This window comes from Manacus candei, unplaced genomic scaffold, assembly GCF_025592945.1.
Source record: "Manacus candei isolate 608988 ecotype Guabito, Panama unplaced genomic scaffold, ASM2559294v1 h1tg000095l, whole genome shotgun sequence".
Classification (NCBI taxonomy): domain Eukaryota; kingdom Metazoa; phylum Chordata; class Aves; order Passeriformes; family Pipridae; genus Manacus; species Manacus candei.
The window spans coordinates 4347113-4491291 of NW_026138143.1; the positions used below are offsets into that span (position 1 = coordinate 4347113).

General features: G+C 43.1%; 2 protein-coding genes across 2 annotated transcripts; one reads left to right on the plus strand and one right to left on the minus strand.

Moving 5' to 3' along the window:
- The first annotated feature begins 927 nt into the window (after window positions 1-927).
- MATCAP2 (microtubule associated tyrosine carboxypeptidase 2) lies at window positions 928-30687 on the plus strand. Its single transcript, XM_051768554.1, has 7 exons — window positions 928-1252; window positions 8749-9431; window positions 17991-18134; window positions 20286-20418; window positions 21587-21892; window positions 22411-22508; window positions 26863-30687. The coding sequence occupies exons 1-7, from the start codon at window positions 1228-1230 to the stop codon at window positions 27022-27024; spliced, it is 1551 nt and encodes a 516-aa protein (XP_051624514.1). The 5' UTR covers window positions 928-1227; the 3' UTR covers window positions 27025-30687.
- Window positions 30688-36151: 5464 nt separating this feature from the next.
- Window positions 36152-98510, minus strand: EEPD1 (endonuclease/exonuclease/phosphatase family domain containing 1). The gene is made up of 7 exons (XM_051768553.1): window positions 97362-98510; window positions 63721-63772; window positions 47588-47698; window positions 44393-44527; window positions 42985-43117; window positions 36757-36951; window positions 36152-36650 (listed from the first exon to the last, which is right to left on the minus strand). Exons 1-7 carry the CDS (start codon window positions 98213-98215, stop codon window positions 36451-36453), a joined length of 1680 nt encoding a protein of 559 aa, XP_051624513.1. The 5' UTR covers window positions 98216-98510; the 3' UTR covers window positions 36152-36450.
- Window positions 98511-144179: the final 45669 nt, after the last annotated feature.

Consider the following 144179-nt stretch of genomic DNA (forward strand, 5'->3'; position numbering starts at 1 on the left):
GCTACGGAGGGAATCTCCGTGTACAGTGCATCAATATGGATTTATTGATGGGATAGAAGGTGGCAGACATTTAAGATATTCAGCTAAAGCAGTGCACAGCTTCCCAGCTCTCAGTGATCAGCCTGGCAGATCACTACACTCACATAATATATGTTGAGCACTATTGTGCGGTTAAGTCACTTTCAATTAAATTGCTTTCTCCAATAACTGTTGACCATTAACACAGTAAAATGTATTGTTGTGTAATCTGACTTCAGTAATGTCCTTAAGTCTGCATGAAGAGTACAGAATCTTCCTACACTGTGCCTACATTAATGAGTTACACAACTGTGATTGCTAAGATAGAATAACTTGTTCCTATTTGATGCTCAATTTTAAAACACGCAGATTGTATTTCAAAGACTGAAAGGTTTCACAAGCAAAGCAACAGATTGCACAACAAGTAAAGCAACAGGAGGGTGCAATATAAAGTCTGTCTTCAGCTTTAAATTCTATTTATTACTTATCAATGTATCATAACCATCAGTTACTGCCCTAAACTGTTGCCCTGATGTGATTCCTCCATTCTCTTTAGCATGAGACATCACCGAGCATAAGACACATCTCTCGAGATGGCACATATCCTGCTGAGCACCCTTGTCTCATGCAGTCCTTCCTCTGCCTGCCTCAGGCCTAGCAGATAATTGCCAATCACACCAGCTATCAACAATTGCAGCGATGGTGGTTGTTGGTAACTGATTATCAGAGGACTGCAACGCTGGAGTCAGCGTAACTTATGCTCGCTAGACTCCTGCAAAGGACGATGCAGGAGTCCATGCTGCTGGCGCCTGGCACCCAGCCGTGCCGGTGGGATAAAGCGGGCTGTGTCGGCAATATCCCGGAGTAGCGGTAGGCGGGGTGGGATATTGCTGCACTACAGATCCCAGGGTGCAGCGAGCCCGCGCCCCGCCCCTGCTAGCGTTCAGGCCGCGCGGGGCACGCCGGGACATGTAGTGTGCAGGGGCGGGCGGGGGCGCCGGCGGCGCGGCTCCCGGCTGCCGGCCCGGGGCCAGCCGCGCTCTCCTGGATCCGGGGAGGCGCCGAGGCGGGCTCGTCCCGCGCCGTGCCCGGCGCCGCTCGCTGCCTCCCCGCCCGCTTCCCCTCAGGGCTCCCCGCCCACGAGACGGGAGCCCGCCGCGCAGGGGGAAGCCGGCAGGGCAGAGCGGCGGCACTGCCCGGCGGAGCATCATGCTGGAGTCCATCTGTGTCACCGGTGAGTACCGCCCCGGCCGCGCCCGGGAGCGGGTGAGAGGGGTCTCGTTCCAAACAGCGCCCGAGGGCATCCGGCGGGCTGCCAGCCCTCCCTCCGTCCCTCCCGGGAAAGCATCACCCGGCCGGGCACCGCGGGGTCTCCGTGCGTGCCTTGGTCCCTGGGGAAGGAGCTCCACACCTGCCTGTCTCCAGGAGAGACGGCGCTGCAGAAGCCCCCTCTGTGAGTACGAGCGAGTCCTGCGGGCCCTGACCCTTCCCCGGGACGCTGGGGAGTGTGGATGTAACACCCGCTCCGCTGGAGCGAGGGACAGAAGATGCAAGGAAGAATGCCAATAAAACTATTACTAATGATAGCCGGTGTCTTTCACTCTTTGGCTCTGCTCTGTGCTATGTTTTCAGAGAAGTTAACAAATTCCTATGGTACGTGTGTATAAAAACCTGTATTATGACTATATAACGATAATATGGAAAAGTATTTGATGCTACACAAAACTGTTATGTTCCATGCTGCGTACATGTGGAATGCAGGAAAACCTATAATACAGTTGCTGCCGCAAAACAAATTTTTCACTTGGATGTTTTCCTTGCTTGAATTTGATGTAATTTCATGTGTCATTACTTCAGCTGTTCGAGCTAGTGTTTCTTTGTCATGGAGAAATCTATCTAGAAGAGGTAGAAGTGTCTTAGTGTCCCCTCATTCAGTACTGTTACAATCATAATTAAGATCTCTTACAGCTACTCTTGCTCTGCATAATTTATCTGCTGTTCCATCTGTGCATGGATATGACTAGTATCTTGCTTCTGGTACTGGGAATAGAAATAAAGTTCATGGGATAGATCAGAGCAAATCTAGAGATGTGCAACAGCAGCTGCAATCTTAAAGGAAGAGATTTCTTGCAAGATAGTTATTTTGGGTCCATATCCCTCCATCAGATATTCCTGACCACACCTGTGCTGCAGTAGAACAAATCAGAGATCTGCTCGGATGGGAGCTTCATTCTGTGCAAGTCTGCGTATAAATCAGTGGTTTGTGATTATATCCTGAGTCTATTAAATCAATGGGAGTTTGTTAATTGATTTCATTAGGGCCAAGTCTTCACTTTTACTTATTATTACTGTGCTCATGTAATTTAATTTGAAGAACACAAATTTGGAGTCAGTTACATAATGCCGTATTTCAGTGTAGAAATGTGCATGCAAGAAACTGCTGGCAAGTCAGTTCATACTTTTTTTTTTAAGGTTGAAAGGGTACATCTTATATATCATCGTAATTTCGAAGAAGAAAATCCAAATTGCAGAGTTCAAAATCATGCCAATCAGTCCTGTAAATGTGGCGGTTAATGAATCAGACATACAAGTTGTATGATGGCTGAAACTTGCCCTTGGTTTTGACGCTCAGAATTAAAAGTTGAATGACAGATAACACATTTACAGAAGTAAAGTAAATAGGTAGATTTTTTTTGGGGGGAAAAAAAGTCTTAGGTTAAATGTCAAAGTTCCCAACATCATACAGGCTCTAGTTAATAACTAAGATGCTTGTGAAAATAGAAGATAACTCAGTGCCAGTCTGTTTACAGGCACTTATTGCCTAGTTCTACCGTTAAACCATTTTCATTTTAGACAGAATTATATTATAGTCTGTCTAGTTCAAGTTGCCTGACAGCTTCTGCTCAAAACTGGAGTGTTTGTAAACCTTAAAGGTGTTTATAGGGTGAGGAAATAGAATATAGGATTCTGGTCAGGTTCTGTTATGCCACAAACAAGCCTGCGGCATTGAGAGGTAGTGGAACATTACAGATTCACATACAACATTTTATGTTTCCTGTTTTTGCAGAATATTTTTTCTACAGCCCTCTGCACTCATACAGGCTAGAGTTCATAACCTATACAGTTCACAAACTACAGGGAGTTGTTAATCTATTCAAATGGTCTGAATATTGAAGACAAATATTTCTTTCTAATGTAATTGTACCTTTACATGATGTGTCAAAGAAGGAATCTTGTCACATCTGTGTATTTTCTTCTGATCTCTGTTTCAAACTTAAGTATTTACTACTTGTAGACAAATCATGTACATTGTTTGCATTTCTATAAATTTTAAAATTCAAGTCAAGCTCTTGGAAATTATTTCTGATTCTGAGCAAAAAGAAATTCAGCCATATTCTAGCGTGGTAATGGTGAACTGAAAACCTAAAGTAGTGGCTCAGACCATTACCTTCCTAGGACAAGAGGAACTGCTCCATGAACATCTTTGCTAAGCACCTTAAGAATCATACTTGCACTTTGGAAAGGATTTGTCCTTTGTGCATTTATAACCTGAGTGACAGCTACTTGAAAACTACAGGAGCTGTCTATTATTTTAGAGCAAGGCCAGCTGGACAGAGAGAGATCTGTGGCCACAAATACTTGTCATTAACCTCATTCCACCTATGGAACAGATATTTAAGAAGCTGCTTAGATAGTAGCTGCCCTGTAGCCTAGAGGAAGATATTTATACAACACTGTCCAAAGTCTAGAAATTTCTAAATCTAAAATCTAGTGGGATTTTATCACACATATTATTAGCCTAATACAAGATTAGCTAAATTTATCAATTTCTAAAGGATGGAGACCAATAATATGATCTAGCTCCTGAATATAACGTAAAATCGAACATATTTTTCCTGACAAATAACTGCTGACAAGATGTTTGCAATGATGCAAGGTTTAAGACTAGTGACTGGGATGCAACTTCCACATGGAAAGTGTTTCATTAGTGCAGAATTATAATGAGATTTGTGGTTCCCACATATCCTCTGTTAGCAGTCTTGGATTCCATCCCCTTTCCAGTACTGCTGTGACACTGGAATAGCTACGTGTATATGAATGGAAGTTACACAGGCAGGGGCAATTTTTGCAAAGTCAATTCTGTGATATTTTGAATTGTTCTGTGACACATGATACATTTGTCTGCAGGATGGAATAAGTCCTGTACTGGCAATTCCAACAGATACCTTGACAATGATGGGCTTGTGGCTAGGGCACAACCTGCTCTCTTGTGAGATTCTTTAGAAACACAGGAGGAGTTGCCATTGGGTGGCTGGCTGCCCTGTTAGCCCACCATATGGGGTAGCAGAAGCCAAACACTGTGACTCTAAAGAGGGGTAGAGCTCTACTCTGGCCCACAATGGACAAAGTTGCCATTAACAGAAGGGGTTTCTGTCCTTTGGTACCCTGATTATGCCAAAATGGGGACAGGCAGCTCTTCTTCCCCCTCCTTGCTTATGTGTACATCACCTTGCACTCTAAATCTGGCAGATTGTTTCACATACTGTTTCAGCCATGTCTCTAGGACCTATGTTTTTATTACTGTTTTGTTGCAAAGAGGAACAACATATAAATAAATGGAAGTAAATATGATGGAAAATATTTTGGGAAGAGGCGTTGTTAGTTTTGTCATTAGGGTTTTTTTATTTGTTGAAGGACTTGGGGCTTTGTCACTTTTGAGTGTTTGGAAGCAAGAACAATGAAGAAAACCTTTGTATGTAAATGTCATGTTTTTATAGAGGTTCTCAAAAGTAACTGGAGGCCTGGGCTTATGTTCTTTTGACAGTCTTCTACTGCAAAAACTCAAATATGTAAAGTCAGGAAATTCAGATTTGTGTTTTCAGAACACAGGTAACACGTGTATGAGATACAAAAGATAGAACCTATACGATCTGTAGCATGATATGCAGGATAGAGTTATGCCATAGTATGGTAATTTTCAATTTGCCTTTTAGAAGTAATCTGTAGACATCTGTCCTTTGGTATCCAGAATTTAAAAGCTGGAAATCACTGCTAAGCAGTCTATGCAATTAATCCGGGTTGATAATCCATTCTCTGACTGGCTATTTTATAATAGTGTGGTTATCTCAGTAATTTTTGGAACACTGAAACCCGTTTTCAGAAGGCAGGCTGTGCAATTACTTGGTTTTATATTCAGAATGTTAGACCTCCATTTCAATCATCAGGCATTGCTAATCCTTGGAAACTCTTGGATATAGCTTTGTAAGTCACGCTTCCTAGAAGACAGTGTATTCTTAGTTTGGTTGATGCTGTCTGATTTACAGATGTAAGGAAGCGAGTTTAAAACATCTGTTTAAACAAACATACTGAAGAAAGAACTTTAGTTTAGTGCTTTGAGACATGATGTTGACATACTCTCAAGTATTATTTTCTATGTTATTTGGTAAAATAATGATGTTCAGAGGACCTATGCAGAATTTTAGAAAAGGAGTTAAATGGCTTCTGTGAAAACTGCTGTGTTATCTATTACAATATTTCAAATCTGCTGGATTACCTGTTGATTCTAGGTTTCCAGAACAAATAGGCATGAACATTATCCTTCTTTAGTTGGAGAGAAATTAAGGACAGCCACACTTAGTTTGGCAGCTGAAAAATCACTTTGCTACGAGATTGTGCATATAAAGTAACTACAGAATTGGGGACGACTATTTTTGATATCAGCCATGTGCGTGTGAAGACTGCCAGTGCGTGTTCAGCACTCAATCACCATTTGTGACACTTTCAGGAGAATTCTGGCTTATGATGTTGAGCAATTGTCTGCATATAAATGCATTTATTACTGGCCAAGTGTACTACTTAGCTCTGAAAGCTTGCTGTCATGAGTTTTTGATATTAGATTGACACAAGAGCTTGAGGGAGAGGAGGGAGGGTGATATGATTTAAGGTCATTTTGAGTTGTTTCTTTGAATTCAGTTTCTGGTTTTTTCTTTTCTATTTATCACTTCTCAGCTACATGTGTGTTATTAGTTAAAATTATTCCCTATGTAGGAGCAATTTAAGTATTTTGTGCTCCTTGTGGCTTTTATGAATTGGTTAGTAGAGAAGGTGAAGTGTTAATGCCATTAGTGTTACATTATTCCCTTGTCTGTATTTTAAGAAGTAACTGTGTAATTTCCAACTTCAATTTTGTCTGTGCAAGGAAAGTCACATGCTCAGAAGTTTAATATGGATTCAGACATTCTGGAAACCTTGGTTTTCATTTACCCTTCTTAAAAATAAGGATTCTCATACTGTAATAGTTGCTACGGTCTGAAGTTAATCTCAAATACTTGCCAAGAAGTATGAGAGCGGTCATCCCATTCTGTTGTCCAAAAAATGCATCTTATTTTATGTAGTTAGCTTGATGTTGTTTTCCTTGTGATAGGGAACTGTGGTTTCTCACCATGACAGCTCATGGTAAAGCAAGATAAACCATGTAGGCAGGTTGTCACATATGTGATGAGAACGATCTGACAGAATCTGAACAGGAATGCCAAGGAGCACATTCCTGTGCCAAGCATAGAAAGGGAATTCTCAAACTTACCACGAAACAAAACTGAATTTGCATAAGATACACATGCTTCTGTGAAAGAGAATAATCTAATGCCTCTATCTCTGTCTTTCCAGTGGAGGAAATACCCAGGCCACAGATTGCCAATTGTACGTTCATGTGAATAGGACCTCTGTCTTCTTGCTTTTTCAGACAGCATCTTCAGGAGAACTGAGGAACACAGGCTGACATGGAACTGACAGAGGTCCAGCAGCATGAATTACGTTGTCATGGTGCTTATGTTGGGACCAAAACTTCATTTTACTGTGAAAATAAAGCTGAAATTAAACTACCATCAATTTTTTTCCCCTTGGAGGCATTTAATGATTTCTTGCTAATGTTCCATTCAGAATATAATTACTGTATGTAAAGTAATTACGGCTCAGCTATGTATAACTGTCGGATGAAGCTCAAATCCCTTTTGCGGGCTTTAATCAAGCTCCAGCCACATCTCCTCTTCTGTGAATCCTCTCATTTTATGTGCAGAAGTAGGAAGCATTTTTCTGTGGCACTGTTTATTTGGACCCTTACTTTTGCCTCACCTGATGTCCTAGGATGAACTGGTTGTCAAGAGAAGGGAACGATTGGAACCAGCGAAGCAGTGTCACTTCTCTCTAACAAGCCTGCAGAAATGTTAAATGCAGTTTTAATCCTCGCTGATTCTTCCATGCTGCTGCTCTGCACCAGGGACCTGTCTCCCCCTGAAGGCTGTGCCAGGGGCCAGAGCAAGAAAGGAGGGTTCATTCATTAAAAGAACCTCATTTGCTTCTTGCATTTAGTTAGTTTAAGAAAACACTTGAGAAGAAACACTGTAAAGCCAGCTGTTACTGTAGAACAGCTTTGAATAGATGAAATTACCAGTGTTGTCTTAAGGCTTTTGAGGAGCATAACTAGCTGATCTCTCTTCTCTCTCCTCTGTAAATACAGCTTACTGTCTGGGTTAAGACTGAACACGTGAAAGTGACATCTTTTAAGCTTACATTACTATTCGTATTGTTGCCGTGGGATTTTGGTGCTGAAAAATCTCCCGGAGCAGTTAATTAGGGGTGAGATAAGAAAGGGTTTATTTTGCCAAGGCTAAAGATGTTACAAGACTTGCACCCCTGTGCCCGAGAGGTTACATTTTTATAATACCCTCCATCCAATCCCAGATGTGGCCACCCTGTGGCCTTTACTCTGGTCCACCCCGGGTCCACCCCCTGAGAATGGGTCTGGGGTGCATTTCGGGACCCCCTGTTCATCCCATCTTCATCTCCCTCAGAGCACAAAGGGTACATAGTTACCCAGTTTTTGACTGTGTTCTGTGGTTTAGGCCCTGATATGCTGTTCTGCCAACAATCTAGGCCTTGCCTTGACAAAAGACTAAACATTTCTGCTGTATTCGGGAGTAGGATTGATATAGGGAGCATAGAATGGGGTAAGAGGGTTAAGGAATGTGTAAACAAGGGTGTTAGAGGGAAAGGGAAAGGGACAAGGGACAAAGGAGGGAGGGTTGCTGCTTTTAAAATCTCTTTATAAAACTTATAAGGCTTACCAATATTAGAAAAATAAAAAACCATTAGGGGCTTAAGGCATCAGTATGGTGGTGTAAATTGTTCACAGTGTCTGGCCCATTCCGAAGTTCTCATCCTTTGCTGAGAGTAAATTCTGTGAATCACATTTTGCAGATGAGATCACACCAGACTGCTTATATCACAGCACAGATCCCTGTGGGACTTCACCGTAAATATTGCTCACATACTCCTATACAGTTTCTTATTTTTTTTCTTTATCCATACAGAAAGGCTTCCTTGCACGATAAAGACCAATCGGATTTTTCTCTAAACATTTGTTAATGTAATAGTAAACATTCATGAAATCCCACAGTCTTGTGTTAAACAACTTAGTTCTAAGCTATAGTGTAGTTGTGCATGGAGATGTAAGATCCAGCTGAACAAGTATTTCATGCTTGCAAGTCCCAGTCTAATTGTTCAAAAGTAATATGCACACTCAATTCTCCCCTATGTCTAGAAGTCAAGATTGTGTTTCATTTATGTTGCAGTTTTGAGTCCTTAAGCTTTGTATTACTGTGCGAAAAATCAAATTTGTCCTCATCTTTTTCTTTTTTTTTCTTCCCCTCCTCCCCCTCCCCCCAAATGCAGAAAAACTTCACTGGCCTAAGACAGAGCTTTCTAGGAAATCAATCCTGAGTCTGGAAGTAGATAAGCTGAACATTAATAATGAAAACAGCCTCCAGCATCCACCTTCTGGGATCCTTAAGGACATTTTCACGACAGGAACCAGTAGCTACAATGTCCTTCTGCAGAGCAAGGAGGAGAAAAAACACCACACTCAAAAGCAGTCATCTGCTCACCACAAGAAACACAGGAAAACCTCCAAGTGTTCTACCACCTTGCGAAGCAACGAGCACCGCAAAGTCAAAGCCCCGCTCCCCTTGCTCAGCAGTGGGTGGTACTGCACAAACAGGCAGCCCTCCATCATCGTCACTAGCCCAGTGGCTACCAGTGTGAAGTTTACAAGCAGTATTTCAGTTGCAGGGAGCAGCACGGGACTGCCACCTCGACCCAGAAGTAGAACTAAGAGGCATTTTAATCTGACAAAGCCAAAGCAGTCCCAGTCCTCAAAAAGCAAGGGAAAAGAAGGCGATGTGTCTGGCCAAAAACTCTGTTTACTAACTGCAATCAAGCCCTCCAATGTGGAGAAAGAGAAAATTAAATTCTTCAACTCAGATTTCACATACAATCCTCAATTTGAATATGAAAACCCTGCTCTGCCAAATGTGTTAGCTAAGCACAGCCATGCATCTGACAGATTTCTTAAGCAGGTATAGTTACTTTTTTTCCCTCCTGTTCCACTGATTATTTCTTCCTACAGCTAGATGGTACTTGGCTTTGTTTGTAGGATGTCATTTCTCCTTATCATCCTCCCCTACTGTTTGAAAAATGCATCAAAGATGAGAATGCAATAGTAAAACTGAAATAAAATATTTTTTATTAAAAAATTAAAGCCTTCCTAGAAGTTACAGGATTTTACAGGATAAAGACGCAGTTCCTTATAATTGGGTTTACATGAAACAGACTTTAAAGCAAGACAGTTTTGTAGGCAATGAAGCAGAGTCTAGTACAGGAAAAATACGGTGCCTGAATAGGCAGAGGAATAAAGCAGCATGGAAACCCTGCCAATCCTCTTGGTGACACAGGGATTGGGAGGGGATAGGAATTATTTGAGGTCATCATTATTGGATAAGCGTATGTTGATGTTCCTTGCTTTAATCAACTTTGAAAGAATATGCATATACATTAGACTCAGTCAAGCAGCAGATTCCATTCCAGAGAGAGGTAAAATTTAAAAAGACAAACCCCTCCTTTTTTTTTTTTCTCTCCACGATATGCAGCCACACTGGTAAGATAGCTACAGACATTCCCAACTGCCTTGGCTTCCTACCTGAGTCACAAAAATTCCCAAACAACAACAAAAGCCTTGCTTTCAACTTTGACCTAAATGACAAAAACTGGTGCTTATCTATAAAATAGCAGAAGCAGTACTCTTCCCACTTTTTCTATTTTTAAATGGTTTAGAAGGATCTTATTTAAGTCTGACAAGCTTTTCTGAATAGAGAATCTTATGTTTCAAGTGATACTTAACTTGGGAAGACATCCTGCCATTCCATGAGCTTCACTTCTTTGTGATATGAATATTTCACTTAAAAACTCCCAAAATTCCTGGTGAAAAGGATACATGAATTAAAGTACCATAGAATCTAAGAACTGATACTTGACTTGTGAACAGAGTGACTTTGTTTTTTTCTGAATCCAAGAATGCACAAAAGTGTTCTATACCCATTAAATCTTTGTATTGATGGTCTTGGTCTGCTTTTCCACATTGAAAATATCTGTCTATTTTAAAAACTCAGTTTCTTGGGTTTCATTAAAAATTTATTTTCTTTCTGAGAACAGCTGTTCTGTTCTTACAATCCATCTTCCACACTTCTAAACAACCAACTAAATCATACTGACACCAAATAAAACTGCTCCTTGACTAGAGCTTTTTAACAAGTTTTCCATTGATTTTTATAGCAATATTAGCAACACTAATCACAGATTACAACAAATCAACAATAACTAATTTGCCAAAATGAATTTAATACAAATTATCCCTTTCAGTATGGTCTAGCAGAGCCTTAGAAGTTATTTTATGAATGTTCATTTTCTAGATCAAGCTTGTCATTTGTTTACCCTTCTTTTAATAAAAAACCCCTACACCTAAATAATGAATATTTTAATAATGAATAATTCCTCAATATTATTCTGATTTCTAACTCTGCCTTTTTCCCTGTCCATAAAAAGCCTGGGAAAATAAAGTCTTTGTAACAACTTTATAAAAAGCAGTGAAGGATTTAATATTCAGTGAAGTATGATGCTTCACAAGATTTAGTTTAAGGTCACTAGAAAAGCATTTATTCAAAGTTCAGCTCCTAAAAATACTGAACAAAAATATCTTGCCCTTAAAAATTACTAAACCAACAGCTTTAACACAGCTCCAAGCCCAGCAGGTGTCACTCTCTCTTTTTTATCTACAATTAACTTTAGAAATTTTCATCTCCACGCAAATTTAAATTTAATTTCATGCAAATTCACTATCCAGAAAAAGCAGCATTAATCAAAATTTTAATCAGCAAGTAGTGTAGGAGCACTTGCTTTTCCTCATTGCTATTTTTTTTCCACGCAGATTTTTCTTGTCAGAAGAAAAACGTAGGTATCTTAGAGGAAGTTCAGTTCAGGAAAGATGACTTCAGTTGTGAAAAAGTACTCACAGTATCAAGAATTGGATCTGAATTAAAAACAAAACTGTGTATAGTCATCCTTTTTGCTGCAACGAGGATAAATTCAGGTTTTTATTTTTGGTGTTTTTTTTTTTTAAGAGTTTTGGCTTTTATTTATTGTTGTACTTATTTTAGATAGCTTTGCTATCTGCGAACAGAATTATTCCCATTTTATTTTACAAAAGGTACTCACTGCAACTTACACATGCTTGCTCTTTTATGAATAAAAGGCTGTAAACCCAGGTTTTTACTGAGAGAACTCACCATTTTTATTGGGGCCTTTTAGGATACTTCAGTGAAACAAGCTCAAAACCTGACATTTGGGAATTTTAGAAGATTTTTAATAATTTCAAAAATATTTTTACCCCCAGCTGTGCATATCCTGCCAGGACACTAAAATAGATTGTGTTTTCTTATTGCCCTTTCTGCTTTTGTGCATATCTATGAAATTGGTTAATATAGCATTAATGCAATATGTCTGGAAGACAAATCACTCTCTGCCCCATTTATTTGGGTTTTTTAAAGGCAAAGAACACTGTGGTTTTGCAAACCATTAACACAGCAATGCTGGAATGAGGAACACAGAGGCTTATGAGCACTTACTTTGTTCCTGTGCCTCTACTTAAAGATTTTAACCTCGAGCACAGCCCAACAGTTTTATCGATTGACTTTTCACAGGCACAGAGAAAACATTTTTGAGTTATTATTACATTTGAAAAATACTAGTTTTAATGTCTTTCTTCTCATATTTTGTTTTGTTTCTTTATTTCTCTCTTTCTACTTTATGTTGTTTTCTTCATAATAAGGTTCTTCATGAGTCACACAATATGTGCCTTTAGGGAAGCAAACTTGAGAATAAAAAAATAGCCTGCAGATTTGCAGCTTTTCACATTGATTGACATAGCTGATATTACAGAATTTAATTCTCTTATGGCTGTGCTTCAAGGTCACTGCAGCAACTGTGTGCTTGAAGCGCTAATAAAAGTTTCTCGCTCAAAGTATTTGTCCTTAAGTTTCTTAACACTTTAGGTGTTTGTTATTTTTGCTCAGATGCTAGAGGTGGCAATACTTACTTAGAAGTAATTGTTCCCAGTGTTGCAGAGCAGATGACTTAACTTTGCTGAAACAAAATCAGCAAGTTGCAACTTTAAGTAACCTGTTTCTTTGAATTTACAAGGAGGCGAGAAATCTACTTTTATATACACAATTTTTAAGAAATACAAACAAACAAAAAACCCCCCACTATTTTGTTGAATGAGCAATCTCCCATGAATGAGATGTACATCCTCTTCCCTTGTACTCATAAAAACATAGCAGTTTTGACTTAGTAAATAAACCAGTTATACCACATTGCAAGTGTTTGTATGACACACCTTTTAAGGCAATAATACTAGTAGCCTACAATTAGCAAATTTATCAGAAGTTGAAAAATAAGGTTAGGTGGAGCTGGAAGGCTGAACAACATGACATTCAACACTGAGTAATCCTTTGCTATGTCCAAGTGATGTCACAGCTTAGGCATGTTGAAGATTAAAAAACATGACACTGTCTGTAAAGAGCACCTAATTGTGAAATACTTCATTCTTTAGTAGTAACAAATTCCCTCCTTAACTAAGATTTATAGATAAGGCATGTTAATATATAACACAAATTATATCAGGCCATCCAAGTAGCACAAGTTCCCAGGATTCAAGACAAACATCTCACTTCCTCTGGAAGAGACCATAGATCACTTCTGGTGATACTACAAAAGGAGCATAGGTTTATTGCAGAACACATTCTCATACAAAAACCAAGCAAGTATTAATTTTTAATTCCTTACAAAGTATTTAAAAAGTTTTCCATTAAAAACATTTCTAACAGCTCTAAATTACTTAAACATGCTCTTTATCCCACTAAGAACAAGCATGCAAAAGAAAAGCCACTGTAAACACTGAATAAAACTCAAAATACTACAGCCTGGGTGGACTAGCATCAAAAACCTGCACTTACCTCCCTCCCCACCTTTCTCTTGACCCAAACAGCCACCATTTCATGGCTGTTGATTAAAACTAACAAGTTCAATTTGGTACCTCTTAGTGTTACACAATCATGCACCTGGGAAGCTTTTTTCCCCAACAAATAAGCAATTCAGGGAGGAAAGCAATGGTGTCTGCAAGCCTTGTCTGTCTTCTAGATCTCAGCAGAGACTTTTGTAGCAGAGCTGCTTCTGAATGTAGGATGAGCTGATTTGAATGTAGGGGACTGAGCCCCTTTTCTGACTTGGTCCCCTCAAATGCCTCATGAGCATGTCTTATCAGTACATCCTTCTACAGTACCTCTCAAGTAACTAAGCTGCATTCTGCACATGGCTGACTTGGGATTCAGAGATCTACTTGGCTGTAAATAATTTGTTTTAAAAAGCCAACATCACCATAACCTAAACCGGGCAGTTAAACAGCCTTGTCTCGCTTTTCTTAGTGCTTCTGTGTCATTGCTTTCTTGAGCATCAGTAGAGTTTGTTGTGCAAGGGGGCTTGCCCTGAGACTGCTGCTTCTTTTGCTACTCTTTGGTAGTGATAAGGGAGGTTGAAGCAGACCTTTAGCTAACTAAGAAAAAAAGAATAGGAATTATTGTTCCTAACCAGTAATGTGGTACAGCCACATACTTCTTGCTTTCTTCCATTTTTTACCTGTTCATGAGGAGTTTACAATTTTGCCTTATGGACTATGGGAATACCAGTATTCTGCTGGTCCAAAGGCTGGAAAATAAGCTCACAGTTGGATGCTGGAATAGACAGGACCTGGCATGCTGGTCTGGATTTTCCCCTTTCCCAGCGAGTTCTTGCAACACCTGACTGAGTCATCTCACCTTGGAGACAGGTGCAGAACGCCAAATGAAGACTACTTCTGTTTCACTTGAAACAGAGTCAAGAGAGAAGGTATTAGGGGTGAGCATCCTTCTTAGTAATTTTTTGTTATGTGTCCAGCAATAAGGAGGCTTAAGCTTAATGACTTTCTCAGCATGCATGAGTTCAAACTTGTAACATCTCTTTGGACATGGCTGGAATGCCAGGATATGGGTTACTCAGCATGGCACATAAGGTAGAGGAAGCACTCTTCAGTATCCCACCCTTTCCCTTGGAGCTGCAAACTGCATCAGGTTGAGGTAGAAGAGGCCAGAGAGTCTCTATGCTTCTTCAGTAGGATTTATCTACAACTTGGACCTCCTGGCTCCCAAACTTGTTCTACCTGCCTTAGCATGGATGTCTCAGCTCCAGGGAGTTTGCTTTTACAGACAGCCAAGCAGAAAGTTTAATGTGTGTTTGGTGTCTGATGCTTATTTTCTCACTGTTTGTTATGGTGAGGTGGTTTTAGAAAATACCTGCACTCTGAGAAATGTAGGAGAGTCCTCTGGGATAACACCACCTATATAATACTGCATCTCATAGTATTAATGTATTTATAAATCAAAGCATCAGAACGGAATTGCTAATAAAGTTTACGAGCCCTTCTCAAACACCCCTGTTGTTATGAACTTTCACACTGAGAAGAAACTGCCTCCTTGCTCTCAAATGGTTTTGGCACTCCTCTGCTTCATCAAACCTGTTCTCATCCACCCCTACTCAACTGTGATCAGCACTCTAGATTTGTCCTACTTTTTTCCAAAATTCTGTAAAATATCTTTGCAATTCTTTGAGCTTACTTTTTATCTTTGGCTACCTTTATTGGCTTTCAGCCTATGAATCTCACTTGCCTGTTCTTCTCCATCCAAAGGCTTTACTGTCACAATGTCAGAAAAGCTTTTTATCATTGTTTGATATGAAACTGAGCTGGATGAGATGTTTGGTTTGCTGAGAGGCACAATAGGCATAAAAATGTAGTGGCCTTGTTGCCACTTACTTTGGAGAACCCAACAACCACATGATCCTTTGGATATGGCCAAGTGTTACCTGAGAGAGGAATGCTGGGTCACCTAAGATAGCACTGTTCCTTGGGACCTACCAACAATTCAGCTCATGGATGGACCCTTTCCAGCACTCGAGCCAATATCCTGGTCTTGTTTGATTTGCTGGTAGAGAGGTGTAGCCAGAGTGCTAGGTACTTTCTGAAAGATGCCTTAAAGAGTCTTAAAAAAGGAAAGGAACAAATCCTGATGGCTTTTGAAAATAACACCCATCCCTCAGTTCCTGCAGTAAATAACTTTCAGAGAATTGAAAGCCAAACCTTTCCGATCTACTGTGTTTTAAGTCACATTATTTAAAACTTTTGAGAGGAATTGCTGTTCTGTACAACCATACATTTGAAGATAGAAAGACCTATCTCAGAAAGGGAGGGTTCAGGGGACACCACGCAGCACAGCTACTGTGCGTGCTCGTTGTGGTATTGTAACGGGGAGAGGCAAAGCCAAACCATTTGCACTGGCTCAGTGGTGGCAGGGCATTCCTATTTTTACAGTATCTCTCTTCAGTTATCCTGATGCCTGATCGTATAATGAAAACTGGGAAAAGAAGATAATGTGTTCTTTGTCCGTGTCTTTCTTCACAACATCCGCTTCTTACTCCTGAATCAGGTGCAGGGGCACAGCTGCCCAGATGGGCCCGATCCTGGGAACCAGTCAAGTGTCACCAGGGCCCCAGTGGGTCCAGTGCAAGTCTCTGTCAAGCTTGACCTATGGCTGGAGTTAGCATGGTGGCGAGGGAGTTTTGGCCGTGCAGGAGGCGGTGAAAGGAAACATGGTTCATGTAACAAGACTGGGTGGCTTTATGGTGAACCTGTTTCTACCAGAGTCATTCTTGTGAGGCCACACACACTGACTTTTTGGCCAAGTTCTGTGAGTAACTTATTGCGGTGCTGCTGGGCTGTCCCTGAAGAACTGGTGTATAGACTTTAAATAACCAGTAGCAGGTTTCTGTTTATCCCTCACTTTCCTTTTTGCTATAAGCGCTCTCCAGCATATGCCCTCTGCTCCCATATAAATAAAGCCTTATTGTGGAGACTCAGGTGGGGACAGAGATCGCAGCATTGAGACACAGTAGGTAGATTCTTTGCTTCCATATTGCTTAACCCTCCAAAAATAAAGCCTTCTTTAAAAAAACAGAGAGAGTTAGCTTAATCTGTGCTAAGGTAGCAAATTATGCCCTTTCTTCATTCTTGAAAAAAAAACTCAGATCTGACCAGATGGTCCTTCAAATTTAATAGCATGTATAAGTGGCAGACAAAGAAATACTGAATATTAGGTGCAGTATTTCTTTGGCATTCAGGTAAGTGATATTTCTCTTATCAAAGAGCTACTGGGCTTTAAGAGTGTGTCGAGCTGTCATTTATGGGTTTCAACAGCAATTACTCAGGGTTGCTTAGTTTCAACTTGAAAAAAACTAGAGTAGGATTGTTAGTAGCTGTGAGAGATAAAAGATTAATCCAATTTTTGTGGACAATTGTCAGTCTGACAATGTCAGAATTACACAGCTGGAAACAAGCATTTTACCAGCTTCATGCATAGATATAAGTGTATAATATAAAAACAGATTCAGTCTGAAAAATTTCCACCTTCATTGTTAGTGGTATTTTCTTAGAAAGAGTGTTAGTTTTTTAAGGTAATATCAGGAGCTTCTGTTATCAAATCTATGGAAAAAATGCTATTCTCTGTAGCTAGACTGTTGCTGGGAAAGAGGTTATTCCAAGCCACATTTTCCTTTAAGGGTGTGAAATGACTTACTGGAAAGCAGATTACTGGGGATGAGCATTTCACACCCCACTAGTAACATCTTCAACATGCAGAGTTCAGATAGTGTTATGGGCATCATGCTGAGCTTTCCACCTACAAGGGTCTGCTTCTACCAGCAATACGTAAGAGAATTGTTGATACCACTCTGTTTGTCTAGTGAAACATGCCTCCTTCATTTTGGGGGGCAATAAAGATGTATCATGGTTTAAATGAAAATTTTAAATGAAAGTTCTGTAAATAAAATTCCTAAATAAAATTCCTCTCTCTCCTCCTTTCTGAAACAGACACCTATGGTACAGAGGATTCCATTGTAAAGAGACATTTTTGGTTGAAATATTATCGTTAAAATTATAGTTAAACATCTGCTTAATCATGGATCAGTGTTTCTAAATTAGAAAATACCAAGAAATGAAGCAAGATGACAGTAATAGTTGATCTTTGTAAAATTCTTTGGAAAACCATAAAAAGAAACATGCTGACAAACTGCAAATATCCTGTTCTATCCTGTTTTACAAGGCAGTTGTACAACATTCCCAAAATTAAAGAGAAAATGGGTATTATTTCACTAGACTGATAATCATGATGTGTGTGGGTCTAAGATGATTTGATCAGAATCTTTTGTTAGTATTTTGGCATTGATGTACATCTGAAGCTGGTATAACTTCATTGCAGAGTGTGTCAGCCTGTATTAAATGAGTACAGCTTGATAGTGACTGTCAACGAGTTAAGAAAAGAAGAAAGATTTTAAAATTAAAAAAAAAAAAGAGAGACTGAGAGGGAGAGAAAGAATACGCATGCCAATCTGACATGGGGATCTTACTGCACTGATATTTGCTATGCTTTTGTATTTTATAGTCCATCAACATTATGGAACGAACATTGCAGAAATATGGAAGCTATGAAAAATTTGAACAGGCCACTGGAGGCAGCTTGCTGACCAAAAGTCGCATCTGGAATCGTGTCAGGAAATACATGGTGAAAGAAGGCTGTCTTGGTGAGGTAAGTCATACACTGGGTCAGGAAAGAAACATTTATGTAGACCTTAGATGTTACACATGGATAGACCCCAGAGACCATCTGGGAGGCCTTTCCTCCATAATTACAAGAATATTCCTTACATCATATTTTTCTCATGGCTATACCCACTCTAACGTTTGAACAATTGAAACGATGCAAATTCCTTGTGAATGCTTCAGCCATCTCTCTGGGCCTGTTTCCTGATTCATATATGCTTGTTCTTAAATTCACCTCTTTTGGGAGTACCCAAGAACGACACCCTTCCTTCCCTCCTTTTTTCAGCTACTTGGAGACTAGCACATTTCCATTTATTCATCAGTTCTGCCATCCGTTCTCTTGTATCAATTTATTTACACCAAAGGAAAGAGTTAAGAAAAGGCCAAGAAAAATAAGCACCAGCCCAAGAGACTGATTTATAAGAAGTAACACAAATGAAAGTGACATAAGTGAATAAAAATGTCTGAAAGAGGTTGGCTTGTTGAGTTGGTTTGAGTGCTGTTTTTTCCTGGATTTAAACATCTAATTTTTTAGAGCCCTTTGCAAAAAACTTATTTCCTATATTCAGGATTTAAAAAGACCGGTTTGATGGAGTTACATTGAATTGCTTGGAAAAGTCAAATGAAACTGAATGTTTAAAAAGAGAACTATTCCAAATGAAATCACCAGCTGACACAGTCCAAGACTTGGGTGAGGTCACTGGCAACGAGCAAGAGGAGTCTGGAATGGGAGATCAAGAGACAAAAATTAGTTTCCCAGAAACTAGGTTTAATTGGTAAATATAATATTATTAGGAGAAACTGTTAAACTCATCACACAGTTTTGTGAGACTATGATCTGACACTCATAACCAGACCTTACCTGTGTTTCTAAGAGTTAATAAATGACAGTTTAGAGCAAGCATAAAAAAAATTATGTGTTTGGCCTTTGCTATGCTTTTATCTCCCTTTGCATTCACATTCAGTTTTGGCTTGGTTTGACTTCATGGAAGCAGGATCCTGCATGCTCATCCAGCAACCCATGTCCTTAATGAAATGCTTTACTTTTTCTGCAAAAATAAAGTTCATACAGCATGTTTAGTATGGTCTAAAATATTATGAAAATACTCTTGCCAGCTGAAGAGATGTTAATAAAGCTAAGTGGTACCTGTGCTTTAAATCTAAATGCTTTGGGATTTACCTATTTTTTCTGCCTTTTAAATATAAGTTTTATACGACTGACTGTTTGCTGTTGAACTTGAAGCTGAATGATGAGTTTTGAATACAGGGAAGTGTCATGTTAATGCCTTTGATCCCTGGGTCCTTTTTTTTTGATACTAAAAAAGTCATCTTTCTTTTAAGTACTCTCCCTTGTACTCTTCTGAGCAGTACTGTTTCTTTAGGCTTTATATGAAGAGGGAAAGGTGCTTAGTCTTCAACAAAGAGAGTTTCCCTTCTCTCTCTCAGTCACTTGTTTAAAAAGGCTTTTTGAAGTCAAATAACAAAATATATAAATATGCATTAATTTCCTTCTCTGGCAGTTTTTGTCTTGATGACCAGTTTTCCAAGAGAAAACAGGAAAGCAAGAACTATATTCCTGTATAAACCAAAATGAAACAATACCAGCATTTTCATAATATTTCAAGTCCTCATCATGTAACAGGAAACAAAGTACACAGTGCTTCCTCCTCCCATTCATATGGCTTTAGAAGTGCAACTGAAAAGGTTTCATACAGTTAGATATACAGATACCAAAACAATTTATGTGTATTTACCTAGTATTTTTCAGTTCTCAGTAATTCTAAGATAATTAGACACAGTTCAAAAAATGGAATTTTGTCTAATTTACTCTGCATTTAGTTGCTCCCTGACCCTTGAATCTAGTCACTGTTACTGTATTAAATTTTGCAGTCTCCTGTCTGTCTATCTTAACCCTCTTTCTGAATCCCACTGAAGCCTGAGGTTTTGTCAGCAGCACAGGTGAGTAGGATAAACTCAGTGGAGTCAGAAGGGTCTCTCACAGGTGATTGCTGGCAGCAAGGAAGAGTTGTGAAGGGCAAGGGACCAAAGAGAAATGAAATAACGGAAGGACCAAAAGAAAAAGCAAGAACAAGAGTGAGAAGAGAGCTCTTTGCTACCTGAACTCTCTCCTCTTCAGATTGTGGTCCATCTCACGGAGGACCTGCTATCCCGAGCCTCAATGACAGTGGTGAATGGCCGCCCCACTCTCACTATCAATATCTCCACTGCACGAGAGCACTGGCTGGAAGGGATGCTGAGACACGAAATTGGTATGAATGTGACGTCAGCTCTTCAGGCAAAGGGGAGTACTTGCATGCACTCTTAATTATTTCACAATGATGGGCCAGGCACTATATATAAAGAACCTGTGCTTTAGGTGTGCTAAAGGGAAGGAGAAACCTTTTTATCAATGCAGCATGCAGTAAAGCAATTCCTAGGGTTTGTGTACGTTAGCATTTTAGGTCAGATCCAGAGTGAGCTCTTGAAGGAAGTCTACCAGCTAGTCCCACTTACTGCACTGAGGTTCACGTGCCAAAGGAATCTTGGAGGAGGCAAAGTGTAATCCTTTCAGATAATGCTAGTCCAGAGGCTATGCTCCAGGGCATACCTTGTGTGCTGTCACTGCTCAGGGACATTTTACTCATGAGAGCAATTTAGAGATACTTTGGAGTTAAAAAAAAAAAGGGAAATGAAAATAGTTTGACCTTTCAACCTCAGCTCCAGCCATTTCACTTTAAAAATCTATGTTTGTTACGCTGCATTGCTTGCAAATGTAGGCAATGCTTTAGGCAGAAAGAATTTACCCAGTGACCCCTAAACTGCTGTAAGATTGCCTTGGTTTTGCATTACACAAGGCGGACCCAGCCCTGTGGAAAATTCCTGCAAAATTTTCAGTGCATCTGTTTTAATTAAGGACATCTAAAATGCATTAACTTGGCTAGTGCCTGAATATCAACTGAAGAATAAGCCTTGCAATTGCCTTGAACCACAGTTACTCACATTGTAAGGGGACACAGCATCTTCCAAGACTGCCATAGGGCTGTTTAGTCACCTTCAGGAGGCAAGCATTTCTGCCCCCTTACTTTGATTTTCCTTCCTTTTTGTCATTACAATGCCTAGCCTATGCCAGAGATATTCAGCATGTAAGACACTTTTGACAATTCCTTTCCACAGATTTGGAAAATCAAGTCTTCCTGCTAGTTGTATTCCTTAGGCATTTTCAGAAGTCTCACTTGCAGTCAGCAGGTGAACATTTGCATTGTGTATCTATCTCTGACAAAATTCTCTGTTGCAGACAAGGCCAAAGGTGCCACTTTCCCCAGTTCCCAGTCCTACCTGCTCAGAGTTCTGAAATGGGCGTCTCCTTATATATCTTATAATTTTTTGTTAATCATTCGATGCTGCCACTCTAAGTGCCATAATCCTTCTTCTTTTCAGGAACTCATTATTTTCGTGGTTTTAACAACAACAGCCAGCCTTGGTGCAACCGGAATGGACGTAGAAAACATGGGTTAAAACCAATCAACCCTACAGAAGAGGGGCTGGCGAGCATTCACAGTGTACTGTTCCGCAAAGACCCTTTTCTTTGGAGAGCTGCCCTGCTCTACTACACAGTGTATCAAGCTAGCCAAATGTCCTTCAGTCGGCTTTTCCAGGACGTGGGAAAGTTTGTTAAAGACCCCAGTACTAGATGGGATTACTGCGTACGAGCCAAGAGAGGGTGGACTGACACATCACAACCAGGTGGGTTGCCTATTATTTGTCTTCTCTTTTTTTGTACTTCAGGGAGGTTTTCAGGACATGCACAGAGCTCCTTCATCATGTCACACGGTAAAACTTTTGCAAAACGGAGAAATGGGACTCCACACTTTCTGAGGTGTCAGGAATTTCACTATGGAAAACAGGGCTGAAAATGCATGTGTGAGACTTTCAAGCTGAATCAGTAAAGGATTTTTTTTTGTTGGAAGTGGAATGTAAATACAAACCTGTGAAAAAGTCCATACTCACAGCTTGACTTGCCCTTTCATATTTATTACAAGAGATGCAATGTTGCAGTGGTTATTCACAGACACTATCGTCTGTGTTTGATTTCTTTCTCTGGCTAGTGGGTTTTACCTTCTAGTTAGTTTTTGGAAAGGTTTTTCAAGTCAGGGGTATAAATGTCTAGTTTTTAAAAATAAAACTGTTCTGCTCATAATGGCTTCTGAGAACATGCCTTGGCCAAACCTTGATAGAGTGCAATGTATCTCCATTCCTTTCAGGCTGTTTCAATAAGGATCAGGTGTACTTGGATGGCATCCTCCGAATCCTGAGATACAGGGAGTCCATTGATTTCTATCTTCTGACAGCCCTTGGAAAGGTGAGCAGACTGATTATGCCCAAAGGCTACAGTTTTACCATTTCAGCAAGCCTGCCTGCAACGAGCTCTGAGTCATCCTGCTCTCTTTTACTTTGATCTGGAAATCTCAGCTCCGTACAGCACTTTGAATTACGCTGTGCAAGTTGCAAATATTTTGAGGTCCCAGAAACTTCTACCAGATTCTCCTCATTCCTTGCTTATTGTTTTATCTCCTCAATTAAGATTTTATGGTTATATTTCTCAGACTTTCCTCCCTTTATGGAGTACTACCTGACTTGTAGCACAACAGACTGGCTTGGCCAAGCAGGACAGGTACTAGATAAGGTGGTAGCCCTAGCAGGAAACAAAATTAACCATTTGATTCTAGCACATCCCCTTCTACCACAAAGAATTTTTTATCTCAAATTTCTCTCACTGGTGGCACCTGTTTTTCAAAAATCAGTGTGGGGTTTTTTTTCCCCAGAATGCATGGTATTTCTACATTCACAGAACATATTTTATGTCCATTCTAACTGTCACAGCTTGTTTGTTCTAAAAATCATCCTAAGAAGTGCAGATATTTTGTCACACTTCTTGAACCAAATCCTTGGGTTGCTAAGTTTCCACAGTTCATAAAGCAGGGTTCATACTCACATAAACTGGGAGTCAAATTGACGTTAAGCTTGCATTTAGAGCTGGTATACCAACATTTCTGCCTACTTGGCAATAAATGGGTGGTAAAGGGAAGGAGCATATTATGACAGAGGATTTTGGTCCACATTTAAGTTTTGCCTTTACTGTCAGAAACATCCATATTGATAAGCAAGAGCTATTTAGGTAAATGAGCCAAGTTAGAAAGCTCTGAAAATAAAATTGCACTGTCAGATAAGTCTTTATTCTCTGAAATTTCCTTGTGCTTTAAGCCTGCTTAACTCCACACAGCTTCTGCCTGCAACTCTACTGAACACACACTGTTCCTGTGCTGCTTCATGCCTTCATGCTTCATGCTGCTCCCTGTCTCTCTTCAGGGAGTCTGGAGGATTGTTAGACCACTCTAAAAATGTAATAAGTCATTCCTTATATAATTACAGATTCCACTATGATCCACATTGCATGGCATCCACGTTAAGGGTCTACAAGCAATTTAATTCTAGCAGTATGATAATTTATAAGTGCTTGACTTTACAACTTCTAAAATCAAGGGATCATAAAGTCTATTCTGAATGTTTTTGCAGCAGACATCTTCTGCAGTCAAAACTGGAAAGCTGTGTATAAGAGCAGTGCCTACTCTCAGGATCACAGATCAGTTGAGGTCTGCAGAGACCTGTCAATATCATCTAGTCCAACTCCCATGCTTAAGCAGGGTCAACTAGAGCAGTTTGCCCTGGACCATGTCCAGTTGGGCCTTGAATATCTCTACTGATGGTGACTCCACAACCCCTCTGAGTGGCCTGTGCCAGTGTTTTACCACCCTCACCATACAAAAGTGTTTTGTGTTCCAATGGAATTTTGTGCATTTTAACTGGTGCCCATTGCCTCTTGCCCTGCCAGCAGGTAGCCCATTGCCCGTGTTGTCAGGTGTTTATACACACAAAGATGCTCCTGAGCTTTCTTTTCTCCAGGCTGAACAGTTCCAGCTCTCTCAGCCTTTCCTCATAGGAGAGATGCTCCAGTGCCTTAATCATCTTAGTGACTCTTCACTGGGCCCATTCCAATATCTCCATATACTCTCAGAAAAGACGAGTTCTGTGAGCACAGAGAAGTATGAAACTTGCACTCAGATATAGCCTGTGGTTATTACAAGTTTATCACAACTTTGAAGGGGGATTTATTTGGTTTTTCAGGGTGGAATAGGATTGGGTTGTTCCAAAGGGAGTGTTAAGGTTGGCTGGCACATCTTCAGGTTAGAATGAAAAGCACAGGATTTAAACACAGGGAAACCCAGCATTTAGTGGGAAAATTTTCACTGCCTTTTCAAGTTTCTCAGTGTTGTATTGTAACAAGTGAGCTCATCTTTCTCAGCGTGTCTACCTTGGGCATATTTCCATTGCAAATACAATAAAGGTGTGAACGTAATAGGAAACGGAAGCAATCCACTGTACTGCTGACAGTGAATTGCTTCTGTGCTTTAGTAGGTAGTGTGAGCATATTCAGGACAGAGCCACACTCAAATTTCTGTGTCTTCTGTTCTCCTCTGAGTGCTATAGAGATCTGCCTGATGGAGGCAGCTGTGCCTTCCTGAGGCTCCTGATGTTACTTACAGTGTAGAAGAACGCAATGTGTGGAAACAGGACACCTGCAAGCTGTTCAACATGCCTAGAAGTGACTAAGGGAAAAACCTGAAGCCTGAGAAAAGATGTTTTTTAAAAGGAGCTGTTTTAAAACTTTGCAGGAAAGAATCGAATACAGGAAGCAGTGCAAACCATTCATGTGGCAGTCCTGTGCAAGTAATACTGAGGAGAAATAGAATGCAGATCTTGGGTGCACTTCAGTATAACATAACTACCAGAGTTTTAAAAAGCAAAAGCAGCAAAATATCACCTACTATTGTGTTACCCAAGAAACACATGAACACATTACAAAAAGCATAGGTTGTAGCCTCAGTCTTTTTTATCTAGCACAATGGGTTTAATTACATGTGGTGAGGAAGACAGCTTGTTTCTGCAATAGGATGAGATTATGTTTTTGATCTTCTCAGGATGTCAACTTCTGTCATTTTTTAGCAATTCAAGAACTGGGGAAATACATCCCATCCAAACTATACCTCAGATCACAGATCATGTTTCTTCCTTGCAGCAGTAACAGAAACCCCTGAACATAAATATGAGGAGGAAAAGAGATAGAATTTAATATCTCGTTTGGTACTGTTCTCAGTTCTCCAGAGGAGATGGTATGATTTTGTATAGCTTCTCTGTATCCACTTTTAAACAGGTTAGTCAGGTGTAATGCCACACCATCTTCAAACAGCAGTATCTTAGTGACTTGGGTAAGCCTGGGCATGGGTGTATGTTTGTTTTTTCAACTGGGATGCATCTTGTCATTGCAACTGGAAAAGCACACACATGTATTCAGATGCAAATTCCTTCTCTTTGCACACTTTGTTCCCATTATCATCAGTGAGATGCACCTGTCCCTACGAATCAGGTTTATCAATCTGGATTCTAATGTCCTATCTTTCCAGAGAGCCCTTCCATGCCCCTTACACATTGGTGAATCCTTCATGCTCACTTTAATCTTTTCTGAATAGGAACCATCACCTGCTAAGAAGGCAGGCTGTTTCCAGGGAACCCAGATGGTACAGCGCTCAGCTCCTTAGAAATGTGGGGTGAAAAGGTTGGAAGGAGCAGGCTCCACTCTTAAGCCACCTGGCACAAACCTCCTATGATGAAATAGGACTTGCCAGTTAGTAAGCACAGCTAGACTGGTGGTTTTTGCCAGTACAAATGCTTCTGTCCTTAGGATGCCCAGAACACACAGCTTGTAGACAAAGCAGCAACCACACAAATTTCATCACACTGGATAGCTGCCCAAGGAGTCCTGTTCTGTGCTGGCAGGGCAGCTTGTGGAGAGCCAAAGCATCTGTCTATTCTGGACCATCGTTCACAGCACTTTGAGCTACCATGACTTTAATCCTAGCTTGTAGAATCATAAGACTATGAAGAAAAAAATATCAGTTTTCATTACAAAAAAAGGGTATTTGGCCCTGTAGTAGCTGGGAAATGTTTAAGAGTTTGACACACTCAGTAAGCTCTGATGCCAAGAGGCAAACTCAGTCTCCACCCTGCAATTGAATGGGGAAAACAAAAAACTAAAATTGGATGTTTAAGTGTTCTTCATGCTTTTGTTAGTTACTAGAAGTGCATTTTAATTTAACTTTACATAAGCACATTTGGTAGTGAAAATGAAAACATCAGAGTTCAGGTCAGCTGGCACCATGCCTTTCCCAAAGCCTCCTTCTTGTGCCATGCCTGTCCTGCACTTTCTTTCTAGTTCCTTAGTCTTTGGCACAGTGTTTTTTCCATTCTCATGTCAATTTTTCCACCTCTTTGAGGAGTGACTCCAGGACTCACACACGCTCCATCCTTTCCCTCTCTATTCCTGCAGCTGCTGTAGATCATTCTCATTCAGGTTCTTATGAGTCTGTTTACTGATTGAATCAAAAACAGAATCAGGAATTATGCAGGCATTTGCTAAAATTACACTTTTTTGCATTTTCCACTGAAGCACACACAGTTAGTCCTGTTTTCAAAGGTTTCTTCAAGATTTTAAACTCCCCTGCTCTGAATTATTTTCTCATTTACAAGAGAGAATTTAGAGCAGCAGCAGAGAAGTAACAGGACTATACTACTAAACTAACCCGTGTCCTTCCTTACAGATCTCATACGAGGATGTGGATCGCCTGAAGGGATTAGCTGTGATTGAGAACATGAGGGTGCCCCACTTTTTGCAAGACCATGCCCGGTATATGGAGCACTTGGAAAAGATCATGGAAGTCAATGAACTGACTGATGAGGAGCTCCAGGATCTCATAAATTAACAGTAGTAGCCCACCTTTCACTTACATTGTGAGGAGGTAGAATCAATCTTCCCTGACCTTGCAAAAATGGACTTACGAGGAGTGGGAGGGAAGGGTGGCCAGAATATGTGGAATTCAGGAAAAGCTCCGTTATGTTCCTTTTGCATCGTGATTGTATACTGATTAGTTTTTAAAGGGACTGTGCATTTTTTTTTAAATTTGGCTTAGAAATTCCTCTGCAGTGATCTGTCCAATCATTTATTCTATTTTGTATGCTAGTTATAGTGTTTGGTGCTGTCTCTTGTAATATACTGTCTTTTCCCACCCAGGTTTAGAGGTGGAAGAAAGGAGAAGGAAGAGAAATTCCCCTTTAGTTCACTTGTGTTTGCCTTATCTTTGGTCATAGCTTTCACAGTTCATAGAACAACCTACAGCAGTTCTATTGCTGCATTGTTGTCTGCATTACTTTCCCATTTAGTCGTCATTGCAATGAAAACAGAAAGTTTAAAAACGGTGCACAGAAGCAGGTCTTTGTGCCACAGGATCAGAGCTCTGTAATGTTATAAAACATTTTGGAGTTTTTTTGGTGAAAGAATAAGCGTTTTAAAAAGAGAAAAAAGATAGGTATTGCTGTTTCAATGGCTGTAAGCAAGTAGCAAAGTTATTTCCCTTTATTCCCTCAAAAAGATACACTGTTCCACATCTTTATCTGTAAAGTACATGTTTCAGGAAGCTAAATTCTGGAAAGGGTCTGCCTCCTCTGAGGACAAGCATAGCATGTCTAGGAAGTTCAACATGGGAGTGTTTTGGAAGAAGAATCAAGCAGAACTGTGATTTCATGGCTTATGTGTTCTAAATAAATTCAGGAACACAGGGCCATGTTTCAGGATGGTGGGCAACATTTACTTTTTCTCTGGGTCACCTGAGCCTACAGAGGATCAATTCGTATTTTTGAGCAGTACCTCCATGCTACAGCAAGCTTGAGCTTGCAGAGCTTGTTCAAGAAACAAGATGTGACAGGGGGAGGAAAAGAAGACTCATAAGTGCCCTATTCCTGTGTTCCAACAGAAGTGCTGCACCACTCTGAAGCAACTTTACCTCTGTGTTAACTCTCGGTGCTATATCCAGGACCAAGAAGAGAAAGCTCCTTACTGTAAGGCTTTCTCTAGTCACATGATAAATAGCTTAGATGATGCAGGAGGTCTTACTACATAAACTACATTTTCTGATTCCAGAGTATTATGGAATTGTTGAGGCAAATTGAGTTTTGCACCTCTAAGTATTCTGACAAAGGGTTTTGTTTTAGTAGACAGCATTTTACCAGGGCTCCTCTGAATTCCCAGGAAGCAGCTGTGGGAGGAGAGGCTGGGCAGGAACTACTGGGAGTCTTGGACAGGGCTTCTGCCCTTTTTTTCCTTCTGCCTTGGCTCACTGGTAAGAGGTCTGGCATGGGATAAGGTGAGCAGATGGAGCCAAGGTTTCCTCTATGCCACATTTGCATGGACCTGAGCCATGGTATCCTGTTCTTTAAAGAAACAAATGGAATAACCCTCCTGCCTTATTTTACACCCAGGACATTACCAGCCATGACAGTAAAATCTTGAGAACACATTTTCTGATCTATAGGAAAATCTGTGAGGAAAAGCTCTCAGTTGGCTAAGAGGTCTGAAGATTTATGAATAATCCTGTAAAGGTAGCTGCCTTTCAAATACTATTGTAGGTGTGTTTGTAGTGGCTGGCTGGCTGACTGCTGCAAAAAAAGAAAATGCATTCAATGATCATAGATTTACTAAATTTAGTTATTTTCAAGTCAGGGCTCAAGAACTGCTTGCAGCAGCCTTAATTTTGTGTTGTCAGTATTGTTCAGCAGCTGAAAGCCTTTCAGCCTCTGTATTCTGAAATAAAAGCCCTATTTTCTCTCTTCCTCTCCTTCAGGCTGTCTAGTTTGATCACTGGTGACTTTGCCTGCCCAGCTTTGTTTTAGAGCTGTGCAGAGTAGAAACTGTGTTGCAGCAGCCTGACAGGACCCATTAGCACACCCACCTGCTCCAGGTTTTGGCTCCTTTGCCAGAAACAGCAAGAAAGCCCCACGTGGCTGAAGTTGAGCCAAAGATTGCAGTCAAAAGCTGTCTTTGGAGTAAACTGGGCAGAGATGATTTGAGCTACACCATGGAAGAATCTGGCTCACTTTTCTGACCCAGAGTTATGCAAAAGAGACAGTCCTTTATGAAAGGGACAATTTTGAACTGATTTTATTCTTACAGGAGAGATCCCTGCCTTCCTCCAGTGACTTCTACATAAGCAAAGTGCTTTTCCTCCTCCTGCAGTAGCGGTGTCTTATAATCTAAGTGCACATGCATACTGTGTTCTCAAAACCAGGAGGCTGTACTAGTCACCCTACTTTGCCACAAAATGCCATTCCTACAGCCCTTTGTCCAACAGCCGCTTGACTCCTTTACCACTCTGTAGCCCTAAACACTACTACAGGCCTTTTTTGCTTTACTTGAAGACTAGCATCATCTTTCTTTCAAAGCAGTGGGTGCCATTAAACTTCCATTCTTCATTTTTCTAGAAATAGATTTGCCTGGTGCAAGTTTGAAGTCTGGAAGTGGTCAAGATCAATATGTAGCAATAGGTGAAGCTGTCAGCTTCTGTTTTCAGCATCAGATTTGTAGGTACTCCTTTGTAAAAGTGTTTCAAATTTTGAAGTGTAGCTTTTGTAAATTTTTCTGAATTTTTGTTTTTCACTGTGAAGAGGCTGGTTACTAAGTTGTGATACCGGAGTTCTGTGATAGAGTGTGTGGACAGCAGTGCACGAGAGCTCATGTCACTATATAGTTCCATGATGTCAATGATGTGTCGACAGCCTTTCCTAGAGGTCTGGCTTGGTTGCTTTGCTGTGTATCTACATTATTCCTGTAGAGAAACCTGGTCAACATTGGAAAAGCCTCTCAGTTTCACCATACCAATTTTAAAAGGCATTTTATACAACTTTTACAAATAAAGAAAAATGAAAGAATGACTGAGAGATAAGAGTACTGAAGTGTTATATTTTGTTGTGTGAGAGTGTTACCCTCTTCCAATGGCCTCGGCTGTATTGCAAATTGGACATTCCAAGCTGTGCATGGAAGAGATGCCTTTCTGTTCATTTAAAAGTGTCTTAATAATATTCATAATATATTAACACCATTTTTTTTCAGTGTGCATTTTAAAATGAGATCGTGTATCTTTACTATAGACAAGGGAGAATCTGTTTTGGCTTTGCTGAACAATTACAGACTTCTCACAACTGAAAGTCTATATTAGATTAAATCCAGAAAATCTGGATATTGAATTTTAAACCCATTCATTTACATTGATTCAATAATGAAAAGATGTCATCAGAATTATCTTTCAAGGCATAGCCATAACCTTCCCATTAAAATTGTCTAAATTAATTTCTTATGGTGCTGCTGAAATATTTTGTATCTTCCCAAATCATATAGTGCCTCTTAGACATTTTAAGCGTCTTTTCCTGAGGTTTCTAAGGACCAACAGGGTGAAGTACAGCATTATTTCAGCTCTTTGGATAACGAAGAAATTGAGGCTGAAGTTAGAACTACACTGGCCAGCATGTGAAGCAGGAAAGAACATAGATAGAGACCACACAGATAGGGCTTACATGAGTGAGAAGGATTGGGTTGAATCAGGAGGGTTTTGAAAAGAAAAAAATTACTAACAAAACTCAGTGGTGGGAGAAATGCAACCAGTGGACGGGAGTGGTTGGCTCCAGGCCAGAGCACACTGGTCGTGCTGCTGGGCAGACACCTCCCCGCAGGGACCTTCTCCACTGGCACATGTGATGCTGGGGGGCTTTGGAGAAAAAGCAGAGGGCACATGCCAACACCAACACCCTGCACAGCTACTCTGATACAGCAGAGCTGGGCTCATGTCCAGGTCCTGACCCAGCAATGCCCAGAAAATGGTGATTGGAAGGTCTCACATATACACATTAGGGCCTGATTTCCATCCTGTGCCGCATCCCAAACAAGAGACTTGTCAGGCTGTTTCCTCCAGCTTACTGGCTTATTTCTCCTGTTTGACTTTTGTCCTGGACTCTAGCACTCATCCTTCAGGCTGTGTTTTTTTTAATCTTAGTCCTTCACCTTCCTTCTTGTATATCCTGAAGGAATACATTCACTACCAAATCATGCAGCTCTGAGCCTAGAATGTAAGTCAATTTACTCCCATCCACCAAAAAATCCACAGGTGATCTGTGAGTCTACCTCTTCCCCTTCCTCTCCTGGCACTATTGTAAAGCTGAGGTCCTCTGTAATTCTGATTTTCCTTTACAGATTTCAGCAAAGAAGCTTTTCCAGGTTAGGGCAAGATTTATCACCAAGCACATAGGACCATGTGGAGAAGCCTCCAGCTGTTGATTCACTCCGCCATCTGCTCCCTCATCTCCATCCCTCTGTCTTTCCCAGCCTCTCAGTCCCACCCTCTTCCAGCTCTCAGCATCCTTGGTCAGACATTTCTCCACCCTTCTCCTTAGGACCCTCCATGTTGCAGCTATGTCCTAGACATGAATCACTTCAGGGAACCCCCATGCCATTCTCGCCTGTTTGTTGCCATGCTCCTGCTATCCCCTTACGCCCCATTTGCAATCTCTCACGTATCTCCTCTACTCGCCCTGATTCTTTGAGGCACCTGCACAGGTCCTCAGCTGTAGCAAGACCAAAAAAAACCCCTTTTCCTTCTGTTTTGAAGCGAAAAAGGTGGTTAAGTGTAGCTCTGCTCGCACATTTCCAGTCTGGAGCCCTGACAGTTACATCACTACCTTCCTGCTGCAGAGAGAAAGGAGCCTGCTGGGACAGGCTGATTTCTGAGCATAAAGCAAAGCATGCTGCTACAAGCAGGGGTACAACTCTCCCTACCCCAGAGGTGACAGACAGGGAAAAGCACTGTGTGTATCAGCTGACCAGTACTGCCACCCTTTGGGTCTCCACATATGCCTCCATACATCCCCCCAGGCACAGGTCAGAAGGCAGGGAGGAAACCTAGCAAAAATGCATCTCCCTCCAGCACCTTCTTGACCCAAGGGAGCACTTGGGTGGATGAGGACAGAGTGAGAGGTCCCTTTAAAGCAGCTGGGAAAGCCTCATGTGCAAAGAGGAAGAGTGACAGGACCACAAAATTGCTAGGAACAGGAGTAATAGTCCTACAGTTGAGGGAATCAGGTTAAGGTGCCCCCAAATAAGACTATGCAAGAGAACTGAGGTGCCCAGCCAGGCACACATGTGAGTGATCTTCGAGGGAGCAGGCTAACTTCAAGCAATAAGAACAGGAGGAGGTAAAGTAACCATCTAGCTGTAAGGCAGTCCCTCTCATCTACCACTGTGCCAAGCAATTAAGGAGGTCTCAAGCAATGGTCTGGAGAAGGAAGAGCTTTCCTGAAGGTCATTCCCTAAAAACCAGTGGGAAAGTGCTCTGAGAGCCTGGTGCTGGTGCTCCTTGTGTCTTCACACAAAGTTTGAGCAACACTGCAATTCAAGTCTGTGCACATTCCATTTCTTTTTCTTTTTAAAAGAAGCCTTTCACACAGCTGATAAAGAGATAACACTTGGACATCCCTCAGTCTGGGAACATATCACACAGGGTTATGAAATGGCCAGAAAGACAGGTCATCAAAGGGTCATCCACCCACAATATTTCCTAAGTGAACACACTTAGTAAGTCCGGAGTAAGTCCTTTTAGCTACTTTGATTTTACACTGGAGCTTTCTTACTTCCAGATAATGGAGGTAGAAGTTACTTAAGGCTTAAAAACCAAAAAAAACAGTAAGCAGATGAGGGCTCCATCTGCAATTGTGGTTGTGTCCTGCTCTGCAGAATATGCGACACAACCCCGAACAGCTGATTGGTGACAGTGAGAGCCGTGCAGCCTGCTGGCAAGACCCTCAAGTCACCCTGAGAGCAGCAAGTTCACACGGACTCACTGCTCCATGTCTTCCGGGGATAAAAAAAGCTGTTGCAGGCTGTGTTTCCCACGAGAGCCCTTATTCACAGTCAGTGTAACTCCTCACATGGGGAAGAACTTTGTGTTTTCCTTTGGAAACACAAATGAATGTAAGCCTCCTTCCTACAAAGCTTTTCCCATCTAGAAACTCTGTATGAAACTGTGAAATCCGAAAGGTAAGTCAGAAGCCAGGAAATGCCTTCATGGTTTTGCCTTGCTTCCTGCAGCTATCAAAATGCTCATAAGCTAAATATGGGACATTTTCTCCTAATTTCTGAGTGTTTGAATTTATGACCCTAAGTGCTCCCAGGGAACATCAGCTGCTGTCCTGGGAGCTTTGCTTCCCATCACATTCGTGGCCAGCATGCTCCTTCGACACAGCAGTTTTAAAATCAAAAATCAACTCAATCTCAGAAGGCAGCATTTAGATATCTAGGAAAACCATGAAATCCCCTGGGCTGACCCATTTCTGTCATTTTCTAGAAACACTGAGTACTGACTCATGAAGGCTCAAGAGTGCCAAAACCAAGGTTGGTTACCTTGTACGATCAAGCTTCCATTCACTGCTGCCACAACATGGTTTTGAAAGTTCATCTCCAGGACATTTATTTAGTTGTCTTTGTTCCTCAGAGGTTTTTAGCAGCTCTCCAAATTGTTCCTCCTGTATTATACGTCCATTTTTTTAGATGGCTTGCAACACTGCAGTGCAACAACACTGCAAAGCCAAGTGACCAAATGGACACTTGCCAAATAAGTTCTAAAAAGCCCCCAGGACAAACCAGAGGCTTTGCCATGAAGCAAAGAGGTCAGAGCAAACAGGAAAGGAGAATAATTTAACTGATAATATTTTAATAGCCTTCATTGTGAGCAGCAAAGAGGCCAAACAACTAGACATGCCCCCCTCAGGTACTGCTTTAACCTTTTATTCCAGAAGATGCTAAAAGGCAGAAACTCACCTGTGCCCTTCTAGGAGGCACCTCTGCAGCCAGGAGGAGGAGAGAGGTCCCCTGCAGAAGCCATGGCTGCAAGGTCTCACCAACCACAGCCTCCACAGGGACCATGTGCTGTGTGTCAGCTGTCACCATGTCACCTGGCCAGGGGAGGTCTGAGGCCGGCATGTGACAGGAGGAGATAAGAGGCAGCGCTTCCTTGTAAGGAAGTGGCCAGGCTCCACGTGCAATGGGCAAAGAAGAGCTCCACCGAACTTCACTGTGCACAGGCGAGATAAATTACCTTAAGAAAAGTTAAACCTGGACCAAATCAGGCTGCAGCCATTAGTGACATTACTTATGAAACAGGACCCAGCCTCACAAAATTTTGGTACCTGAGGGAACCCCAAAACGTGTAAGGTGTAGAGCCTGTATCTGGCCTTTTGCAGGAAAGGCTCACTGGTTCTGTGCCACCTCCTTTGTTGATGCCTGCCTTGGCACTGCCTGGGCAACAAAGCCACAGAAATCTAGGCCAGCTTAGCTTCTATTAGAAACATCTTGAAATAAAATTGCTATTTGGGTTTGTGCCTGCAGTTGCAGGAGAAAGACAGCCACCACTTCAGTTTCTGAACAACTATAACATGACAGATGTTCTTGGGAACTCCAATATCCATCCAGTGAGAGTTTCTTGGGCAATATGGTGCTGCTCAATTTAAGGGCAGCAAAATTGTGCCTGATTGAAAAGGACAAAGCAGCAGCAAGAATCCAGAACAAAAGCTAGAGCCAAGATCTCCCACTGGCTTCTTTAATGATCAGAGACAAATGCCTGCACCACCCATTTTCAACAGGGAATGTCAAGCAACTAAAGATGTATTTTTGGTCTGATGCTCTGAGCTTTTAGTCATTCACTTAACCTCTTGAAATGTCCATGAAAACTCCCTCAGTCTGAGAGTCACCTTGAGACTATTCCACCTCGTTCTGGGTTTAGTTTTGCATGTAGACAGAAAAGCCTTTCAACTGTGTGTGTTTGTATGGGAATGTATTTAGTTGTTGAGAAATGAGTTGTTTATTATGGTTATTGAGTTGTTAGAAACGAGATGATAACTCAAATGCTGCAAGATTATGATACTGTTTACTCTATACCCCTCAGTTACAACATCTCCTTTGTTCAGGCATCGCTGTCAGGAGTAATTTTCCCTTTATAAATCAATGAGTCACGCCAGAGAACTTTCCTTGCTGCTCAGCAGCAAAATGTGTGGTCATCTACAGCCCAGAGCAGAAAGTTAGTGGGCAGCTCAGCGCCTTTCACACTCAGCCCATTTCTCTTGCAGATGCTGAATTGCTTTTTCCAGTCCGAGTATGTTTCCCTTCTGGGTCACTAGAATTGTTTATTAATTGTTACTGAAAAAATTTATGTAGGTGGTATATTTAATGCTCCATTCCCAGTGCTGTTGTGGCAGGGTCCTGACTGAAGTGTCCCCAACCCAGGACTGAACCTCCTTGGAAGCAGATCCCATCCCTGCCATATGCATGATGACCATACACTGTATTTAGACTCCATGTCACGGTGACTGGACCGGGCTTATGCAGCAAGGAAAGGGATGCATAACTGCCTGGTCTTCCAGAGGGAGAAACTGAAAACCCAGAGCCCTGCTCAGAATGCCAACTCCTGGACAAAGACCCATGGTTACATCTCCTATCTGATGCCACTTGCAGGGCCAGAGGACAAGGGCTGTTCCTGCAAGAACCCTAAGAAGGAACAAGGAAGAGGGCACTGGAGAAGTGACCTCTGGCTATGCAGACGGACCAGTTGGTGGTTTCCCACCTGCTGAAGGCTAGTGTGGAGGAAGAAAACCCAACACTGAACACGGCACCAAACAAAAAGCCAAAGCCAAGCTCCAGGAAGCCATTCTGGGGCAAAATGACCCCACCAGGAGCATAAGGAGGGAGAAATGGAAGGATGAGAGGTGCTTACATGGAGGAGCGGTGTCTCTCCAGGTTGAGCCGGAGGGACCACTCAGGTCTCACTTCAGGTCATACAGGGACCAGCTCTGGCAGCTTTTGCAAGGCATTTGCAAGCTGCCAAGAATTTCCACTGTGTCTCTCTTTTTGGGGCTTCTCTTAATTACCTCAATTTACAAAGAGGCAAAGGAAAATAACCATCACACCTGCCTCACCCTCACAGCCAAGCCCTGCTCAGCTGTATTTTAGCAAAGATCCTCTACAGTATTAAAAGTACACTTTATTTTCTGTACAATTCCCATCCAAATCTCCAGGTGTGGAAATGTCCACTGTGTCCCCAGAAAAAGTTGCAGTTTGCTGCCATGAGACACTGTCCACAATTGTCCAGGAGGGGCACAGAGCCAGGCCCACCAAAAACAAGTGCTGATGCTTTCTAAGCGCAGGGAGGAACGCAGGAAGGAGGGAGAGGGAAAGCCAGTCCTGCTCTGCCACAGAGCCGTGAGTGACCAGAGCTTTTGACTGCTCCCTGGGTAGCAGAAGAAGCACCCTCAAGTTCACGTCATCGTTCGTGCTTAGTGTGGGAGTCGTTCCGTTCAACCGTCACCCCATTCCCATTCCGTGTCACCTCCTTCCTGTTCCAGTCCTTTTCCAGGTAAAATTCAGCGAGCACTGGGCAGTGGTCTGAAGCCACCCCGCCCCAGGACCAGTTATCGGGGATCCATGGGTTTGTAAGCCCTTCTCTCACAACAGCCCAGTGACCTGCATCAAAAAGAATCAGAGAAAAAGGTAAGTAATACTGCCCAAATTTGACACAAACTGCTAACCTAACTAAAGGTTACACAACCTCACTAAAAAGCAACTATACCTGTGAAAACCTTTTTCAAGCTCCGACTGATCCAGATGTTGTCCAGCGACTTGGACCCTTGTGGGTTCTTTGTGCTGATGTTAGTGAAGGTGCTGGAAGGGACCAGGTGATGGAACTTCTCCTTCCTCAGGATGTCATGGTCACTGCTGTCTGGGGCCTGGTTAAAATCTCCGAGGATGATTACATCTTTTTCTCCTAGAAAACAGAAAAATAGAAAAGAATGGGAGGAATGGACATCCATCACTGAAGTACAAGAGGGAGAGGGGAAAAATGGGAGGAGGTAAAATACAAATACTGAATAGCAAAGCTGACTGTACTCTGAACTCCTGAAAGAAATGCTGTCTAAAGCCTTTTTCACTGGCTATTTAGTCATGGTCATTCTCTTCATGACAATAAAACCAACCAGTACATGTTTGATGCTTGTTTTTAAATACAATCTAATTTATATTGGTGCCTTTTGCTTGCTATTCACTGATAGAGACAAACTCAAAGACAAGCAGTTCTTATCTTAGAGGATTTTAGGAATCTGCGACTTTGTAAGCTTCTTTTTTTTTTCCCCTGCAAGAAATACAAATTTGCTTTAACTTGACTTGACATTGTCTTTTTACAGATTTTCTGTAAAAGTCAAGGACACTTTTGTGGGGAACCCAGGAAGACACAGCCTCATGCTGATATATATCAGAGTCTCAAAAGTGCAATGCTCATTCTAACCTCTGCATTTGAGAAATCCCAAGGAATAAGACCGAGGAGTAGCCTGCAAGCCTGATGGCAGAAGGTAAGTTGAGAAACTACCCAGACACTCCCTGACTACAGCAGCTTTCCTTTGCCTGGCTGACTGAAGGGATACTGCTCAACTCAGAATACTTCAGATTTTTGCCTAGAGTTGAATTTTCAAAGAAACACAAGCGATGACTCAAAATGCTTGTCAAAGAATCCTGTCTTCACGTGAACAGAAAATTATTTCAGTTACATTGTATTTCCAACCCGAATGAGTGAAAAAAAAAAAACTCTGGATCCTAATTTCATATCCACAATTTGTGCTTTCCTAGTTCTACAGATGTGGATGCAGACATCCCAGCTGTGCACTGGGGTAAGATGACAATGCCCACGGCTCAGTGCCCATCTCAAACCACTGCCAGAAACATCTGAGAAGACAAACTGAAGAATGCTGACAGCTGATAGAGATGCTTCTGCGTTACAACTTGGTACTGGAAAAGTTGAGAAAGATGCTAAAAAGGAGGCACAAATGCACAAAAAAATTATCCCAAAGATGACTTCAGAAAACAAAACTGTGAGAGTCTATAAGCTTTTTCCTTCCTGGGATTGGAGTGTGGGAGGTGGTGGGGTGGACAGACAGATTGATCTACCATACTTAGTGCTCTTGGATGAACCTCATTTTGTGCTATTGCTGTAGAAGTCACTATCCAGGAGAGGGAGCACAAGCTCAACAACAAAATCTATTCCACTCCTGCCTTGCACTGCAAGAAAGATGAATTGGGAAAGGGCACAAAAGCAGCAAGACTGATGACATATGACTTACAAATACTTCAAAACATGCTGTTTGCTAAGATGCAGGGGGGGGATGGTGAAAATATTTGTGATTTCTCTACCCTTTGCAAGTCACAAATCATACTGTAAATAACATGAAGCTTAAATATTATTCTATAAAGTTTTTGGGACAGCAGTCTTCCCATCTTTGAAAGAAATAAAAAAACTGAATCTCAACCTGAGTTGTTTTAAGCTCCACCAGAACTTAAAAGAAAAATCAGTGCTTGCGTAATGGGAGAACAGTGCTTGCTGTGAGCTGGTGGTATTGCATGCCTCTCATCACAAAGATCTCTTGCTTGGCAGGACCAGGAAGCTGGAAATGCAACTGCACCATCTTGGTCCTTCAGTACTAACACTTGCTTAACGGCCCAGGCAGCACTCAGCTCCTTCCCTGCTTTTAGCTTGGCCCTATAAGTGGGAAAGGGCCATTATGGAAACCTCTGGAGCACATCCTTTGGGGGGTGGTGTTTAAAAATGACAGAGAGGCAGGGATCTTAACAGCAGTATCTTGATTATGCACAAAACTATTCTATTCTATACTACTTACACTTGTTTTAGCAAATCTTCAAGCCTATTTCCCTCACATGAAAAATCTATTAAAAAACCCACCATACTTGCAAGTGAAAATTTTAACTGACTACTCCATTCTGCACAGTTCAGAAACAGCAGAGGCTAAAAGATCCAGCACCTGGATGTGTGCTCGGAAGGAGGTAAGAAGTCAGCCTGCAGCTAACTGCTCAGGGAGGGAATCACTATATTCTTCACCCATTTAAGCTTTTGCATGCAGAATAACTAAGCATAAAATCGTTACGCAGTGTGAAGTTGACAGAAGGAATAGGCTGGTGCATGTTAAAGAGGCTGGAACCAAATTTGCCACCGGGGAGAGAAAGGATTGCTTCTGGCCCCCTCTCTCAGGAGCTTCTGGGACTCCCCAGATTGCAAATCAATGGGGAATATATCAGGTAGCCTGTGCTAAGCAAGGAAGAGCAAGAAACAGCAATTTTCTAGACAACCACCAACTTCATTTCCCCCTGTCCTGGCTCGCTCTCAGCCTTGCTCCTACCTCTGCCAGCTCCTGCGACAGCAACATCAATGCACACCAGCACTGAGGTTTCGTGTCTTGTCTGCCTCCCAAGATCCTGACAGACATCAAACAGCGGGAGGGAAGGAAGTGAACCCGCCTGGATCCTCCTGAGTGCGTGACTGCCCTTAACTGGACAGCCCTGGGTCTCTCAGCAGAGGTAGGGAGCAGAGCTGCACACAGTAGCTGCAGCTCTCAGGGGTCTCACAGATCAGCCTTTATGGCTCTCGGCCAAACTTAGCAAAAGTTCCAGAAGAAATCATGCCCTTGTTCATAACAAGGGATGATAACTGATCAAAAACTGCAGTCATGATATCCAGTGTTACAATGAGATGGGGGAAAAAAAGAAAATCAAGACAATGTTACTGGTGCTGTGCTGTGATTTTCCTCTTTTGGAGTTAATAAGTTTAAACCTGGCAGGACTTGATTCTCCTTCTCCTCAGGAGACAGAGGCTCCTCAGCCGATGCAATCTGGTTCCTCTCCTTCTACAACAGGACAGAGCAGAAGGTGCTCCGCTACCAAGCCATCTTTTGCTGCAAAAGCCACTGACACAGACTGTAATGTCCACAAGAACCCAGAGCCTCCATCTGTTGGATGTGGTGGCATACATCACGCAGCAGCCAGGCACGTGTCCCATTCATTACCTCTCACTGGTGCTCCCAAACACATTCAGACCCACTGGGCCCAAAACAAACATGTCCTTGTCAACAGAGAACTCCTCAGGTGAAGAAAACGTCTAGTCTGTTTGCAAATGCATCTTCAAACTCACTGAAGCACCAGTGAATTCTAGCAGTGCCTGCGGGTGGCTCTTGGCCAGCAAAGCAAAGCACTGCTTTAACTCAGCCCTGTGCCGCAGTGGCTGAGCTCTGGTGTGCCAATGCAATCAGCTGAGGGACTGACAGTGCCTGCAGAAAGTCTGCAGTCTTGAAATCTGCTTCCCTGCAGGAACCGTGAAACCCTCCTTTGCTTTGCTGCAATCCAAAGTGACACCTGTAGGACACTCTCCCTGATTTTTCCATGCCCTTAATGATTTCCCTCGTGAATTAAACAGACCCTTAAACCTCCAAATCCTTCCTAGAGAGAGTGAGATGCAGATGTTGAGAAGTATGTGATCGTAAACTGGCTGCTAAGCGGCTCCCTACTGCTTCTCAAAGGTCTTGTAAGCCTAGTGATGCATGGGTAACCCATGGAATATGGCCAAGCCATATGAGAGAAGATCACAGAATCATAGAATGGTTTGGGTTGGAAGGGACCTTAAAGATCATCTATTTCCAACCCCTCTGCCATGGGCAGGGACACCTTCCACTAGACCAGGTTCCTCGAAGCCCCATCCAGCCTGGCCTTGAACACTGCCAGGGATGAGGCACCCACAGCTTCTCTGGGCAACCTGTTCCTGTGCCTCATCACTCTCATAGTAAAGAATTTCTTCCTAATATCTAATCTAAATATCCTCTTTCAGTTTAAGGCCATTCTCCCTTGTCCTATCCCTACATGTCCTTGTAAAAAGTCTCCCTCCAGCTCTCTTGTAGGCACCCTCTAGGTACTGGAAGGCTACTATAAGGTCTCCCCAAAGTCTTCTCCAGACTGAACAACGACAGCTATCTCAGCCTTTCTTCATAGGAGAGATGCTCCAGCCCTCTGACTATCTTCATGGACCTCCTGTGGGCTTGGTCCAACAGCTCCACGTCCTTCCCCTGTTGGGGGTCCCAGAGCTGGATGCACTGCTCCAGATGGGGTCATACAGGAGCAGAGTAGAGGGGTAGAATCACCTCCCTTGACCTGCTGGCCATGTGTCTTTTGATGTGATTGGCTTTCTGTTCTGCAAGCACACATTGCTGGCACATGTTCAGCTTCTCATCCACGTTCTTCTCCTCAGGACTGCTCTCAATCCATCCAATACCCTGAGCCCTGGGTCCAACCACTACATTCAGAATAGAACCTGTGTGTTGCCCATGCTCACCGCACTGAAGACGAACTTGTGGAATTCCTGAGAGAAGACAGAAGAGCTGCTGCAAAGAGTTAGCTACGAGCAGCCAACAGCCACTACGTCTCTCCAGCACCAATGAAGGAAAAGAAAGAGGGGGAAAAAGGAACCAGGACCCACTTGTCTAATGGAGAAATATGGGCACACTAGTGTTCTGCATTACAGGAGGCTGTGGATAGTAAACAGTAAACAACATTCCTCAGATGCTCACGTGCCTCCTCATAAGAAGAAAGGATAGTTAAACAGGCATCTGTTAGCAAAATGGGAACAGAAACTCAAATTTACTGCAGTACCCACAGACAAATAAGTTCTTATTACCCATATTTTATGGATTGATTTGGAAGAAATTGAAGGATGGCAGTAATTTTAAGCATGACATTCATTTTGGCAGGGTAATTCAGTACTTCAAAGTAACACATGTGCGTTCCCATTTGTTTAGGAAACCACACCTGCATCCCACAGGTTTGGAGGAATCTGAATCTCATTTTTTGTGAAAGACTAAGCCAAGAACAAGCTTGCTCCAGTAAGGTGCCTCCCATATGAAAATTAAAACATAAAGAGAATGCCAACAATCTAAATTTAGACGCAATGGAAGTGCAACTCAATTGACTTCAGAAGAGCTACACACTTATTTGTGTCTCAGTTCAGCCTTTGGGGATTAAACAAACAATCCTTTTGTTCACCTTCATCCTTTCCAATTTTAAAGTAAGTGGACAAATACTTTAATCAGTAGCACTTAAAATAGCTCTGACTGACTTCTGCAGCTCAAAAGGAACAACGATACAACACGCATGAAAACTGCAAATACCTGTGGTGTTATACAAGAGGGATATTAACACTTCCAAGTGACCAACCTTATTAAACTGGGCCAAGTTGAAAATCACGCATACAACCTTGCAACCCTTTCACATCTTTGTTAAGCAGTAAACAAAGGGCTAGATTTTTTTATTCCTATAACAAGATCAGCAACATCTGAAACATTTCGTTCTGCTTCATAGGAAACTGAATATAATTTGCAAGCTTCAAAGTAAGAAGCAAATTTGCAGAAACAAGGTAGAGAAATTCAACTGCTATTACATTGCTCAAGTTCAGATCTACATTCTGGTGTCATTCTTTTCTCATTAGTAGCTGCCTCCTGATTTACATTGGGTTTTCCAAAGAGCTTTCAATTATCCAAGAAGTAAATATATAAACCTACTTCTCTTGAGGGGGAAAAAAAAATAAGCTTTGTTCTGATATCAGGTAGGTGTCATTTCCACAAAGTATTTAAAATGGGGTCTCAACTCTGGTGTCCTTTTTTTCCTTTGGCAGAACTTGCTCTTACAGTAGCATAAAATCAGAAGGAACTTCATTTGAAAAAATGATGTCAAAGCCAGTAGGATTCCCTGTGCTGTTTGTGTTAATTAGGAAAGACTATAAGACAGGGAGAAAGAGAAAAGCACATTTGTCATGCTATGCATCATTCAAATACAAATGCGGGTAAAGACAATTGTGAGGCTGATGAGGATATTTGTGAAATGCTCACTGAAGTAGATTTTATTCTTTTTAAAATTCCTTTTAATTAGATAAACGCCAGTGTGCACGTGACAGCTGGCAGGAAAAAACCTGCCCTACCTTTCAGAGTCTCCTGCAAACTCTGTGCACAGGCTGCCAGTTTGTGGCTGTCATGGTTCTTCCCGGTATTCTCTCCCGCTGAGGATGGCAAGGCCAGGTGAAGGTTAACCACCGTTAGATCATTCATTCCAACCTGGGGGAGGAAGGAGGAGAAATCAATGCCGTGCGGACAGGGCACGGAAGGTCACAAAGCAAAACCATGTGCCTGCTCCCAGTACTTTCAGTAGTAAATTTGGAGGACTAGGACTCCCTCTGCTATGTATGTGGTGTGTTTTGGTGTGTCTTGTTTTGAGGAGGAAGGGGAGGGAGGCATTTTGCAGCTTTGTGTGCCTTAACCTGAAAGCCTCTCAGTTCTGGTGAAACTGGTTTGCATATGCAAACAGCTCCCTTCCACCACAGTTGCAGAAAGAAGTCAGCTGCTTATGAAAATCAGTTTATGTAAAACCAGTTATTAATAAGCTACAAATAATGTCATGGTCATTACAGGGGCTAATTACTACTGTCTTGTGATTAGCCCTAGTTCGTCACAGAGACTAACCAAGAAACTTAATGTACCTTGAAAGGAGCTGTTGGCTCTCTGCAATCTTCTTCTTACCTTCTGGGAATCACTTGGAACAAGTAATACTTACTCCTAATATTGACCTATTTGCATAATTATTTAATTACTAGTAATTTATTTATTCATAATTATTTGATCAATGCTTCTCTCAAAGCATCACCAGACATGTCAAATTGGATTCCTCCATCACAGCCTGTGCAGAGATGGGCTCCCTCTGCTTACATGTTTGCTTGAGCTTATGTACAAGAACTGTTTTCAAAACTGATGACATTGTTTTAGATGGGTTCAGCCTAGTGAAAAAGCTTTGTAATGGAAACTCTGCAGTATGATAGCAACATAAGACAGGCTAGCCCGAGTCTCTCTGCAGCACTGTGCCTTATACACACACACACACACACACACACACACACACATATATACATAATCTATCTCCATTCTCCCTGCACTTATCCCTCTTTGTGGCACTGACAAGAATAACAGCCTTGTGGCTGGCTGCTGCTGGACACACACCTCATTCTGCCTGTGTTAATTTGGTAAAAGACAAACAAGGTGACTGGTGACTTCTGTCACACTCTCAGTGGCTATGGATAGTATTGAGGATCCACTGACCCTCACATTCTCAAATGCTCCCTTGCAGCAGGGCTTGCTGCCACAGGAGCAAGGGAAAGGACTGACTGTGATGAACTACCATATGTCCACTAAGCACTTGTCCATAATCAAGCCATGGGACAGTGATGAGATAGGTTAGAGGCTCATGCAAATTATTATCTGTTAGAAGTCTCTTTTCATCTTACCCAAGTTCTTTCTAACAAAAGCTCTGCAAGGGTCAGCTGGCACAATGGCAGTTACCTTGAAATGTGCAAGATAGGGGTGAGGATATGAGTGCCTCCCGTTGCCGTTAGTCTGTGCGCTCTCCTGAGATGAGGCATCTTTCAGCTCAATGCCAGCTGTTGTATCCCAGAGGAAGCCAGAATATTCAACTCCCTGAAATTAAAAACCGAGAGACACAGAGATCAGGTGGAAACGCTTCTTTATCGCACCCCAGCCAAACCCCCCCACCAGATGTGGGAGGAACACTTCCTGGGCACCTCCACTGACTTCACCGAAAACTGAGCGTGCCAAGCTGAAACATGCATTGCTATGCTACTCACAGCCCCTCACACCTGCACGGTGGTAATTTTGGATACTCAGGTAATTTTAGCACTGCTCGGTCCTGCCAAGGATTTAATAATCTGTTTTATTTTATACAGGCAGGGCATGTTCAAGACCACCACAGGGGTGAAAGATGCTGCCTCTCATGTGTGTGTTCAGGCTGATGTGGTCCTTGTTTCCTCCTAGTCCAGGCAAAGCACCAGATTCCTCTGAGCACGGTCAATAATGAGGTAGTTCTTTACCCACAGGATTATTTTTCTAACCATGAGCTCAGTCTCACTGGGTGGCTGCTAGGGCTTGCAGTAGACAATGCTGCACACAGTTGTTCCTTCTCCACAGACCATATGCCATCTCACAGCCTTCTGTCGCCCGTAAGCTAAAAATACCTTGACCCCTTCAGTCTCTTGGCATGAAATCTGGTCTAGACCTCTCAGCCCTGTCAATCTTTGCTGTCTGTTTTCCAGTTTGAACATTTCACACTCAGCTCTGTGCTCCTTTCATCCTGCATGGGCTTTTTTTTTGATAATTTCATGATATGGAATTGGCATTTTCAGAAAGCTGCCTACCCTGGTCGCATCAGCAGCAGTACCTGATTCAAAGCCTCTCCTCCCCTCACCCAGACACCATTTTCCTTGGCACCATTCAAACCCACGTCCCTTAGCGAATCATAGTTAAATCCATCGGAAAAAAGAGTTTTCTCCATTTCAGCTGCAATAAAAAAGTGTTAACTGTTCCACTGACTTCCCAAGAGCCTTGAAAGTATTAAGGTTGGCTAAAATTCTTTGGCAGCTCCTTTGATAACTAACCCTTAAATACTGACAAAATTATTCCCCCAGTCAGAAGTCTAAGGTCTGAAAACTGCTACAGGAAAAGATGTGGAAGAATAAAACTGTTATCAACAGGTGTTTGCTATTTCCTGGCTCCAGTCTTCACATCAACATGGCAGTCAAAAGTCATTGCCTGGTTGAAGGCCAAATGCTCGGCGTATGTGGAAGCACGAGCCTGAAGCACCATCCAGTATTCTGCATTATTTAGCCCTGTAGAGCCTCCTGAGACTGATTTGTGCTGAAGATGCTCTGTTCGTGAGGTTACACCGTGTTACCTCATGGCATTGCATTTGTGTACGTGGTGTTCAAACCTGACTGGCTCATTAACTAGCCCAGTGTTAGAAGAGACTTTTTGGCTTATCAGAGGGTTCTCCAGCACAGTCAGATTTCTGTTAAAGCAGCTAAAAAGCAGAGTCAGTAGATAAAATTTCTATTCTTAGCTTGGCCATACATTTCTCTCATAATTTTGGGAACCATTCATCCTTATTTCCCTACCAGTAAACCGAGGTGGATGACAAGTTTTATTTACTCAGTCCATAGTCAAAACTGCCATTGTTATCTTTGGAAATACAGTTCAAGAAAGAACTGATGGAAGACTCTGGATTTAACATAGAAACTCTGAGACGTTTATTAATAATTCTTGGGAAAAGAAAAAAAGTGGAGGGAACAACTTTCACAGTTTTGCACAACTATTTATATTCAGTGTTTTAATGATCTGGCCTACCAAGAGATCCCAAAGGAAAACTCCAGCCAGGAATAAAAATTAAAATAAATAAAATAAAAAATGCCCTGGAGGGCATTTGCACTGTGCATTGCAATTAAGTGTGAATTGTATTAAACCTTGGACACATTCAGACCCTCCATGCCTGTCTGGTGGTAGCTACAGTCCAATCCTTGTGCTGCTCAGGTAGCGGGTTTTAGCTGGAGTTTGGTTTCTTGTTCCCCTTCAATCTTGGGTTTTACTCAGAAGGGCAAGAAAAAGAGGTGTGCCTCCCAAAAATCACCAGTGAACAGGGATGCAACCTGATTTGGAAAAGCCAAATTAAGGAAATGTGGATTCCAAGGAGAGTGGTTACAGGACACAACTGAAGCCACAGTAACAACAGTGCTCAGAATAGATCATTCCAGATCAAATAGCTTGTTCAAGACAGCCTCATGTACTGCAAGGCACCACTTGTTACATAACAGGTCTCCATTCCCTCTTTTACCCCACAACAACATCCCCACTCTGATGACTGCATCATGAAAATGACCCTGATCAGTAACAAAAGGCTTGAGCTCGAGGAGGACCTTCCTCTGAAAACTCATTAGCACCCTTAAAGGGAAAAAAAGAGACATTTCCTTTGGGAAACACTGCTTTTGGGCACTGTTAGTCACGTCCAGCCCAATGCAGCTATATCTTGAATATTGTCAAAAGTAGCAGGTGCAGCTGTCACCACCATATAAATTAGTACCTCTCTACTGTATATACACATATTTCCACAGCAGAAGACGCTGCAGGGAAAAGCACAGTGCAGCACGGTGCAGGTTTCAAATGGTGTCCACAGCATTTTTAACACCTGTACAAAGCACTCTGGAGAACGTAGGAGATAAAGTCTTCTAGGTGAGGACGGCAGGTTGCATGGCCCCTCTGCAGACTCTTCACTTGCAAACTAGGAAAATGGGGAGCCCTTACAAATGCCAGCCAGTGCAGCACCAGGGAACAACCTCAGGTGATCAGCACAAAAAAATTCACAAGTACTGCTGCCTACCAGGGGCAAAACTGAGGCCTCTTTCCTTGCCCTAATGTGTAGCCTTTCTTCTGTATTTCTGTACTACCTTTATCCACCATACCTCCCACAAACACACACACACCTTCCTCCTTAGAAGCACACCACAATTCTTCCAAAACATCAATCGCGACGTCAAATTGAAAGCTATAGGAACAGTCAGCATAAAAAACAAGAAATGCGAACCTTTCCAAAAAGGATTTGCAATGTGTGTTGCCTTAAACATCCAAAATACATCCTTGGTTAGAGGGAGAAAAGAAAGCAAAGCCAAAGTTCAGACTTAGGGATTAATGTACCTTGTGTAGCTGGCCTGAGGGTTTCTCGGAAACAACACCCTTCCAACATCCTCTAGGGCCCTTCCACTTGCGGATGTTTGGCAGCGTTGGCTGGTTCAGCTCCATACAAAACTAGAGAGAAAAGAAAGAGGAAAAAAAAATATCAGCTTCGTAGGGTTTTTAAAAAATTGAAAAATAAAGCATGTAATAAAGCATTGGTAAGAGGCACAGTGGAGCACAGGCTGTGCTCTTTGCCCTCCCTGAAGGCTCACAAAGGAGGTGGTCTGAGTCACATCCCAGGCTGACTCACCCCTGACTTGGAGATAAATAAAAATTAAAATAACTTATGGCAAATGCTGCGAGTAGAACGTTTCTCCCTCAGACCCTTTTTTTCCCCCCTCCAAAGCTACTTGTTTGATTGGAAACGGATTGCCTCTGTGCTGCTTCCAAAGATGTTGACTGCACCAAATCCCATCCCTGCCAGGGGCTTCAGGAACAGCTGCTGAATACTCCCAGGGGTCAGGAGGCCTCCACAGTGTGGCTGGCTCCACTCCAACAATGCAGCCACTGGCATGACACAAGAGGAAGGGTGTAGGCCAAGCTCAATAGCTGGTGTTTGGGGGCTAAGGTTCCTCTGACTTTATGCCAGGGACACGTGGTTGAGAACCTCCACGCATGAGGGAAGTGGCTGCACACTCGCACGCAGTTCCAGCACGTCCTTCTCACGCTCCCTAGAGGTTTTTGTCTTCCTGGTCACTGCTATACAACCATAGCACTCAGACACTGTTATGTGTCCAAGCACATGGTCAGAGCTTTAGAGGCTGCGCCCTAATACCCAACAGATCAGGGATACTGCAACAGTGGACACCGTGGAGAACCACTGAGCCCACCTGGGTAACATCCTGAGATTGATATATAAATAAATAAATAAATAAATATTAATAAAAACCACCCTGGAAAATCTGGAATCTGGAACTCACTGATGTGGACAATATGGAACACATTTTGCCAGGAGTTTCAAAATAAGGCTTAACAGGAGGAGTTAGAGTCCTTGGCAAAGCTGATGCTGGCTTCAGAAAGGCTCAGCCTGGAAGCTGGCAGGGATAGGCATCAATCAAACACCCTGGCTGTGCTGCAGGTTCTGGCTGTGTGGAAAGGGGATAGTTAAAAGTCATCACTGTGAAAGAGCAACAGGGACTTCCACTGTGCATCATTTTGTTCTGACATTGGAGAAACTGTGTGAAAATGCAGAGGCTTTCATAGTGAAAGAGGACCCTCAGACAAAATTTTGTATCCAAAATGTCCCTCCAGATCAAGCAGCAATTTAACAAAGAAGGATTTTCAAGGCAAACAATAACAGTGTATACACAGCAACTCTTTGCAGTGGAGCATGCCAAACGCAGTTTGAAGAGCTACAGAGATGCATAGATATAAGAGTTTCCTACATAGGTACCAGTAAAATGATGGAAAAGTTATTGTCATGTTTATTTTATGTTTTGATTCAAAAATGAAAAATAAAATCTTGCTCTTGCACTGACTGCCTTGGCTGCAAGTTCAGCATCCTGGAGGCTGAAGCTGTAAGCAGTGATTTTCAGATACACAAAACCCAGCCACTCTTTTTTGCCTCAGAAGGCCAAGCATCATGCAAAAACACGTGGTACACCTTTTAAAACAGTTTTCTGACACGTAGAAGTTGGCTGGGGCTTCTTATTCAAGATGCCGCACTAGCACATCACATGGTTGCCCGTTATGTACCTGCAGGTAGAGCTGGGGCTGGGTAGATTTATAAAACAAGGAAGCACACAGAGTGTTTGCACTTCCTGGGAACAGAGCCTGGCTCTCAACTTATCACCAGGTGCTACCCCAACAAACACGATAAATCACAGCAGCAATAATTACTCATTCCTGGTGCCACCCTGATGTCTTTAAACAGGGTGAATTTTGTGAATGAGTTTCTTAACATTTAAATAACTTAAATCAGCAAAAAAAATATAGGAGTTCAAGTGTAACCTGACAAAAGAGTTAACTTATCTCTGAGTTGCAGCTGTCTAGAAAGTCCAGCCAGCACAAAGCATATAACACGGGTGAATAAATCCTACAGAAACCATCACTTTATTAAAAAGAGCATCTGCAGTCAACTAGTTGAATAGTTTGTTTCCTCCAGATTGATTTTTTTTAAGGCCTTGATTTAACTCTGTGCAAACAAAAAGATGACAAATAAGATTACATGGTTTGTCCAGAAAAAAAAGCCATCAGCCCATTCTGGGTACGGCTGCAGCAATGAAGAACTTGGCCTACAGCAGCTGACTTCAGTCTGTGCCCATTTTCCAGGGCTTACAGGCATACAGATTTTGAAGCTGTGACAGCATACTTGCTGAGGTCATGTTTTTTTGCTGAAGCGAGAAGGGTATTTTTCAAATCATGTTGTTCTGCCCGCAAAACCCAACATCAACCAACATTACGCTTTCCCTCATGCAGTAAAAATATACAGGCAAGCTCCTAGCCCACAATGGGAATGAAAAAAAAATGCCTTTTCTCTCTGCAAAACTAAGTTAGACCTATGCCAATCCCTTGGAGAAGCAGTTCTTCAAGTGGTAAAGAAAAATGAAAATTAAAATCTCAGTCAATAAGAACAACTTTTTTTTTTTATTTTACCCAAATCCTCTTAAGAAAAAAAGCTCTAGTTTTGTTTTTCTCTAGAGCCTTTCAGGCTGCAACTTTCATGAAATTTAATCAGCTTCTTCATAACATGCTACACATACCAAGTCAAAGCTCACACGCATACCATAAGACCAACAGTACCAGGGCTTGTTCTCTTATGCCCTGTATTACATCTACGCTCCAAGGCATACTCTAAGCAAAGAGCAGACTGTGCTCGTGAGAGGTCAACTCCCTTGTGTCAGGTACCTACCTGCCCATTGGATTCAATGATCTTAAAGGTCTTCTCCAACCCAAAATGAGTCTATGAGTCTATGATTGCCCCCATTTGGCATGCAAGGTGCCAACAAGGGCCACCACTCCAGGAACTGGGACAAGCTCCATTGCCTTTGCTTATTGGATATACATCACTTTCCTAAGAAGACAGTTTCCAAAGACATAATTGTTCTTTGTCCACCCTGATAAACAGCTGGCACCCGTTCCTCCCAGCCTGTCCAGAAGCAGAGACAGGTACAGTAAAGAACTTATGACTGATATTGGAAAAGAACAGAGGGCAGCTGGAGAAGCTGAAGAAATGCACATTTGAGGAGGGATTGGAGAGGTGAAGGCAAGGGGTCTTGGATGAATTTGGGAGTGCATAAAAGAACATATGCTGGGCTGGCACGTGCTGGAGATTATGAGGAAGTTACAGACTCCCTAACACACCTACCTGCCTCCCCAGGACACTGCAAACACTGCCAACAAAAGCATCTAATTTGTGCATAAAGTTAGATCTCTTCAGGTGCAGGAACTCTGCCCACTAGGAGAGCTGCCAGCAAGCACCCAGCAGTAGCCCATAAGCAGTTCTCACCACCCCTTCTTCAGGATGCTCTGGTTACTCTGTGTTTCATTTTGGGGTGCTATTTATGCATCCAGTTCCATTTCTGCAGCAGCACCATCCTTGACAGATGATGACACCACTCCACATCTTTGCCTGACAAGCATTACTCCTGTAATACCAGCTCTTGGGACCACCCTGAGCCAGCAACTTCCCTTTTGCTCAAAAAGAAGATGGACTACTCCTAAACTCTGAGGAATCTAAATGTGACCCAGGAAAACAATGTCTTGGGGTTTAATAATAATTTCAGACTTGGAATAAGCACGGAGGCTATGAGAAGAGTAAGGAGAGAAGGAGCAGTGAGGAAGAGATTCCGGGGTGAGCCTATTGTTATGACACTGTGCATCCTCGTGCAGTAATCATCACCTGAACTTCAGAAAGGCACTCAAAGAAATTAAACGCCCATTTTGGTTAATTACCACAGAAGCTTTCAGGCCAAAAAGGGCACTGCAGCTAAGGTAAAAAACCTGCTTCACCAAAGCAAAGGTGATTTTCATTCCTCTTAATGAAGAAGAGAGATGAGAACTAGGAAATAAATATTCCTTTCAAAATGACACATATACACAGTTACTTTTCTTTTAGCAAGCACTAGAGGGAGCAGCTTTAATGAGTACCAGAGGGAGTAAGAGACTTGTATCAATTCCTTATCATCTCAGCTACGTGGAGGTGTCATATTAGTAAAGATTTCCCCATCAACATGGAGAAAAAAATTTGGAGTTCAAGGTAAGGGCTGTTCCATGCTACAGAGCATCTCACAGTGATGGATTTCGTGCTTCTGGAACGGGTAAACAGAAGATCTCTAAGATATACCATCTAAATTGTGCAGTGGCACTTAAGGAGAAGCTCCCCAACCTTCTTCAATAAAACTCTCATCCTGAAACATGGTCTAATATATTTCTGACAGAAGATACAACAAAATGGACAGTGGCTTCATAAGATCATCTGGCACTGCTCTTTTTTAATCCATCTTTTAATACATACATGACTTCCCTGCTCCATCCCTATGTACTGTATAAACTAAAAATTAAATGCACATTGTCCTTTCTTTTCTTTATTCATCCAACTAGACTTTTATTTCTCATTGAAAAAACAGACTCAATCTACCACATACAGGATACAGCTACAGTTGGTGCACCCTAAAGAAGCCTGACCCAGAAAGTCAGGAGCAGAAACATTACGAATATCTCTGAGAAGCTGAAATCAACACCTTTGGTTTTCAAGCAAAACTTCCTGATTTGACACCAATGTCCCAGAAGAAGACTGTTGTGTTAGATCACATTTGTGAATAGGAATAGGTGGAGTTAAGGGGTGGAGAGATTTGTGGGTGCTGTATTTTATGGAACTGGCTATTGAGGTAGGGGTAGGGAAAGGTCAGAGGCTTCAGGACTTTTGTCCTGGTGTGGGCACACATGATGGCACAACACAAGTCAAGACGGGATGCAAGACATAGCCAGGCCAGGATGCTCAGCGCACTTCTGCAGCCAGATAACACTGAATTGACTTCCCACAGGCTGGAGCAACTCAGGAAGAGGACACAGAGGAGCATCAGGTCTTTCAGAGACATCTGGATTCTCCTATAACCAAAGGTAACAGCACGGAAGGAAGCGTTATTGTGGTTAAAGGCTGAAACAGAGACTCAGCATTGGATCCCATTTCCCACTGACAGGAGTGTTGTCTCAGGCCTTTACTGCTTGTTTGCCTTTCCCTCAAGCATATCCTTTTCCTGTTTGCAACATAGTAGAAAAACACACACACAAGAACTAGATGAATCCACTGCCATGGGGGAAGCAGTCACAAACTCTCTTCAGAGGAACCATGTAAGTAACATGAGGGGAAGTTGGAGTGACTCTATGTTAAGACACAAGATTTTTCACATGCCCATGGAACTAGTCCCTTCTAGGAAGACTTAATTAAAGACTGCATAATGTTTATTGCTTGTGTGGTTCAAGTGTTGATATCATAAGGGCAAATAAAACTTGGCAGGCAGATGGGGGTCCAATAAGCAGATAATTATGGATGTTTTCAAAGGAGAACCACCCCCCCTCCAGGGAATCAGTTTCATTCTCAGTCACATGTATATATATATCATGTATACATACATCTGTGATGGAAAAAAATTTCTACTTCTCCATATTGTACATAAATCTATAATGGCATTAGAGCTGAAGAAATAATAATTTTTAAAAAATTATAAGGTTTAGGAAGAAAATTCTAGGATGAAAAAAAAAAAAAAAGATAAGGAACCAATCCACTGAAAGGGCAAAAGCCACAGATTTACTCATGGAAACCTTATCTGCCCCTTTGGCCATGTTAGTGTGTCCTGTTTGTACTGGGTCATTGAGACCTGGGGGAATACTTTCCCACCCTTTATATGCTGATTTGTCGTTCCTAGAACTAAACCAAAACATCTAGATTCATGACTGAATAAATCCTCGCTACCCTCCACGTTCTTCACAAACATTATCTAATGCATCCTTCAAAAAGCTCCATAAATTTTGTGAGAGGTGAAATCAAGGTAAAGCCCTTCAGCAAAGCCAAATATTCCACACTGTCTCTCTTCAGAAATACAGCACCTGTAAGCATTGTCACCACTTCTACACACCTTCGTGTGCTATGGACATACAAAGATCATTTGTTGGCATAATGTGTATGCGAATTGGGGTCCCAAAGCTTGGTCCATCTGAAGGCACCTATGGCTTTTTCATCAACTCCAGATGAACTCATTTGTTTTTGCAGAAAATGTGCTGCTTCTGCTTCTTAAAGAGCATACCAGTAATTCAGACACCCATAGAGGAAGGATTTCTTTCCTCTGAAGATCAGATTCTCACTCAGCTCCTAAATGACTGCTCCAGGCACCACGTTATGGACTGCAGAGTCAACACTTACCATGCTGCAGCCTCACCACCCAGCAGTGTTGTGGTGACCTGAATTCCCAGCTTTGCTGCAAAAAACACTTCTAAGCTTACTTAGAAAAGGAAACCTCTGGGACTGAGCTTCTCAGAGGAGATAGAACAAGGAAGGATCATTTTTCAAGCCCAACAATACACAGGCTAGAAACTAAGTTGTCCAAGTCCCTCTGCCTGCTTCAGAGGGGTGTAATTCTGTGTCTGCAGAGGGGCACTGGTTGGCAAAGCATCAGAAGACCCCATCATTTCGGCACTCTCGGTTTGGCAGCAGCTAAATGATGCCTGGCAAGACTGGAAAGCTTTTCAAATCGAAGGCATTGTTTCCCACATCGGGTATCTGAGCCCCATCTTGAACTTGACTCTCTTTTGAACCTGCATATGGATGTGAATCCAGCTGGACACGCGCCTCTCTCCTGCCACTGCTGTGTTACTCACCTATTGTACTTCATGAATGTGTGGGAAATAATTATGCTGATAAGCTTAACATTATCTCAGTTATCAAAAGTGTCTAATGGTTTGTTTCCATATACGAACCTATTTGAATCAAGTCACTTGTGGGTTTTTTTTTAAGTCAGGCTTTACAGGATCAGCTGGGGAGTGGTAGGAGCCTAAGTTTGCACTCCCACATTATTTGCTTTCCCTTTTGAGTACTTATTTTGGCAAAACTTAGCAGTGAGTTTCTACACTGCCCTCCAAGATGAATTATAGCTTACCACAGCCACCCAACTGTTTAATTCTTTGTAATATCTAAGAGGAAATTACTTTCTTGAGCTTTGAATATATGATTAAAAAACAGATTGTAGCACATAAAACTCTCTTTTAATCACAGTGTTCTCAAGACAACAATGCAGATCATTCACTGACCTGTTCTCCTACCTTCATCCTAAACAAAAGTGATTATTTATAACACTGTATTTTTATACATCTTCAAAAGGAAGCCAGGGAAGAACCTTTGGTGCAGAGCAGCAAAACAACAACTGAAAGAGGCAATGCAATAATTCCCCAATACATTTTAAGTGCTCAGGCCACTAGTAAAAAATTGTGGAATGCTCAGCTACCTATTGTCAAAATGGAATACTCACTATCTTTCAACCAGTTTGCCATTTAATAGGAAGGTGTCTTCATGGATGCTTGGTGGAAGTCTGTGCTGCCCTTTTCCTGTGGAAGAGTACAGCCATATTTGGCAGGCCTCCATGAAGGAGAAGTTTTGTGGGTTCTTAATTTCTCATGTTTCCATTCACAAGCTGAGCTTTTAACTTGTACTTCGTGAGACAGACTCATCTGGCAGAAGACATTTCCTGACTACTTCTTTTCCTACTCTTAAGGATGTTCTTTCTGTTTTTAAACATAACACAGGAATTAACGCTCAAGAGGTCATCAAGGATGGTCATAAATCTTTGCAATTTATTCTTGAAGTCTTTTCAAGAGAGTGTTTTATTCTTCATAACTAGGCAGTATAATCATTGACATGCCAGAGGACCAATGTGATATAAGGAAGAGTAAAAAGAAACCCTCATGACTATGAGGTTATCTTTTTCATCAAGTTGGTTTTATGAGAGGTGAGTGGTTGAGTTCAAGCACTTCCGCTATGTTGTCATAAAACAGTACCCAGCTCAACTGGGAAGCTCTGCTAAAATCATAGAATCATGAAAATCATGAGCATCCATGCAGCAGTTGTTCGGAGACCTGAACTACATGCTAATTTGGACTAGATATAACGTACTGCGCAATCAGGAGTTGGTGGCTTCCTGGGAACCCCTCTTTTGTTGTTGTTGTTTTTGTTTTCTTTTGGTTTTTGTTTAATTCCTGGGATGATTCTTTTCTCATGAAACTCAGGAATTGATTTCTCTGGTGCAGTCTAAAGCAACGTCACTGTGAGTACAACCTTACCCACCCAGTAACTATCAGGACTACACAAGATGACAATGAGTTTATCAGAACCTAGCCCCTAATATGGAAGGTAAATAGAAAATCATCCTATGAAACATGAGATACAAAAGTGATATGAAATAGTTTCTTGTTAACCAATTCAAAACATCCCGAACAAACCAACCAGTGAGCTCTATCTATTTGCCATGATCTGAATCTCCTGATCTGCACACTGCCTTCAGCCAGAGGAGAAGGGGAGGGAGAAAAAATATGCTAATACAAAAGAAAAGCAAATAAAACTGAAAGAGAATGGGGAAATCACAATATTTGAATGCTATTAATCAAGGAAAACTGCTTAAGCATTTAAGATAACTAGGTCTCTCTCTATTCCCATGATAAAAATTTACTAATTTCTAGAGATGATGGCAAGTGAGTTGGGTGTTTTGTGGCTTCATTTCTTTCCTACTGTTAGTATTACTGTTTTCCCCAGCTGATTTACATCTCTGCTTAGAGCAAGCATTCTTTCCCATGGTAAGAACACAAAAACAAGGAAGAAAGAAACACATAATGTGACTCACAACCATTGACAGCCTCAAGTATTTATTCTTCCTTCAGGCATTGATTACACCAGCCTACAGAACACTGTGCCACCTTCTGTAAAGTTATTTAAATTGGTCTCACCTCCTAATCCATTACTTTTTTTTTTGGATGCTTATTATCACAGGAGGATCGCTTCCAGGCTGCTAGCATTAGGCCATGTTATCTCACCTTTAAAAAAAATCTCATACACCTGTTCTTTTTTTTTTTTCCACAGCTCTAGCCCTTAATTTTAAGAACCCAATTTGACACTGATTCCTCTCTGAAATAGCACATGCTTTATTTATAAGTTTGCATGAGTAATAATAGATGGTCCTCTGTCTGTCCTTACTGGCATGACCTCCACAGAGTCTACAGGACTGTCCTCCAACCCTGACCACTGTTCTGCTCTAACAGATGCCATGGACTCCGGCTTCCCATAGAGAGCATATGGATTATTTAATCCACATAAACGATCAAAATTTTTTTGGGAGGACATTAAAACATCCCTGCTGCTATGTCAAAGGGGGAAAAAAAAAAAGCCAAACAAAACCCCCCACCCTTCCCCAGATTGCTGACTTCAAAACTGGTCCTGTTCTATGAACTTGCTTTGCCTTCTGCCACTTCTAGAAAAAAATCAGGAAAAAGGACTGACTAAGGACCCCTATTACTTCTACAACCCACAATCAAATCTTAATACATGCCAGCACTTGTAAACACATATTTTTTGTTTCTCCCTCTTCTGGAAGTGTAGAGAATGATTTCACTATTGGGTGAGTTTGGCTTTTGTTTGGGCATAAGACCAGATGCCCTACAAAAGAATGCCCAGCTATTATACCAAGCAACCTCCATACCACCACTGCTCAGAGAGGCACGCCTGTGCTCTAGGGAAGAAGGCATCTCATTAAGGACAGAATTTTAAGAGAATGTGTTTTCTTTGTAGCTCCCTGTGGTGTGTACAGCATGGCTTCTAGTGTTTTGTTCATTGAAGTCCACTGATTATCAGAAAATAGATGGGCAATGCAACTAAAGAGAAAAAGCAATCCAACCAAGATCAAAGACACCAGAAATTCTAGTAGATGAAAGCCTGTGCTTCCAATGCTGCTAACCACGTGATGAGAGTTTGCAGCTGAGGGGCCTGAAAAGACAAAGTAGTCATAGGTCCTCCTACAGAGAGCTACTGAAATCATCATGGAGCTGGCCACAGCTGTAAGGTCCACTGATACATCTCCTTAAGCCATCTAAATCCCTCTTAGAGGACAGAAAGGAGGAAAATATGAAAGGCCAGAAGCAAACACTGTATAATTGCAGCATTCCTAAGCCAGTTTAGTAGATAGGATAACACCGAAAAAGCCTGTCGACATCATTTCCAGCTCCACTCAGCTAAAACCAATTCCTTCCCAATAACAGCTATACTTCACTCTTAGCTTTTATGACCCCAGTGGATGAAGTTTGAAAAAAATTAATACTTTGCATTACTGAGTATTACCTGCACTCAGATAAACAAGCAAGACAAGGGAGAGAGGGGGAAATATAGGGAGGGTATGGGAAAGCAAAAGAACAGAATAATAGGGAATAAGGTTAGAAAAAGAATTAAAGTTAAATCAGCTGGACAATTCGGAATAACCTCCTTTTACTGTAAATGGTTAATCATTGACTCCTTGGTGGCTTTGAAGGAACAGGGCAGGAGGACCTACATCAGCTGACGAATTATGCAGAAGTCTATCCCGGCTGAATTAGGCAAAGGAGATGGTGAAAGGCTTGACTCCACCTATCCTCTCTAGAAATGGGGAGCAGAAAAATGAGGCAGTGACAGGGCTGGAAGAAACTGAACAAAGGTCCCGACTAAGTCAGTGGCCGCATTGACATCTCCTTTTCCTGTTCTCTGAAAGCGAGACTGCTGTTTCCTTATCTGACTCTAGAGGACAGCCAAACGTACTTGATTTTCAAACGGGTCAACTGGTTTCTGGAAAGGATAGTTCTAAGAACAGACAGCAAATATAACTTCTTTACAGCAACTAATTCATTAATTGCAAATTGCCTTATGATCTTTTTTAACCAACAGCTCAAAGTAAAGCAAGACTGCAAGATGGGGCTCACACTGTACAGGAGGATTATGGCAACTAAAAATATGCACACAAAGACTAAGTCCTGAACTAACTGCATTTCTGGGGTACATGTCTGCTCCAGCTTAAAAAAAAAAAAACACAACAGAACCCCCCCCCCCCAAATCACATCAAATGCATACATAACCATATTTATATCCATGCAAGCAAGAAATGATGTTATCCCTGCAAATGGAAAACAGCACCTCTCTTTCAAACACAGAAAAGCTCCTACGGATAACCTTTCACAAATAAACAACCTGCTCTGCTTGGAGAGGGATTTTATAAAGAACAGAGATTACAATGGGCTTAATCATGATTAAACACTGATCTGGCTCAATCTACTCAAAAGCAGACAAAAGATAAATAAAAACCTCCAGCAGATGCATTTCATACTGGAAATTCTGGAACCTCAATTGACGTCACACTTTTTATGTTCTGATAATATCTAGAGGAAACAGTACACTGGATCAAGAAAACAAAAGCAAATTTTTACTTAAAATTCTCCATGTACTGTGTAGAAAGAAGGCGGTTACAGCAGGGAATGAACAGGGCAGCTCAGCATTTTACAAACCTGTTTTTGACTGCAGCCGAAACTGCACTGTCAGAGTGATGCTACTAGAAAGAAACAAGCACTCCATTTTGTCCTCATCTCCTGTGCCTTACCCTGTAAAAATGGGCAACAGTACTCAATGCATTTTCCTTCAGGCAATAACTACTTCTGATCAATGGCAGGCATGTTAAATCTCTTTTAGTAAAATAACACCCTCAGCATCACACCAGTTGTAGTTCAATGATTCCTCAGGTACAGTATGAAAATTCTGCATGATGGGACAGGGCTGTGTTTAGCAAATATCTCCCAAATACAGACATCTGGTCTTTCCTACAGCTGAGGAAACACAGGAAAGTGATTCCACATCATGGGAGACAACTTCAGCCATTAGTACTTCTGAGGAGGTGGGAAATGTCAAAAAAGGAGCACAGACTTTAGAGATTGCTTGTTTACAGTGCTAAGCTTTCCATTGTTAGCAACAAGGTAAATGTGTTTTCTTTGAAGAAAGAGAAGTCACTCTTTATATGGGGCAGGGGAGTCTCTCTGGAGGAGAAGGCTCATCAGAGTTTTCTGATTCTATCATCTCCAGCAGAGATGCACAATGGATGACCAAGTAAGATTCGGCCAGCAGACAGAAGAGGTCCCTTCCTGTGCTGAGAGGGCTAGAAGGTACATCACTGCCTGTTCTGGTGCCCAGCAAATGCATCCTGTACTTCATAGCCACAGGCACCAGGTGAAAGACTTTCAATCCCTCTTGATTTGTGACTTCCAAAATTTCTCCAGTGAAGGTGAAAGTCCCCATACAGACAGTGCAAGCCTATTGGTAATTACTTTGTTCTTTTCACTTTCTTTTCACTGACCTCTTGGACATAGCTCACATAAATTTGTCATCACTGTCACAGGCAGACCTTAAAAGTAAAATTTATGTTACCCTGATTTTCAAGCTGCAAGTTATGATCAACTTCAAGAAGATCACCCCTAAACAAAATCAAATTTCTTACCCCAATTCCTATCATCCTTCAGCCCACCCAGTGTTTCTCTCAAGCTAGTCTGATAGATCACCTCCGACTTCAAGGAGAATAATCATTGCTTTGCTGAAGAATTCCACACTTTACAAACTGCAGCTCTGAATCACATGATTTACATTTCCCAGATCATATCATGGCTGGGCTTCTCGAACAAAGATTTGGGGAGGGCTCTACCCACGTTTGTTACAAGCACACTGGTGGCTCAAAAGGCCAATATGAGACAGGCACGTTCGGTTGCAAAAGGCACAGCAGAAAGACTCCTTAGGTGGTATATTCTGCAAAGCATGATTCTTTCTGCGTTGTCTTTTCTCCTCAAGGGTGATCCTAAGGTTAATCTGCCAGGGCTGAGCGAGCTTGGACGGGGGCAGCGAGGTCCTCAGGACGTAGGTTTAATTAGAGTGACCTTCATTTCCTAGATAAGAAGTCAACAAATGTCTCTGTCTACGGTCAAGTAGACAGTCTTTTCTCATCCTGAGTAACAGCAGATGTATTTACTTATGAATACACAAATAGGAAAATAATGTTCCCAAAGCAGGCTTACCTTACAAAAGGGATCACTAAATTGTACAGATTATTTAACTTTTCTCTATAACCTGCCTGTGAAGGAGAAATGAGCTCAAGAGCCCCTGTTAACATCTGAAAGGTGCAAGGAGGAACATCTGACAGAATGCAAAGAATATTTTTATTTTTCTTACAAGACGGATGACCCTACTAGCATCAAGCACAAATGAGAACAATTGTTTTGGTGTACTTGTTGCCTATGGAATAGGACTACAGATTTAAAATGCTAAAACAGCAACTGATGTGAAATGTCACCTGGCTAGGCAGTTCAATCTGCTAATTACTTAAACAGATTTATTTTTCAACTATAAAAACAGCATGTTCCTCAGGAGAATTATTTTTTCCCCCTTCCCCGAATAAATACTATTAACATTTGCCAAGTAGAATTCTTCATCTGCAATTAAGGATTTCCCAAAATTAGATCAAGCAAAGTACTCAAAAACACACTGGGGTAAGAGTGTCTCTGGGAGTCTCTCCCAGAGCTATGCTTCTGGAAGGGGAAGCAATGTTTCATACAGATCTCAGCACCAACGAGCCTGCGTGCCTGAGATACTTCCTTCTAAAGCCTGAGTGGCCTTGAACCCTTGTGGGTATGAGGCTGGCACGACTGCAAGCTCTCCTGTGGCATCTCGCCATCTGTGTTCGTTACTACCCTTGGCAAATGGCAGCAAACCTTCTAAATCGAAGGCATGCAAGTAATACAATCCCACAGCAGCTGGGGCAAGCTCAGTGAGGAGGCAGGGGGAAGCAAACAGATCAATTTGAAGGTTCAAGGTAAGCCAAAATACAGGTAAGTATGCGCTTGCTTTTAAGCTGCTGGTAAGACCGCTCACAGGGAGTCTGTGGCAGGATGGGTCTGATGGGCTATGGCCAAAACAAACACAAACAAGCCCATCTCTGACCCAGAACTTTCACTAGGTAAACACTGTTGTTCCTCTTGTGTGACCTAGTTCACTGAAATAAATTATTTTCTTGTTCCTCTTAACAACAGCAAGTGTGGTGTTGGGGTTCAGCTCCACAACCAGCATCTCCATCTGTGGTGCTTTACAGGCACCCATGGCTACCCAGAAAAACAAACCAGTTGATGAGCAGCATCCAAGGGTCAATCAAACTTGTCCCAATCCAGGATGAGCTGTAATTAAACCCTGGCAATCACACCTTCTGTCTTGGCAACCCCAGGCATAAATGCCGCCAAGTGTGGTAGATCCTTGGCTTAAAGGGTCCATTTTGGCACAATTTGCCAAAACATTAGGGTTTAAGAAATTAAACAAATAGAGTCTTTGCAAGACAAAGCTCTTCACAGTGTGTTCAGCTTATTTTCAATGGTCAAGGTGGGAAAAACATTTAAAGACACTTAAGTATCTAAGATAGTCAGAATGGCATGAAACCCTTTTGCAGTAAGAAACCAGCAAATCTATGACATGCAGCTTTTGAGGCACAGCAGCATTCTGCTACACCGGAGCAAGCTTTCCCAAAGGGGAAAGTCTTTCCACAGGGGGTTCCCATCTTCTCAAGACCCCAGTGGTTCAAGCAGCCTGCTCTGACAGTCTGCTGCTTCATGTGCCTCACCTGACAGTCCATCTGTGCTATGCATGGCCAGATAATTTTATGACACTGTCTCAAGGCCTGGTTCTCCAGAGACTCACTACAAATGCACTTAACTTCAATGTGGTTTGATTTAATGGAGCTCATCTGCAGCACGAACACTAGTGTGCCCGTAGGTCTTCTTAGGGGGCACTACTCTTCAACAGTGGGCTTCTACTCACTCTGGGTTTCCATGTGAGTGTCAAAATATATAACAAGACTTTCAAAGATGGGCAAATTTTAGAAATAAGAAGAAGTTTCCAAAGTTCAAAACCATGTATGATAGACTGGAAAGTGTTCTATAGGAAAAACGCTTTAAGGTTATTATGTTCATAGCTTTCTTAAAGAAAACCCAGAAAAAAATCCATCTTACAATGAATGTTAAAATATTATCACTTAATAATATTCTGTATTCCTACAATACAATGTATTCTGGCATCATAATGCTGATAAATAATGATGTAAGAATAGAAAACATGACAGCACATGTTCTCAAAACCTGACTCTGCAAGCAGGCTGGACAAGGAATTTTGTTCTAGTCTGTGTTCTTTTTCCCCTCCTGTATTTAAAAAATAAAGACAGCAAATTTCTTTGAACTTACATAATTCTATCCTGTTATTTTACAGAGAGCTAAACTGGCCTTTTAAATTCATTAAGCTTGGCATTGTATGAAAGAGGATATCAAATATTCAGAGAGCTCAATTTAGAAAGATCACTTTTCTGAGGCTGAGCCTTTCTGAAGAGCTTCCTGCAGAGTTCCAGACAATGCCTCAAACAGCCATTCTCACCAGGCTGAGGTTACTTGACCTCACCAGGCCATGTTTCTGGAGGCATTGGGCCAAAGGGAGGTACCAGTCCAATGGAAAGGTGAGAAGTCTACAGGGTGTGAGGTGCCAGAGAGTCAAACTGCTGCAAATGATGAAAATTTGTGAATATTGACCTATTTTGCACAATGAGTGGTTGAGAACCATGCACATGTTATATTAGCCTTTCAAAACCAGGTTGCACAGTGCCCTATTCAACCTGGCCTTGAACACTTCCAGGGTTGGGGCATCCACAGTTTCTCTGGGCAACTGGTTTCAGTGCCTTACCACCTTCACAGTAAAGAATTTCTTCCCAATATCTGATCTAAACCTGCCCTCCAGGGTACTGCTGTGCTTGCAGTACCTTGGCTGTAGAGCAACACCAGGTTTTATTATTTACTGCTTATTATTAAGCATTGCTTACCCCAAGCTTGTTGTAAAATCAGAGAACACCAAAAACACGTGGTCAGCTTGGACAAAACATATCCCCTCTGCTTTCATGCATTATGTAGCTAGGAAGATGTCTTATTTTATGCTGCGTGATTTTCCACGAAGTTAGGAAGCACGACTAACGCAGAGGGCTTTAAGAGCTTAAATGTGTTATGACAGTTGTATTAGAGATATTTTTAAATACCTTTTCCAGTGCTTCTCTGTCAACCAGCTCCTGCACAGCCAAAAGCTTGATACTGTAAGAAAAAACAGAGAGAAAAAAAGAATGAATCACCCCATTGCAAGTATTACAGAAGCACAAGCAACAGGAGAACTGAAGCTCTCCTTTTATCTTCTCTCTTCATAAAGAGATACAAGACATGCTCAGAATATAACAAACCAAAGCAACAGAGACAGTGTTACTTTGTTTGCCTTGAATTAGTGATCCCAAGCAGGTATCTTGGTTTTCAAATTACAAGTATATCTGAATTCACCATACAGAGAAACTGCATTAATCACTACTTTTTTAATACCCCAAATGAACACCAGAGGATCTTCTGAATGACAAACATGGAAAAATATTCTAGACATTTCTATCGGTTTTAGTCAACTTTGTTCTTCAGTATCAACATGTTTCTACAAGTCCCATGACAGTCATTCCCAGGGATTTACAATATTATATATGAGGTACAGTAATTAAGACAACACAGCTAAAGAAATTTGAGGGAGAGATGAGGGAAATGAGCATCACTGTTTGAAAGTAGTGTAGAGAGATAATCCATGGTTATTATTCTTGTAGTGCCCTTTGCTGCTCAACCCCAAATTTCTTCACCTACTGAATCTCTTCTAAGTTTACCTCTAGGGGCTAAATCCTGCACACTGAATTTCATTCACTTTAAAAAGATTATTAGAGTTACTCAAGCAGGATTTTGCCCTGTAAGACAGGCAAAATTACAGCTAAATCGGGTATATAAGAGAACCTTGTATAACATCTAATCTTTCATAGAGATTTTAGTGAGTAATTAGAAATCATCCACCCTCCTTCAAATTCAGTTACTTGCACGTAGTGCGAAAGTCCAATCTTTTTCATGCTAAGGAATTTCAGGAAAAGATTTTGTTGCATCCCTGTCAAGCCGAAGGGCTCACAGTATGGGTATGAACCTGAAAAGCATTGCCAGCAGGTCAAAGGAGGTGATCCTTCCCCTCTATGCAGCACTGGCAAGGCCAGAGCTCACACCTCTCCATCACTGGGCGCTTGCCATCGAGGGTCCACAGCAGCTGCCTTGGCCAGAGAGTAGAAGGGATCAACAGCACTTCTACTTATAGAGCTGGGCATCTACTGTAGGATGTCACAGTTAAAATTCAGTCCACCTAAAATTTAGCTCTCGACAGCTTTGGTGCCTAACTGCATTTAGATTCATTATATAGTTTAATGAAATGAGAGAGGAACCTCACTGTCCCAGGGTGGTTCAACCCATCTATCCTGGCGCCATCCCCTTAAGTCCTCCTACAAGGGCAGAAGCTGCCATCCCGCTACACTGCCCCAAGCCAGGCTTACAGAAAGCTGGCAGGCTTTTTACCCATGAAGTAGACCTGTATTGCAACTCCAACTGCTCACTTTCTTTACCCAGTCTTAAAACCAGTCACTTAAGATATTATCCTTTGACTCCAGAGGATAATTTCCTTTACCCAAGGATACAAAAACATTTCCATGGCAATAAAAGAATCAAATGATGCACACAAATATTGTTTAAATGACTCTCACCACCCTGTAGATATATACAGTAAAGAGACAGTATAGTTAAAAGCTCATATTCAAGACAGTGTGAAAAGTCAACACAGAAGTCTGCCAAAGGATATACAACACAAAATTTTATTAGCCTTTCAAAACTTCACAGAAATATTGCATAATCCTTGAACATCCACTGGCACCTTATATGTTAATTATCTACATCCATCCTGTAACAGCAGCTGGCAAAACATAGTTGTAGTCTTGTCCTTCTACTGCTTTCCACTGCAGGTGGAAACACATGGCCTAACCCCTAAACACAAATGTGCTTTCACTTTAATGGACTTCTAGTTTACAGATGTCTTCAAGGCATCATAAAAAGCCTGCATCCAATGAATTATAAAATAGCCCCAGACAACAGATTTCTAGTCTGTAGAGGCTATTATTACTAAGACAGAGTGGGTAGAGAAGGTTCAGAAAACAACAGGATAATCAGGAAAATGAAAAAGGTATTCCATTAAAGCCCAACCACTAGAGTAGCAGGGGACATGCAACTTTGTATTACTGTTTGGTGAACACACTATGCTGCACACAAAAGTTCAGCTGAACTGGAAGGCACTTAGGGTAAGTACAAAGCCAATACAAGGTATTTTTAAACATGATTTTCCTTGCAATTCTGCCAGCATACAAAATAAAGATGGGATGGGCACCAGGCAAAGAAGGCACCTCCATTTAAAAAACACTGCAGGATTGTGTCCAACTCAGAAGAAGCCAAGGTTGATGCACCTTAGAGAACAAAGTCCATTAACACAGGCAGTAGCAATGCAGCCACAATCAAGACCTGGCTCTGAATTCAGGAGTCACCCCTTTGTTTTTGATGACCCACCTGTTGCGGTGCACTTCAGAAAAACACAGGATGGGTGAGAGGGAGGTGGGCTAACACACACATGGAGGCAACCAGGATGCTCACAGCTAGCTGGGCTGCTGCAAAGATGGCTTGAAATCTGTGTGCATACAATAAAATCTAATATTCTGCTATTCCCTTCTAGATTCTGCTATTCCCTTCTGCAAGCTGGACAACAGTGTGGGTTTTGTTATGCAAATTACTTTTATCTTTCTTCAAGCTAGAGACTTTGATTACTTAATCAAATCAATCAAGGCTGCAGATGCTTCTACCAATTGACTGATTTATTTCTAGAATGTTATTTGTGATTTATCTGACACTCAATAGCTTCAGAAGAAACATGCAGACTGTCCCAAATGGAAGTACCATTTTTTCATTAGAGATGATCATCTTACTGTACAAACCTACCTTCCTTTCCATTTACACCTTTAAAGCCCCATAAGAACTTTTTCAACTGGTATGTGTTTAATTAAAACAAAGTATACAGGGTCACACAGAAGCAAGCAATGAAGCAGGGAGCAGAAATCTTTTTACTTTATTTCATTATATAAACTGAGATGCTGTGCTCTTGTTCAGAGGTGAAGAACCCATACACAAAGGGTTTACATCCTGCAGAGGTACTGCATATGCAGGGCCAGAATCAAATCTCAGTTCAAAGTTGTACATGATTTGCAGCAACGCTGGTTTTACTCCTGGTGAGAAGAAGACTTCCTCTACTGTTACAAACTGAGAGATCAATGTTTGCCCAGTACTTTACTCTTTTCTCCTCAGGTAACAACAGGTATTTTTTCTGGGTCAAAAGGAATCAGCAAACGCAAATATCAGCCTTTATACAACCAGTTGCAAGATCCTTCTTTCCTTAAAGCACCACCACAGATGCTGTCTCTGCCCACTGGAATACAGTCCACTACCTAGAAAATTGCTTTTGATAACCAGTTATTTACTGCTATTTCGTCCAGCAGATCCAAGTAACATTAGTATGTGCTACTTGATGCAATGTCAGCTTGGAAATGCAGCTTCTTTTAAGGCTGCTGCTTTGGGTGTCTGATGTTTCAAAAAGAAATCTGGCTGCTTATTTAAGCATTACATCAGCAATCTTAAAACCACTGAGAGCAGCTCATAACTTCATTTGTTGTTTGTAGTTGTTGTGTTCACCAAGGATTTCAAAGCAGACGGGAATGAAATCAGTAACTGAGAAAGGGGTGAAGATCTCTAATTTAAAAAAAAAACTCTAATAAAATGCAAGGAGAGTTACCAAAAGCCAACACTGAAGTCCAAGCTCTTGCTGTCTACAATATGACACTTAGGTGCTCTTTTCATATATCCTTAGCATAAATTCTTTCATCCTCACCCATGTTATGCAGACATTGACTCATGAATAAAGTTGTAGAAAAATCATATTTCCCAAATAAACCTGTTGGTTCCTGGAGAGCCTGCTCTAACCTACCAGCTTTAAAACATAGTGGTTAAGAAATCTGTAATATGAATAACTATACTGACTGGACAAAAATGACCCTGCTTAAATCTGAAACCCTATTAAAAATACTAATGGGCTCAATTACTTACATGATCTATTTAAACAAAGCTATTGAAATTAATATCCTGTCACCCCAGGCACACTCAAAATACTTGAAAACATGCAGTGATCAGGATGAAGGACTCTCCTCCAGCAGTAAAAATATGCAAACATGATGTGCTGTCAAGGAAACACATGACTCCCTCTTTTTTTGGCTGTGGGTGACGCACAGCATTCTCCTCTAAGGGAATTCCTTTTGGTTTCCAGAAGATTAGTCACAGTGCTGAGCAAATGCCTACAGCTACAGCACACTTCTATGCCTCAGGGTATCATTGCAATCCTTTCCTCAAAGTCTTCTAACTTAAAAAACATTGGGTTACTCTCTCTAATCACACGTACCCAGGAATAAAGTAAGTCTTTTCATCAGTCTTTTGCAACACTGCAAACTTGCCAATGGGTCCCTTGCTGGTTGTGCATTCCTATTCACCACGAGCCATTACGATCACATTTAATTTGCACAGAGCTTCACTTCCCAGCTTGAGCTCACATTGCCCACAAAAACCCATCTGCTCTTGCAGTAGGGAATGTCGGGGCCTTCCTAAGAACCACTACAGAACTACTACTGCCTGCAAACCAGCAAAGCTATGGCTCTGCAGCAAGGCAGATGGGATGGACTGAGGCCATCGCACAAGACAGATCCTAGATCCATCCATGCAGAATGCACCTGAGGTCGTCACCTGAGGAAGAAAAGCTGCTTCCTCCAAAACCGGCTAGGAGAGTGTTTCAGGGGTAGAGAGGTTTTAGAATTACAGCCAGTTTCTGGACCATCCGTGTACAGAATTAGAATTGCAGCCAGTACAGACATGGGTCACTTGGACACCACTCTCAAGAGAGGGTCTCTAGAGCAGAGCCCTGCATCAATGAGCAGTGACCCACATCTGCTGAGCTGAGCACAGCATGAAGCTGAAGTTCCCATTCAGTGCAGAACCTGGTAATTTTGATTAAAAGGGAAAGAAGAGGAAGTGAGGAAAATATGAAGCAATAAGCACAGCAATCAGAGAGTCAGCAAAGTGTTTAAGTGAACACTTGGCCTCATGACAGTGTCCTACAAAAGCTGCAAGATGCAGGGATGCAGGGCAGCTGCTCAGGTAGAGCAGCAAGACCTCGGCTGGAAGCTGGCACTCCCAGCACCTGGGACACCTTCTTGGCCTGAAAACAGGTCATGAATAGTGAGTCTCCAGGCATTCCAGCATACTCCCACTTTCCTTTTCTTTCTCTCTTTAGCCTGAAAGCAGAGCTCCCTGGACAATCGGTGCTGCCTGTCTTCCACCTGGGGTTTGGTACAGCATGTGGCTCATTGCCCGGCATCACCAACCTAGATGTGTTATCCAGCAGCAACGTGAGCTGTGCTTTGCAAGCTTATAGATCTTTGCTCAAGGCCTGAGTTTTTCCAAAAGCCCCATGCTTTCTATTAGCCAGTGCATAAGCCTAAATTTAACATCATCAAGAAGTGCTATTTGACTTCTCTTAATTTTCTGTCTCCATCTTCAGCATACAGCTGTACCAAATCTGACTCACAGACTTTATTACAAACAGTCCATGCAAAAATCACTCAATCCCAAAGCATCATTTTGAACAACATTAAATAATTCTCCTTCCCTTTTAGTCAACAAACTTTTCCTCTTTTTTCTTAAGATAAGATCCCATAACCATGTTACGGTCCATAAGGAAGTTTTATGGATGACTTACATATCCAAGAGCAGAGTATGATGGACGCACATAACTGAAGTGCTTGATGAGAGACTCACATTAGAGTTAGTTAACAAAAAGAACAGGACAAGACCACTTGGGTCATCAAATTTGTACGCTAAAATTGTATTTGCAAATCATACAAACTGGCCTTATTCATAAATCAAGTCTGCTCTAAAAGATGGGCATGAAACATGAAAGTTAGAAGAAAGAAAAGAAAAAAAAAATGCAGTTGAGATGTGCTAATGCTACCTGTACCTGGAAGGGAGCCCTCCCCATCAGCTGGCTGCTCTCCCCATACCTCACCTCGATCTTCAGCTCTGCTGGTGAAAGGGCACACTCATCACCATTTGCACCACAGCCCCTTGTTTTCCTTTAGCATTTGCCGGATGACAGTGTGAGTAACAATAAGGATGGGGAAGCTACCAACATGGGTATGTGTTCACTGTGAGGGCTGTGGTCTGTCCCTGCTGCAGCCAGCTGTCGACAGCCTGAGGTTAAGGGCTGTGATTAACCGTTTTTTAATCGTTTTAAGCACAGGAAGATGCTTAGCCATCAAGCATGTGCTGCTTTGGGAAGTACATGGAGGATGTTTGTCCCAAAAGGGACAAACACAGAAAAACCTAGATCTTGTGGGTTAAAAAAAATAGGGGGGGGTAGGAGGTGGTAGTGTGTGGAAGTGGGGGTGGGTTGTGGGGTTTGTGCAGTTTTTTGTTGTTTGGGTGTTTGTTTTAAATGTAGAGCTGCTGCTGGAATTTGTCCCTTGCTGCTAATGCCTAATGAGACTCAAGGCTTTGTCTCCTGACTCTGTCTGCCCCAGTGATGATTACATTGCATAAAGGCAGGCGAAAGAACAGCAGGTTCCCAGCAGCAGCACAGCAGACTATGTTTAACATGGTGAGATGACAGTGGACTAAGTCTCTGAGCACCCTGGGGCCTGTAGAACGATCTGTGTCGCTCCCTTTTTGGGGCTGCCCACACTGACCAGGGCAACGGGTGACCTAAATGGGGTCCCTTGGCAGTGAAGGAGCAGCCTTTCAGACATCCATCAATGCATGCACTGTGAAAAGCCATCTCATTTTTGCTGGTATATCCCATCTACAAAGTTGTCTTTCCACTCCTTAGACCTCGTTTGCTCACACCCCCATAAAAACAAAAGCAGAAGGAGGAAAGGAAAAAAGCCTGCTTAATGACTTTCAGCCTCATAAACTTCCTCCATCTACCCCTGTGAAATCTGACAAAGAAAAAAAACATCAGTTTCTCCTCCAATAAAAGCATCTGCATCTTCTCAATCACTCCTTAAATGGAAGGAAAAGTTGTGTCCACTGCCACGTCTTAACAGCTGCTGGAAGCCACCGGAGAGCTTATGAAGTAAGCTGATGGGCTTGGATAGGAATACCATGCCATACTGCTTTGGGAGTAGCTGCCAGCTAATGACACAACAGTATGAATTGGAAGATTTTCAGGAAAAAAATGTATCTACAGTAAGAAGAAATTATGATAAAATCAGGGAGCTGCATTTCCTTTAAAAAAATATATTTACTTAATATATAATTATATTAAATGTATTTTTATATATCCTATAGATGCACATAAAATAGATACTGTAAAATTTATATATAATTTTATAAACACATTCATATAGATAGAGGTAAATTTATTTAGGGCTACTCTTTTTGCAGCTTTCTCATTCAGATGAAAGCAGATGTTCTTTGATGTCTAGTCATCACCAATTTCCCTGCCGCATGGTCTGAAACCAAAAAGTAGATCAAGGCAGCGTAGCTGGAAAGAGAATCAGGAGTAAATGGAAGGAGCAGTGAAGTTGCAATCCATCAAGCAAACTGGCGGCATAGCACAGGCCACACAAACAGTCTTCCTCCGATGTTTGCATTTGCAGATCTATTGCATTATGTGAGTGATTATGTGAGTATTTGTCATGGGGAGAAAGGAAACTGTAATGGAACTAAATGAGGGAAAACATGAATTATGGATGGTTACTACTGAGGGTTGCAGGGGGGCAACAGCAGCATTACTCAAGCTGACAGGCAGGAGGCAATTGAAAGAGTTCACTCCTTCCTTTTCCCATTTCAGTGGTTCCCTGGGTTCAGGGATGCTCTCTCCTTGCTGTTCTCTTTCCAAAACCTACAGCAAAGACATCTTTTGCAGACCTATGAACTTTGCACTGAGGGTCTGATTTATGTTCAACTGATGCTGTGGTTTCAGCACAGTTATATCATTGCAGGAACAGAAGGATGATTCAAACTCTGAGCATTGTATATTCCCAATGCACAAGAGCAAAACCAAGAAGGGAGGTTGCAAGAACAGCCAACTTCTTCCTACCACTCTGGAAGGGAGTAAGACATGCTCACAAAATAATCCAAACCCCAACCAGTTGCAGAAAGCATATCAATGCCCATGTATAATGAGACTTGGAAGCCTTCTTGACCACCTCCTTGGGAATGCCCTACACAAGCTCTTTCCAAATGGATGAAATCCATGCTGCTGTGCATAGAGACTTTTACTATGTCAGTAAGTAGAGAAGGTCACACACAGAAAAATAAGAAGGGAGCTACTCAAAACTCCCAGAATCCCTGTGACACTAAAGGAACATCATTCTTATCCATCTACCAAGAAGAAGTGTCTTCCAAGTTGTGAGGCACTGATGCTCATCAGGACACGTGCAAATTCTGAGTGTTTCCACCGCAGAGAGGGGAATAGGAGCAACAGGGAAGCATCCTATTAACCTCTTCCTCCACACAGATGATCACATCTCAGGCCTAATTCTTTCCTTTTCCAGGTAAGGGGGAAGGAGACAGGACATCATTTCTGCTTGTATAAAGTCTCTCTGTCTGAAGATCCCCTAAACTTTTAAACCAGAGCAAGTCACAGAAGGGTCATTCTCTGCGTGCACGCAATGCACATGTAAATACTGTCCTTTCTCTCATTATTACATTCAGAAAGATTTGCTAACCCATCTTCATTCGAGAGAAAACAAGCCCTGTGCTAACTGCAGTTTTTAGAAACACTTGGCTAAGTTACAGGCCATCCTATGGCCTTTTCTCTTGATGTCCTGTTATTATTCTTCCCTGTCCTTCTCCAATTCTGTCTCTGCAAACTGGCACAGCGCCAAGAGAGTAGCAGCAGTTAGAAAAGTAAAAGTCAGGGAAGACTTCCAATGTCCTCAGAAGAAATGCTGGTTATTAAGGGCCGGGATACATTGCACTTGATTGAACAGAACCAAACCTGATTCCTGAGAGGCAAAGGTTAATTAGACAAATGGCTCAAAAGGATCAATTTGTTCTAACCCATAATTTGCTGATTTTCTTTTTTTAATTTAAAAAGAGAGTTTAAAATAGACCAGGCTGCTGAAAATATGCCCCAAATTCCCAAACACATGAGATGAAACCACAGAGGGCCCAGGACTGCCAGTAACATAATGACTACAGAATAGTAGCCTAATGAATAAAGAAGCAGCAAATGAAATACCTACATTAAATTATACCGAACGCAGCAATCTCGTCTCTACATATCCACTAACAGGGACTAACAGGTACACACAGCAGCAATGCAGTTTAACTTCTAACATCATTCAAAACTCAGGGTGACAGTCCAGCAGGCTTCTCTGTTACCACTTCCACCTCCCACTTCACTGCTTGCTCCTGTGCCAAACACTTCACCACATGATAATTCAGGCAGCAGAAGAGAGTACTACTGCAAGTGGTGGTGGGGGGTGTGTGTTATATTTACTCACAAAAAAATACACGAGTTGTTGCAACTCACTTCTGACAGACAGCAAACCAAAATCAGTTGCCTACATTTAAAAAAAAAGGGAGGGGTAGTTGGGTTTTAGTTTAATATATATAATGATAAAGTGTATTTTTCTTCTTTCATATTTCATTTCTTACTATATTTAACTAAGAGCAATACTGTCTCTATTCAAAACAGTGCACCTTACATTCAGTGGTTTTGAAGTTGGGCAAAATCCTCTGTATAACATTCAGTCATAGGATTTTTATTTTTTAATTTTTCAAAGGATGCCTGTTTCCTTATAATTCTGCAGGAAGAGAGAGGCTCACAGAGAATGTTGTGTTCGCAGCAACATTGATTTCTTCTGAGTCATTAAAACTGGACACGGGCAAGTTATTCAATTCACACTGAATTATTCAAATCTGTCCAATAAGGGAGGAGACCAAGACTGAAAACAAAAATTTAGAAGGTCATAAAAACCAAAAGGTGACTTAGAGCTTCCAAATATAGGCATTAAGTTATAGTGTATGTGAACTCTGGCATTTGGCTCTTTTTCTGGAGTTTCTGAATCATTCCCTGCTGGGGTAAAGTGTATTAATTCCAGAAACAGCACCTTCTCCTACCCAGTTCTACCCTACCACAGCAATGGAAAAACTGAGTAGTCCTTATTAAATCAAATTGACATGTTTGGGAAAGGGCACACCACCACACTACCATTCTGCCATGAATTATAAAGCTACCAATAAAATGTTGGGGCCTTGGGAGGTTTGAAAACTCTACTTGAAAACTCTCCTTCTATGTCCCTGAAAAACACTGGTAAGAAACAAAAAGTCATTTGAAATAATCTGCTTCCCTTTCTCCATCAGGTATTTGAACAGTGTACAATCAAGCTCTTATGTGAAAGCTTGTCATTCGATCTCAGAAACTTAATGCAATATTACTTTGTCATACATGCACATCCTCATCTCAGAGAAATGAGTTTACCCGGTTAAAAACCTTACAAAGGTATACAGTGAAAGTCAGCTTGTTTTGTAAAATACATGTTCAGGAGCAATTCTACAGTTTTATGGTAGTACAACCATGATCAGTTGGTGACATGTGAGCACCAGTAATAGTTAGCCTGGTGTTGTGTAAAGAGTATTGAAGCTTCCTGGCTGAATCTGGATACAGAACTTCAAAGTTTTCTACAGTATACTCTTAACAAAGAGATTGACCCTCAAGAGTTGGCTCCTACTTTGAAGAGGCTGGCAGAGCACCACAGCAATTGGGCATTTCATACGAGCATCTTTAGCAGAAGACTTTGTGCCAAAGTGGAATTGTTTCAGTGGCAGAGGAGGCTAAACATCAGGGATTAAAACAGAAAAACACACACAAGAAGTGCGTAGAGAGACACTACGAAATTGCTGAGCAGAAGCATTGTGATGAGGGGAAAAGAGCAGTACAGAAACCAAGAGCAGTGCTTTGGTCAAGTGTACTCTTCTTCATGGTTCTTTTATGACCAGCTTATTTTGCCTTACAAATTCAAAGACGTTTTGACAAAAAGACTAAAATGAAGTGCATCATTATAACAGGTAGAAAACAAAGCAGAATCTGTATTAGCAGAGAGCTCACATGTTTTAAAGACTTCCCGCTCTGTGGCCAAAATTCAGCCCACCCACGTTCTTACAGCGGAGCTTTGGAAGCTGGTGGCAAGACCTTGACGCTGCAGTGCTCTGCAAGAGCAAGGGGCAGGCATCCAAAGACGTTGTCAAGGTGACTGAGGTCTTGTCACCATGAGGAGGTACCAAGTGTAGGTTTAACAAGATAACACTCTTGCGTTACTACTCTGACAAAAGTCTCCAGCACAGGCCTAGCCTAACACTATCAAGTTTGCACGTCAGAGTGGAGCATCAGTCAGCACAGCCATCTGCTGCATCACACACAGGAATGGCATCAGGACCCACTGCCAACAACTGGGTTGCCCTCTTTATAGCATTTATACCATATGGTGAAGGAAAAGTCACAATAGATGAGAATTCCTCAAAACTGTCACTCAGCTAGCCCACTTTAAAGATTACCGAAAGCAGAACAATTTGATACCCAAGTTTTGAATGAATATGAACATTCATCCTCCTAAAACTGAAGTCAATTGCACAGCCCAAAACATGAAGCAAAGAAATGGAAAACTGTGAAAAGAAGCGGGCCAGAGGGAGCAAAGGCAGAAACCTCAAGTTTCACATGCCAGAAAAGATGACACTCCTCAGTCTTGCATGCACTGAAGCCTTTCAATGTCAGAAAATCCATAGAAGACAACTCAGTAAGGCTATTCACAAGTGGTGTTGCTGTCAAGCCATAAAGAATTTTGTTTACACTCTTAGGTTTCCAGACATGAGAAGAATATTATAGTCAGAAAATAACAACCAGCCAATACAGAGGTTGTATCTGCAAAAGCACGCAGAAGGCACAAATTAGATAAGAAAACTACCTGTCAAATAAGGGTAAGAAGTTAAAAACCTCCTTTCCAAGAGCTAATTACAAAAGTATCCTACCAGCTTCATCTACAACATCACATGATGCTGCATTAGAATAGGGAATTTAGCTTATGGGGCATTTGGAGTGCCATTTATATAACTTTAACCCAAACAGCAGACCAGATGGTCTTTCTATCAGTCCAGTTGTTTTGTACTTTAATAATGACTTTGAAGTGTGATGAGGGTTACATGAAGCTTAAGCCTCTGGCTAGCCAAAAGCCACAACCGCATATAGCCTTTGCTCTGAGTATCAGAGTAACACGGAAAGGTTTTGATTTAAACCTCCAGGGGATGCATCACATAGCTGTAACTCTAATCCAGGAGCAAATATAATCTGTCCGCAGTTCTGAAAGTCAGAAAAACTGGCTGAGTCTGCACTCTCCCAGCCAACTGCTGTGCTCAAACCAGCCCCTGCTCAGTTTGCTGGCAGAGCTTTCCAGCAGAGATATACTAAGCAGAAGGGAGAGACCACTCAAAAAGAAAGTATGCAATGTAAACACATAGCCGAGCAGACTGTGGCCTGTTTACACAGGCTGCTACCATTCACTTTTTCTACTGCATCCCAAAAAATTCCTTGAGACTGTGTGCGGTAGAATTCTCTACCAATCAAATCCTGCGCGTCTATCTCCAGCAGTCATACAGAACCACAAATGCAGGAACGCTGGTCAAAAGAGACTGCTGGATACAACAACACCCTCAACACGGGATTATCATGTGTCAGCTGAAGCTTCACCCAGCTGAGTCTTGAAAACCTCCAAAACACTGACTCCAACACCTTGAGATAACATCTTCCAGTGCTGCCCCAGCTTCTGAGTGAGGAAGCTTCTTCTAACGTCTGGTCTGAAGATCACAAACCAGCCAGTTGCCCACTTTGTACTAAAGCCAGGGGTTATTTTACCTGCAGTGCTAGGCTATGGGCTTCTGTTGACACAGACAAGTTTCTTCAGAATCTTCAAGACTGAAGGGTTACCATCTGCCACAGCAGCCACTCCCCTCAAATTATGTACTGTTATAGAGCATAATAAGTTATTACTCATCATAAAGGATATTTACCCTGTGTAGCAAATATATACTGCCACAATGGTCTTTGTTGACAAAGGGAAAGGCTTATCTGACTAGATACGTGGGTCAAGTAAATGTTTTCTTTCTCCCACCTCAACAGCAGCTTGTGCCAGATTCTTCAGAGGACAGAGTGAGACACATAGGAAAGAAGGTGAACAGCTTCTCTGTTTTCCCCCTTGCTCTCATCTCACATAACAGGATGCCACCACTGTCCATATATGCATCTCATTTGGTGGTTCTCAGGCTTTCTGGGCCGTAACCTGCTGTTAAGATTGAAGCTGCCTTCCATAGAAGATGACACATTGTTGTGAAACATTTGACCAAAAAACACTAAAGACAAGATGTCTCACTAACCACAAGATCACAGTCATGTCAGTCACACCTCAGGAATGGGGTAAGCGGAGGGCAACTAATCCTTTATTTGAGCTTCTGCCTAGCTCCTAACCTGTGTGGCATTTTCTGGTATGGGTTTATTAGTGTGCCATCTTAAAAGATGCTTTGAAGCAAGCACAGCATAAGGTTTTTTCCCCTTGTTCTAATATGTACTTAGAAAATAGCACAGTTGAGTTACTTTACATTTGCTTATCACAGCAGTCGCTCAGTTCTAGTATCTCATGACTTTGAGATCAGGACGAACTTCATCAGTTAAGGAACCTCATCAAAATGATCTATTTCTCCTACAGAAGAGGAACAATCTGAAGTTTCTATCATGGAAGATATCACTGAAAGTTTTAAATTGTGGATTGCTTATATGTGTAATAACAAGTTTCAAATCAAGAGTATTGTATGGGTACACACAGAAGCTTATGCTGCCAGCAATAACGGGCACTGTTACAAAAGCAGATTAACCATCTTTCAGTCAATGTCTGCAAAAACATGGTGTACAGAGGCCTGCCCAGTAAGTGCTTCCCTGCAGCTGAGGACTGTGCACAGGAGCATGGCAGCTCACAGTTTCTCTTCAGTCATAAGGAAAAGCCATGTGCCGTGGAAGCTCAAGTCAACTGCTGTCCAAGTGGAGCCCCCTGAACCTCCGGGTGGATGGGCAGAACAACCACGAAGCCAGGACCCCATGTCATTTCTACAACAATTCCTGCGAGTTCAAGGGCATCAGTTATGACTTTATGACTAACAGAACCACTGCATTTGTCAGAGTAATAAAAACCAAACCAACAAAAGCACTGTAGTGTCAATATCCAATGATATTTGACTTAATAGGGAATAGTGTGGCATGGTGGAACAAGGGCAGGCAAAACAGCATCATGCTGAAACACAACAGCACTGCCCAGGCACCCTGTTCCCAGTGCTAGCACCATGACCATGCTGGCCACATCCACCCTCCTGAGATGGCTTATTGCAGAGCTCTGTCTTCCTCAGTGGGCAACAGCACTGACCAAATGCCAGAGCTGACCACCCGAGGAACCTCTCCCCACACCATATCCCCACAATGCAGCAGCTCTCCTGCTTGTGCAGTTTTAAAAGTTAGCGTCTTCATACACCGTCCCCCGTGGACCTCCATATGCTTTACAGAGGTGGCAAGTGTCCCCAACACATACAGCCAGGTCATAGTCCATCTCTTGCAACCGCAGATAACATGGTTCGAACAGTCCCCACTCCTGCTCAGTGAGCTGCATTCAGCAGCTGTTTAAGTGAAGCCAATTTACTTGGCAGACAAGAAGCTCCCAGATTAACCTGGATCAACTCCGGGTGCTGAGGAACAGTAACAAGCAGCTAGCGGGTGGATCTCAGAAACACGTGCCTCTTCACTGGCGATCAGAATATGCCTGAAGCTGCAGAGAAGTGATGGCACTCATTCAGTATTGTGTCAGAGATGGACATGGGACAGAAGCAGAGCGGCTACAGTCCCTTCTCCTCTTAGACCACTTCACTTCTTAGTGCCTCATTTAGACATTTTACAGTACAAGAAAGCATACACATTATATAAGTGCTAATTATATGGTGTAAAGGGTTCCTACTTCTGATTTAAGGAGAGCATTAATACATTATTCATTACTTCAACTTTTAGTCTTTGCTATTTGGATCATTGCTGTGATTTTTGTAGCATCCCCTTTCCTCCCCATTTAGTCAAATAGTTCCTTGCTATAATTTTGATTACAATTTGCAAACACTGGTTTGTGGAGGATTAACTGTGGTGGTGGAAGCAAAAGAAAAATCCAGCAGATGACCTAGTGCTAGTTTAGAAGCACAGAACAGTAACAGGAAGTGTCACAGTCTTCTCAGCAAGACTCTCTTAAGCAGCAGAAGTCTTAGGCTGTTTCTTTCTCAAAAGGGCATCAAATAAATCCTTAAACACTGAACACCTACAGCTTAATCTTCAATGGCCATATGCTATTTAAAAAATAAATAAAAATAAGTAAAAACTCAAACCAAAAGCAGAACACCTAAGAAATCACACAGAGTGGAAGGACGGAAAGGGTCATTAATTTCATTACAAAGCTCTCATGAAACACTGATGCCTGCAAACTGTCACAACTGTCACACTGCACAGCCAGCATGTAGGTACATAACCACTTACTATAGAAAGTTGTAGAAATGACCATTACATAAATTCCAGAGGGTTGTGTCTATGGAGGAATTTTATTTAACCAGCCTGCTACTATCCTCTAAGCAAAAGATTTAAGGTCTAAAGCAAGGAGGACTTGTCATATCTGCCTCACCAGAAGCATAATAGGGGAAAATAAACATGATTCTGCTGCGTCAGCTCTGTCACCAAAGGTCTTCCTTTAGAGAGGGCACAGGTAAACTTAAAAGCAAAACTCCAAATCCTTCTAAATTTAAAAGGATGTGAGCTTGTTGGGGATTTAAAAAAAACCAAAATAATCTTTTTAAGGCTTTTCAAAGAGCCACGGAAAGGAGATTTTGTTAAATACATGATTCTCACCATCTTCTTATTTGTGCTATGCAGCGTAGGGCAAAGATTTAAGGCGCTTTGCCTGTGAGTGGATGCAGCTTGACACGAGCTGCGGCAGTGTGCATTCCCTGAACTGAAGTAACCCTGCACAGGCAGGGATCCAGCCAGACATCTTAGGGGTTACTAGGATTCATATTTAAAGAGGAGAAACACTGACTCTCTCTCTCTCACTAATAAAAATAAAAATTGCCAAAGGCAGATGTCTCTGTGTGCTTAAATTCAGTTTGGATAATATGCGGTTGGGATTGCGTTGTCACAGGATTTAATAAGAGGAAGTTCTCTTATCTCCCTTGGTTAAGCAAAAAAAACATGTCTTTTTTTGCTTTACAGAGAAAAGAGAAAAATAGCACACACACCACACAGCCTCTGTACTGGTGTAAGGGGCAGGAAAAAAAAAGTTACTGATGTTTTGCAAGTCCTAGCAGTATCAGAAAGGTTAATAGAGTTCACTGAAGTTCTAATAGTGCATAACTCTAGCATACCTGCACAAAAAGGTGATTTCATTTGTTTTCTTGTTTATTGCTCCACGGGACAGGGCTCAGAAAAGAGAAGGGGTTTGGAGGCAGATGCCATTGACTAGTTCCCCTTGCCATTCACCTTGGCTAAGCAGAATAGTTTTATGTAGCTGTGCAGCAAAAGTAAAGTACTGAAGCTTCCAGACACAGCACCACATTAATCACTTCAACCAGGTGGCCAGGATACCCAGTGAGAAGGAAAGCCTCCACACTTTCTCCTAATGAAAGGGAGTCAATGGAACAGCATCTCAGAAGGCACCTGTCTCCCCACTGGGCTGGCTGCTCTCACACATGATGCCAACCTGGGGCTTCCTGAATCTGAATCTACAACAGAACTGCCTACAGTCCCCTAGATGCTCATCAGTCTTCCACTAGTTTAAGCAATAAAATACTAAGCTTAAGCAATAAAATACTAAGCAAATGACAACAAATCACACCCCCTCCCCCAATACCTGAAACCTCAACACTCAGGAAAAGACCGGCCATGTCACAGATGATGGAAAGAAAGCAGGTATGGCAGCATTCAACCACTTCACTGAAGAAAAAAGCTGAGCACAAGATTACACTTTGTCATCTCACCCCAATAAGGTCATTGTGAAGCAGCACCATCCTTGGAGAAAGGAGCTTGAGGAAAGAAAAAGAGATTCCTAATGGAGCAGACAGGTAGGATGGGTCTCTGGGTGACACCACAGGTCAACGTCAACATCTTACTGAGTCCACAGGATACCCAGTGAGGCCATGACAGCAAGCTCGGGTGGTCCCACTTGGGACAGTGCCACATATACAAATGACCATGTAGTGACACAGGAGGATAAGGAAAACAGCAGTACACTTGAGGAGGAAAGGCTTCAAACAAGAAGAGGTTGCATTCATGTCTTCCTCTTCTAGGAGAGCATAGTGAGGAGACGACAACATATGTAACACCTCATGATGCAAGCACAGAATAAAATGCTAAAGACAGCTTTCCCAGAAAAGAAGGACAGAAGAAGGGAGCAGAAAGGAAAATTTGAAATTGTCCTTCTCCTCTTCAGAGAAAAGCAGAAATAGTTCAGGCAAAAAAACTACAGAATTTAGTAGTCAGAATGGACAGAAAAAGAGGCTGAGCAATCACTGGAGGAGATCCTCAGCAGTGATGTTCCTCCTTTCTCTGCAAAGGGAGGGTCTTGGGCTGGATTACAGAATGCTGCTCTCTTCCCAGAGCCCCAAAGAGCAGAGTGAGGATCACCAAAAACTTTGCACCAGCTGAAGTCTGCAGACCATGCAGGAGGAGTGAGCACACACAGGCATGAGCAGCCAATGGCACAACTTCTGCCTATACAAAGAAAACCAGGTTATTGGATACCAGCTGCTACTTCATGAAATACAAAGATAACTCAGCTTGTAAGAAGCCATTACCCCTGTGCATACACAGTAACAACAGTGGAGTTTCTGCTCAGTCATAAAGCACTCAAGAAAATACCCATTGCCCTGACACACAGCAAGGAAGCCAGAGCTGGAGAGACAACCTGTTCTGATGAGCAAGCAGAGGACATGTGTGCATGCACAGACGCAAAGACAGCATGCAAAGCGAGTTTGGTAACACCAAGAGGTGAGCCAACATTTTATTGGGATCAATCTGCTCCCTGCCACCCCCCAGCAGGAAAACACTGCTGTCATGAATTAGTCAATGTCACCACAAACCACCTCATTGCCAGCTCTGCGCTGAAGAAATCTCACATGGCAGGCAAACCATCTGATGTCCTAAGCCAGCAGAGCCAGGGTGCTGGCCTTTTGCTTTCCTCTCTCCCCACCCCCATCCCAAAACACAACAATGCTCTGAAACCCTCTTTCAAGATGGGAAACACCCATCATGTCTACAGGATGTGAGAGGCGAAAGGGATGTGGGTTAGTTGGAGGACGTGCAGCAATGTGCCTCCAACTGCTGTGCACTTTAAGTCATACCATTGCATGACCTAAAGCTCAGAGCAGGTAGCAGCAAACCATAGAATAATATAATCATTTAGGTTGGAAAAGACCTCGAAGATCACCAGGCCCATTAACATAACACTGCCAAGTCCACCACTAAGCCACATCTCTAAATGCCACATCTACACATCTTTCAAATACCTCCAGGGTTGGTGACTCAACCACCTCCCTTGGCAGCCTGTTCCAAAGCTTGGTAACCCTTTCGGTGAAGAAATTTTTCCTAATATCCAATCTAATATCGTGCATACCAGTGAGGATCTGTCTGTGAGGTACCCTACCCACTACCTGCTTTAGCTGTCCTATCTCCAGGGAACACAGCCTTTTTCACAGGGCATGGCTCTGAAAGTAAAAAGTGTGAGATTATGGATCAAAACAGTCTGCAAAATTTGTAAGTGTAGTTCTAAATTAATTCTTCTATTTTTTTAGAAACTATCTTCACCATTTCTGAATATTCAGAATAGGCAAAACTTTAAAGTTAGATCCCAACCCTGCAAAGGGAGGCTGCAACATCTATACACCACTGCTTTAGGGATTCTAGCCATGCTGCCTGGTGCTCATGGTTATAGATGTTTCCAGGTTCTTATCACTAGGAGAAACCCTGAAAAAAACCCAAACTATCAAACTGTGTGTATGAGCTTCTCTAGCACACCTCTGTGAGCCACAGGGCACAGTTTTAATTCAACCTCAGCTTCCCTCTCCTCAAATCATCTCCTTTAGCACTCCAAACACACACAGCTAATAACATCAGAAGGGTCAGCTAAGCAAATAGCAGCACAGCCAGGTGAACCAGGAGAAGTATTCATTTCACCTGGGCTCCTGACCTGCTAGAAGGCAGGAAGAGGTGATGTAACTTAGCTGGAATAAAGTTTTTTCATCCTTTACTTGCTCTTTCTCCTTGGGCCTGTGAATGTGTTGATAGCTGTGCAAAGTCTTCTGGAGTAGCACCTTCAGGTATGAGGTGGGTTAACCTCAAGGCCACTGTCTTAGAAATGAAGCAATCCAAACCTCCAAAGTCAAATCCCTGGACTAAAAAGATGCCCTTGTAAAGACATTTGAATATATCTATATATTCACTACATTGTTCTCACTGTGTCCTTGAATCTGTGTTTGGAAAAAAAAAAAAAGGCCAATTCAGTAGAAAGCATCCTCCTCCCTGTCCCATTAACCTGCTTTTATTTCCCCTGGCTACCAGCACACAAAGAGAAATGGCAAACCAGTAGCAAATCATACCCCAAGTAACTGCAAGCGAGGTTGAGAGGGGGGGTGGCATTTCTTCCTGCTGAAACCCAGCAGCCCCACCGGGCTGAACATTTGTGCTTCTTGACAGCAGGCCAGCAAGCTGAGAAATGAAGCCCTGCCACAAGCCAGCCTGGCTATCTGGGCATCCTCACTAGCAGTAGCACTCCATTGAGCCGAGGGCTCATACCACCATCACACCATATAGCCGCCCTCCACCTTGGCTCATTGCTCATTCAGGGTTACGTTATTCCCATGAACTGCTGTTTGTGTCTCTGCGTGGAAAGCCAACAAGGGAACATGCTAGCCTTCCGAAAAACCATACTCTGTGAGGAGGAGGGGATTAGGAGGGAACAATGCTGGAGTGTCTTTAGTGAGCTGGAAGCAATCCCAGCTCCTAGCTACACAATGACATGCAGGAAGGAGTTTTGAAAGCTTCCCAGTCACAGAGGACTCCTGTGTGCCAGGCTTGGAGACGTCTGGACATAAAAATGGCCTTTACAGCATAAGGATGCAAGAGGACTACAGAACCCCACACACAGATTGGCCCTGGCCAAGTGGGGAATGGTGGCTCAAGCTTAGCTTTTTCTTTCTTGGCTTTGGGTGCTAATTGATTAATCCAGATCCTTAACCTTATTGAGGTCAGGGGCTTCAGCACTAAACAGTCTTAGAAATGCCAGACTTTCATGGGAATGAGAAAGTCTACTTGCCCAGACCCAGAGCTCTCCAAATACTGGACCTGAAGTGCAATTGTATGTTGGAAAGGAATGACAGGAGGAGATCATGCTTGATGGGATGCACATAGTGGTGCAAAATCATGTCTCATGAAGTTTTCAATATGATTTGCATGTGTTGTAACAAGCTCCAAGGCACATAAAGCAGCTCTTAACAAACTATATGCACGGCATGAAACAGGATCACGTGGATACTCATGAAGATGTTCCCCATCGGTTCGCTCTGGTGCCCTGCCAGCCACTGTGATGTCATGCCTTCCTCCAGCCTGCCACAGACCTTCTCAAGCTTGAAGAGGTGATAACCCCCAAAACCAGTGGAGAAACAGTGAAGGTGGCAGTGGAGACACCCACAGGGAGCAGGAGTGAGAACATCAAATGCTGAGCCCCAGCGACAATTTTATTGGATTCAATAGTGGACATAAAGCAACATAAAGAGGGTACCAGTGATTCTTATCAATGGTGCTTACACACCTGTAGGCCTACAAAGCCCATGGAGGAGAAATTATAAACCTTTCACAACACTGATTCCATTCCTGTTTCTTGATTATTCTGAGGATGAAGTAATCATTGCTCCACAGAAAGCATTTCAGATTATTTGAAGAGGTGTGCCTCACACAGACTTTGTTAGTGTGACTGCCTCCTAAAGCTGTGCCATAGAAACAATCTATAAAAACAATCAAACCAATGATTTAATACCTACAGACAATAACACAGTACAAAAATATATCAAGCTTGCCATTCATTGCACCCACAAGGCAAAATGCCAGTAAGGAAAACAGGACGTAAAAAGAGGGTGACAGGGAAACATGCAGGAGTGCTTGACTGGATGAAGCATTTCAGAGGATGAAAACAAGGAATAATCAAACTGCTCAAAATTTAACCACCAACTCAATGGGATAAAGCTTCAAGATTTGACAGCATTTCCAAGAGTGTTCCAGTTTTGAGGAGAAGATCTGGGAGGTGAAACCTGAGCCAAGCACAGGGAATAATAAAAATGGAAGCAACAATCTCTGTGCTTTTTTTGGATGGTGAATTCATGCTCCCCAATAACATGAAATTGGGCTGCAGCAGAAAAATACACATGCAAATTTCTGCTCCAGAAGAACTGAAGTTTTTAGACCATCATACTTACATTTCAGTGAAAAACACACTTAGGCACGAATTTAGAGAGTACACACACTTGGTGCTGATCTGGCTTTAGACTCCAAAACAATCCCACAAAACATACATACTTTAAAAACTGGGGCACAGGGAGCCTTGCATGGGCAACTCAGGCTTTCTCCTACAAATACCAAGGATTAACCAAATCAAGTTGGCACTGATGATAAATGGCACCACCGTGACAAAGCTGATACTCCGCCAGTACTTTCTATTTTTAAGAGATATTCTGAACAGTGTGCTGTGTTGAAGAGCTGCTAGACGAAAAGATTCTTCTGATATAAATTCATCAGTCTCTCCTCACAGAGCTGATGTCTCCAGACACTATCTTTGGGAAGATAAGATGCATATGGAAGAGGAATCGTAAACTGTCGGTGCAGCACGCACCCATACAGCATAATCAGATAGGAAAAAACTGCTGAGCGCTCGTGCTGCCAAATGCCTAACATACACACAAACCCCTTTTAAACAACTGCTCTAGGAAGTTAAAAATAATTCCATGTCATACATATCAGGAAGCTGACAAGTTGTTTTTCTGCAGAGCTTTTAGTACCTCCGAGGAACAGAAATCAAAAACATAAATACTTTTTTCCTTTAAAGCAGCGGTACAGAAGCCTCCTCTAACTGCAAGAATTCCCACCCCCCACCCACCCCCCCCCCGAAATAAAAAGCAAGGTTGCAGTTTTAGGCAGGTTTTGCCTAAAACTTGAGATATCTTAAAAGTCACTGAAATTCAAACTGCCTGAAAAGAGGCCTTAGTAGAGGAGAAAGAAATGCTGCAGCACATCCTGGAGCAAGAAAGCAGTGTTAGAATGATTTAGGGGAAGTATCACAGATGATCCAAGGAAACTGAAGTCATTCATCCCTAAGGGTGTGAAGGCAAAGGCTTGATCAAGAAGCACTTGAAATAACTGGAAGTGCTCAAGTGTAAGATGATTTAAAAGTCAAGTGAAGCCAGAGAAAAGCTTTAGGTTCAGTAGGACTGGAAAGAGGACATAGAAGGGGGTCATGTTCAGGTTGCAAGAGCAAGCTTCAAAGGTCAAAGATAGAAGCAGGTTTATGAGCCAATTTCCTTTCAGCCTATGCACAATCAATATATGAGATATCTACCCAGTTCCTAACTTTCGGTTTCTTTTTGCCAAATCTGAGCGCACAGCTGGGCACATAGGCAAGGATGGGTCACCATCCTTGCAGATAGCTCCTCAAAAAAGCTACTGAACTCCACACACACATGCACAAAAAAAAAAAAAGTCAGAAATGGATGGAGAAGTAAGTCAAACCACAGCCAAGTCCAAGTGCTCTCAGTTTAAAAAAGAAATGTGAAACACCACATGCTTGGGTGTGGCTTTTGCACAGCTTCCATCCACCAGCAATGCTTTCAGAATTTTTACTGACAACAGCTCTGAGTGGAAATTGTCCAAATATTTCTTAAATCCACAAGCTGATGACAGAGGACTGTTCAGCCCCAGAAACTTTATCTCGTTTTTTCAGCCATGACTTGCTTTTCTGCAGTGTTGCTCTTCACCAAAAACTCAGAAGCAATTAAAACAAGGTATGGTGGGGGTTTTTTGATAACCAAAGGGTAATCTTTACCAAGAGATCCCTCTGGGATGTGTTGGAAATACATCTGTGCTATCTGCCAGCAGTACCAACCCCTTACCCAGGCCACATGCTCAGTGCCATGTTTTCAGGAGAGCAGCCAGCACGGAGGACACTGGGCAGCGCTGGTAGCGCAGTCTCCATTGATTGTGAAAGAGGTCTGTAAACACAGCTAGAGATAAGGGAAAGAGCTGCACAAAGGACAAGCAGGAAGATATAGACAGATAGCCAAAAACTGCACTTCCATTGCTGCCAAAACCATAAGAGAACTTGGGCTGGCCAGAATAAAGGTTGCAAAGGGTAGTCAGGTACCACTGTGGCATTTTCCTCACAATAACATTTACTTTAGTACTTAATTCAGCTGTGGCTCTGGTGTTTTATTTATGGGAGCGGAATCACTTGCAGACACGGTGTTCTTTCTCTCCCATGTACAGAGGGGCTGGTATGTGCCTCACCACTCGAGCCCCACACATAACAAGAGGGGAACAATTCAAAGATTTCTCTCAGGTGGTCCTGACTTGAGTGGAAGAGCCACTATGTTAGCCTAGATGGTATTACCACTGGAAAACCCCTGCCCTGTTAGAAAAGCAGACTGTTTTAAAACAACTAATATGGGTTGTTCCCAGCTAAGACTATCCTCCTTGACAGGGTTTCACACTTTTCCATACTTTTGTCTGCTTAGAGGGAGAAAAAAAAAAAAAAAAAGAGGAGTTAGGTAGTCATTTTACATGTTATGGGCAGTAGGTTTGACAGTAAACCTGTTGAACTGGCATTGTGTGTATAAAAGCAAAACTTGCCTATTTTACAGTTCATTTTTCAATACCAAATTAAGACTTGCTTTTGCCGCAACACCCTGCAATTCAGTGGTGCTGAAATGGAACCATACTTAGTCTTATTTGTTTAAATAGAATAAATAAAGAAACCAAATACAAGGTTTCTAAGTTAACATCCAGCGCGTATCCAACAGCTCACTGCTTCCAGTTTGGCAGAAAGGTGACTAACCTTTATGCCAGCCAAGCCTGGGAGAGGGAGGGAGGGCAGTGACCGGCAGTGACCTCAAGTGAGCCTGGAGCAAGCCCTGGGCAGCCGAGCGCCTGCGCCTCCACACCCGCAGGACTGTGACCAACAGGCCGACACGGAAGCGGAGGGGAACAACAGAGCTATAAATATCAGGGAGTCAAAGGATAAGTCTGAAGGCAAAAGCAACAGCCTCTTTATGCTGCAGCCCGCAGAGGTTTATGCTCCCCCCCCCCCCACCCTTGCGAAGCAAAGGGAAGGGCAGCTGAGCAGGACTGGCAGCGTGTGGTGAGCACCAGGGATTTAGGGCAGGCAGGCTGCTGCCACCGCCACACACAGCACAGGCAGAGTTGATCAATTAGCTGTTCAGTAACCCATTAAAAACCCGTTCAGCTGTGAACGGCCTGGACAGCTGTTGTAGCTAAATTTGCACAGGAGCTCAAGCACACTACCTGAAACACCTATAAAAACAGAGCAAAAAGTAGCCACACAGAAGGAAAAGGAAATTTTCCAGTTCCTCCTCTTCATCCATACCCACAAGCCAATGGCATGAACTGCTCTCAGGTATAGCCTTGCCTATAAGGATGTTCACTACAAAGAGCAGAAGGGCATTACTGTGCCCTTTAACTGTATTCCCACACCCTGTGACAGACATGCGGACAGCATAGGCAGACAGACAGCCTGGATAGCCATGAGGCCCCCTTCCAGACAGCATCAGTCAGAGAGACTCCAATCTGCTCTGCCCAAGTGGGCTGCATTTATTCTGTTATTTGTGAATGCAAACACAGTACATTCAGTAACCACAATATTCTCAGCCATCCTTAGCACAGACGACAATCTAATTCCAAATGTACTTTTCCAGAGGAATTGTTTTTTAAATTGTACTTTTATACACAGTTGAACTTCTGGAACATGCACACACGTGAGGCATATGCAGGGTAAATGTATTCCTCTTACTCACTAGCCTCTAATAATTTTACCACAGGCACTGGAAATAACAGCTTGGCGTTGACACCAGGTTCCCGCCTACACAAACCCCCAGCAGCAGGGATGGAAAGGAGGTCAGCGGCACTCAGCCTCCCCAACGGCGACCCAGCAGTTTAAAAACACTTGTGCCATTTGAAAATGCCACACAGCTTGATCAGGACATGGATATGTGCTGCATACGCTGGGGGTGAGATGAAACAGTTTATTCACAGAAAACATCCTTTTTTACCACAGCTACATATTCCCTTCATATTTATCTGCTGTTGATATGATGCCCACCCTGCTCTCAACACCTTATAGGGCATTTCAGAAGCCACCCAGGTCCAAGATGAGGGAGAGGACCATGATGAGAAAGAATGTCTCCAGTAGGTCTCACCCTGCCTCAGCAAAGCCACTATGCACTTTTATTCTCCAATAAATCAGTGGGAATTGCCAGCTATTATTCAAACAAGCATAGACCCTCTGTAAAACAATAACAAAAAAATCTGGAAGAAGCTACTGAGTTCCTATTTTTAAGCACTGTTATTAATAACGTGCCACAGTTCTTGTCTATATCACCACAACATATAACAGCACTGAGAAATTACTGCAGCATATTGTAATTATTTCACTAAGGACTCGGTGCCTCCGTCTGTCAGCTTATACCTGCATCACAACGAAGAACAATGCAACCTAAAAATAAGTTACATGCACACTGTAATCTATGCCCTATCACCTCTTCTCTGCTCATCCGGCCAAGCCTTGAAATCATGATTTGGGCAAGACTCCCAGAGAAACACTAATTAGAGACTGAAGAAGCAGGGTCCTCCTAACAACGCAGCCGTAGGAAACACGCTAAAGCCCAACGCCATCAAGAAGCGCCAAGCTAAATTTGTAAAAATCAGATTGCCTCCTAAGTGTCCCTGTTTAACTGGGGAGACCCTTGTTCACAGTGAGATAGACCAGCACTTGGTTTCAGAGACAGTGTTTTCCTCTGGTGAACAGGGACTGACCGAGTTACTGCTTGGATCTTGTCAGGAATTCAAAGTACTTAATTCCCATGTTCGTAGTCCCTCGGTCTTTCTTTCCTAGTAAGAACAGCAACAGCATCTTTTACCTTCAGGAATGGTCCTATTAATCTTTTCAAAGACAAAGCTAGAAAACCACCCTTCCTGCAGCTGTACCTCGAGTTCCCAAACCACAGAAAAATCACAAGGCATTAAACATTTCTGCTCACAGGATGGAGCTCTGTGTGTAGCTACCTCATCTGTCTTCTACGGTCATGTAGTACATGCTTTCTGAAAAGCAGGATAAGGTTATAGTCTTGTGGCCTCTGCTCATGATTCAGGAGCAGTCAGTACAGCATCACTTCATAATTCACCAATTTATTACCATAAATCAGCCAATCCATTTAATCTTTGCCACATGGAATACAGCAAATCTTGCAGGATCTGCAGGAGTAAGCTGGCAGCTCTAGTTTATCAAAATACCTGCGATCTGCAACATGAATCCAGTGACATGAAATATGTGTGCAGAATAGCCCAACAGGCCTGGATTGAAATTATGTGGCCATTAAGTACTGCCAGATGTATCAATTACACATGTTGGGAGAAAAAGTAATATAGGAACCGATGTTTTCCCCACTAATCTGTTTCATTTTAGTCAAGCTTTATGGTACAAGTAACAGTGGTGGGCTATGGTTATAAGTTTAAAAAAGGAGAAAAAAAAATAAGGTTTATTTTATATGGATAAGCCAGCCTTTAACTGTACCATTCTTCCAGCCACATTCTCAACTATAAATCAGATAAAAATGACTGATTAGCTGAAGCCCCTCAAATGTTCAAGGAATAGGTTGAGGTAGTTGTTCAAAGTTAACACGATGCCCAGAACTCAACTGAAAACAGAAAATCCCTGGGAAGGCTACTCAGGGGTGATTTCAAGGGTCTGACCTACATGCCTGGGCCATGTCTGAGGAAGAAAAGCTGCGGGGACTGTGACAAACCCACCAGATTTACAGCTATCAACAAAGACCAAGAAGGATCAAACACCTCAGTGCGTTCCCCTCTGAGTTCTCCTGCAGAGTACACGGCTCCAGATGCCGCGGACACAAAGTCTCAATACAGGGATGGTGTACACCCTTCATGATCTTGCTGTAAGTCCAGCCACTGCTTTTGACTTCTCCTGCAAAGACTCAGGAGTTGCAAAGTATCTTCTGCGACCACACCTCCTCATGCAAGAGGAGCAGGTGATATCCGTATAGAAGGTCTCGGTACTGCATCCATATGAAGCAGAAGTTTGGAAGTAGAATTTAATTGACGTATTATTTTATTAACTTGAAACTGACATCACCTGTTCCCCCAGCAGCAGTCCTGAGAGGAGCTGGAACCTCTGTCCAACATGGGTGCAGTACTGCAGAGGAGCCCTAACGCCCAGGGAGATAGTTATGCTCTTTAGCACTGAGCTCCACAGTCTTCATGTGATTTTACACAGACAGAGAAATGGGTCAAACCCCAAAATGGAGTAAACCCGTAGAGTTTCATTTCACTGGAAAACTACATAACTCAGGGTATGACCTGAGAAGATCCTGCTGCTTTCCCCTGCCAGATGGTATGTAAAAGGCAGTTTAAGTCTCCCAGTAGCGCCCAGTAAGTAAAATATTGTTGGTCTCATGCAGGTGGAGGCCAAAAAAAAAAAAAAAACCAACAAAAAAGCCAACCCCAAAAAAACAACAGCTCTTCCTTCCATCACCCCATTTCTTTTGTCCCCTGAGGTATTAGAAAGTGCAAATTAATGGTGGCTTTACATGCATCTTTATTTCTACTGCTCATTAAAATCCCTTTGTTGAGTGCACATAGATGATATCATCTAACAATTCCTTTTTTCTCAAGTTTTTTCTAAAGTTGCAGGAGGCAGGATTTCCCTTCTATTACATAAGGAGGGGAGGGTGTATTTGTTCTTTTGCCCTTTAAGACTTGTTAGCACGGTCAGGTTACTTGAGCCAGGCCCTTTTTCCTGATCTTTTCTTACAGGGGAATTATTCTTGGCAAGGCTCCAGCCTAATATTAACCCAATGGAGAAAAACCAAGTGGCTGTATAAAGAAAGACATAAAACAGACCCACCTCGGGGTTTTGCCCAATCACTGAGAGCTGCAGCAACAGAATAGAAATAACGAATACAAGCTGGTGCTCAGTCTCCAAAGCATGCAAGTACAACCATCACTAGTACTATGATACACTACTACGATGTCTGTTTGGTGGTGGTACAATCCTTTTCTGCCATCCTGATGGGAAATAAGGCTACAAGCCAGCAGGCGAGGTACCATACCACAACTCTTCCCAAGCAAAGCATCAAGCCCCAGTAGTAAAGAACTGCCTTTCATAACGACCCCACCTTTCAGCCCAGACTAAGAGACTGAAGAGGAAAGCAGAACGCCCATCCTGTTATTTATTGTAGGGGAGTGATGGGAAAGTGATTCTCCCACCTCCAGTACCTAGTGCAGGGATCTGAACAAGTTGAATTTTTCATCATCTCTTAATAGGAAGAGGTTGCTTCAGAAGCTTCTCTTTTTATTAGGTGATGAGATGATGTGCTTCGGGTGACCTGGGGTAAGTAGGACTAGGAAGAGGAACTTCCAAGTATGGTGGCACAGCAAGGATTACCCAGGGATTGCCCATCTACCCACTGCCACCCAGGAGGCAATTTTGGGCTGAAGTTTACCTACTGTACCCCCAGCTGGAACACTGATTTAAGTCTCAGACACACAAACTTCTTCCCTTTGAGAGATCTCTATTCTTCTACCTAACCAAAGTGAAAACAGCTAACCAGTTACAAAGCTGGGGGAGAAAGAAGGGCTGACATGTTCCTAAGACTTGCTGTCCACAAAATTAAGCCAAGGAAAAAAAAAAAAATCATCAGTGCTAAGTACAAACCTTATATTGGTATTTGTTACCCTACAGGTATGCAAGAAATAATTCTTTTATAGTGAAGAGAATCAATCACTGGAACAATCTCCCAGGGATGCAGAAGAGCCCCAGTGCTGGCGGCTTTCAAGGTGCGACGGGACATGGTGCTAGATAATTTCATCTAGGCTTCCTTTCCCATGAAAGGTGGTACCAGATATTCCGAGTTCACTTTCAACCTGGGCTCTTCTATGGTTCTGTAGTTTTTGCAACAACTGTTAAGGGTTTTTGCATCTAGAATATGTAACTGCACCAAGAAGCTCACCAAAGCAAGCAACAGAGGAAAAGAGCAGCCTGAACTGCTTGACATCTAGAAGGAAAAAGAGCTGGGCTCTGTGGACCTTGGGACCCTACCATCATCCTGACACACAGTCCCCCACCTTTAGATAGAGTGCAAGTTCTGGCTTTCAAACCCTCTATGAATTTTCATTTACTCAAACGCAAAGAAAAAAAATAAAATAGTTAAGAGGCCCTCACAACGTTACCACTTACTATTATACAGCACAACAAAAAACAGTTGGAAAACCTCTGCTGCAAACCGTGTTGGGAAAGGTGTACAAGTGATTACTGCCTCCAGCTACTAGCAAACTTTCAAGTAAGCCGTCCAACTAGAGGATGCACTTTTAGGATGCCGTGTGTATCAGTCAGCGCCACACACATGCCTGCATCAGGTTTCCTGCTGTGGTCACCCAGCTGGCACCTCAACACTAAACAGCCAGAGAAAGTGGTCACAGGGTGTTGTGGGAGTCACAAACTCAGTTTATGGCACGGAGGGACAGGCCTGAGGCAGGTATGGATGAGGAGTGGAAAGAGTGCCCTTCCCTATGGACGTAGGGTGCAGAACAGCCCTGGGGTACCTCCACCTACCTTAGCCAGAGGAAACATCTCTGGTGGGGCTATTTATCCCCTGCACAAAAACACTTGTTGCCTTTGCCCTTTGATCATGCTATCCTTACCCTATTTTCTTTTAGGGTTTTTTTGTGAGAAGAAGCAGTTGGTTTCTTCATCCTGCCCAAGAATGGAGAGGACAGAGAGGCCAGCTGGAGGGGGTGATCTACATCCCCTGAGCCAGACCAATTCTGCCCCCCGTCAATAAATCCCAGATTTGCTGAACAACACCTACAAGAAACACCATAGGCTTGGGCAAATTCCCCCCAGATTTGATACTTCAGTCCAGTTATGTGTCATGCTCACGTACTCGTTCATCATGTTAAGCTCTTCTAAAATTACCCTCTAGTCCTCTGAATGAAAACACCTCGCTCCTTCACTTCAAACATTGTGATAAACATAGATCCTTGTAATATGAGAAAAGAGGGTGAGGACCTCGCTGTATTTCATTTTTGTACTGCAGTAATGAATTTCAAAATAGCCTAGCAGTAGTAGTCATGCTTACAGATTTAGTATACATTCCCTTCACTGCTCTTCAGAAATTTAGCACTTCTGGTAACAAGCGTGAAGATTTCGGGTTGCTTTGCTTTTTTTCTTTTTTTTATCCCTCTCTTCCCTTCAGCAGATTACAATGTGACATTTTCTTTCTTTGTTTGTTTTGAATGAAGGTTTGGACCTCTTTCTGCACAACTGTTCCCTCAGTGCAAAGGACATAAAGGGCTGGAAGATAGCAAGACCTTCATCTTCTAGCCTCACCTGGAAATGAGCAGTACTTTTCCCTGTTGTTAACACCTGAAAGAAAAGGCCCAAGGGGTTTTAAAGCTACTTGCTTTGAACTGGTCATGAAAAAAACCAAAGCCAAACAAAACACCAAGCAAAAATAAACAAAGTGCAAACCCCAAAGCAAGCGCCAAAGCAGCCTTTTAACTGGCATAAAAGTCTCCAGTATGTCAAATTGAGATTGTTTATGGGTCTCTACACAGTTTTACTAATCTTCTTGACTTGTTGTGCTTTATTTCTGAACTTAAAAAGCTAGGTGAGGCAGGTCCTCCAACAGAAGCACTGCAACAAGACAGCACTCCAGCTCCTGAGAGCATCCCAGACTATTTGACACCACCCTGGACTATAAGGGACCAGCATGAAGGAGCACACTTACATGAGGGCAGCTGTGCATAAAGTACATCAGCAACCAGATGCCCATCAGCATAACTTGTGAGAGCATCTACCTACTGTCAGACCAAACGGCCTTCAGATCCTCTGGGCAACAGCTTGGGTCATAGCTGGAGACTTCAGAACACGTGAGACATGGGCTGAGCACACAGAGCACCTTGATTTATGGATTTTGTGAGGCTTAAGTGCTGGTGAGCCCCGTGCAGTGGTGTACTCTCGTTTGTAGGAGCAAGAGATTAATTTCTGCAGTTGACTACTGAAGCTGGTCTACCTGGGCAAAGATTAGTTTGCAAGGCACTTTATCCACTCCCAGGGTATACAACCGGAGCCGGAAGGGAGACCACAATGCTCACACACCAAAAGAAGGCAGTTTATGGCCTCAGCTAAGGCCGTTTTACAGCTGCAAAGCTCCACTGACCTCAGCAATGCTTGCACAGACTAGAGGAAATTCCTTCCTAAGGTGCTAAGTATGGTTTTTCCCACCATATACTTTTTTCCTGCATCATGTTGATTTTTTCTGATCCCACGTTTATTTTCCCAGGAAAGTTTTGCAGGCTTGTCTGTGGATGCACATTAGTCTCATTTCTTTCCAGCTTCTCACGTTATCGCAAATAGGATCAAGTACAGCAAACAATCGCATAGTACTCTCCCTGTGTGATTGATGACACAGATACGTGCAACAAAACAGAACAAAAACAAGTACTTATATCAGGCTCCTTTGACACTTCAAAGTATCAGGGAGACCTTTCACAGCACCCAGCACAACTGAGCGCCTGTTTGCTAATCTAGATGAAACAAAGTACCACGCAGTTTAAGTGCAAAAATAAAACACACTGCTGGGGCTAAACTGTATACACAGTGGCCAGCTTTGGCTAAGGCAAGTTTATTTTAGAAGGCATTCTCTCTGCCTAGTTTTTGTAATAAGTGAACTACTTTGTTTGGGTTTCTTTCCCCAAAATGCTGAAGATGCAGAAGTGGTAATTAACACTTTTTACTGGATAAGGTCCTTCAAAATCCCTAATATATATATATAATTAATTAAAAATAAATCAAAGTCACTTTTCTTCCAAAACTGGATTATTACATTAATCCTGAGGCTAATGATAGAAACCTGAGTTTCTGTCCTCAGCGGGATCTGCCTCTGCCCCCTACCCTGATGTCCAATCCCACCAGGCTTCATCCTAAGATCTGCTCCAGCCAACCAGCTGTTCACAAAAGAAAAAACAAGAGTGGAAACGAAGGGGGAAGTAGAGCATACCTGAACTACAGAAGCAGAATACTGAAATATGTTAGGCTGAAGCCATCAGTGTAACATCTCAATACCCCTGCTCCATTTTGGGTATCAAACAGTGATGGCTGCAAGATGACAGATGTTTCCAGGCAGTGCAGAGCAGAGGTATCCCTGACCACAATTACTGTACTGCAGCTCAGGATGTCATATCACTGTCACCATCCTTCTCGCACGCCTGACCTCTGCAACTGCACCACCAAGAGTGATTATTCAGCATATTATTGGAAAAGGACAGAGCTCACGGTGCACCAGAGTTAATGGTTCATTATCACTTCACATCCCCATAATATCCCTCTTGCAGAAGTCCAAGAATCTCCTGTCCCTATTCATTTCTAGCTGGAAGTTTGAATGGCAGTCAGAGAGAAAAGTTACTTTATCAATGCTGTAAACTAAATATCAGATCAGCTGGGACAGATTTGCCACACGGAAAGGAAAGGGTGGCTGTTATTTCAAAATCCTTATTGCATTCTTACATTGCTGTATCAAGCAGAAAGTTTAGCAAGACAGACATCCCTAGCACTCTTGCCCAATTCCAGAAAACAAAAAGCAAACTCTCAGCTTTTCATTAACACCAGAAGTACCACCCCAGTTTACCACACCACCAACAGACCTTGCTCCATGCCCACAGTCTCAGTACAATCAGGGGCCCACCTGGCACAGGGACAGTAGAGGCTCCCCAGGAAGCTGCCCCACGTCTTGCACCCGAAGGATGAGCTGTCCCTCCAGCTCAGCAGATGCCCCATGACCACTCATTAACAAGCTGTGTCACTCTTGCAGGATGAGCTGTGGCATTCCACGCCTGTTACACAGCCCTTGCCCTGCTACTGCCCCCCAGCTTCTGGCAGGAAAGGCAGTTCTCCATGGCTTTTTCAAAAGGCTCTTGGAGAAACAATCCTTGACCAACCATTAACAGGCCTACCTGACTGTAACAGCTCAGTCTTCTTCCCTGCACAGATGTGTGTACACACATCTCCTCAGGAGGTCAGCTACCTATCAAGTATTAGAGTGGCCTTATCAAGGGACACTCCCAATATTATGACTCAACCAGGGTTCCACTCAAGAAGTGGGAAACACTTAGTATTCCTAGGAAGGAGTGAGTCCCACTAGGATCACAACATGACTCTACAGTGTCCAAACATCAAAGGTATTAATGTAAAATCGTACATGAAGCTGAGCCTGCAGGTCAGGTGCTGCCTCTTACCTGTTCTCCAGCAGCGTCATGCACACGACCTCCCGCACACCTGGGTTGTTGGCTTTCTCAATGGAGCAGCTTTGCAGATTCCAAGTAGCCACCCTCAGAACAGGTCTGCCATCTCTCACCCCCCCAAACATCTCCACAGAGGGGCGAGTGGATATGATCTGGGTTGGACCCCCGGGGGGAAAGTCCAAGTCCTCGCTCTGGAGGCTTAGAGAAGTGGGGCTGGGGTGAGGCTTGGCCATGAAGTTGAGGCCACCGTTGGTGTTTGTCGAAGGGGGCCTGGAACGCTCTGCAAAAATCTGATGCCTGATTTTGTCCAGAAAGGAGGAATTGATGCAGTCCATCCTCACCAGGTCCTCGATACTTTTGAAGGGCCCGTGCTCTTTACGGTAGTCCACGATGCTGTTGGCGATCTTCTCAGTGATGCCACGGATGCTCATGAGCTGTGCCGGGGTGGCGGTATTGATGTTGATCTTGGTGGCAGAGAGGTGGTGCTCAGAGGCCAGGTCCTTGCGCAGTGAGCTGGGCGAGTGCTGCGCCGAGCTGCCCTTGCTGCTCACGCAGATCTCGAACTTCACCTGCTCCAGTTTGGCCGCCCCCACCCCACTCACCAGCGCCAAGTCCTCCACTTTCTTGAAGCCGCCGATATACTCGCGGTACTCCACGATGTTCTGGGCCACCACCCGGGTGACCCCGGGGAGGGTCATCAGCTCCTCCTCCGTGGCCGTGTTGATGTTGAGCCTCTCCTGGTTGACGAGGATGTTGCTGAAGTTGCACGCCGCGCTGAACTTGCGGCTGTGGCACAGGTCGGCCGGGTCGCGGGGGATAGAGCGGTGGCAGCCCAGGCTGCCCCCCATCTCACCGCCGCCGCCACGGGCCGCTGCCGGAGCCGGGGGAGCGGGCGCGGGGCGCTGCCGGGGCTGCCCGCCCGCGACTCATGGACCTCCGCGGGAGGCGGGCGGCGGAGCGGGCGGCTGCGGGGCACCTGCGGACAGACCCCGCACCGCACCGCGCCCTCGATCAGCGGACCCGCGGAGGGCTCCCCGGCCCTTCCTCCTCCTGCCGCTCTCCTCGGGAGGCACCGCCGCTCCCCCGGTGCCAGAAAAGCCGCCGCAGCCGCTTCCCGCCCGTCGCCGCCCCGTCCCCCGGCGCTCCCAGCGGCTCCTGCCGCTGCCCCAGCCCCGCCGGCGGTAGTAGTAGGTGGGCGGGAGCCCCCGCCCCCTGGCAGGAGAGGCGGGGCTGCCGCCGCCGCCTCCGCCCCCCGGGCGTCAGCCGAGCCCGCCCCCGCCCGGGCACGGCGGGGACCGGCCGGCGCTGGGAGTGGGAATGAGGCGGCTGCCCCGCGGGGCTCCCTCCAGCGGGGTCCTGGTCCCGGCTCCGGCTCCGTGCCGAGCCCCGGCAGGGGGCGAGGAGGAGGATGCTTGACCTTCTCCTTTCTGCGTGGGCACTCGCCCCTTGGGCACAGGCGGACTAAGAATGTCCCCGGTGCTGTCACCTGGCCGCTAAGGGCAGGCTTTTCCCTTTTCCAGGTGAAAGGACGCTCAGACGCTCCTTGCAGCGTTCTTGTCCCAGAAGTTCCCTGGGCTCGCCTCCGTGCAGCTGGCAGGGAATAAGTGTGTTTTCAAACCTCGAGAAAGCCTCATCAGTCATCTCAAAGGGCTTTTTTGTGCACTTGCAGGGCACTATGCTTTCATACATCTGGGTTAAGTCTGCTATTTTCTTTCTTTACTTTTTTTTTTTTTTTGACATCTCAAGCAATTGTGAGAGTGCTCAGCAAACTAAAACCCCCTGCAGAATCATGCTTTTGGACATAATATGTCTGCGTACTGGGTCTGCCTCAGCCCATGGTCCCTGGTCTGCTGCGTGCCTAGCTTTTCCCCGAGCCAGGGTAACCTCATTCTGCACCGAAATCATGACTGTGTATCATCTGTGTGCCTGAGCTTTAATATAGTTTGTTCATGCCCTGGGAGCCACAGCAGCCCACCACAGTCCATGTTGGTGAAGCCGTTGGACTATTTACCCAGCTTCTACAGCATCCAGTCCCATGCTGCACTGTCTGCAATGCTATCTGTAGCCAAATTAGCTCATTTGAAACTAGCTTGACTGTGCCCACACAGGAGTGACTGCAATGTCAATGAATCCAAAATATAATCGGTGGGTGTAACTGAAAGGGAGGGGGAAGAAAACTGAAAGAAAGAGCAACATATGCTTACAGATGCCAGGTACACTCCCTGATGCTGCCTGCTGCTGACAGTATAAATATATATTTCTTTTAGCTGGACAGAATATGGTACACGTATATTTTCAACATCAAGACTCTTCGTTGCCCCTCTAATGAAAATGAAAATGGCTTGCAATAGCAGCTTATACATATATTTTTCAATGGAAATTATCTGGGTCCACCTGAAATAAAAAGTTGAACTCATTCATCTTCTTGGTGAGGGAGAATGTTGTGTGCATAAGGGAATGCAGGCTGCACCGGGCTTTCAGACTGCGCAGGGCACTGGTGCTTTAACACTGGCACTAGATACTCTGCTGCAGATCACATATTTCTCTTCTGTTCGCTTGAGCAATAGAGCTAGAAAATTATCATTACGGGAATGGGTACTGGCTGCATTAGGGTATTGGCTCTCTGCTGACTGCTGGAGTGGAGAAAGTGCTCGCTTAGGTGATTAAATGCTTCCACGTCTACTGGAAAGTGCTCTGTGCACTGCGATAACAGTGGCCAATGCAGCAGAAGTCATGCTGGGCCTATTCCTGCTGGGATGGTACCAGTACAGAGCTGGAAACAATTAACCATTGAAACAAGTATTCTTTTTGAAGCAGTATTATTATGGTAATAGCTCCACAAGCTGTTATCTTAATTGAGAACACACTCTTTTGCTTTCTGCAGCAGGTTGTTTTGAATTGGTCCAGGCTCATTAAATAAGTTTTGAAGCTGATAAGCACCAAAATTCAGGTGAAGTATCATCTACATTACAGGCAGCACTAGGTTTTCCATATTACAGAGAGAAGGCAGGAGCATCTCCAGACAGAAAATAACAGATATCCCATCCAGAACTTCTTGTTGTCAGCAACTACGCAACATTTCTTGAATCTGCAGCTCCAAAATAACTTTTGAAATGAGATGCAGCTGGAGACGTGGAGCTCAGAGGGATGCCACAAGTGTCCCATCACCTAATCCTGGGTATAACCCCATGCTAATGTGAGCTGCAGGGAGGAGATCGGAGGGGGGGGGGGCGGGGGGTGTTATCATTCCATTAGCCATCTACCCTTATTGTCTTTGTTGACAATTACAGGAATCTTATTGAGCTCTGAATCAACCTTTGAAATATCTTGGTATTTTCAGGAAGCGCCAAAAGATGTGAACAGGTAAAGGTTTGGTTTATATTTTAAAAGGTTCAAAAGGAAAAAAAGAAAAAAAAAAAAAAAGATTAATCACCTGGCCTGACATCAGTTAGGCAATCCATTAACATGAGAAAGCTAAAAATGGGGTTCAGTCAGTAAATGACTGAAAAAACAATGTTGAAATTACTGACAGACAATTTAGGCAACAGAAAATAAATCTTGTGAAACCTGGGTAAATACTAGATTTTGTCTTTGATCCAATCCTGAGCTCAGTGTATTTAAATTTATTCAAGAAGAGATTGATCATGGTCTGCTGGTGTCCACCAGCTGACAGATATCCTTCGTGGTCTGCTTGGCACTTCTCGTGGCAAGGGGCCACAAATAAGGGATTCCTGGATCTCTGTCAGGAGGGCTCAGAGATACTGTGGGTGGCTTATTCCTCAGGATCTGCAACTCTCTGCATCTGGCTGCTGGCCAGGGCTGGCTCAAAAACCTCTCAGCGACAGCAAAATTGAATTTTGCTGCTCTGAGGGTGTGAATCTGGGGAGGATCTCACAAGGCCGGGCAGGCTCCAGCACTGAGAGAGAGGGGACACTCGCAAAAGGCCCTTGGGAGCAGCCCTCACGCATCATGCAAAGTGTTTTTATGTTTCACTGGATGGTGTTAGAAAGTGAACAGCTAGGGAACAACGGTTTCAGCCCTGCCCAGTGGCCATTTGTTGGTCTGGGACTTGCTTTGCCACTATCAGCTGCCCTCCCAGACTCAACATCTCACACCCTGTCCCCCCAAATAACTAGTGAAACAGGTTTCTGGATGGCTGGGTGGCACGAGGACAAGCAGCCAGCCGTACAGGAAACACAAGGGTAGGGTAGTGTCACCTGCTTACCAGCTCTGGAGGTATGGAACTCCTCTTCCCTGCAGAAATCCTTCAGAGAGGAAAGAACAAACCTAAAATTTTTCCGTCAGAAGCAGGTTCTGCAGCACTTAAAGCCTTTAAATACAATGTTTAAGAATGATATGGAATTGCTTGAACCTGTAACGATGGAGTGGGAGCAGATAGATACTGGTGAGCAAGGTCTTTTGGCTTAATTCATGCAAAGAATCAGCCTGCAGGCCAGTAGATTTTAAAGGCATAACTTCTTAGCATTTTAAGATGGTCTTAAAAAAATCTATTAATCTATTTTATATTTTTCAACATTCACATCTACAGTGCAGAAGCTCTAATCAAATAAACTCTGTTTTATGATGAGGGCTAGAAGGAACCAGGAGATGTTGCTCAACAGAAAAACACAGAGTTTTCCTTCAGTCTTCAGGCAGCAATTGCAGTTCTTACCATCTTACCATGTCATTGCAGCACCTTTTCCAGCTCTCCCTTACACACCCTTTGGGAGCAGGGGGCTTGACAGTCACACCTCTAGAGACTGCATTTTCAGTCCTGCTGCACTGGGCTCTTAATGGTCAAGGACTCGAAAAGGCAGCTGATTAACTCCAATGCCTGTGTTTTTATTTAAGGGAGCTATTAAAATAATTGTTTTCCTTCTGCAAGGACATTTTCAGTAACACTTGTAACAGGTGCCTGAGGCAGAAGACAGGCAGTTTTTATGAAGACAAATAATAACAAGTAGAAGTTAGCAATTTCATGAGCAGTGGGACTTACAGAGTCTGATTTCTGGTGGCTCTTTCCTTTGTTGATTTTATGATTTATATTAATAAAACTAAGTATCCATTAGTCACTAATCTGGATAGCTCTGTTCCAGATGACCGCCAATATTTGTGGCTCTTTTAGAAACGCTATATTTTTGAGACATTTAACCTTTGTCAAATCTGCTTGAAATCAGCCCACAATCTAATAAAATCCGTGGGTAGGGGATGAGAAGCAGAGTAGCAGAGCACACAGTCACGTGAGTTTTTCCTTAGGAATCAAATGTCTGTGGTGTGAACTCTTTTTCCTGTAAGGCATTTTACATGACTGTCAAACTTGTTGCAAAAAAAAGTGATGTCACCAGTGCTGTGTTGCCAGGTTACGAGTGTCACATCCTACAGAGAAATACAGTCAGAAGAGTGAGCAAAAGTGACTCATCCTCATACCTTGATTAGGGCTCCACTTTGGTTGGTGTTGAGTCTGAAACCCAGACCTCTCCCTCCCACAGGAGATCTCAACTGCTGGCTCACCAGTGCACAGTAGGACAGCTCATCCTAGAGGGAAACAAGAAAAACCCAAGCTAGAGGAGACGTTCTCCAGCAGAGCTTGGGATGCATTTTCCAGTTTCCATAGACAGCAGGGGGGATTTGATTCTCATCTCCCACATCTGAGGTGACACTTAATTACTCAGATACCCCTTGGGTCACAAGGCTGGAAAGGAATTAAAAAATCTAGTCCTTCCTTCACCCCAAGGCAGAGTCATCAAGGCCACGCTTACAGAAGCTTGCCTGCTCCAAGCCTCAAGTGGTTTAATTTCCTGAATTTCCCAGATAAGAAACATGGGATATGGTGGACCTGTGTCGCAGCTAATATCTTCTTTGAGACCTAGACCCTCAAGCCTCTAGTAAAAATGCCCACAAATCAGTACTCTGTGAATCTGGCACAGGGGAGAGTCAGAACTGATGAGTTGTGAGCTAGGTGTCTAAGCTCTCACTCTAGGCAAGCTTTCTGTGATTCCACCCAAAGGCAGGCATCAAGTGGATTTTTGTGAAAAAGATACGAGCAACGAGATTTTTAGGCATCTTGAGAGCCAAGCAGGAGAAGAGGAAAGATAAACCAATATGCTGGAAAGGGTTGTTCAGAATAGCTTTCAGCACTTCGCACAGCACTTTGGTTTCAACAGTTGGACTGCCAGCCTCTCAAACATTGCCTTTCACATATAGACCTCTTACCCTTCAGAAGTCTTTAGCTGATGCCTCTTGGTGGCAGATAGGGATTTAAAATGCAAGCAAGTCAGCTCGCTAACTTGTAGGGAAACACAGACTTCAGAGGGAGTGTGATTCATTAGTCCTTTCTAAACATTTGTGTTTCAAAAGCAGTATAACTTGCTGTGTAATGCCAGAAATGATGATAAATGTTGAGACCTATCTCCCGAGCATTCTACTGTTTCAATGAATAAATTATCATTTTGCATTATTTGTCATTTTATCCTTTACTTGTAGTTACTGGGTTACCATAATTAATTTTCTTGTTAACAAATTTTAGAAAAATGTTTAAAAAATCCATTTCATGTTTACCTTTTACTTTTCAAAGTGTTTCATGACCATTAGTTAACTGGTGCATACAACTTTTTAATTCAGTGATTCTGCAATCACTGTAGCGGCCAATGCATTTCTGCCCAGACATATGTTACTTACAACTTCTGCTGTTTGAGGGGTTTGCTTTTGGTTGTTTTTTTGTGGTTTTTTGTTTGTTTGTTTTTGTTATGAAACTTAAGAGATTCGTCTCTACTTCTCTTTCACATGAACAGTTGTGCTCCAGACCCTGAAATTATTCAGATAGACAAAAACTGGACTATTAGTTCTCCTAATTTTCTCAGATGTAAGGAGAGGTCAGCCAGGTCTCTCTGTGGTTACTTGTGCCAAGTTTGCTTCCTGTCTTTGTCTTTTCATGCATAATCCTCTGTATGCTAAGAAGAAAATAAACCACAAAGTAGAGTCAAACTTTCCCTTAGCCCCAAATTCTCAGAGATCTGCAGAGGACAGAGCCTCAGTATAAAGCCCTCTAGAGCTCTGTTGAGGGTCAGGTCACTGGTTTATGAAACAGTAAATGTTTTGATTAAGACTTTTCACACAAAACATATCATATTGCGTAAACGAGCATCTCTGCAATACTCTCCTGAGAAATTTCTCTCTCATATTTCAAGTCCTGCACCAACAATTAAAATGGTTTAATGGCCTCAACCACTCCCAGCAGACTTTGAACTTCTCTGAGGAGCCTCCCCGACAAGGAGCACAAGTTGCTTAGCTATTACAACACCTTCTGTGAAAGTTTGATCCAATTCCCATGAAGACAGAGGAAGGATGGCTAGAATTATTCAAAAAGCTGCTCTGCTGATTTATGCGAGCGGGCAGACCTGCACTGTTGGTGGAATTGACTCGGATGGCTCTCCGTCTGACAGCCAGGTTTGTTGAAATGAAAGCACAAAGGAGGAAGGAAAGCAGGACAGTGAAGAGGTCTGCCTGTAGAATCAGGTCCTGTGGGATGGCTGCTTGGAGGAGAGAGACGAGCTCAGATCAACAGTGTCTGGGGGAATGGGCAGCAGAGCGTCTGAGCAATACTGGACCAGTGGAGGACAAGCAAGTCCCTAAGCACCTGGAGCTGAACAGCACTGAGCTATTTAAAACCAAAAATGAATGGCCATTAATGACCCATTAAACCTAGCTTTGATCCCTGGAAAGACCCTGGCACAAATAAGCATATTAAGTTCTTGGAAGAAAATTAGGTGTTTGAAAAACCAAATTCACTTTTTTCTTTGAAAGGGTGACTGGCTTAAGGGATAGGACAGAAGTAGCTGATTAATGACAGAGGGTGTGGAAGAGCATATACTCATAAAGTGTGTGGGTAACACTGATCCAGAGAGCCTGCAAGGACTTGGGCAGGTGGGATCAAAATTCAAAACAGTGTTCATAGATCAGAGGGACATTACAAAACTGACAAGATGAGTTTTAGTAGAAACCTAGAGAGGAGAAATCCACAACACCCTTTTAAATTGAGGAATACCTGAGCCACAGATGGGGCAGGAAAGGCTCATAAATGTAAATATGAGTCAGCAGGGTGGCCCACTAGGTAGAGACCAAAGTTTGTTTCTAACTGATCTCATGAGTCCCAACACCATGATTAGGAAAACAGCTATGCAGTGACACAGTTACAGTCAAGAACATGATGTTTAGAGCCACCATGCCAAAGTATTGGTGAATTACTGCCAGACGTTGTACAAGTTGCAAAAACCAAACAGTTCTCCCAAAACAAACCTCACAGCCCTGAAGTGCTTACTGGTTTAAGGCTAGATCCTAGTCCTTGCTTATGCCAAGTAATATGTACTCTAATAATTGGAAACACAGGGACTATGAAGTACAGTTGGACAGGAATAAAGCTTGCATAGCCTGGGGTGAGGAGTTTGCTTCCTAAATAAGGGTTTAAATTACATAAGATGTGGAGTGTTCTTTTTACTGTGTGTGATGTTTTGGCTGAGGTCATATCCACATTGCCAACCCCCGTGCCAAACAACACGTGTTTTGGAGAGGCTTTTTCAAAGTTTGAAGAGCCATGAGGCAAAATAGCTGTTGCCATCCTATGCAAGCCTTTGCATTATGTCAGCAGCACAAGCTCCCCATGCTCTGCAGGACATTCATTCCTGTTCACCTGGTGTGCTTGTTACCATGACTCACCACAAAAACAACACAGCAGATATTGGTTGGCTGTAATTTCTATGCAAACATTGTTCTGGGTATTGTGGGATGTCTGTTTTTCCTGTGATGGATTCTCAGACTTTGCTGTGGTTCAAGAATGGCTCCAGCACCTCCTGCTTCAAAAGCAATCTCACTGCGTATCGTGAAATCAGGTTTTAATCCTTCTCCCTAGTGTCCCGAAGCATGCAGTTGATTAATTCTGATTTCACACCACATGTAGCCATGTCACACACACACACATACACACACACACACATTCTTGCCAGCCAGTAAACGAGCTACATTCTTCCCATATTAGTCATGGAGCATGTCTCCTTTAACCTATGCAGTTGCAATTATGGGACATGAGGTGCTCCTCCCATGACTCAGGAGACATTCTTCTCCCTTTACACTGCAAGGTGCTGGGCATCCCTATCCTGATACCTACCAAGTGACATCAGGGGATGCTGGTATCCCACCAGTATGACTCTTAACATAGGACAGAAGGAAGATGGGACATTCAGTGGGGTCAATAAACTCAGGGAAATGGTTGGATAAATGACTCGCTTGAGCTGACTAAGGCCCCATCCCAAAGGTGCAGGTTGCTGACTCTGACTGTTTCTCATGCATGCACACATGCAAACTGTGGAAATCAAATGCCCCTTGTGAGAAGAATACTGCTCCTTCAATTTGCATTGTACTGCCACCCCAAACTGGATATGAAATCACTCCACACTTAGTACAGGGCTGACTGCATGGTGATGTTCCATGAGCTGGTGCCTTGGCTTTCAGAGTGTCAGGTATGTCTTTTGGATATGCCAATTCCCTTGGCCTGCCTGACACCCAGCATGCCTTGGTAAAGTCATCAGGCTGCCTACACACATTTCACCTCTCTTAGACCATTAGATGTGCCAGGTGTGACTTACCTGAACTATCCCCTTCATGCTGAACAGGGGTGGGGAGACTGATTTTCACCAAACCAAGACACGACTCATACTGTTTATTTTTTCCACTGCATTTCACTGCTTGCAGTCATTAGTCCTGCTAACATAGGACAGTAGAGCTTTAGAAAGACAGGTTAAAAGAGAACCCAGAATGGTCTCCATTTATTTTAGAGAACTTCAGTACAGGAATTATCTGTCATATCAATAGGGGTTTGCTGGTTCCTAATGGCTGCTGGCTCAGTTCTGCGAGGTCTTTGGACCTGAGCCTGCCATTTGCCTACTGTGCATGAGGATTTGCCATCTGCACTGCCCTCATTGAGTCCAACTCTCTCTAGTGTGATTATGACTAGCTGGAGAGCAAGGGATTGCCCAGTGTGATGAAGGGTATCAGCATGTGGCCTTCACAGGGTGTGTTTGAGATAGGGAGCCATGCATACTAACAGTTGGTAGGGACAATAAATTGTATTCACATCAATCAATCTTGATACCATCTGGTTCTGAAAGGGCTAATTCTACCAAAGACAAACACTCAGGGGTTCTCACAATCTTTTCAGTGGATTGAAAGGAAACAGGGATGAAGTTTTGATCTGTATATATTCTTTTGTCCTCAATACTTTTAGATAAGGTGACACAAACTTGCAGATTCCTTTTGGATTTAAGCTAGTAATTGTTTAAGCCACAGCAATAACTCTGTTTCACAAGAATAAATCATGAAAGAAACATTGTTAGAGAAGAAATCATCTGAATCAGGGAAGGCACTGTATTTTGTCCTTCATTAAGCTCTGAATTTCATTTGGGTTTGCTGAGCAGAGGCTGTGGCAAGTATAATGTGGGGTGCACTGCCCAGAAAAAAACATTCCACTCACAGCAGGATCATAAGCCGAAGCAAATACCCAGAAACAAGTTCTTTGAGGTGTTTTCAAGTCCCTCAGCAGTGGCAGGGACATTCTTCCCCTCATATTTCAGGAAGGATTAGATATTCCCAGGAAATCAGGCTAGGTGTGGTGCATGAAAGCAAAAAGGCAAGATGAGAATTGGTGTTACCTTAAATTAACACCTTGTTATATAAATATCAAGGCAGGCCTCTCTCTCATGTTCCAGGAATTTCGCAATGCTTTCTCTAACTCACATTTTTAAATCAAAATGTTCAAAAAGATTGCATAAAGTAGTTTCAATTTCCACAACTTGAACATTCACTTAAAAGTCAGCTACAATCTTGATTTTAAATGTTGAATTAAGCTTTTTTAAAAAAATCTTACAGAATTGGAGTATCACAACAAAAATTCCTTTATTAGGGTAGTCTCTCTTGGTAAAAGTTTTGGACATTTCTGATGACAAACAATTGTTTCCACATCATTGTTCATAGCAGAATAAACCCCAGGCTTTTATGGATTTTTTTTCAAAAAGGCTTGAAAAATCTGTAATGTTTGACTGACCTGTGTTGTTAAAGGAAACAGCTGTAAAGGGGTTCACCTCACTATCGTGTGGCACTTTGTAGGGTCAAATATTTAATGCTCACACATTTTAATCTTTCAACAAAGCACAGGGGCTGCTCACAGATAAGATATCCAGTACTCTCCATGCTGTCTTCCAATTTGCCTATGACTTCATTTATCAGCTCCCTGATGCCATTGCAAGGGGCTCATAGTCAGGCCTATTAAATATCCACAAGCAAATTCTCCAGGAGAAGCCATTTTCTTTGCTTCCCACCTTCTGTACCACCTACTCACCTTTCTCTTGGCATTCACCCCTGCTCTTTAGAGCTGTTTATGACCTGGAGCTAGAAGTGGCAGAGGAGCAGCAGCAGAGGCTGAGCTGGGTGAGGAAGCATGGGATGGCATAAGGGTTTCTCTTGACATCCCAGCATACTCACAGTTTTATCTCCACAGCTCTGCTCATAAGGCTTTGCCAGCTCACTGCTGGGGGCTTTTTGCTTTCCCTGTCAACCAAGAGACCCTTGGCCATGCCTGTGAAGTATTAAGGATGTGTTAAGATTCAAATTCAGTGCTTGGATTGCTGAGATAGAAGAGAAAATCCCTCACGTCTGGGTGCAAGAGGAGAAAATCTGTCACTCCTAACCACAACCTAGTTGTTAAGAGTAATAAAGCTTATCTTAATAACATTAAACTCTTCAAATTTATTCAATTTCAGCAGAAAATTTTGAGCAGTCTTTCCCCCACAAATATCTTGAGGAGAGTGGTGCAGCCCAAGGACAGGAGTCCCAAGAAGCTGAGGAATTGCCATTCTTGGAGATATTTGAAACACAACTGTATGTGGTCCCAAGCAACTTTGACCAGGAGGTCAGACTAGATGATCTCTCCTTCAATCCAAATTATTCTTCAGCTTTGTAGAAAATGGTGGTCTTGGACTTGTTGCCTTTGTAAATGGGAGCTCATGGAGGATTTGGTAAGCTGCAGACAGCACAGCTATGAGAGGGAGAGGAAGGGAATAGATGGCATTTGTAGTTTCAAGTCCATTTTTTGCATATCTATGGGGATAACCATCCCATTTTAAACTGATGAAGGAGCTTACATTTGTATGTTATTTTTGATAGTTAAAGAAGATGCGTTATCTAAGCTGGATCAAAAAAAAAAAAAAAAGAAACAAGCAAAAAATCCTCATCCATCTGCTCTCAAAGAGTTAAGATTGGTTTCTGATTCTGCAGGAGTGGATATAGTGGTTTGTTAATACTGTACAAGTAAAATGCACAAGTCCTGAATCAAAGCTCTGTTGAAACGGTCCAGCAGTGAGACTTCCTAGTCAAGGAGAGGCACCTTCTCTGGGGAAGGAGAAAAATGACAGCCTTCAACCAGCAACATCACGGGGGTTTTATTGTGCTGTCACTCTGGATGATATATGGGGTTAATTTTAAGAGAGAAAAAAAAACTATCAGGCTTCTTTTGCCAAATAGGGAGAAGTTCGATCGTTCCAGAACAATGGAAGCAAAGAGAACTCAAGGGAATTATTCATCTTGTAAATGGAATTTGATTTTCTAATGCAAAGAGCAGGCTTTAATTACAGCAAACTGAAACAATAGAACATTTCCTTACTGAGAAGTTTGAGAGCTTTTTGTTGCTATGATTACTATGTGAAGGGGATGTGCGTGCTTAGAAGTCCTAGAAATTAGCCAGCTTCAGCCAACTACTTTGTAGAAGTTACCATGATTTACAACAGGAATGTTCTCCCTTAACTTAGTTATCTTAAGGACCAAACACAGATACCACGATGTGAGCATAGTCATTGTGTGCTATACTACATTGGGAAAGAAAGGAGCAGATACCTCTGCATCAGGAAAGGAAACCTTTCTTCATTGGAGACCGTGGCCCAGAAGAGAAGTAACACGAATGGATCTCCATCTCCCACAGTGACCAGGATCTGCCATCCCTCAGAAGAAAAGAGTATCAAATTTATTATCAAATACTAAAGTCACGTTATGATTCTGCTCAGTACTGGATGAAACAATCCCTGCTAGCTTGTGGTCATTATATTTGTTAACATCTAAAATAAATAATTTTGATTATTTTATAGTATTTATGGTCATTAATTGCATTCATAGGATAGCCTAGGGCTCAGTGCAGATGAGACGATATAACACTGGTCATGTTTTCAGCTTTAAAATGTCCACAACTACATCCACATCACGTGCCAATGACACACGTACTGGTTCCTGGCATCATTTTTGGAAATAGAAGTTCCAAAATTTGAGGAAACTGAAGGAAAACAAGAAACTCTCACACTACTGTGAGACTTTCTGAGTATGACAAAATGCATGCTGTGTTTGTTAGAGGATGCAGTTAAATTAGTGCTTAATTACATTAACATTTAATGCTTTAAAATGTCAGGAAAAGACTAGGGGTGAGGGGGAAATCAGAACTCAAAATAGAGACAGATGAGATGCACACAAGTTTAAATGCTTGATTTGGATTCCTGGTGAAGAACTGTCACCACTATTTTTGCCTCATGCCTAATCGTAAACAAAAATTTAGTGTGTTCAATCTCAAAATGACCCAGCCTCTAGCTTTCTAAACTAGTTGTAGCTAATCAAGTTTAACTACCACTTCAAATTAATTTTTCTCCCTGGAATGTTGTTTCATAATGAAAATTGTGATGGGAATAAAACAGATCATGCTCTTCTGAGGTCTCAGGGCTATCAGCCATGCTCCATTTAACCTTAGCAGTTGTCTGAGAAGGAGCTTCAATCTTTTTGCAGCAGGGGAGTAGATGCACTCAGAGCTGACTTGGTAACTAATGCTGTGTCTGCACAACAAGGAGCGAGTCTGGAGAGCTGCTGCTCACGTTCAGCACCTTGTTTCTTGAGCCACGTAGCTCAGATGTTTGCACTTTTGGGAAACCAGTGATCTGTCAGACTGAGAAGAGACTACACATATAGTCAGTGCACGCAGCTGAGAGGATGCAGAAGTTGTACACAGGGACAGTTCCTGCTAATGGAAGAAGTTCTGTGCTGTCATTCTTTTATTCATGAGCAGCTGTACAGAAGATTGGTTATCTGTTTCATAAAGGCCAGATAGAGTATTTTTCAAGGTTCTTTTTGAGGAGTAGTTTGGAGAGGGTTGTTTGTTCTTGGTTTTTGGGTTTTTTTTTAACTTTTATCCCCTCAAGTACTAGTTAGGATTCCTACAAAGTGTAAGTTGTGTAGTCCTAGAAAGTCCAGTAATGTGCCTTTGTGTTGTCTGGTGAATGATGCTCCAGCGGGTTAACATTGCCAAGACTTTGGGATTTCATAGCAAAGTGAAATTACATATAGAACAGAATGTTCATAAAATATATTCATTTTTAATGAAGACATTAAATGCTCAGAGCTTTGTCTCTTTGCTTCTGTGCCCTAACTACTGCCTTTGTAACGATCCCAAGTCTGGGAGTCTTGGCAGGAGAGGCCTCAACGTCTCTCTATTAGTGAGATTTCAGGTTTTTGGTCTCTTCACTTAAGAAATTATTTGACAGTAATGGATAATAATGAAACTAGTCTGCCTGAAAGATCTGAGCATAAATGTCTTTGAGTAGGGCCAAGGAATGTATAGCTTTGATGAATCTTCTCACCATACATAAAATCCTAAGAGGGTTCTCTCTCAGACTGTGGGAAGCAGGGCAGTGACCAGAGGGCTTAGGCAAATAAAGCAAGGGATTATGGATCTCTGAATACAGCCAAAAGGGTTAGTATAGTGTCACAAAGAGCATTTAATCTCCTCTCCATTCTTCTAACAGCAAGGTTCAGATATACTAGGTAGGTCTCCTGTATTTCCAGGATAGGACATGCAGGGAAGAAACCTTTTGGGAAACTACCAGTGAAGGTATTTCCCTGGAGAATTCTGATGATCCCAAGTCACAGAACAAAAAGCTCAGAGGTACTTGCTCTGCCATGATCCAAAAGAAGCAGGTCTGAAAAGTGGAAAACTAACAGTGTGGGATTGGAAATCATCTGCTGAGGTCCTTTCCCCAGTCTTTCTAATCTAAGTGCCTCTGGAACATCACAGAAATCTGTCCTCATAGCATCTTTGTTAGAGTAGGAAGTGCTATTAACCTCTTTTTACAACTGAAAAACTAGGGAGTTAGATGAAATGCCTGAAGTCACAGAGCCTGATCTGTCCCAGGCTTTCTCCTTGCCCCTGAAACATTTGTGACGTACAGACAATCCTGTAAATTCAAGCCAGACAGGACAAAAAAATTGGGAGAGGAATTTATTTTGAGAAACATTATCCAGACATTGCATTTGTACTACATGAGTGAAAGCAAATATTTTCTTCCTTCAGGACCCTCTCCTGCCAGCTCACAACTTTTCCAGGACAGTATCCATAGACAGGAATTAATGCATGCACGGGAAAATTAAGCATCACTATACTGTAATGGCTTTTGGCATGGACAAGTATTGCATTTGAACCCTTGCTCATGATGGTTTTATTTCTGAACTGTGAAATCTTGGCCACCTGGCTCTTAGATTAATATATTAAGATAAAATTATATGCCGTAAGGCTTCTTAGATAAAAAGCTTAGCTATGCAAGGGCTTCTTATTATCCCTTTTATGCTTCACTATGTCAGAATGAATTGTAGCATCTAACTTCAGCTAAAACCCCTATTCAATACTTAATGCTCTATAGAGAGGATAATATTTATTTTATTTTGGAGTTTAATTTTAGATGAGGTGACATGCAACAGAATGAAGCACAAACGCTGCAAAATGGTCTCCTACAGTGTGACAAATGACAGAGTACAAACGAGTAATGCAGAGGCAATTAAAAATGCAATATACCCCTGGAAGATCACATCCTATAACCCCATGACTAAGTAGCCAGGATTAGTCCTCAGCTATGTTTATGCAGTATGCTGCTCACATCTAACCGTACTACAGAGCGTGAGGGGTAGAAGTCCAGACAAGGAGAACTTCAGTCTGGTTCTGTGGCAGAGGTTATTTTTCTGTACAACAGAAAGGGACTCTATAGAACACCCTTACCTTCCTGTGCCACTATTCACGAAGTCATTTGAAGTCATGTAGTGCAGCTGAGTAAGTTGGAAGACCTTGTCTTAGACCACACCTCACTCTCCATGCAATAAAGCTTCCAAGCAGCTTCTCATCTTGCAGCGTGTCCATAGTCCCATTGGCTTTACTGGCTCAATGGTCCTGTGTGCATGCTTGTGTTTCTTTGGCTGGAAGAACGTCTCTTCAGAAGTTTCCATTTGCCTGACTTTTAAGAGGCTTCTTGACCTCAGCAACATGACCTACAGAGCTACAGGAGCCAGGATTTTCAGCAGCGTCCTTTAAGCCAAGCAATGTGCGCAGCAGTTGTTGGTCCTGTCCTCTGGAAAAGATGCTCTACGCAACAGCTACAAAAGGCAGTGGGAGCAGAAGGACGGGGGGGTTGAAATAAATAAATAACAACTTTAGACAGTGACAGAGCAGGAAAAATGTTATACCTCCTCCTAGCTTCGACTGCAGGGTGGAAAAGACATTTGGCAAAATCCATTTCAAAAACACAAGAAGACAAAGATGGGCCAAAATCCCAGTTTCATGTCTGTTACCAAGGTATAGTGTAGTCTTAACTCTGACAGCAACTAAGTTATCACAGCAAGGCACTGAAATTAGTCATAAAACTGAGCACTATAATTCACACTGTCAAAGCTATTTTTGTTCACTTGAAGCTGTTTTCACAGACTGACATAATTGGACAACAGTTATGACAAGCCTTTATTGTGATCTTATCTTCACTGAGACAGAGATTTTGTTGTGGGAGAGGCTGAAACACAGGGCTCTGCCAAACAATGCAGCATGGAGAAAGCCTACCTTACCCAGGGAAATGAGGAGGCCACATTTTTCTTTCTCTGGAGCTAACACCAGTCCCACCAAAGTTACCTTATAGTAAGACAAGAACTGTAACGATGTTTCATACTGTAAATTTCGTGGAAACTGGTTACAAACAGAAGACATGAGCAACAGGGAGGAAGAAAGAGAAAGGGGGAAAAAAAGAAGAGAAAAAATAATACAACGTATTTTTTATCTAAATATTCACCTTTCTGAAAGCTCCTACCTGAGGCAGCTGGCTTTTGTTTCCACATTCACCTCAAAAATCCCACCTGCAGACCCGACCATACACAGTCTCACATCTTCAGAGCACATGCATTGCTACTTGCCAGCATAACGAGATACATCCATCCCTTTACCTTACTACTGAAGTTGAACATGTATGAGGTTCCCAGAGAAGTTGTGGTTGCCCCAACCCTGGCAGTGTTCAAGGCCAGATTGGATGGGGCTTTGAGCAACCTGGCCAAGTAGAAGGTGTCCCTGCCCATGGCAGAGGGTTCAAATTAGATGATCTTTAAGGTCTCTTCCAACCCAAATCATCCTATGATTCTGTGCTAGCCCACACAGCTCATTTTTACCGAGCCAAGCAATACCCCAAAAGAACCAGAGCTTGTCTATACTTCACAATTATTAATATGCTTAAGTAGTAACTTTTTCATAGTGCTTCCCACCTTGCAGACAGACTGACTTCTTGTATTGCCCTCATCATGGAAATCATTAGGATGTAGCCTCATCTCACTGAATGGGCAATTCTATCAGAGAAATTAAACTAGAACTCTGTAGCCACACAAGGCTACAAACTCTGCTGCTTGGCATAATAGACTACATAGAGCATAAGGCAAAGAGAATAAAATGAAATAGTTACTTTCTGCTGACTTCAGCCTGGTCTGTGCTTAGAAAGCCTTTGCAAACTCTTCCCAGCTTTGGTCTGAAAGGCTCTGCTCAAAAGCAGCTGACTGCTGAGGCTTAAAACCCACACTGATTAGAGATGACCTGTGCTGAGTTAGAAAACCTGATGCTTAAAAAAAGGCAGAGAGTAGCTAGCATCCCATGTCATTAGGAGATGTTTTCCCCATAGTGCACTAATGAGCTGGCATAGCTTTGGCTTTCAGTGGGAGCTCCTCATTTTCCTAAGATTGCCTGACGAGCTTCCCCAAGCACAGGCTACTTCTTTGTCATCCTTCATGCAGTATTTAGCCCTGGCTAGGAATAACAGAGGCTGCTATAACATGAATAAGGAAACAAAAAAAACCAACAAAAAACACTGTGCTGCTGACACCAGAAGAGCTCATTACCTTGTGGCACACAAGGTGATAATAATTCTTCCAGTCCTGATGGGGATCACTGAAATGTCAAGCCTGATGGTTGCCCTTTCCCTTCTAACGTGATCATTAGCCCCTGGGAAGGAAATAAATTACTGAGCTACTTAACACCTCATTAGGAGTTAAAACTATATATTCAGCATCCTCAAGTCGAGTTTTAAAGCAGCATGGGTGTTTAACAGCAAGCTATGAAGTTTGGTGGTATACAGCACTATTTCTTCAAGGGAAGCTTTTCCTTTAAATGTCTCCAAATCTCAGGCAAGTAATTTTTTTCCATTCTTCCTACTTTGCTGTACTGTTCTGGGATGTATAGTCTGTCTGTATTTGTTTACCAATTATTTTAAGTATTTTCAGGAAAGGGAAGGAAGAAGACTCTGGGAATATTGCAATTGCCTGTCTGCCCTCATTAACCCAGTAATTACTGCACTATAATTCAATTATTTCTTGTACTCAAGATAAGAAGACTGCAGAGGCAATAATAGCTTAAGAAGTTTCATCTTCTCCTTTATTTCCTTTCTTTTTTTTTTTTTCTCTTTTCTTTAGGCCTGTTCTTCCTTCCTCATTCCTCCCTTTTCATTATGATATACAGGGGCCTTGCTGCTGTGCATTGAATCAGAGCTAAAAATAATTATCTTCCTTTGTTTTTTGTAGGTTTAGATTGTTTTTAAATTCAGATCAGCTGGCATTTGCAGGGTGCATACACTGTGAAAGCTAAATAAGATTTATATTATTTTATCCAAGTTAATAAAATCTGCAAACATGGTGTGACCTATTACTGGAAACTAAGATACTTTAATACCCAAATCCGTGAAGACTCAAGACTGCATCAAAGCAAATGCTTTGAACTATAAACCAGGTTTTGGTGCTCTTTGCTGTAGCAATGGAAGTAGGAGGCAGAAACGTAGATCCCATGTGTACAAGTCTTCCTACCAGAAATATCAATCCTGCAAAACAGTCACGTAAGGCTGGAGTTTCTGGCTGAGGCCAGCTTTCTTCTTCTTGGGGCAAAAATTAGCTGGGCTGCTCCACAGAGGTGTGGTGTTTTAGGCTGAACATCACCTGCCATCTTTGTGGATTTGCTGTGACCAGAGGTACAATCACAGTGGTACACCTCTGAGGGTGAGAGCACAGAGCTCTCCCTCACTGTGATTTCACTGCAATGTCTCATCTGTCCTCTCCCATAACCCCAAGGCTTTTGCTTGGATATGAAAACACAGTTGTCATCCACCACAGGGTGTTTTTCCATCACCCACAGCATTCCCTGGCTTATGAGGTTGTCATTTGTTCTCCATTCAGCTTCACAGGCAAGTTGGATCACCTTGAAAGACTAAGTGTCACTCAGTTCATTTGCTTAGGGGGTCTTCTTTGGCTGATGGATCCATGAAGATCTGAGTCAAAGAAAGGTGACTTTATCCTCCTGTTAGGAAGGGGGGTGCTGGCTGGTGTGCAAATACAGCTGCTCCTTTTTAAAAAAAGGTCTCCATATAAACTTGGTGGATGCAATTTCCTCAGCTGCGGTATGTTGGACCGAACTGGTTTAGAATTATATCTTCAGCTCAGCTGTAAAGCTAAAATCCTTCTTCTGCTTGACCCAGAACTGCACTTCAGAGCTTAAGAGCTCTCCTTACTTGTGAAAGAGTTGTATATTCCTCCTCCTGCCTCATGCACTCCCATTTAACTCATCAGAGCAACAGTGGGGAATGGCTGTTCCAGAGTCTTGCTTTTCCAATCAACTGGAAGCCACCATCCTTCCTCTGCTTGACATTCAAGTCTATGTCATTTAAGTTACACTTTGGCAAGCTCCAGTGACCTCTGTGCATGCCTGAGCCCAGCACATGAGCCAGGTGCTGAGACTGAACCTGTAAAGGGCCATGCACCAGAGGAGATTGAGCCTCAGTGTCCACAGACCAGCTCCAAAATAGGGAAAATGTCTCTGGTTTCACCCAGACTAGATGCATGTATGGAGCTGCAAACTTTGCTCAAGTTTCTCAAGTTGTCCATGTGTTTATCTTGTTTATAAGCATGGCCCTTATCAGAGAAGCCAGGATGTTTCGGGAACTGTGCAAGAAGGGGGAACTTCCTATCTGATTTCACTGATGTCTCCCAAACGGGAACAAGGTGAATTTTGGGGGCCTATCGTGACTTTTTGATCTGTCAAATGGCAACTACCTTATCTCTTGTGAACACTCCAGATCCAAATCAGTGGACGAAGGAGAAAAAGATGAAGAAAAATTGGGGGCTGGACAAAAAAAAAGCCTGGGAGACCCCTCCAGCTCCCAAGAGGGAATAAGAACTGGTTTATAATAATCAGTCTCAAAGCCAAATCTTCCATTGGCATCCCTCTCCCCAGAGGTTTTTCTGGGGCGTTATTTTTAACACCCTTCACTGTTATGAATGGATAACCCACGTCCTTGCAAGCAGCTCTACCAGCCCCACTAAGAGGGCATAGGGGAAGTGTAACCCAGAAGATGAAGACAGGATAGTGATTTCTGCTGAGCTTGGCTTAAGCAGGCTGAGTCATCAGGAGGGATGAGCAAAAGAGGATGGAAAGGCCTCTTTCAGAAAGTTTTTAGAAACTGCAAGGATCCCTTGAGACAGCCTCAGCCCTAATTCTGTGTGTCTGAATGCAACATCAAGGTCTGTTTGAGCCAGTGCACGTGTCTATGGGTGCAACGTGAAGTTCTCTTCAGTGCCACATTTTTTCTTAAGGGAAGGATTGGACCTTGTTAGCCTATTGCAGTTGTCTTTTGGCACCGTGTTTCCAGAAGGTTTTAACACCCAGCATCAGGAGCTGGAATGGCTTATCTCGCAAAGGAACAAGAGGGGCAAGCACCTGCTGCCCTTGGTGTGGGGGGGTCAGTGCTGCCCAGCTCCTTGCCTTCGGTCCTGCCCTGGCAACTGTGAAGGAAATTATTCTCCATGTTCTGAAACTGCAAATATCAACTCACTTTGCAGATTTTCCCTCATGCTTGGCAGAAAGCATTGAGGCCCAGCGTGAAGAGGAGAAACAAGCTCCAGTAGTGGCAGCCTGTGCCTTTGAAGTGTTGAGATCTGCTTTTCCCCGTCTGTCACTGGTGACTTTCTGGATGACCTTGGCATTCAGCAGGGTGACAGCTATTAAGACCTGGCTGACTGGTTTGCTACAGCAACGTTGTTTCCAGATTTACTGCAAGGAAATCAGAGAAGTCCAACAAGGCATTTTTCCCAGAGAGGGGAATGGCCAAAGCAGGACTGCTGCTGATTTTCCTGTGCATGAACTGTCTCCATTTAACATATCCACAGTTCTCTCATCAGTGCTGCAAGCATGCCGCCTCTCCAATAGGAGCCAATAGCATTTGCAGTACATCCAGCAATATTGTAGAGAAGCAGGATTATCCCATAGGGATGGGTGAATTTCTCTGACCTCATTTCAGATCCCCTCAGGTATTACGGATTGGAAAGTTTGGCTTAGATTCATGCAATTCTATGTGTGGAATAAAAAAAGGTAAACAGGAAGAAAATAATGCAGGGGGAAAATGATAGTCAGTCTATGAAGCAAACAATATAAAATTATTTTGAAATTAGAAGTTGAGAGGGGAAAGAGAAACAGCCTAATAAACCCCTAACAGCCTGTATCTTGTGGAAAATATATTGACTGTCAGAAGGAAAAGGGAAGATTACTTCATCCCTGAATCATCATCTGTTCTCTAGCTAGAGCATGCTTTAATCTAGATTAATGGACCACCCTAGAAACCCTAATGTAACATTTCAAATGGTAGGTAGATTTGCAAACCTCTTCAAAAAGCATACTGAGTTTCTAAAGTCCTATGTTCCTCCATATCTACTTTCACTACCAGAATTTTGGGAGACTGCAGCAAATGAAACCATGTTCTCACCATAGAAGACTCTTTCTTTTTAATGTTATTTTTTAGAGTCTTCCTGAGATTATTCCCCAGGAACATCTGCAGTTCTGGGCCAGATTGCTTCCTCAAGATGTTCCTGACTGACAGGAATGCTGGCTGTTTACCTGCTCCCAAGTCACACGTACCTTCTGGGCAGTTCTTCACCCCCACTGTGGGATGCAAAACTCGGGCAGGTAGGTTTTTCAGATGGAAAACTGAGCTGTGGGGAAGTGAAACATCTTGCCTAAAGATATTCAGCTGGTCAGGAACAGAATCAGATGTCAAATCCCAGGCTTTTCAAGACCATGTCAGTGTTTTCTGCTCTGAAATGGAACTTGTTTCAGGAGAGCCAGCTATACTCATCCCTCTACTTGGGATCCTTCAGCAGCACAACCCTTCCCATCTCACACCAATCCCAGGGCCACAGAGCCCACACAGGGAGAGAGAGGACCTCAGACCCACTTCTTCCTCCCAAACCCACAATCTAGCTTTCAGTGACTCCCTGGCACAAAAACGCTCTCATCCACCAAAAAAAAAAAAGGAAAAAATGCTATTTTACATTCCTGTATAGCAGGAAATTAGCATGCTGCCAAAATCACCAGTATGGTACAGCACCAAGGTAGGCAACCAGCTCCTAACAGGGAAGGTGCTCTGTGGACACAGAGGAACGTTCTGCTCAGGATTGCATGGTGGATTTTTGGCAAGGCTACAATGATGGGCTTTAGTGGTTCTCTAAAGCTTCTTCTCTGAGGATTGAACTGAGAAGAAACTTCTCATTCTGTTCAAAGACATCCATTAAATTCCCATTTAAAAATGTCTTTGGATGTAATTCAGCATTATCTGTAAACACGGATTACTGACTTTGTGAATATTTTATGATTTCTATTAGTCGTCTATATTTTTAGAAACATAGGCCATAAAAAATTGAAGTCATTTTGCTTCAATTCTGCCATGCAAAAGATCTTTTTCTCCAAAATATATTTTGTTTGAGCCTTGTTTTTCTGATGAAAGAATTGGAGTGAAGTTAGAAGGGAGATCTGTCTGGCCTCTAACAGTTGCCTGAAATAGAGATCTACCTGGGCAGATGTCAATATATAAAGTTTCATTTAGGCAGGTAGGAAATTCTCCTCTCCAGATCCCCTCCCAGCACTGATTGTCCTAAATACCTTCCTTTTTACACAGTTAATTTCCCCAGGGCTTACCCCTTTCCTAGATAAAAGCATACCTTTTAATTTTAAGCCATACAATATTTGTGCTCTACTATATTTAAAGTCCTACTTGCTTTTCTAATGACCCAAGGTGTTCTGATGGCTAAAACCTGCAGCCACCCTTATGTGTGCCCAAGGGCTCCTGACGCTGCTTCAGCCCCAGGAATCCTACTCAAATAAAATTTATCATGTAATAAAAGATTATATTTTATGGAGAGTTATAAAATTCAGGACTTTTTTGTAGTTGGTGATCTGCTCAGTGGGATTTCTTAATTTCTTCCCCCCCACTCCAGAGCCATTCCTCTGTAACTAGGGTTTGGTTCCTCAGAGTTCTTGTGCTCCTAATGCTGTTAAGCATCCCAGAATTCACAGTCATATCAAGCATGGTAGATGTCATGAGATCACGGCAGACCTGGCTCCATGAGTGGCACCTCAACCTGCCTGATTGACATTCCACAAAAATAGACATTGCTCCCGTTCTTCTTAGTATTGCCTCCTGAACTTATAAGATATGGAAGGTCCCCGTGGGAACAGAAAACCTGCTTTCAAAAAGGGGAAAAAAACCCAACACCACTAAAGTTATCCTAGAAATCATTAATGGCAGATATGAGAATGGGTTAAATGCAGAGCTGCAGCGGTGGCAGGAGCAAGCGCTGCCGATGTCCCTGCTCCAGAGATGAATGAAGCCTTTCCAACAGTTATACACTGGGCGGGGGTAGACACTTTTGGCAACATGTGGCTGTACATCTTCAGTACATCCTGCTAATTTCCTGGTCCCTGGGTTGTAAATGAAATTTTGGAGCTGCTGCCATTAGTACTCTGGCTGTTCAAAAGCATGGTGCCACCACAGGCAGGCTGGAACCCATTAGGTCGCTTTTTTCCCCTTAAAATATAATTACTCACAGCTGCTGGGAGCACACATACTCTGACTTCCAAATATAGAAGCTGGGTATCTTCCACCTCACTCCCGTTTTTCCACAGCTTGCTTTATATCTGCCAGACATGCGTTCTTCTTGGAGCATTACATGGGTTTCTGAACCCGGCTGGAAGACCCATGAGGTCCATGATGGAAAGTCACCACTTCTTAAGCTCAGCATGTGTCAGGTGAAGGAAGACTCCAACTACTGCCAGTTATTTCCCTGGAGTGCTCCTATTCCTTTTTCTTGGAACTGGTAGACCAGTGAAAGTGGCTGAAAGGGAAAATATTTAATGTAAGGACAAAGGGAAATTAAAGAAAAAAAAGTCACTGGGTTATAAATCTTTGCTGCCTTTGCCCAACCTGGCAGATTTTCTCCTTTTTTAAACTCTTTATGGCTTATACTGTTTTAAAGGGAAGTTGTTCCACAAGCTGTGCAATTTATCATGTTCAGCCTGTAGACCTTAACCTCAAGGCACAGCATGAAGGGACCAAAGATAACCCAGGTGAAGATATGTGCAGATGAAGATTGCCAGCCGTGGATTTCTCACTTCTGCAGCTCCAAGGCCCGGACTCAGAAATGTGCCAAAAGCTGGAAAGCCCTAAACTGCTGACATCTTTACAGCCCTTTTTTTCTATGAAACCACATGAAGGCAGATATTGGTCCCTTTGTACTACTGCAGCAGCCAGACAAGAAGGGGGAAAAATAATTTGGTCATTGATGTCAACACTGAGGGGCAGATGCTCCAGCATCAACCCCCCAGCCCTCGGTGAATTTTTCAACTCTCTCTCTGCTCTCCTGTGCACATTTTTGTAGTCACAAGAGATACAGGACAAAAAAACTACATTTTTTTTGTCTTTAATCTTCTGCCCCATGCATCCATGAACTAGATTTTACAAACTCCCTTACAGAAACTACACAAAAAATATCCCAGTGCTTAATGAGATGCCTGAATGCTGCTTTCCCATCAGAGCTGAAAAGTATTTACTGGCTTCACTGCACTCAAGTTTACTCCCCTAATTGGTGTAAAAAGTCTAGTTTCAAGCCATTGAGCTTACCCAGTCAAAGTCATGGGGTTTGTTCTTCCAGCTTCTGTCAATCTCTGCCAGCAAAGGTCAGTCTGATAACAGAGTTTCTCCATGTTCTTCTTCTTTTCATCATAGTTTTGCTGGTGGCCAAAAACATTCAGGTGTCAGCCTTGAATTCAAACAAACAAACAAACCACCACAAAAAAATCACACAGAAAAAACCAAACCCTGAACTGAGAGGCAGAATACACCAAAGGCTCTGCTCTCTGAGTAGTTATTATTGAATAGGTTTATATTAAATAATTTTAATTTTAATAATAAACCTTTGACTCTGGTTACCATGGAAGAATACTTATTTTATGTGTTTTAGAGCAGCAGGGGAACAGCATGGACTGAAAAAAAGCCATCTCAACTACATACCAAAGTAAGCCTATTTAGGTACCTAAGTTCATGGACCAAGGGTCAGAGGCTGACGTGGTGAACTGCTGCTTTTATCAGCCTGCAATCTCAAAGCTTTTCCTCTCTGAAAATGTCCATTGGAGTATTTTAGTGTACGCTGGATGCAGCCCATGCCCAGAGCCTCCACATGCCACATGGGATCCTGTATTCTGCCCAGCATGAGGGTGAGGTGGGACCAGTAAGCCCTGCAACATTTGGGCCAAGGTTATACTTTCTAGGTGCATGTGATAGTCCTTTTTGTGTCTGTGGGACTGTCCTTACTCTTACCTTTCTTTCAGTGTCTCAGAAATCTGCACAATGGAAGTAAGAAGAACCTAACACAGCTGTGGGCCCCACTAAAACCATCTGGAAAGCCTTGGTCAAAATTCATTGCCTTGTCCTGCTTAAAAAGAAGAAGATAACAGAGAAAACACCTGTTCCCAATTCCTACATCTGCTCCATGACTTTAACAAAGGCATTTCACCTTTTATTACCTCTGTGTTCACATCTGCAAAGATAAATGGTAAAGAAACACATGGCATATGAACACAGAGAGCTGGAGGAAACTGAAATATCCCATCAGAGAAGCACTAGTGACATCAATCAGCAAATGAAGGCTGAACAAGAACTGACTGTCTCTGCAGGACTGCTGTATTTTGCAATGCTGCTATGTTATTTTTATTTTCTTTTCCCTGCACTTTCTCTCTCAGGTGGCTGCACTTCTAGAGGGGAAGTTTGCAGCCCTCCCCTCTTCCTCCCTTTCCCAGAGAGAAATTACACATCTCCAGCAGCAGCCTAGAGCTGTGAGAGGCAGGATGCTTGTATTTCACTCTGTGCCTATGTGACCTTTCAAAATGTAACTTGCCAGTGATGGGAAAAAGGTAAAGGAGGGCTGTGTTCAACTTGAAGCACAGGTTTTTCATAGCAGCACAGCCTTTGTGGGGTACACTTAGTGGTGACTGATAATGGAAGGGCTACTGAAGCAAGTGACAAGGACAGCAGTGCTGCATGTCCACAGCTGGAGAGACACCTGAAGCAGGTCCTGAGGGTGCAGAGCACAAACACCTTCATTGCCTTCCACATCATGCAGGTCGCTGGCCAGACCTGCTGTGATTGACAGCCCTGTTATAAAAGAGGATCAGCAATGGGCAGGGTGGCATTAGACAGAAATTACTGAGCAGGAAGAGGGAACATTCAATCACATACTGAAGCGGAGCCAGCCTGGGGACCTGGATTTACAGCTAATAACATCACCTACTATTAATCCCCTCGTTGCACAGGAGAGGTTTTAGCAGAGAAATCCACCATGTTGAGGGGTTTTCATCTGACAGCTTCTCCTCTGTGTTCAACAGCAGCAGATAAAAAACAGGAAGAGGTGTAAGAGAGCTAATTAGCACTGTTAACTTCAGCTAAAATCAATTAGGATGAGCAACAACTGCTTCATTCACTTAAAACAACAGTTTTTAGGAAAGAAACTTAATTCAAAGACTGCCTAAGGAGGGAAAACAGAAGGATAAGCAGACCATAATGCTTCTGATGTCCTCCAAGACACACTCAGGGAATTGTGATAAACAGCCACACAGCCCAATGTGCAATTCCCAATGGTATCATTTATTTCAGTAGAAGTTTTAATGCTTTTGAGAATCCCAGCAGCCACCGGGTTTTGTGTAAGTGAAAGATCCTCAAGTCTTAGAAAAGCTGTCCTATAATCATGGGCTCCTGGTTTTCTATATTTGCCATTGGGTGCCATGAGAATTAATTTGGGAAAGTATCTGACTGGACAGTGATCAAGCTGTGATGAGCAGGGCAGTTGGATACCAACTGGCTATTTTATTCCAATGCATCTGAGGAGAAGGATGCTAAGAAAAAATAATTCCATTTTGCTCTAGTTCAATATGTATTCATTTAACCAGATATGCTGGAGAAGTTTTAATTCAACTAGCACAACATTTTCCATTTACCAAAAAAATCCTATTTCACACTACATGAAAAATTTTGGAATAAAATTTAAAACAACTTGAATGTTTTCACAAATTATTTTGATGGTTTTGATTTTGAAAGGAGATATTTTTAAGAAGCAAGATGTTGCATGAAAAATTCAAATCATGTATAATTGAATCCAGAAGTGGACTGACACAAAACCTTGCAAAGAGCTTACCAAATATGTGTATGCTATTATTTTTTTCAGTTTATTGCTAGCACATTTCAGAAATGGAAAGCAAGCAATTGCGGCAGTTGTATTTGACAAACAACACTTGTAAGATGTAAATTAGTGATGCCTGTTTCTGGGATTCTGAATCCTTCTTATGGCATTTTATAATGCAGGGGAAGTGCTGCTTGTGCAATGCTGGCAATGAAATATTAAGATGCACCCAGCGGAAAATCAACTTGTCTCATCTTTCAGCTTTGGGTCTGGATTAGATGCTAGCAGGAGAAGCTCATTATCCTGACAGGGCCAGTCTGGAGAGCATAACTTGGTCGCTGACAGCAGAAGAAAGCATCACTTTGAAACCTGTTGAGCCACGTGATCCTCGCAGCCCCTTCCCTATCTTTTTTTTCCTGGATTTTAACTGAAGGTGGCAGGTTTAAAATGAAGAAAAAGCTGTGTTACCTCATAGTACCAAATGGTACAGACCCCATCAGTTCACCAGGACTCCAAGGATGGCTTAGTAGTCCATAAGACAGAGCAGATGAGAGGCATGAACTACCCAGAAAACACCTGTGCGTACCCTGTCCTTAGACTTGTTGACAGGCACTCACACCAGAGGTGGGGCATCACACAGATGGGGACCATGCTGGCAGCCAGCCACTGGCACGGGCACAGGGAGGACAAGGCAAGCCCATCACTGAAATGAACACAGCAAAATGTAAATGGTTAAATGTGTGCCAAAACTGTGTGCAGATCAGCCCTGAGCTTATCAAGGAACAAGAGCTGCCAGGCAGCTGTGGCTCCAGGGTCTGTTCGGACCACAGTGACACTGGCCAAAAAAACATTTGATTGAATTTTGCCTTGGTGACCTGATTACCTGGCTCCAGCCCAGTTTTTGATATCTTATATGTCTTTTGAGCCAGAAGGGAAATGCTGACCCATGGTCAGAAAGCAAAAACCGTGGGACAGATTGATCTGGACATGCATTAAAAAAAAAAAATAAAAAATTAAAAGTGTCTTAAAGTACTGGATTACAGAGACCGTGGGCTTTCATATTTAATTGAAGTGCTTCTATATTTTCTCAGTGATAAACAGGCAGATGTTGGGTCAGGACTACCCTATGATTTCCAGTCTAATTTCAGTGTTTTACTGCTGCTTTCAGCTGGTAAAGAGATAAAGGCATCAGCCAACCAGTGGGACTGTTCTCTACGGAAGTGGATATTGGACCAGAACTCAGGTTTGTAACAAAACAAGACAAAAGGTCCTCAATCAGAGTGTTTCTTTGCAAAGAAACAAAGCTGACAAAGCAAAACCAATGGAATTTGTGGTGCATACCCCACTGCAGATGATACCTCTGCCACTGTGTTGCCTTCTCTGTCTGCAGGGGGGCTTGATCAGGGGCATCCCTCAAGCCCCAGCCCCTGCCTCAGGCACTGCTGTGAGACCGTTTGGTCAAAACCAAGAATCCAAGTCCCCAGGGCACATAAATTCTATAATCCAGAAAGTGGGATTTATGGAAAACTTACAGAAAAATTTTCCATTTCCTATAGCATCTCACTCTGCACTTACTGGGATTAAACTTCTCGGGGGGTTCATGTCTCTCTGCAAGTGACATTGCATAAGCCAATAAGATTTTATCCCCAGATCAGAACCTGGTGTAAGATATAAGCTGTCTTTTGCCTGCTTGCTGAGGTCCTGGCACAGTTCTGACATCCTGCTGTGACACGCACAATAAATACTAAACCTTTGAATTTTTAAGGAGTAATTTAGTACTGGCTTGGGAGTTTCCTTGGATCCTGTGAAAAGGACTCAAATCCGACTGAATTTGCTGTTCTTTGATTACAAATGAATGCCTGCTTCAGTGAAGCATGCTTGTCCCATGAGAGATGTCTTTGCCTCTGCTGCGAGGATCTCCTCAGAGTCTTATGCCCCACACCAGTATTGGAGCTCCTTGTTTCACCTTTTTCTGACATAACTCCTTATCAGCAAACACTGGAGAATATCTGAAAACTGTGTTCAGCATAGGTAGCTGAACATTTTTTTTCCTTTTTTGATATTCTCCATCCCCCACCTCCCCCAGTGATTCTAATTTCTCTAATTAAAGGGCGCTAGGTACTAGGGATGCTCAGGTGAACAAGGTGTGCTGCCAGAGAACAGATATCAGTGAGGAAGACTAAAGTGCCCAGCTAATGTCCAAATGGGCCCTTCCCTCACAAAGTGTTTATTGCAATTAGAGACCTTATCTTCAGAGTGTCCAGAGACAAAGAATTGCAAGCACCAAGTTTACTACAACACGTGCCCTGTAGGACATCATTCATCTCTCTTTCTATGCAATTTACTTCACTTACCTACATTGTGTTTTGCCTCCTGATTTTTGCAAACACTATACAGGGTCAAAATAAGAGGCTATTTACGGAACAATGGGTCTGTGCTGAATTTATAGATCAGTACTGATATATGCACTGAGGAGTACCAAATCGAGAAGTCAGTTGTTGTTAGATGATGTGTCCATACACAGATACGTTTTGCTCAAATAGTTTATAAATTCTTATGAGATATTTTTATCTGTGTGCATCTGTAGGTGTGTCTATATATAGTTCTCTGCATGTATTTGTCTACTTAGCACCATTAGCCTCACCTTAAAAGCATGGTATGCAGCTCCAGATTCCCCTTTTGTTTATCCTCCTACCCACATCTCCTTCCCTTTCGCTTCACCTATCTGTCCTTGTTCCCCAGTCTCTCATTCCCTTCCACCCTGCCTAGGTTCCTGTCTATTCACCTCTTGTACCCCTTTGCATACAACTCTCTGGGGTGCTGTGTGCCCAAAAGGAGCTCTCTACACCTGTGGCAGGGGTGGCAGCCAAAAGAAAAAGGGAAAATAAAAATATTGCCTCCTGCCAGCTCACTACAGCAGCTAACCTGCTTCTCACCAGGAGGGACAAAACAAAGGCTCTTCCACCTGGCTCAGAAACCCCGGGGAAAACTACATTTTGCTCTTAATTTTTCCCTCTGTGTACAAAGCACATATTCACAGAAAGGCCAACAAAAGCAGACCAGGCAAGCATGGAGTTTCTAAGCCAAGCCAAAAATAGAGTGGAGCCAAATAAATCCCCAAATCCAACAACAACATAAGGAAGAAACAGTTATATTTTTATTTTTTTCAATCATTATAACTTTAAAGTGCCTTCCATAATTTTTAATAAAAAACATAGATCAACCTGCGTGGGTGAACTAAAGAGAAAGAACATGTCTATTATTGGCAGACAGTTTTGACTTCAACTATAGAAGAGCTTGTGCCTCTTAATATCTTCCAAAACAGTCACTGAGGGTGCAGTGAAACAGCTCTGGATTTGCTTGCACATGACCTACTTGCCATGGGATTTCTGCTATTCCCCAGTCTGCACCAGTGGTGGGGATATGTGGTCTTCCCTTCTGCCATCACTTCCCTGTGATTCTCTTCAGACACCACAAAAGCCACATGCCAGGGAGAAGCAGGGTGTGTAGGAGGACAACAGAGCTTCAGCCTTTGCTTCTAAAACTAAAACTTGGCAAGCTTTAAATGTAACAGGCCCTTGCTGGCAGAGTGCAGCCAGAGCCAGCTGTGTGCTAGGATGAAGCCCTGGCACTTGATGGTAACAGACACCAGTAAACCTTCCACAGAGGGCTGGCATAGCTCAGCAGGGCAGGAGGAAAAGGTCTGCCTCGTGGCTATAATTAGCAAGTAAATCGGCATGATAGGAATGGGTCAGTGGACCAAAGCAGCTGGTGCCTCTACACTATAAGTAGTTCAAAGGTTTTATTTCAGGTGAGGTCTGGTCTGGTCCCCAAGACTGAGTGTCCCTGTCACAAGGGCCAAGAATTGGTCTGGGCCACCCCAGATGGGGCAGACTGGCTTTGACATGTGTGTGGAGGCAGCTTCTGGTTTGGTTTCCTCCTCAGGTGCCTGGGTCACATGTGCCAAAGCACCCTGCAGGAGCATCCAGCCCTCACATCCCAACACACAACTGTTCTGAACCACAGGGTGAGTGGGAGGTGCAGTCTCAGACTCTCAGAGTTGCATTTCTGAATCTCAATCTGAAAATGAGAATCAAAAGTATGAAGACAGCAGTCCTGGCTCTGTTCTGTTGCTAATATGCAGCTTGGGCAGCTAATGGTGCCTGCATCCACAATTAAAGTGTGGATTTGGACCTGCCCTCTCCCGGGAGCTGGTCCCTTGGTCCCATTATCTCCCAGATAGAGCAGATCTTATTGGGATGGCTCTGCAGTTCCTTGCCTGCATGAGACCAACTGACATGAGACCAACTGGTACTGAGATGGGGATTGCTACAGGCCATCTCATCGTTAAACTGGAAATGGGAGAAGGAAAAACGAAAAGCAGGCAAATTGCACACCACATTACAAGCCTAGGACTTGCTATTGACTTTTACCAGGGAAATCTCATGGCTCTGGATAGCCTCACACCGGAGGAGACAAATGGGCACATTCATCACAGCTTGTGGCATTGCTTGACCTTTGGGGGAGAGTTGAGGGAATTTTCTTTCTTTCTTTCTTTCTTTTTTCTCCTTTTCCTTCTTGCTTATCTGCATGGGAGGGTTTTAATTAGCTCCAAAATGTCATTAAGAAATGAAGCAGGCCAAGTTCGTCAAGGGGGTAAGTATCATAGAGTCAGACATACTGTACTCAAGGGGTCAATATTCTCCTTCCTGCTTTTCGTGTTGTTATGAAATATGCAGAGCAACAAATAGATGTTTTGACTGGAAATAGATTTCACCAAGGAAACATTTCCCAATTTTAGCACCCATTTGACCTAGGTCTAAATCAGCAGCAGTCGTAGCTCCCCATCAGCCGCAGAGCAAAGCAGAGCCTGAGCAAATTCTTGTAACAATTTGCATAGCTGAGGCCCCAGATGGCCACTGCCATCCATGGGCTATTAATAAAGACTATTTTGGAACAAATGATCATTTCACAACCAACCAGTCTATTTATTAGCCTTATTATCATTACCACCAGCTGCAAGGTATTTCAAATCCCCTGTATGTTGCAGATGTGGCCTGACCAAGAGACACAATGGTGCAGGCACGGGTGACGAGGTGGACTCTTTGTGTAGTTTTAGCACTTGGAAAGCTGATGGCTGGTGGTCTGCCCACCTGGCTCTTTACAGTAATGACCCACAGCAGCCATTCTTTGTTGCTAGCAGCAAAAGAGACAGTGCTGTTCAAATTATCTGGGTTAGTCCCCTCAGGTATTTTTCCTGCCCTTCTCAGCACACACTCTGCAAACGGAGTTTGGTAACTCAGAGTGGCAGAGCTGCTCCCAGCAGAGGCAAGGTTCTAATGTACTTGTTGCTTTTTATAAATTGAGTTCTTGCAAAATAATGTGTTCTGCATGTTGAATAATAAAACTGCATTAAAAAAAAAAAAAGAAATAAAAGAAAAAGAAGGGAAAGCAGGAAGGATGATGACTTGCATCAGCCCAATGTAGTACCTCAAGGGGATCAATCCCTGCTTGAAAGCTATCTTGAAACTTTTCCTCTTTCAAATTCCTATCACGTGGAAAGGCAGCAATGGGTTGAGTGGGTTATTTTGCTATATGCCTTTGGTCAAAAGCTGTCACTGACTTCTATTCCCAATTAAGTGCCTTCTACAAAAAGCTCTTTTGTCCCACATGCCTCTTAGTCCTCTTCTCCAGTATTAGGAGGACGAAGGTAGGACAAAACACTTTGGTAGGACAAAGCCCAGTTTTCAGCCAAGTTTTTCTGCCATGGTGGTTCTGCACAGTGAGGGGTGTAATGTGGGACAGGTAAAATCCATCCCTCATTACAGTGACAACAAGGTCTTTCCAAGCCAAGGTGGCCAACAGCAGTTGATCCTCAGTCCAGCAGCCACCAGGAAGGTACAGATCAGGGTGCAGTGCTCCCGATAGCCAGGCTGCTCCAGGCACCCCACTTCAAAATTTGCTGGAGAAAGCAAAGCAACTGCCTTATATCTACACTTTCATCCTAAACGCTGCCTACCTATGGATTTTGCAACATTATGAAGTCTTTTACAGTTTGGGGGAGAAGCCAAAAAGCAGAATTATAATAGAAACTCAACCACAGCCTTCAGCATAGTTTGGCAGCTCTAATCCTATAATAAACTCAAAGCACACGTGAGTCTGAAAAACAGCATGGTGAATTCTCTATTCCTGTCTGCAGTATTTTTAGCAACCAGGGTAATTTTTAGCCTGTGCTTTTTTTGTTGGATTTTTTTCCCCCTCTCTTTCAGTGTAAAGATGTTGTCAAAATACAGGCATTGCTCTCAGTGCAAGCTGCAGCCAGTCGATTCAGACAGATGCGCCTGACATTTCAAAACAAAAAATGCTCAGCAATCAAATTCCTGGCAGACTATAAAATGCAAAAATGTGAAACTGTTACCTATGGCAAACATTTCTCCATTTAATGTACCACAGGATTGTGGTGAGGAAATCAGTGGAAGAGAAGGGAAAAAGTCAGAGTTTATGTCTTGTAGATAGCTTAAGGGAAAGGAATCCTAAATCTTGAGCAAATGTTTGGTTTTGCATTGTAGCAAAAATGTTTGTTTCCTTAACATAGAGTGATTACAATGCAATCTGCATTTTTGTTTAAAAATACTTCTCCTGCTGTCTGGCCTGCAGTGTAAACAGGATGCACTGAAATGTCAGCCCATCCACAGCTCTGCCGTGGCAGACGCATGCAGGGAACCAACATGCTCGCACTCAAATCCGACCTGCTTCCCCAAAATAGATCTTCATTACCCATACAGAGCCATCATTGTCTGATTACAGTTTCCCAGGCATGGGGAAACATGGGGACAGGCAACTTGATGGTTGTAGTCAGTGGGTCCAGAGGCAAAGGCCAGGGAATGAGCCTGGGAGATACACATTCGGAGCCAAGATGCGCGGGAAGGGGTCCTCACCCCAAACCTCACTGTCCATGTTACCTCCTCTCATCATGCCATTGGATTAAATCCATCCTGGCTGGCTCTCAGCAGTTACCTGCCCTTGCAGGATTAGTGGACATGGGGCTGGTCCATTCCTTAGGTAACTCTTCACCACAAAATGTCAGCAAGAGACCAAGATTTGTCTGACTGCTACTCATATTGGTTCAAACCTAAGAAATAGCTAGCTGTAATATTTATAAATTTTTCTCCTTAAAAACAAACAAACAAACAAAAAAGTAAGACAGGGATCCTGCAAACCTCTCAGAAATAAGTACTGTCTTTGCCAGCTTCTAGGCAACAGTTAAAGAACTAGCAGCTTCCCAAAATCAAGTAAATTAAAATTTGCACAGAGAAATGCTGCTAGCACTGGATCCAACCTTTCTTTTCTGCTTTCCTCTGTCAAAAGTTGCCCACATATAATCTTCTTTAAAAGACAGAGACATGTGATCTACAGGAAGCCTCTGGTATTATACAGTCAATATTCAACAGACTGTCTGTGACAAGGCCACCATCCCTTAGGTGGCACCAGTGTCTGGCCTGCAAGAACTAGCATTTTCCTTGCCACAACCATGAGCTTCACACAACATACATTGCTCACTGTAAGCATCTTCCCAATAACAGCTCCTGCAATGGATCTTCAGTAATAAAAATGTTCTTTCCTTTGCGTTTTCTTGAACCAACACAACAGTTGAACACAAGTGGATGTGTTCAAGGATGCCTGTGATAAAGAGACTGAAAGCAAGAGGACTGAAGTGGCCTCCCTGCAGAGAGAGACTCTGGGTTTCCAAAGGTCCCTAATCAGGTTTCTTAAAAATAAATGTTTCTTAGAGCCCATTCTTGACATTAAACACAACCTTACCTATTTTGACTAATAAGACTTGGGTCTATGAATGTGCTCTAGTGCTTCAGCATTCCACAACCTTATTCTTATTCGTGCAGGAGTTACACACAGGTAAACAATCCCCAAATTTTTTCTCATATCTCAAAGGGCTGACAAGAGTAGCAGTAGGTAACTCTGCTGACTCATTACCCCACAGGCTTATGTGTCTGCAGGTATTCTTAAAACTGCAATGATCAAATTTCTTGTCTCCAGTGATGGTGTCCAACCAGGGTAAAACTGGAAAAAGGGTTTGGGTAAGCCCATTCCACTCAACTGCCATCTCTTCACAAAACAAAATTCCCAGAAGACCAGCTGAGTTTTTATGGAAAAGTCATTTGCCATTACCTGGGCTGTGGAAAAACATTTGTCAGCATATCATAACTACAAGGGCTAAAGATGAAACTAATTGCTTAGAAAATTACTTCACAAAATGAAATAAGGACATTTGTTTCAACTCAGTGAGCATAAACTGCCTCTTGAATGAACGATCTTCTATTTTGTTTGCTTCTTTCTGGTTAATGAATGACCAAATAGGCTTGTTTTTCAGCATGCAACCAAAAACTACAATCATCTTGAATCAAGTCTTTGCTCTCTGTATTTCAGTCCAGAAATTGATGACAAAGGTAAGGCTACTGCTGATTTCCTTACAGGTGTCTGCAAATCCTTTACAAAAGAGGTTTATCACTGAGATATTCTTGGTGTTTCTCCTCTTAAAGCTCCCTTATACTCCAGTGGTATGAGTGTCTGCCTAACAGATCTGTTATACTGTCTGTAGCTTGGTTCCATATACCAAAGTGTCTGTAAAATACACAAGAATCTGCTAAAACACAGCACATGTGTAAGGAGGTGAAGAGTAAAAAAAACCCATAGAGAAATAGTTGTAACATCAAAAAAATTTTAGGTGCAGGTGGGACACAGATTCCACATGAGATTTGAGAGCCCTCCTGACTTGTCTCTGCAGGCAGAGAGGGGGAAAGGTGCCAACAGACACTGTCAACAACCCTCTGCTGGGGTCATAAATTTGACCATTCATGCCTTTTCCAAATGGCAAGTGTTGCAACGTTAGACTGTTCCTGGAATTACCTGTTCTCCCAGTGACCAACATGTTTAGGGTTTTTTTCCTAAGAATTTTAATGTGTGCACAAATGCCCCATATAGACATAGATGCCCCTTCATCAGTAGAAAAAGATTTATCTGATCTGGTAAGCACTGTGTGAAGGTCGAGAAAAGCCAGCTGGGATGGCTAGGATTTTTTTGGGTGAGCTGGCAGGTCAGGAAGTGCACTCGGACTTCTGCTGACAGATTTTGTCTGAGTTGACAGGTGCTAGAAACGTAAGATGAGGAGGTGGCAGAAGGCAAGAATAATTGACCCACTGCAGAGTTTACTGCTAAGAAACAAAATACAACAGGGTAGGTAGATCTAAACATGTGAAAACCCCAATCCTCTAACTTTCATTGAGAGCAAAGATAAATTTTAACAAAGAAAAACCCACAACCCAGTCAGATTTTGTGTTGGTGTTACTAGCACAGAAGTGAGGCCACATTTCTCCACTCAGCTCAGCTAGGAGTGACATGACAGGAGTTTTACTATGTCAGACTTTTGGGTTGGGGCCATCCAAACACAAGAAATCCATAGGAAGTGTGGAAGATCTGTATACCAAGGCAACACATACTGCCTGAAATCTCTGCTGGGCAGCATCCCAGCAGTGGGAGCTTGGTCCCCATGACCACTGTGAGAGAGCATCAGCTCTTACTCATCACCGCTGTGTTTCTGGCCCTCCTGCTTGCAGAACAGAGTTTGAAAAAATGCCTTTACCACCACCCTAGAAAGAGCCAGGCATTTAATATTGCTTTTTTTGCTGAGGAGATTAAGATGTTTCCATGGTGTAATAACAACTCGTGGTTTCAAGCAAAGGATGGGCTGCCTCACGACTTTGAACTCTAGGAGCTGGCAAGGCGGTGAAGGTGAAGAAGCTGGCAGCTAACTCTGAGAAATCAGGCTGCCTTTTCCCCTCCTCCCCTCCCACTTGTTCTTTGCACCAGATGTCAACTGGGACATGCCGAAATGCCTGCCAACCTCCCAACTCCCTGCCTGCTGGCTTACGGCACAGCCTTTAACCAGCTTCCCAGCACTACCTGCCAGCAGGTCTTCTCCAGACACAGCCTCTCAGTGCATCCTGAAAAGTTATCTGTCTCCTAACTTTCCATCCTCTCCCTCCACTTGCCTTTTATATATTGCAGGGGTTGCTTTCAGATGTGAATAGAAGATATGCAAAGAGTGTGTTAAAAACATGTTAAATGAAAATTGTGGCAAAGAGGAACAGCCCCAGAGGAGCTATAGCAACAGGGGAATATTAACCATTTCCAATTAAATAAAGCCCAGCAAAACTTTGCCTTCCTTGCAAAGCAGCAAACTTTCTGCTCTAGATGTTGCATAGTTGGGTTGGTTTCCTACAATACAAGTGCCATGCTAAAGGAAAACTTCAGACCATCCCCACCCTACATGAAGGTAGGCAGGTTCAACAACTGCATAGGGTAACCCACTACTGTGACAGCCTGATACTTGTTGGGAAGCTTTTGGCCGGTGAACTCTCCATGCTCTTTTGGACACAAAAAAACCTCAGCAGCAGCTCTGTGCGGAGCCTGTGCAGCTTCACCAGCTTTGCAGCCCCCAGGACTGAGCTCTTGCCACACTGCATGAAGAGGAGCACAGAAGCCCAGCAGCCCCAAGCATTCCCACAACTGTGGGGACCACAGATTACTTACTGCTCTCAGACTGGGAAGGCTTGAATTACTTTCTGTGATGATCAGAGATGCCCACAATGAAGACAGGCAGTGGGATTTTTCAAAGCTGTTGGGCATTGGGCATTGTCCTAACACTGTCTCCTGGAAGGTCAGCTGGAGTTATACACCTGACTCTGATGGGACCAGCCAATGCTTTGTGCTTTCCAAACTCTTTCCTTCAGCTTAGAAATATGCTACCCATCTGTCTTAACACCGTCAAATACGGGGAACTCTGCACAGCATGGCACTCAGAGGACAGGGATTTATTCTGTCCCTCCAAGACAGGGAGAAGTTAAATTGCTGAATTCCTCTGGGACCAAAGCCTAGATTGAAGCTTTGGCTTGTGAACCAACCCAAACCCATTAAAATAATATAAAATACCAGCAAGGAAAAAGCTGAGTTTGACAGAGACTGTATAAAATCTGTGGCTGAGGGACCTTAGCTCCTTTGCCCTTCTGTCTTAAGGGAGCAAGCCAGACTATGTGCACAGCTCTGAAGAGACAAGGGAAGACTGCAACCTGAGCACACTGGTATTCTGCCCACAGGGAGGGCCAAAAAAAAACCTAACAGGCAGAGCAAGGGGGAAAAGGCTATCTCTGGGCTTACCTGCCACAGCTTCTGTAGTGATGACTTCCCATCAGCCTGTCACTGGGATGGAATTACTGAAGGACACCTCCTGGACATATGGAGGCAATGATTCAATCACTCTTGTCAGACACTGGTTTTAGTCATTATTATTATTATTATTAAAGGTCATAATTTGTGAAGAGAAAAAAAGACCAGAGTGTGATTTTGAGCAGGAATCATGTTCAGAAGGAACATCTCTCCACAGGCTGCAGAAGGGACCTGGGTATGACCTGTACCTGAAGTCAGCTTGAGACAGAAATATTTGTCTGGTAAATGTTTGCACAGAATGAGCAACAGCTAGATTCACTCATATTGCATCTAAGGTGTCAAGATATTCCAGCCACAAAACACCATCACATTGAAGAAATGTCATATATACTGTTTGTTCCCGAGATATCTAAATCCCTCACAAGGAGAAAAACCACAGAGGGAAGGAGAAGGCCCGTCTGTTTTGCCATTCTGTACAGAAAGAGGCAGCACAGCCTTGCTCCTAGGGTTACTTTTCCCCATGAGCAGCAGCTCAAGGGCTTTGCAAGGTGGCACCTCCTGCCTGGCACAAGCCTGGTTCCAACCATGCAGGGACATGACACGTGGGCAGAAAGGCCCTTCATGGCACAGCTCTTCCTTTTGCCAAGAGCAAATCGTCGCATTGAAGAGTTGCTCAGAGCAAGGAGGTAGTATTAAATGGATTACATCCAATTCCCCCCACCTCTACCCCTCCATGCAGCAGTTGGTGAAAAAGAGCAAGGAGAAAGTGGGAGATGCAGAGCGGCTGTGGGGGCTCTGGAGGGAGGTTGGCACTGGTTACCGTGCCTGGCGTCTCTGCCAACCACCAACAGCTTAGCCTTCACATTTCAAAGAGAGTAGTGATTTAAGATGATGCCATTTTGGGGGGTGCCCAGCACAAACACAGCAAAAAGATCAAAGTTTCAGGAGGGTTCTTAATGTTTGGAGAAAGCTGCCCAAATGGAAAACTGCAGCATTTTCCCTTTTCTTACTTCATCCTCGCTGGCTACCCAGCAAGATCATGCAAGGAACAGACGCACAGAAAAATGAAAAACAGTTCAGAAAACACATATAAAAATAGCAGCAGTGGCCATTTTGCAATGCATAGAGCATAGCTATGTGAGGAATACATTTCAATGCCAGCAAAGAAACTTGGACAATCCCGTTAATTAAGAAGCATTAATACCCTGCCCGACTCCCCTGCTCCCATGACAGGCAACAGCTGCTCTGGCTTTAGAGCAGCTGCCAGCAGAGGGGCCCATCCAGCAGAGTAGAGAGACATGGGAAAGATGGGTTTAGTGACCCTTGAGCACCAGCATTCCTGCCTGCTTCAGCTTCCCCATCTGTGAAATGCTCCTGTCCTCTTCTGCAGCATCTCTGAGCTCTGCTGCTGCAGAGTTACACACAGCTAGTAACTACAGAGGTTCACCGTAGTGGTGGTGATAATATAAGTGGGTCTGGTGAGTCTGTAACTCATTTCTCAGACAGTGTATGTTTTTTGAAATAAGGGCTCCCGAAACGCAAGCTTGCTAAACCTTGCCACGGGCATCTGGCTTCTCTCAGAGCTTTAGTCAGCTTAGAAGGGCCTTTGCTTCCCTGTCATGTTTGCAAATCCAGGATCTCACTGCTTCTGATCCAGTCCCTTGGGAAGCACAAGCTGTCCAAACTCTGCCAGCTGTGCTCAGAAAAATACCTCTTTCAGGCAAAGCCAACAGCTATGCTTTTGGGGTCTGGCTGTCCCTGCACTTTTGGTTATGCCAGTCATGCACCAACTTCTGCAAGATTGAACTTTCCCTACATAAATCCTAACTAATGCTCTGGCTAGTCACCAAATGGCATGTTTATCTCATGAACAGCTCACTCATCAGCTGCAGCTGAACACTGATTCAACTCTTCTTCACACCAAGGACAACAACCTCTCAGGTTATTGCAAGAGTATCAATTCTCTCTTTACTGTAGGGTACCTTAAGCATGAGTATGTAGGAGGTAGGAAGCAAGTTCCTGCCAAGTCTCAGGGTGCTAAGGATGTCCTGAGCAACCATCTCCATGCTCCCTGCCTCAGTCCTTGATGGGGAACATGGCCCAACACCTGGAGTCTTTGGTCCTGGAGAGAAGGGACAGCATGGGCTGAGTCTTGCTGCTGTCTCTGCGGGTACCAGACCACCAGATGCATCATTGCATTTAACTTTTTTTTTCATTATCTTAAAATCATGCAAGTTTTTCCTCTCTGAAGCAGCACTTGGGGATCCCATTCCCTTTCCTACTCTGTTCAACTAGTAAACCACACATCATGGTGCTGGCTGGACACCAGCAGCTCTGCTCATGAAGGGGGGTTGTAATACTCCCTTGAGAAAAACCTGATTCCTCTTCCCCATCACAGTGTGGTTTTGCCATATCCTTACACACACGAAAATTTGAGAGATTAGATGACAGTTCTTTTCACCACCACTGCCACAGAGGTGGTGACAAGGGGGGCAGGTGGGAGCAAAAATAGCAATTTTTCCTCAGCACAGCAAGCGTGGTGGTGCTTGTTAGTAAACCCCACACGATCAAACCAGCCTTGCCGATAGTCCTGCTGGTGCATCACCACACACAGCGCCCCACACTCCCTGCCAGCACTTCCTGTGGGGTGGTGCATGTGTGTCCCTACGTGGGGCTGGAGGTGAACAGGTGCACTCCAGCTCCCTCTCTCTTTTCCTAGAAGTGTTTCTGGAAGCCCCCAAACTGGGTTTTGTCTGGAATGACCAAGGGCACAATGTGAGTCAACAAATGAAAGAAGTAAATGAGATTTATCAAGGCAAAGACAAAGCAGGAAGACAGGAACAAAGGGCTCTGGGTAGAAAGAGAAGGGAATAAAGAGAAAACCTCAGATTATAGACTAGATTGGATAATGAGGCACAAAGGAGCCTCAAAGGGGAGAAGAACAACTAGCTGCTAATCCAGTCACAGTTTTCGAAGTAGGACCATGAGTCACCAGCCCCATCAAGGCTGGAACAGAAACCCCAGTTTCCAAGAGCATCCTTTCTTTGGCAAAGCCAAGGGTTCCTGTTTGTGGCACATAAGAGGCTGGAGGTCTGGAGTCAGGTGCTGCAGGTACATGTACGTGGTATGGAGACTGCAGGAAGGCTGCCTGGCTGGACCTTCTCACCTGCACAGAGGGATGCTCTGGGGAAGTGGGTCTCTCCTCCTGGTTCAGGGCCTGCTAATACACTGCTGGGCAATGTGCCAGGCTGAGGTTGTGCTCTGCATACTGGGGTTTCAGTCTTGCTAGAAAAAAATTCAGGGCTTTTTCTGGGGTTTTTAATGAGGCGAGTGCTCAGTTCACATCCTTCTTGCTCCAGCCAGTAACAGTACAGTCTGAGCTCCCACACAGACAGTGGTTTGGGCTGTTTCCACAGCCCTGAGTCATGGTGGAGGTTCTGATCCTGCCATTGGTGGCATGGGAGCTCTGTGCACTTCCCAGCACTGTCAAGGCTATCCTACAGAAGCCAGCAACACTCCCCAAATTCTTCTTTGCCCATCACAGGCATCTCACAGGCACTTCCAGGGAGCAAAGGGGTGCAGCTTCTACCGTGTTTTGGCACATCCATAAGGAAGTTGTGCCCCTGATTTTGTGTTGCTCCATGTGGGAAACCTAAAAACATACAGGGCATAGCACTGCAGACAGCACAAAGAGGAGCCTACAAAGATGCTGCCACTGCACTGCTTCATGAATCCCAAAAGAAGCTGAACTGTGAGCAAAGTCTGTCATCTGTCTGGGAGGGTTTTACAGGCTTTGGGTTTGTTTCTCCCCTGCCATGCACCACAGGTTTTGGGTCCCTGAGCAGGACAGGGGAGCAGCACCACCTGACACAGTGCAAAGCAGAAATTCTGGCTTACTCCAACAGAAAGCAAAAAGTCTGGATCCAGTTTTCACACAGCCTGGGCTGCTGGGACGCTTGTTGCAGCAGGCAGGAGATGTGTGCATATGGATGTGGAAGTGTAGGCGTCTGAGAAAGCAGCCACCACAGGGAAGTGAAACCTAAGAGATGCACTGAAGATATTTTTGGGAAACCCAGCATCCCCTTGTCATGCAAATCAGTTGAGTAGCCTGGTAATGTTCAGTCTTTCACTTTTCAGGCACAGAGCATAACCCCCAAATTGGACTCTGCATCAGGGCTGGGATGCACAGGGGCTGCCAACCTGGTAAACATGTCTCTTTCTAGCCAGCAAGCTGTATTGCACCATCAAAGCTGTGGGAATCACTGCCTAGTAGACTTTGTTAGCTTCAGGTGGTTCCTTTTTTTCATGAGGGCTCTGCACATTATAAACTGGAAGCAAACAGGAATCTTGCCTACATTATCTGAGAGATGCTGTTGAGCTCTTTTTGGGTTGAAATAGCAGGACACCTCACTGGTCCTAAAGCTGCCTCCTCTAGGAAGTAGTACAAGTGCTCAACATTAAGCATATATAAAGAGTGAACACATCTCTGTGCTAGCTGATATTTCCATCTCATGGATAAAGATGTTTCACTTGGTCTCTCACCATAGGTCTCAGAAAAAGCCCTGACCAGAGTATCCCTACACACTTAGGAGAGGTTTTATTAGTGTCCTGGACGATGGGATAAGAGAGATTTCCTCCAGAGTTTAAAGACTGCTGGGTGAGACAAGGAGAGTCACAAGACCCAGAAGGAATCAGCCTTGGTTGGGGAATAAGGAGAGAGATCCTCTGGTCATGGCTTTGGCACAAGCCTCCTCTGCCTGCAAGTGCCCAGTGCTGCTGTTTGTTGCCATCTCCAAAGCAGCTTTATTTAGAATTAAAAAAACAACTGTCACAGAGTCAATGGACTAGAAGACCAAGCTCTCTGTTTTCCCCACCGCTGCAGGGCACACATGGAGGCATGGCTCTTGCTGCCCAGGGAACAGGCAGGCCTGGGAGATCAGCTTTCATTTTAGAAGTCACCCCATATATCAGGGGAGATACAGGGTTCATTGACTCATTAAACAGGGTGAAGCTAAGCTCATCTTGCGTCACCCACAGCTGGCCAATACCGGGTGGAGGCAAGAGTAGAGAGTCTGACATTTATTCTCCAACCTTGCAGCTATTCAGCTTTGTACAAATGACCTCTCTGAGCAACATGGCTGTAAACTGCTTAAACAAATGGAAAATTCAGACAACTGCAAAGAACTTGCCTCGCCAAAGAAAATTACAAAACAGCAGTGTTTTCTGAAGAGCACCTCTGTGCAGCTCACTCGCAAGAGAGACGACAAGATGGCAGGAGCCAGCGAGCACAGCGGATGTGGAAAGACTCTTGTTCTTGCCCAGACAAGACTTTTGGGGGCAGGGGCTTGTTTTGCTGTTATTGCTTCTAAGAACAGATGCAGGGTCACCTGCAGCCCTGCACATGTTTGTAGGAGAGGAACAGCAGAGGTCCCCTGGGCACAACAGGTGAGGCAATGTTTGATCACAGCCTCACTGAGCAGGTTCGAGGGCAGCTCATTTCATCACCTGCTTGGTCAAGAAGTGACTCACCTTGGCATGGGGGCTTTCAAAGTGCCTTGACCTCAAATCAGTAGCAACTTCCCACACAGTGACCCCAAACCACTTCAAGCAAAGGGTCAGTAACCCAGCCAGGATCTCCCATTGAAACAACCTTTACATGCCCTCATTGCCCAGCAGGTGGGTACAGGAGCATTGCTTACTGCAGCAGCAAGCTTTGCCATTGCAATTCTAAATAAAAGACAAACTGCTGCTCCCTTTTTTCTCCATGAAGGCTGGAAAAGAGGAATTTTTTTTCTCTCTTCACAAGACCACAAACAGCTGGTAGTTGTCGCTGTTCCAAAGGCAGCTTAAAACCATCACCCAAACACAATGTCTAGGAGTTGTGCACAAGCCTAGCAAGTGAAAACCTTGGTAGCTGAAAGATCACAACCATTAACACCAGCACAGCTTCTTGTGTCCAAGAGCTCAATCCAGTAAGAGAATGTCTTCTGCTGAACAGGGCAGGCGTCTCTTACGATTTACACAAGGGTCATGTAATGTATGGCATGAAGACATGATCATGCCTTCCCCATACAACCTATCTAGAAATAAGAGGCAAGGAACACAGATGACTTTCACCCCAAAATCTCACCCGCGCTTCACCATTCAAACCACTATGCTGGAAGCTGTTCTTTTTCTGGTTTAATGAGTAGAAAGAAATAAGAAAGCCTCCAGAAGACAGAAAGCCACCAGGAGTTTGCACAGCCACATGAACCAGCTGGGCCAGGTCCAGGTGAACTGGTGGCTTCCTGAGTTCAGCTGCACATAAATATACATCCAGGTACACAGCTCCTAGCAAACCCTCTTCAAATGCTCCTGAAGCCAAACTGCATTCCTAGGCTCCTGTTCATTTCCAAAAGCTGTTTTCTGGATAATTACTTCCAGCCTCTTTTGCAGGCAGAAAATTGTCACCCTGTACATCTTTCTGAAATGGTTTCCAGGCAAACCACAAAGCACCTCACCACACCATCCCTCCTCCTGATAGCCGTCCAGACAAACTCTTTTGTTCCTGCAGAGCTGCAAGCCAGCTGCTCCATGGCAGGGAGCCCTCAGTGCTTCATTTTACCACTAGACCCTATAATCTGCTTCCGTTTTGGTTTCCATTGCAGGGATAACAACACCCAGGCACATTTAGGCGGTAAAACATGCTATGTGAGGAGCTTTTACACAACAGCTTACAGTCCAAACCATTCACAAAAAAGCACTTAAAGCAAGAAGAGAGGTACCTAAAATTTTAGGGCTTAGTCTATAAGAAATAAAACCAGAAAGCAACATTTTTTGTTTAAAACCTCAGTTTTTTCCCCCCCACTCTCTGCAGCATAAATTACATGCTATCCCTGCTCTTGGATGCTGAAACACCTCTTCTGAAGTCCCCCACACAGCAGCGTGCTCAACAGACTGGAAACTTGCCCAAAGCACTAAAACAACCTCAAACTCTTTCCCTCTTACCTAGAAGAGGGCCTTCAGGTCCCTGTATAACCTGCCCCCACAGCTGGCAGCTTCTGGGGATTAAGCACCAGCTGATGGAGGTCAGCAGTAACTCACTATTACTGCTCCAGGAAGGTGCTGAGGTCTCTGTGTCAGGAGAGATTGGATGCCATGAGCTAGAATTCAGCAGGGGAGCACCACAGCTGGGATGAGATGGGATAGGATGGGGTTTCTCCATGCCATAATTCTGCCCATCCCATCTGTAGCTCCTGGAACAAAGCCCATCAGGAGGCAAGGTTAGCCTGCATTACCTGATCAGTAAAATCAGGTAGATGCAATGGCAAATCATGAATTACACATCACGACACTCAGAAACTGGGCTAGGCTGGGAGCAGGGCTTCTCTACCGCTGCCCTCATGGCTGAGGAGGTATTTGAATCCCCTATCATGCCAGGGATGGGTGTACATGGGTTTTCTAATGGGACAAGGCCCCCCCAGAAAGGGAGAGGGGAAGCAGGGGGTACGGCAGAGGGGGAAGGCAAGGCTTGCTATTGCCTGCCAGTGAAGGAAAAGCAGGAACATTATCCTGCCATGAGATGCTACCTGGTGTGCTCCCTACCAGCTCTCATGTCCAAAGGTTTTGTGGAACCTCTGCCCCCACTCAGATCAGAAAAGCTGATGTAGAAGACTTTGGAATACT

What these genes read in the sequence shown, in the direction of transcription:
- MATCAP2 (XM_051768554.1), top strand. Translation starts at nt 1,228, where the DNA reads ATGCTGGAGTCCATCTGTGTCACCG. An exon ending in GATGCTGAGACACGAAATTG is followed by an intron (nt 20,419 to 21,586) that starts GTATGAATGTGA and finishes TCTTCTTTTCAG; the next exon opens with GAACTCATTATTTTCGTGGT. An exon ending in TTCTGACAGCCCTTGGAAAG is followed by an intron (nt 22,509 to 26,862) that starts GTGAGCAGACTG and finishes CCTTCCTTACAG; the next exon opens with ATCTCATACGAGGATGTGGA.
- EEPD1 (XM_051768553.1), bottom strand. Translation starts at nt 98,215, where the DNA reads ATGGGGGGCAGCCTGGGCTGCCACCGCTCTATCCCCCGCGACCCGGCC. An exon ending in ACAGAGAAGCACTGGAAAAG is followed by an intron (nt 47,699 to 63,720) that starts GTATTTAAAAAT and finishes TTTTCTCTCTAG; the next exon opens with TTTTGTATGGAGCTGAACCA. An exon ending in CTTGAAAAAGGTTTTCACAG is followed by an intron (nt 36,651 to 36,756) that starts GTATAGTTGCTT and finishes TTTTTGATGCAG; the next exon opens with GTCACTGGGCTGTTGTGAGA.